This window comes from Elaeis guineensis, chromosome 3 (genome assembly GCF_000442705.2).
Source record: "Elaeis guineensis isolate ETL-2024a chromosome 3, EG11, whole genome shotgun sequence".
NCBI lineage: Eukaryota > Viridiplantae > Streptophyta > Magnoliopsida > Arecales > Arecaceae > Elaeis > Elaeis guineensis.
In genome coordinates, this window is record NC_025995.2 from 105677062 (window position 1) to 105797588 (window position 120527).

At 37.6% G+C, this 120527-nt stretch overlaps 6 protein-coding genes, 1 non-coding gene and 1 pseudogene across 15 annotated transcripts; 2 read left to right on the plus strand and 6 right to left on the minus strand.

The window, feature by feature from the left end:
* The first annotated feature begins 450 nt into the window (after positions 1 to 450).
* Positions 451 to 2290, plus strand: LOC105041196 (uncharacterized). Its single transcript, XM_010918058.3, has 2 exons — positions 451 to 733; positions 835 to 2290. Exon 2 carries the CDS (start codon positions 1007 to 1009, stop codon positions 1919 to 1921), a length of 915 nt encoding a protein of 304 aa, XP_010916360.1. The 5' UTR covers positions 451 to 733; positions 835 to 1006; the 3' UTR covers positions 1922 to 2290.
* A 3943-nt stretch (positions 2291 to 6233) lies between these two features.
* LOC105041562 (uncharacterized) lies at positions 6234 to 10615 on the minus strand (annotated as a pseudogene).
* Positions 10616 to 15696: 5081 nt separating this feature from the next.
* Positions 15697 to 28615, minus strand: LOC105041195 (carbon catabolite repressor protein 4 homolog 5). 6 transcript variants are annotated; one of them, XR_012139902.1, is made up of 18 exons: positions 28256 to 28615; positions 26614 to 26777; positions 24737 to 24802; positions 24607 to 24659; positions 23515 to 23596; positions 22444 to 22502; positions 22062 to 22143; positions 21420 to 21512; positions 21252 to 21284; positions 21069 to 21163; positions 20817 to 20949; positions 19414 to 19499; positions 19244 to 19328; positions 18808 to 18884; positions 17728 to 17830; positions 16590 to 16689; positions 16289 to 16320; positions 15738 to 16158 (listed from the first exon to the last, which is right to left on the minus strand). XR_012139902.1 is itself a non-coding variant. In XM_019849555.3 (17 exons), the coding sequence occupies exons 1-15, from the start codon at positions 28509 to 28511 to the stop codon at positions 16603 to 16605; spliced, it is 1407 nt and encodes a 468-aa protein (XP_019705114.2). In that variant the 5' UTR covers positions 28512 to 28615; the 3' UTR covers positions 15697 to 16158; positions 16289 to 16320; positions 16590 to 16602. The 6 variants fall into 6 exon arrangements, 3 of the variants coding, with proteins under 3 accessions (XP_019705114.2, XP_029119236.1, XP_010916359.1); XR_012139901.1 differs by having other exon boundaries at positions 18808 to 18900; XM_019849555.3 differs by lacking the exon at positions 17728 to 17830 and having other exon boundaries at positions 15697 to 16158; positions 18808 to 18900; positions 26614 to 26717.
* An 8160-nt stretch (positions 28616 to 36775) lies between these two features.
* On the plus strand, positions 36776 to 46306 carry LOC105041194 (signal peptidase complex subunit 3A). Its single transcript, XM_010918054.4, has 6 exons — positions 36776 to 37098; positions 38394 to 38441; positions 42945 to 43007; positions 44490 to 44543; positions 45533 to 45619; positions 45942 to 46306. Exons 1-6 carry the CDS (start codon positions 36973 to 36975, stop codon positions 46065 to 46067), a joined length of 504 nt encoding a protein of 167 aa, XP_010916356.1. The 5' UTR covers positions 36776 to 36972; the 3' UTR covers positions 46068 to 46306.
* Positions 46307 to 49143: 2837 nt separating this feature from the next.
* LOC105041193 (tetraketide alpha-pyrone reductase 2) lies at positions 49144 to 51358 on the minus strand. Of its 3 annotated transcripts, none has more exons than XM_010918051.4 (5): positions 50971 to 51358; positions 50343 to 50531; positions 49857 to 50082; positions 49533 to 49722; positions 49144 to 49443 (listed from the first exon to the last, which is right to left on the minus strand). In XM_010918051.4, the coding sequence occupies exons 1-5, from the start codon at positions 51247 to 51249 to the stop codon at positions 49302 to 49304; spliced, it is 1026 nt and encodes a 341-aa protein (XP_010916353.1). In that variant the 5' UTR covers positions 51250 to 51358; the 3' UTR covers positions 49144 to 49301. The 3 variants fall into 3 exon arrangements, with proteins under 3 accessions (XP_010916353.1, XP_010916354.1, XP_019704547.1); XM_010918052.4 differs by having other exon boundaries at positions 49857 to 50019; positions 50971 to 51356; XM_019848988.3 differs by having other exon boundaries at positions 50850 to 51086.
* A 3994-nt stretch (positions 51359 to 55352) lies between these two features.
* LOC105041192 (MYB-like transcription factor 4) lies at positions 55353 to 57853 on the minus strand. 2 transcript variants are annotated; one of them, XM_073254243.1, is made up of 4 exons: positions 57638 to 57853; positions 57433 to 57562; positions 56226 to 56273; positions 55353 to 56035 (listed from the first exon to the last, which is right to left on the minus strand). In XM_073254243.1, exons 1-4 carry the CDS (start codon positions 57765 to 57767, stop codon positions 55609 to 55611), a joined length of 735 nt encoding a protein of 244 aa, XP_073110344.1. In that variant the 5' UTR covers positions 57768 to 57853; the 3' UTR covers positions 55353 to 55608. The 2 variants fall into 2 exon arrangements, with proteins under 2 accessions (XP_073110344.1, XP_010916352.1); XM_010918050.4 differs by lacking the exon at positions 56226 to 56273 and having other exon boundaries at positions 57638 to 57851.
* Positions 57854 to 63502: 5649 nt separating this feature from the next.
* LOC105041190 (uncharacterized) lies at positions 63503 to 72013 on the minus strand. Its single transcript, XM_010918048.4, has 9 exons — positions 71876 to 72013; positions 71646 to 71780; positions 70887 to 71003; positions 70406 to 70534; positions 68590 to 68766; positions 67930 to 68070; positions 64234 to 64422; positions 63844 to 63915; positions 63503 to 63748 (listed from the first exon to the last, which is right to left on the minus strand). The coding sequence occupies exons 1-9, from the start codon at positions 72011 to 72013 to the stop codon at positions 63569 to 63571; spliced, it is 1278 nt and encodes a 425-aa protein (XP_010916350.1). The 3' UTR covers positions 63503 to 63568.
* A 21160-nt stretch (positions 72014 to 93173) lies between these two features.
* LOC114914043 (small nucleolar RNA R71) lies at positions 93174 to 93279 on the minus strand. Its single transcript, XR_003800476.1, has one exon. It is a non-coding gene; the product is annotated as a small nucleolar RNA R71 (small nucleolar RNA).
* Positions 93280 to 120527: the final 27248 nt, after the last annotated feature.

Sequence of the window (120527 nt, forward strand, 5' to 3'; positions counted from 1 at the left end):
CAGCAATCCGCCACCACACAACGAGAAGCGGTGTTGGTGTTGGTAGTGAGTTCCAGCAATCAAAAGTCCGAGTCACTTTGGAGTGCTGCTCCAATGTCTCGATTAAGCAAAAGAAACTGCACAGGCTCATCCTTCCATCTTATCCGTCCATTCCCTGCGCCTCAACTTTTTCTGAATTCTTCCAGATCGGTGTCTTTTCTGCCTCTTTTCTTTATATATTAATTTAATTTAATATTATATTACCTCGATATAATAAATTATTAAATATCCCGCCGTGGTAGAAGAGGGGTCTATTTCACGCCACCGGGGGGCACGAACAGAGTGACAGCAATAGGGGCCCAGGGGGCTAACCACAGCCATTCGATCATGCCATGGCCTCATCTCCCAGTCGGGCTCACCGTCGCTTTAAGTATCCCCAACTCGTATGTTTCTTTCTTTTTCGCCTCTGTCTGGGGTTTTAGGAGCCGAGAGAGAAGAGAAGAGAGGAGAGAGCGAGCGACGGCATCGACGAAGAAGAAGAGAGAAGACGTCGAGGATTTATGTCGTCTGGTTTTTTCGACTCAGCGTTCCTCTCTTTGTTGTTCTCAGAAAGCAGAGCTCGAGCTCTTTGGATCTCTTGTCTCCTTTGTTCGTCGCTTGGCCTCGCTGTGCTTTTCTCCTTCTCCTCTTCCTCCCGTATGCGACGGAGGCCGCAGGAATCGAAGACGGCTTCGATGCGATTTCGATCTCCTCGGTATCGATCTACCCCCAGTTTACCCTTTCCTCATTTTTTCCATCATTGATTAAACCCTACTTTCTTTTTTTTTTTTTTTTTTTGCCTTTTTGGCCTTGCAGTGTTCGCTTTGGAGTGAAATACATTGGATTCCAACATATAGAGAATTTTCTCTTCATCTTCTTGAGAGGCTACCTCTCTTGACAGAGTTAATTGTGTTTTATTTCCATTTTTCGTGTTTTTTCTTCGATTTTGTTTCGTTTTCAGAGAGAACATAGAGAGGAGAAAAAAAAAATGCCAGGGCCTCAAAGGCATCTCTTCAATCAAGGACGGATGGTGAAGAGAAAAGAGGGGAAGAAGAGGACTAGTCAGAGATCCGATCTCCGTCCTCTCGCATGTGAACCCAAGCCGAAATTGGTGAGAAAAATCCGGATCTATTTTGACGATCCGGAAGCCACCGAGTCCAGTGAAAGCGAAGAGGAGGAGGAGAAGAGAGCGATGATGAATTCGAGGAGGAGACGGGTGATTCAGGAACTCTCCGTCCACCCATTCGGTCTATTTTCCTTTCCAGCTGACGCCTCGTCTCAAGAAAGCGGCAAGCGAAACCCTAAGACCCCCAAATCTTCCCAGAAGAAGGCCAAGGCCCCTGGCTCGACGAGCTCGTTGTCCACCACCTCGTCGTCGAGGCATAAGGGTGTTCGCCAGCGACCGTGGGGAAAATGGGCGGCCGAAATCCGCGATCCCATCCGAGGGATCCGTCTGTGGCTGGGCACCTACGACACCGCCGAGGAGGCTGCCCTTGCCTATGAAACCGCCGCCAGGCGCCTTCAGGCCGAGAAGAGCGGTCTCTCCGCCGCCTCGACCACCACGATCTCCGTTTCCAACTCCAACTCCAACTCGTCATGCCTCTCCGTTGGCTGCTCTGAGGCGGCGTCGCACTCCTCCGTCCTCGATGTCTCCGGCGCCACACTGGCGGTGGACAGCCAGCCTCCGCCCGCAAAGGAGGCGGCGGTAGAAGAGGAGCCGTCCATCGCGGAGCTATTTGCGGAGCAACCCCTGCTACTACCGGAGCTGGACTTGGGGTTCGGATCCGACGCGTTCCTCCCGGTGACTGAGTTTGGTTCGGTGGACGACTTTTTGGCCCTAGGCGACCTACCCGACGGTGGTGATTTCGCAAGCATCGACGCCTGGATGGACCTGGATCTCTGAGAGCTTGGAAAATTTTGCAGTTCAGTTAATATTTAATAATAATAATATGTGTTAAGTTTGAAATCTCGCGAGAGTAGGTTCTGAAGTGGCGTTAGAAGAGGTGTTAGTTTTTTTATTTCGGTGAGGACCGAGGAGGAGAAAACATATGATGGTTTTTGTCTGTAATGGGCGTGGGAGAAAATTTCTTGGGTTTTTCCGAGCTACAACAGCCGCCCCCAAGGAATTTTTGGTCTACACTCCCACACCTAAGCATTGCTATTATCTCCTCGCTATTTATCTTTTTTGTTCTCTTTCTTGTTTCTTTGCTTCATTTGCTGTCATGCACTCTCTTTTGGGACAGTATAATGGAAGAGGCTTGTCTTTAATATATATCATGGTGGTTGTGAATTGTGATGCTTTTACATTTTTTTTATGGGAAAAGAAGGTAGAAAGCCTGTTGGCTGTTGATGTGCTTGCTTTGTGTTGTTCTTATCCACTGTTTGAAGTGGCTTGCGTTCCAAGAGGCTTGGTTTTACTGGGTCTTTCTGAGATTAATAGAATGCCACAGCAAGTGGTGATGGAGGTCTCTTTCCCATCTATGCCACTGAGCTCTTAGCGTGAGATGGTGGTGAGCAACCGGGGCAGTACCGTTCAACTTTGACCGCGGCCGGCCAGTGAAGGCTACTTTGTTTATTTAAAGCCCGTACCGAGTGCCTAATATTTTATTTTGGATATGCTATGGTTCTCTGGTGTCCATTTGGAGTGTATCTATTGTGATTAGTCTACAGCATCTGCAAAGATTCCTCTTTGATGACTGCCCTGCAAGTAGGAGTGGGATTGGTCGGGGCGGGGGTTGCTCGGGGAAGCTTTAATTTAATGGAAACAGTTGCCTCGAGATCTATGAAATTACTTGCTGTTGGTAAAGAAGTACAGTAGAGGCTGGGCGGTGTGGTGCAAGCTTTCAATGGCCTTTCGGGGGTTTTACATGCGTTTTCACTTGTATACGGCGGTGATGCTGCTAAAATGTGCCTTAAGCATTTGGATGTACGAAGTATCAAGAGCAATGGTTGAGAGGCGAGGTCACAAGCTAGATTGACAAAACTGTTGTTCCCATTGACAAGAGGATCGAGAGCCTATTAGTTTCAATGGCTTTGGTAGAAGAGTTTTAGAATTTTAAGGCATGTCTGAATGGGGTCTTTGATTAAGAAGCCAAACATTAAAGGAGAACAGAGCTTGACAAGAACTCAGAGAAGTTATTTTCCCGCAATTATGTTAACCTAATATATATATATATATATATATTTTCCGTAGAGGAAGATACTCCAGTTAACTAAAATGAAGACAGCAAGGGTACAACATCAGCTGTGCTAGTAACGAGAGTCAAACTATAAGAAGATCAGTATTTCTTATGTTATGCCCTGAAAATACTATCAAGAGTCATGACTACTAGGGAGCATGAGACCCTATTTACAGGGGAACGAAGTCTGACGAGGAGAAATTTAAATTTTTATCAACTCTTCCATGTAAGAAATGGTGTTCCTTGTTTCCAATTACCAAAGGCTGATCTAAAATAAGTTTGACAAGGACATGCACAAATGTGCCATCATGAACTTCTATTTAACCACTGGGCCTGAAGCTTTTACGGTACCAGCTTTGGGCCCCTAAGGATATTTTGGCCTAAGGAAAATGGGATGGAAACTGGATCCGTTCAATCCTCTTTCAAACGCCTTAAACCTATTCACACGCCAACCACCCAGAAGACAAGATTGACACAGGCTTTGCAGGAAGGTAACATGCAATGACGGGAAAGCACTGTTTAGCTTTGACCGTATTAAGCTAGTTCTCAAACATGGAGCTTCGGATATCAGCCAAGGCTACCTAATTTATTAAAGACCGTAACCTCCAGCGTTCTTGCCTTATTGTTGACAGCCCATGCTCCTTAACTTGTGGACCTATTTATCTCTATCCACTGTCTACTGTTTCCAAATATTCTTGCAGACAAGGGCCCCTAAAGGGATAACATATGTCAGGATTGGGTACGTTGAAGCAAATTAAGACCACTGCCTCTGAATGAATGAGTTCCCACATGAGGGGCTAATTGACATACTTATACCATGTGGCCGCATTATGATGTGATATCGGTAAATCTTTTATTCAAGCGCACTAAAGAAGTTTGTTGAGTGCAGTCTTGCCTGAGCTTGAGCTCAATCCAAGTTCCTTCATGCTCCAGCAAATTAAACACTCGAAGAGCTGACCCATGGGTTGAAGAGTATAAGGGTGCATTTTGGAATCGAAATAGATTGGAGTGGAAATAAGAATGACCATATTCTCTGATGCGTTTATTTTATAATTGGAATCAAAATCAAGATCGTAATAAAATTTGAATACTAGAAGAGAATCTGGATTAGATTTTGAAGGATTGAAGCATTCCCATTCTCTTTTGGAATTGAAATGGAAAGGGAACAACCGCAGTCAAACGGCTAGAATCAGAGTCAGTTATTTCAATTTCCATTCCAAAACCCAACTTCCCCCAATCCAAAAATGCCATAAATATATTTGTTTATGTAAAGAAGAGTTGTTAGGCTCAACTTGTCCATAATCCAAGCCTAATAATATGGTCCAAGCTTGGCTTGTGTGCTAATTTAGCAATCTAGAATGAACTGGTTTGTCCACAGTACTTTAGCTCTTAATGAACGGCTCAGTTCATAGGCTGCCTTAAAAGACGAGTGTCGAATGTTTCATTGTTGTGGGCACGATGTTGGTGGAGTCAGATAAATGGGTCCGGCCAATCTCATTGTTTTGTCTCAGTATTGGTGAGAGGAGAATAAAGTTCCTCTTTCCTCTTCCAGTAAATGACCTCGTTGCTGAGTAAAGTATGATAGTAATTGTCGTTGATGGGGACATGGCTTCATTGGTCCAAAATGTGTGACTCGGGAGCTTGGAAATTTTCAGCCCGGCGGTTGGGGCACAGCTTTCATGGCTCAATCTTGAAGTGGTTTCAGGCTCTATCCACAGCTGGGCTTACAAGTTGCGTAGACTAATGTTAGCTTTGTTGGCCTTATCGACCTTCTCAGGCTTTGGCTCCGCACGCCTGTGTCTTTTTCAGGTTTGGAAAAGAGCCTGGCGCTGACCGGTAGCTCATGGAGATTATCTCACCGGATGTTATTCCAGTTACCATATTTTCCAATACATTTGGTTTGTATGTTGGAACCAAGATGAGATTTAAATATCATGGAAGATTGAGGAATAGATTTGAGATTTTCTTAATTTTCATTCTCTCTTGGAATTGGAACATAATGAAATTATCTTCAACCAAACAGTTAGAATGAAAATTACTTATTCTTATTTCCATTTCAGAGTCCAACTTCTCAAACAAAAATATACTCTGGTTGGATTGGGACCTAAGAAGTTAAGTGGGGCGGATGAGTTACCTCCAAAATGGTGGCCATTCTATACGCTGTGCTTTGCAGAGATGCATCACGATTTTTTCTGAACAAGATAAACATCTCATATGTCAAGACTCTAATTATGATTATTTAATAAGTAGCAAGACATCCAAAACCCGCTTTTGATATGCTTTCAACTAATGAAGGGGAATTAACCTGCATAAAAAGTGCATGTTGCATGATAGTTTGATGCGGACTTCTAGCTCATCTGAGTTATTTATTTTAGGCTTTCTATACTAACAATTTAAAATTAGCAAAGCCGCTCCCTAAGGTTGGGAGAATTTCTCCATCATCATGGCATCACTGTCAACCCACATTGCCAAGTCTAAAAGGACCACCATCAACTCAAGGATACATTGAACCTACATAAAAAACAAGGATTAAGGTCTGTTGTTTATGTTTTTGTGTTAAATTTGTTCTGATTGCTAGCTGACTATTTTACATGACATATGTGCATTAACTCAGATTATATTAGTCTAAGAGATGTCATAAAATATTTACAACTTAATCATTGGTACCTATTTTTTGTTAGAAATCCTCGTGCCTATTCAAACTACAGAAAAAAAAAAAAAAAAGGAAATTGAAAAAGAAGGTGTCCCATATAGAAGCTAACAAGACGGCTCATCATAGAAAAAGACACGAAAGGATAAGATGCGGATACGAGAAAGAGTACAAGAAGGCGGGTCGTGGGTGTGGCCAAAGCAAAGGCAAGGTTCTCGTGATTGGAATGGAGGGAGAAAGTTTCAGAAGTGACCCACCCATACACCAAGTATTTTCACATGAAACGCTCTTCCTGTATCCCCTTATCAACGCCACCTTGTGACCCATGACTAAAAATAATACACCATTATTTCTCGCAACCTGTACATCAACTGGTATTCCAACAGCTAATGCAGAACATTCTGTTCAGTTGTTGCTTGCAAGGTTTTTGGTCTGTCAATCTGTAAACAAGAATTAAATGAATTAATAGATTAAAAGAACAAGATTTGCATGTAATATGGTAATTTACTTTTAATGAAATTAGAAATGACCCATATTGAGCACCTTCAAGGTTGCACCGGACATGTCCTCCATCGCTTTTACTGCAGTGACCTTGTTCTTTGGATGTTCATAGCTTCATAGACTGCTATTAGTCGAGAAAAAGCACCCCTTGTTGTGCATTCTGATATGAATAAAATTTTTGATAGAAATTATTTGAATTGATCGTCTTGCTAATAATCACAGGTAAGATCCCAAAATTCACCAAATTTTTTGCATATCTTAACATAAACTTGATACGGAGCAGTAACATATAGAAGGGAATGTCATGTACTCAGGGAGACCAGGAATCACCTGGAGGAAATGATGCCAATGATTTCCCACATGCGCCTCTTAGTGTCTGAGCACCATTGGAGAAAGCTAGATATCCATCAGCAGTTTTCCCTAAGAACAAGTGTACCTATCCAATGTATGTGAAATAGATAAATGGTGCACCATGAAAACTATATACCTAGCTGTTTTCTCTCATCTCTCGTTATGCTTAGCGATGCGATGAAAACAATAGGCATGGACCTGTCAAAGATGATGAAGGCAAGATTGTCAGCAAGGTGTGAGAGCATGTGGTTGGTAGAATAAGGAGCTCGACCGCTTAGAGCTCGATATGCCTCCATTGCCAGAACAACTTCCTTCGTGTTCTTCCCTAGCCCATATTGTCGCCTTAAATTAGGCTCACAAGGTTCCCCAAAGCCCCCTCAAACAAGCAAAAGATCTCATCCTTCACAAAAAATGACCTGTGACAATTAATGATGTTGGGTGGATGTCTGGCCAGGACACCACCTCCTAAGATCCTTTCAGTACCACGCGATGCAGCAGGAAGAAAGAAGAAACAAAACAAAAAGAAAACAATCAAAATACGTGGATCAGCCACAAAAGGACTCGCCTCCACGGGACATGCAAACTTCACTATGAAAAAGAAATTTTACAAGCGGAGACCTCACTCTCAACCCTTGTACACCAAATTCTCTCTCACCTGAAGTTCCCCTCACAAAAGCTCTCTCTCTCTTGGAGACCCCCCTGAACCCCTGAAGAGCCTGGCGACCGCTGTCCAGGAGCCTCCTGCTCCTTCTCTCACAGCACTCTCGCCTCTCTCTCTCTTCGGGTTCGTACGGACTTTGTACGGCGAGAAACCTGAACACCTACCTCTCTGTTTCGTCACAGGCCTTTTTAAAGGCTTAAACGTGGTTTAAAACTTGATTAGAGAGGGATTAGGAGTCCTAAACAAAGCCAAAAAATCCCCTGAACCGTCGAATCAAGATCGGAATCTCTCTAGACCGTCCGATCTCACTCCGGTCACGGAATAGTGTCGTGGACCGTGAGAAATGCGTGGGAAACGCCCACGCGGTCCATAGGCCCCTCCGTGGACCTCCCGATCCACGGTGGACCGGGGCAAAGGGTCGCGGGCCTGAGTCGCGCGTCCCACGCACCGCCGCCTGCGGCCGCACCGCTGCCGCCCGCCGCCGGTCGTCGGCGGTCCTCCGCCACCTCGATTCTCGTGCTGACTTCAAAAGCTCGTATCTCCTCCATCCGAGCTCCGTTTCAGGTGATCTTGATCTCGTTGGACTCCATTTTTTGCCGCGAACCTCACTGTGGGCTCAATGTGGGCTGAATCTCGAGGCATCAAATCGTAACAATCTCCACCTCGACTCGATATTCGGCCTCCTCCAAACTCCGAGAGCTTTTGGATCTCCTCGCCCCCATGCCCTGGGGCAATCGCCTGCTGATCATGGATGGGCAAACATGGGAGTCGAGCCAGGCTACTCGATCCCATCTCCGTCGTATGCTGTGCTCCTCCTGACCTGAGACCTGCTCGGGGCATCATCCTGCGGCAATAGGAATCTCACCTTGCGACGTCGCCTCTCGTCTTCCCGAGTCTCCTGTCTCGTGCCCGATCCACCTCCTGGAGCTCCACCTCGCTCTGGGCTCCGCCTGGCTCCCGAAGCTCAACCTCGTACTGGGCTCTCTGCCAGGTAATAATATCCTCTGCTCCCCTTCTTCCCCTCCAGCACAATCCTATCGCCGCATAGCACCCTCAGGATTCCTCCACCAGCTACCGTCCTGTAGCCTCTCGAATCCAGTCTGCTAAGTGAGATAAGATTTCGCCTGAAATCGGGTATGTATCGGACCTCCCCCAATCTCCTCACTGCACCGTCATGTGTCCTCCAGCTGACCGTCCCAATGCCTCTAATCGCACAGCTCGATCCATCCGGCAGATATACAGTGCCCTCACTGTTCTCTAGGGAGTCAAGCTGCTCCTTTCTGTAACACACATGATAGGGGCATGCAGAATCTAATATCCACTGCTGGGAAGAAGTAGATATCTCGTCAGATATCTCAAAGACATCTCCATCTAAATCACTGCCGGCCGTCGCTACAGCAGCCACCGTCCGATTTTTCAGTTGAGGGCAATCTCTGGCTAGATGCCCCAACTCCTCACACCGATAACACCTGGTTTTGCTCAAGTTCCTCCTGGACTTAGACCGCCCTCGTTGCGATCTCCTGTCGCTCCGTCTACCACCTCCTACTCCTCCAGAAGCCACCAAAGCTGAGCTACCACCATCTGAGCTCGAAGCTGGATTCTCCCTCCTGAGAATCTCGTTCTGGAGTATCGCCGCGGTGACCTCGTCCATCTTAATAGTGCTCTTTCTCACTAGAAGAGCAGTCACCAAGGACTCGTACGAAGGGGGAAGCGACGCCAGCAAAACCAGCGCCCTGGTCTTCTCCTCAACGTTCTCGCCAACGCTGAGAAGGTTGGTGAGGATTTTCTGGAAGTGGCTCAGATGCTCCTGCACGCTCTGTCCCTCAGTCATCCGCAGTTGGTAAAACTGCCTCCAGAGGAAAAGAGTGTTGGTGAGAGACTTCGCCATGTACAACTCCTCGAGCTTCGACTACAGCACCGTCGGAGAAGTCTCGCTCAGCACATGGATCACCACCTCATCCGCCAGGTACATGCGGATGATACTCACCGTCTGCATCTGTAGCCGTTTCCAATCCCGCACCTCCATGGTGGTCGGCTTCTCATCGCACAAGAGAGCATCGATCAACTCCTGTTGGATGAGCACATCCTTCACCTTTGCCTGCCACAAGGAGAAATTGCTCTTACCATCAAACTTGTTGATCTCCATCTTGATTGTTCCTGTCTTCTCCATCTTCAGTCTTGCTCACCACCACTGCAATCTGCATCCTTGTACCGCCTTGCTCTGATACCACTTGTTGGGTAGATGTCTGGCCAGGACACCACCTCCCAAGATCCTTTCAGTACCACGCGATGCAGCAGGAAGAAAGAAGAAACAAAATAAAAAGAAAACAATCAAAATACGTGGATCAGCCACAAAAGGGCTCGCCTCCACGGGGCATGCAAACTTCACTATGAAAAAAAAATTTTACAAGAGGAGACCTCACCCTCAACCCTTGTACACCCAATTCTCTCTCACCTGAAGTTTCCCTCACAAAAGCTCTCTCTCTCTTGGAGACCCCCCTGAACCCCTGAAGAGTCTGACGACCGCTGTCCAAGAGCCTCCTGCTCCTTCTCTCACAGCACTCTCACCTCTCTCTCTCTCTTCGGGTTCGTACGGACTTCGTACGGCGAGAAACCCGAACACCTACCTCTCTGTTTCATCACAGGCCTTTTTAAAGGCTTAAACGTGGTTTAAAACTTGATTAGAGAGGGATTAGGAGTCCTAAATAAAGCCAAAAAATCTCCTGAACCATCGGATCAAGATCGGGATCTCTCTGGACTGTCCAATCGCGCTTCGGTCCACGGAATAGTGCGGTGGACCACGAGAAACGCGTGGGAAACGCCCACGCGGTCCACAGGCCCCTCCGTGGACCTCCCGATCCACGGTGGACCGGGGCAAAGGGTCGCGGGCCTGGGTCGCGCGTCCCGCGTGGGCCTGGGTTGCGCGTCCCACGCGCCGCCGCCTGCGGCCGCGCCGCTGCCGCCCGCCGCCGGTCGCCGGCGGTCCTCCGCCACCTCGATTCTCGTGCCGACTTCAAAAGCTCGTATCTCCTCCATCCGAGCTCCGTTTCAGGTGATCTTGATCTCGTTGGACTCCATTTTTCATCGCGAACCTCACTGTGGGCTCAATATGGGCTGAATCTCGAGACATCAAATCCTAACAAATGATGGTGGGATCCATGAGAGATACATATAATTATCATTAATGGAAAAGAATTGGATCGAATACACTTGCCTTGGTTGCATCAATGATTTGGTTTCATGCGCGTAAGCAATTCATGCTAGGGGTCGATGTTAACTGTAATGGTAGAAGAGAATTTTCGGGCAAATGTGTCTAAAGAGCTTTTTTTTGCCAATCTCTTTGGCGTGGGGATGTGGTTGCTGGCTTGGTTGAGCTCCTTAGGAGCTCTTACACCTGCACCACTAAAGAGGCTGTTGGGTGGATGTCTGGTTAAGACACCACCTTCCAGAATTTTTTTGGTATCACATGATATAGTAAAAAAAAAATAAAATAAAAATAATTAAAATACGTAGATCAGTCAAAAAACGACTCACCTCCACAGGGCATGCAAATCTCACTGTGAAAAAAAAATTTTACAAGAAGAGATCTCACCCTCAACTCTCGTACATCCAATTTCTCCCTCCCAGAAAATTTTTCCTCACAAAAACTCTCTCTTTAGAAAGACCCCCCTGAACCCCTGAAGCGATCATGTCCGCTGTCCAGAAATCTCCTTGGACCCCCTGCTCCTATTTTTCTTCTCAACGTCATGCGACTCTCTCTTTCTCCACAGGTTCAGGCTCTTCTCTAATTTTTCACAATCACGCAAAGCCAAATCACGGCCCTCTTAGTTCACGAACAGGCCTTTTATAGGCCTTAAGACCCGATTAGAACCCGAATCGGACTCCTAATCAAGCCCAATAACTCCCCAAGCCGTTGGATCAAGACCGCAAGCCTTCCAGAGCTGTCTGATCGTGATCAGTCTACAGAATAGTATCGTAGACCGTGAAAAATATATGAAAATACCCACGCGGTCCACAAACCCCTCCATGCACTGCCCGGTCCACTATGGACAGGGCTGTCGGGCTCCCAACAGGCCGCGCGGGCCTGGGCTGCGCCTGCAGCACGTGCCTGGGCCACGCCTAGCTTGCGCACTGGGCCGCACCCCGCCACGTGCGGCCGCGCCACTGCCGCTCTGTCGGCCCGCCGCCATCCGCCGACAGTCCTTCATCCTTCGGATTTCGTGCCGACTTCTCTTGCGTGTATCTTCTCCGTCTGAACTTCATTTGAGGTGATCTTGATCTCATTGGACTCCATTTTTCATTTCGGACCTTGCTGTGGGCTCAATATGGATCGAATCTCGAGACGTCAAATCCTAACAATCTCTACCTCGACTCAATATTCAGCCTCCTCCTGACTCCGAGAGCTTCTGGATCTCCTCGTCCCATGTCCTGGGGCAATCGCCTACTGATCATGGATGGACAAACATAAGAGTCGGGCCAGGCCGCTCGATCCCATCTCCATCGAATACTATGCTTTTTCTAACCTGAGACCTGCTCGAGACATCATCCTGCGACAATAGGAATCTCACCTTGCGACGTTGTCTCTCGTCCTCCCGAGTCTCCTGTCTCATGTCCGATCCACCTCCACCTGGAGCTCCACCTCGCTCTGGGCTCTTCCTGGCTCCTAAAACTCCATCTCGCACTCAGCTCCCTGTCAGATAATAATGTCCTCTCCTCTCCTTCTTCTCCTCTAGTACAATTCTATCGCCACATAGCACCTTCAAGATTCCTCCACCAGCTATCATCCTGTAGCCTTTTGAATTCAGTCTGCTTAGTGAGATAAAATTTTATCTGAAATCGGATATGTATCGGACCTCTTCCAATTTTCTCGCTGCACCATCGTGTCCTCCAGCTGACCGTCCCGATGCCTCTGATCGCACAACTCGATCCATCCGGTAGATAAACAGTACCGTCACTGTTCTCTAGAGAGTCAAACTGCTCCTCTTTACAACATACATGATAGGTGCATGCAGAATCTAAAATCTATTGCTAGAAAGAAGTAGATACCTCATCAGATATCTCCAAGACATCTCTCTCTGAATTGCTACTGGCCGTCGTTACAACAGCTATCGTCCGATCTTTGAGTTGAGAGCAATCTCTAGCTAGATGCCCCAACTCATCACACCGATAACATCTGATTTTGCTCTAGTTCTTCATGGACTTCGACCATCCTCGTCGCGATCTCCTGTCACTTCGTCTACCACCTCTTGCTTCTCCAGAAATCACCAAAATTGAGCTACCACCATCTGAGCTCGAAGCTGGGTTCTCCCTCCTAAGAATCTTATTTTAGAGTATCGTTGCGGTGATCTTGTCCATCTTGATGATGCTCTTTCCCACTAGAAGAGCAGTCATCAAGAACTCATACGAAGGTGGAAGCGACGCTAGCAAAACTAGCATCATGATCTTCTCCTCAACATTCTCACCAATGCTGAGGAGGTTGGTGAGGATCTTCTGGAAGTGACTGAGATGCTCCTGCATGCTGTCCCTCAATCATCCGCAGCTAATAGAACTATTTCTAGAGGAAAAGAGTGTTTGTGAGAGACTTCGCCATGTACAACTCCTCGAGCTTCAGTTATAGCACCATCGGAGAAGTCTCGCTAAGCACATGGATCACCACCTTATCCGCTAGGTACATGTGAATGGTACTCACCGCCTGCATCTGTAACCGTCTCCAATCCTGCACCTCCATAATAGTCGGCTTCTCCTCGCACAAGAGAGCATCAATCAATCCTTACTGGATGAGCACGTCCTTCACCCTTGCCTGCCATAAAGAGAAATTGCTCTTTCTATCAAACTTGTTGATCTCCATCTTGATTGATCCTATCTTTTTCATTTTCAGTCTTGCTCACTACCGCTGCAATCTGCATCCTTGTACCGTCTTGCTCTGATACCATTTGTTGGATGGATGTCTGGCTAGGACACCACCTCTCAGGACCTTTTCGGTACCACGCGATGCAGCAGGAAGAAAGAAGAAATAAAATAAAATAATCAAAATATGTGGATCAGTCAAAAAAGGAGTCGTCTCCACGGGGCATGCAAATTTCACTATGAAAAAAAAATTTACAAGAGGAGATCTCACTCTCAATCCTCGTACATCCAATTTCTCTCTCATAAGAAGTTCTCCCTTACAAAAGCTCTCTCTTTAGGAAGACCCCTCTAAATCCCTAAAGCAATCGTGTCCATTGTCCTGAAATCTTCTTGGAGCCCCTACTCCTGTTTCTCTTCTCAGCGTCACGCGACTCTCTCTTTCTCTACAGGTTTAGGCTCTTCTCGAATTTTCCACAGTCACGCGAAGCCAAACCACGACCCTCTCAGTTCACGAATAGGCCTTTTATAGGCCTTAAGACCCAATTAGAACATGAAATGAACTCCTAATCAGACCCAATAACTCCCCAAGCTGTTGGATCAAGACCGTAAGCCTCCCAGAGCCGTCCGATCGTGACCGATCTATGAAATAATATTGTGGATCGCAAAAATATGTAGAAAACGTCGACGCGATTCACAAACCCCTCAATGCACTATCCGGTCCACCGTGGACCGGGCTGTCGGGCTCCCAGCAGGCCGCACGAGCCTAGGCTGCGCCTACGCGTGGGCCTGGGCAGCGTGCCTGGGCCTGGGCTGGGCGCCGCACGCTGGGCCACACCCAACCCACGCACTGCCACACACTGGGCCACGCCCCGCCACATGCGGTCACGCCGCCGCCGCTCCACCGGCCTACCCTGACCGTCAGCGGTCCTCCGTCGTTCCGAATTCCGTGCCAACTTCTCTCACGCGTATCTTCTCCGTCCGGATTCTGTTTGGGATGATCTTGATCTCGTTGGACTTCGTTTTTCATCGCGGACCTCGCTGTGGGCTCAATATAGATCAAACCTCGAGACATCAAATCCTAACAGAGGCAAGCATCTTTGCTTTGAGGGGAAGTGAACAAGGGTAAATGACACCTCTCAAAACATAGAGAGGAATGACACAGCGAGGCAGATCCAGAGATGGACATCAAGCTTATATAAGCATTGATGGTCGCCATACAATTTCTTATCCCTCTTCTCTTTAAAATGGAGAAAGCAACAAGGAGCTGTGTAAAAGGAAGTCATCTAGAGACAATTCTCATAAGAGACGAAGAAGGGTTCTCGTTGTGGGCGTTGTTTGTGTTGAAGACTAGGCAGTGGGGTCATTTGGCAGGTCTCTAACAAACGTTACGTCGGAGGAAGGGGGGCTTTGGTATAGCCGACGAGGGAGGTGGCCAAAAGCTAGAAGAGGGTTCGAGGCGCCTCGTGATGCATGGAAGCCTAAACTGTGGCGGAGATGGATGGTTGTGTTTTTTCGTGCGGCGCAGCGCGGGAGAGATGGAGAGAGACCTGGATCTAACTTGATTTGGTCTATAATTTATGCCCATATCAAATTCTTGCTGTGGAATGGTTTGGTCGGGTCTACATGCAGATCGGGCTTGAACTCGCTCCCGAGTTGATAACATATCATCTAGTAGCGGCTGCATAGAGACAAGCAGGAGTGAAACCCAATAATAATATCCATGAAGTCCGCACCATCCAAAAAATGGACAAAGTTTTAGAATTCAATCCATACTCCAATTTCCATCTACTAAAAGAACACTGGGTTCGCATATGGAAAAATATAGATTCATTTTCATCTTTGTTTAGTCTCACATAATTTTCTTAAGTTCTAAGAGGAATTAACATCATTATATTCCCAATTTTCTTTTCATAAAATGATATGTTTAACTCAATAGTTTGCATTATCCAAAGCATTTATTGTCAGCTTGTTAGCCCAAAGAATGCAGACTATAAGAATTATTAAAAACCATGCAAAAGTATCATATCATTAAGTCGATGTAACCAATTTTTTTTTTGTACAATCATTTGTCTATTATTAAAAAAAAAATTACACATAAAAGTTGGTAGACTTGCATACGTAATTTAAATTATACAATATGGTGAAAGAATATTCTTGGTACCGAGTCACCATAATTTTATATATAATTTTAATATTTGAAGTCGTTTAGAATAAATATAGATGCCAGTTTTAGAGCTTGTCTGCTATAGGCTTTGTCCAGATGCTAGCACCAAAAAAAAAAAAAAATCGTACCAGGTCAATTGGATCTGATGCCCACTTGTTGTTGATGATAATTTATCATTCTCAACCAACTGCCAAACCCACTTCATTGACATGGTACAGGGGCCGAGAACTGTTTGCAGAACTGGTCCGTAGAGCTGCTTTTCAGCATAAAACTTTCTAATTAGGAGGCTTGGTACAAACTAATTTTAATCCCAAAGAGGAGAGTATGAAGCTACATCGCAGCATAATATACTTCTCAAATCTCCAATTCACTCAAGAACGTGATACCATAAATTTCAATCTAGGAATCCAACCTAAGAATCATCATTAGAAACTGTGACATACTATGACCAGAGTAATGATGACAAACTCACTTTTCAGCAGGCCATCAAAATGGCATACGGCAGGGAAATGGCAAAAAATTTCAGATTTCATGCAATTTTCACATATGGTATTTTTGCTAATGAAATAGGAACATGAGGTGGGCTTCTTCAAATGGAATATCCGCGAGGTTTCCCAGTTCCAGCACCGTTGAGGATTCCAGGTTTGGAGTGTAGGGTTTGAGCCAGACTGTCCATTAAAAACCTCCACTCTGGGTTGAGCTCGCGGACTTTGTCCGGACGACTCAGTCCGGGTAACTGATGTTCGTCAATGATGTTGCAAGTTGGACTTCCCATAGAGCTTGATGGCTGAGCAAAGGAAGGACAAAAAAAAAATGGAGAGGCTCAAGACGACCAGAATCAAAAAATCCCACAACTGCAATTTATCTCAATTAATTTCATCCATAAGCTTCGGGATATCAAATAAAAGATAACTGACCATGAATCTCCTGATGCTCTTTCACAATAAGCCTACAAAAAATGTAAAAACCAAGAATCATCCTCGGATGCAAAATATAAAGTTCTGTGTAATCTACAAATCTATGCGGAGATTTTTTTTTTCTTTTTAGAAATAAGTTAGAGATGTGTTGCCATGGGTTCAGAATGTTAACAAGATAGAAATGAAATGCCAGAAGGCATGCAAATGTACCTGCTAATAGTTCATTTTCATTATGATCACTTAAAATAGCAAAATCATCGCAACAAATCACCCTTTGCAGGAAGAAAAAAAAAATCTTTACCTGTTTATGCTTGTTACAGATCATGTAGAGTATCACTGCAGTTGGCATCATCAACAAATGCAAATTTGCAAACCAAAGCAAGATGATCACTGCCCCATCTCTGCAAAACGACAAATATTCATCTTGAAAAGTTGGAAGGAAAACAAAATGCTAAACATGGACTGATGAATCGAAACAAAGCCACGAGTCAAGAGTTTCTTTTATTCAAATTAAGGTCATGAGGCACAATCCATTACACAAATAAGATAACAAAAAACAGCTCAGAAAAAGAAGAGAAAATGACATCCAACTTGAGAAATCCTTGTTGACATCATGGGCAAGTTTGGTGCACATCAAATAGCAAGAACTTATCCAATTCTTTGATTGGAACATATAAATGTTGGCAAAGTTGTAGCAATGGAATACTTACATGACAATTTTTTAGGAGCCACAGAAGCATCAATAGTTTACTAGCAGGGAGCTTTTAATCATATTCCAATACTTGAGGTAAGAAGGGGAAACTATAAGATGATCAGCCAATAATAGGTTAGTGCTTCATAAAAATGGGGTACATTGTTAATTTTCAATAGAACTCAAGATATCTTAATATATTAAACTTTTAATGCTTAAATTCTACAATATTAAAAAAATAGTACAAACTAACCCCAGTTTTTTTTTTTTTTTTAAAAAAACTTTCCGTTCTACATAATGTTCTTATTTGCATTCCATATATTACATCAAAGGTAGGCTCAATATTTAGGCTGGATATTTATCGCTATAATTAGTGATTAGTATTAAATACTGTCCTTAACTCCCTGTTTTTCTATGTAATAATCCCAGGTAGAAACAGTAATGGCTCTAGACGTCTGTTGCTGATCAGACATTATGACCTCAATCGCATTCCCATTCCCACAAGACTTGTGATCTTTATTCTCTTTCAATTTAATCATCTTCAGATCCTTATCCCCCAAAATTTCAGAGTCAACCTAAGGATTCAGTCATATCCTCATTTAATCAAGTATTATATAAAGAATTAATAACCCATAAACTACAGATCCTCCTACATATTAGCAATCATTTCATTTATGGAATATAATAACAAAAAAGCTTCAAGTTGACCATCATTTATGAACTTAAACTGCTTACTGGAATCACTTACACTAGCCAGTACCCATAAATATCACATGACCTTGATGTTTATGTTCTTCAACAAACTTCTTTCTACAAGCCACCAAATTGCCTCTCATAGTACCTTATCCATGCTGGCTCCAAATCAATAAGAAACAAATATTAGTTCTCCTTGCTACTAATTGTCCATGCCTAGTGATGACTGGCCGATAGCAATCATGCACTCAAGTCAAAAAGCCAAATTAGTTCTCAAAGATACTTGCAATTGTTATGGTGTAAAGGCATTGTCTTTTTTTTTTCCCCCATGGTTTTTATCCCCTAGCTATAATGCTTATAGCCCATGTTAGCTGGACACCTGCATTGAGCTCCAAAAATCTGTGTTGGATACTTGGATGCATATGGGAGTCAGATACATATGAAGTTCTTTCATAGCCACTTTTTAAGATTAGAAGAGAGTTGAACTCTTCGAACAATGAGTTTGATCCTCTATTTTGATTTTAGGAGTATTTGCTCTTTTTAGAGATTGGTCAAGGATGTAACTATTTAAAATATTTTGTAAAACATTAATTTCCTATATCCTTAAGTTAATTGGAAAGTTTGAATGAAAAATATATATTGAAATATCTTAACAAATGATATCTCTTTAATATTTTAAACAATGGTTAAAAGTATAGATATGTAACTTAGTTAACATTATATTTTATGCTACGTATCCCCATATCTTCATTTTTTTTCCTCTTGCCGAGTCACACACTTGGATATGCATCCAAACCCGATTCTTGTATCCATGTCATGCAACACTTTTTTATAACATAACTAAATATTATGATTTCTAAATTTGTTTCATGTTAGGTGTTTTATTTTCATTCCAAGCATTTGATGTTTTCTTCATTTCAAGATCTCATTACTCCTTAAATAACTAAATTTTTCCCACATATTCCTAATGCTTCATTACTGTTTAATTTGAAACTGAAGCCTTACCCTCTTTCTTTAGTTGAATAAACCTAAAACGAAGAGAATGGGGAAACACATGCATCCTACCAAAAGGCCATTGTCATTAAGAACATGCTCTACTAATATAAATCAAGGTTTCAGTGCTACCTTCTCTTACCATATCAATGAAAAACCCCAACATCAACCCTCTCAATGCATTTAGTACAATTACTCTAGCCCTTCTGTGCCCCTTTTCTGCAGGATCATAACACTTCATTGTCCAATTACTGAATTAGTAAGCATTTAATAGTCAAATACTGTCATTACATTTTGCAAGTGAATATGGAGATGTTATAGTATGAGTACAAATCATACTATTAGTTTGCAAAGAAAAAAAGGCCTAATAGAATTTAGAATGTGTTCAAGATATCACATTTATATCTTTTTTTTGTGTGTGGGGAGAGGGTGGGGGGGAGTGAAAGAATCTTTCTTTTATGCAGATTTTCTGAACTAAGAATGCAAGAAAAATACAGGGGAAAATACATATGCATTGCAAAATATTAGATGAAAATAGTGAAGATATGGACCAGACAATAAAAGAAGAGACTATGTACCTCACTAGGTAGACCTCCCAATCTTTTTAAAACATTGATTGGCAAGGTTTCAACAACCGCCACAGGAACAAGTGCAGAAGAATGCCTAAACAAACCTCAAAGAAAGTCAGGTAAAGGACATACTGAATATGAACAATCCAAAACTTTCACTTGGTACAAGATCGTCCTACCAGATATAGTCAACAGTTCCCATAAACTTGGAATGATAGGAAGTTGCCAACGGCTCCCCATTATCGTCTCTGGTATTATCATGTCCCTGGTTCATTACCTCAGAAAAAAAAGCATTATGAATAATGAAATGTGAATGTGTTTCAATGCTGAAATAAAAGTCTAATAAAAATAGAGATATAGGTTGTTGGAATTGCTATCATGAAACCATTATACAAACTGCTGGAAGTTTTGGTGTGAAATGATTAGTGCCTAATTCTTCTAGAACCCAGCAAACAATAAATAGTTTATGCAGGTCTTGCATGCCCAGATGATAGTCTTGTCCAATTTGCCCATCTAGCACAAAATGTCATAAAAGGTAGCCCCTTTAACCATTAGTCAAAAAATTTCAGCATTTCTGAAAATGATAAAAGAGAAATCCAACCACAGGTTGGAGTGATCCATCAACTTAAGAAAATTTTCCAACTGTCGATCAGGAATTAACCTTACTAAATAATGCCAAATGTTAATGTTAGATTTCTGATTAAGAAAACTCACTCATTAATACCCCTCACAAACTATTTTTAGGGCATAAATCTACCAAGCAAGAAAGCAAGTAATAAAGAAGAATAGGGAACAAGATATTTTAAAATAATGACTGTTGAGCTGAACATTCTCTTTCCCCCTTCCTGTTAACATTTAGGTGTATTATGTTGGTGCTTTTAGCTTCTAAAACTAACTGCTTAATTTCAGATTCTCAACTTGTAGACAATTATAGGCCATTAGATCTAAATCGAAATTATCATATTCCCTTTACCAATTCACAAATCAAAATACTTATATTTCTTGTTAGTATTTAGTAAAGAACTAGTATCAGTTTTTTGTTCAGAATTTAGAAATTTTAAAAACGAAAGCATTGCCTTTCTTGGATTTATACACAAATGGGCCTTTTATGGCAGGCTAAAGCTTCTAGGGTTTCACTTACATGCTTTAGTGGGCAGTGGGCAGTTACAAGTTGTCTAACTTCTTTAACAACATTGTTTGCCATTAACTACAAGTTTTATAAAGGAATATGCTAACATGATTGATGCAGAACAGAACAAATGAATGTAGAAATATTGTCTCACAGGAACTAGAATGCCCTTCAGACCATGTGAGGTGATCATAACCAACAAGCTTATAAGAGAAGAATTTTTTTTTTTTTAAAAAAAAAAGCTCCTTAGTTCTCTTGCAACATAAACAAAATATCCTGTCACTCAAAAGAGAAAGCAAATATATACTGCAATAAAGACCAGAAGCTGTCTAGTACAGAATTTTGGGTGTTATCATTAGTATTCCTAGTCAAGTAAGTGCTCCATACAGCACAGAAACAGGTGAAGACAAATAGCATAGTATGGAGAAAAAGAAATGAAGAGGCAAACATTACAGGAATTCCTTGATATGCACTGCAGAGTTTTAGAGGGTTCTGAAGATGGGTGTAGCCTCTGCTTCCAGCTGCAAGACGTATCTCTTCTTCACTCCATTTATATTTCATCCCATATGAGATGCACTTTGGTGTCCTGCAGCTCAAATATGAAGACTTTGCTCAATTAAGTGTAAGTTAGATATACTGCAGTAATGCAATTACATACAACGAATAATTTCTTCAACAATAAAAAATGACTGCAAGAATAAGGACCTCAAGGCATCATTCTGAGCAATAACGGGCATCTGTCTTAGTGGAAATTCTATCTGACCAGAAATTTTCTTGCGATCATAAGCGAGAATATCTATCTGCAGCAACCAAATGGCAACATATATAAGAATACTGTGGCTAAGGTTTTCCATGAGTTGATTTTAATTTTAAAAACAGAAAACTCACCTCAGATGAAGTAAAAAACTGGTAAATTGCACTCTGGGTCATCAAGAGACATGGATAGCTCTTGTCAGCAAGACATGATGAAAGATTTCCAGTGTATAATTTTCTTTTCTATGTAAGACCCAATGTAAGGTAATTTAGAAGAATATAGTAACGTTAAAAGATAACCACCTGAGGCATGCTATTTAAATCACCAGAAATCACAACAGGAGTCTTGCCATACTCTTGTGATAATTTATTTGCTCTCTCTAGTAACACGCGGATCTAGAAAAGCAAGAACAAGAACAGAACCATAAACCATGTTTCTTAAACATAAATAGAACGATTCAAGGAGATAATATATATAAGATGTCAATAATATGTGATATCGCTCAGGTCCTGTCCATCTATTTGGGGTCCGCTGGCATGTTAATCAAATCAATTCAAAGAAATTAGAATGCCAATATCAGAATAAAAGAATGGCTACTGCCAAAGGCTGTGAGACAGAAAACTACAGTCCACATCAGGAATTACCCTGTATGTGATGATTTAAAGAATTCCATCATATATATTTGAATGTCAAGTGGATAGTGTTAACATGTTCTTAACGTGTTCTTAATAATGTGGGGCACACACATGACATAAAGTGCATAACCCTGCAATGTGCTGGGAACTTATCAGCATCGCATATAATGTTTGGTATGGATGGGCATTTTATTCCATGGCACTAACAAAAACATTCAGGAGATCCATAACCAGATTTCTGGTACAGCATAAGCAACTATCTGACATTTGAGGAATGAGAATTATAAGGTAGAAATAGAATCATTATACCTGCCCCAACTTGATATCTCCACGATTTGGGTTGAACAACACATGGATGTTGACAACAAGTAAAGTCCGACAGGACCTAGGCCTATAGACATTCAACTATATTAGCCTCCAAAATTTAGGAGAGTCATTAAATTGCAATAACTGCTTTAAGGCATTCAAGAGAATTAATTTTAACCACTCAGTCAAATATCAGCCACAACCGTGAATCCAAAACAATTGAAGTTGGCAATTGTTTAGTACAATGTGCATAAATAAATAGCAGATTAACTCTAGCACAATGTGCATTAATTAACAGCAGATCGACTCTACATTTGCATTCTATAGATCATAACCAAGTCTTGCAACACCACATTCACAATACAATAGGCATGGAAAAACTTACTCAGCTATCTGACAACTCGCATCTTTATTTTTCGACATATTTGAATTGTTATGAGACACCTGCACAAAGTAATTTGCAAAAAAGGATCTTAGAGAATAGTAACTAGGCAGAAGCATTTTTTTTTTCCAATCAGAAGAGGAAGCTGCAAACATCTTCTTTAAGATTTGGCATGGGATAAGAGCTCGCAGATGCTACCTTGCCATCCAGAATAAATTATGTACAGCTCAAACAATACTCAATTAATACATGAAAATCTTGCACATAAGTGCCAAAGAGGTCAAATTATTTAATTATTGGAGAGCCATACAATGTTTAATATTGAACCCCACAAATAAATCCTAATCCAAAGAAATTGATATTTAGCTTTGATTAGGATTTGGATCCAAGTAATGATCTCTTATCCTTTATTCGATTGGAGATACTGGATCCAGCATGGAAATCACCTAATTCCCCTCATTCAAACATGTACTTTCAGCATAGCATGAATTATCTAGAAGAATTATCACAAATTTGATGGTGATTTTTGATATAATTTAGAAAATTTGAATTTCCAAAAACTCAGTTAGACATATAAGATATAGATTCTAGTCCTGGGAGACAGCTCCAACAAACAGGACTTATCAATTGCAACTCTTGAAAGAGCCACGTGCATGGACCAAAGAATGATGTCAGACTTGCAATACAGACACTTTGCACTAAAGCCACAGATATCAGAACAAGCAGAAGAGTTTGCACCTATACAGATAATTTGAGAATATCGTATGCCAACTCATTCAATGTGTAAATAACAATATATAACATAAGAACTGCAAGTACAACAGACAAGTGAAGATAAGCAGATAGCAACTCACAGAATAGAGGAACTAAACAAGTCAGCTTCGCTTTGAAGCATGTACAATAACAGTTTTTCTTTCTGGCAAACACAAGCATCCCATTCGGTGCATATTAAGAGCTTGATTAGACTTTATATCTTCCAAGAAGGCCAAGAAAGAACTTAATCCGAACTCCAAAAGCATTAAAAATCAAAATCAAGAATAAGTCAGCATTAGTATGGTGGAGTATCTTCTCTACCTTAAAAAGGCAAAGTTGCGCAACATTGTCTCGAAGACCAAACTTTCGAAATTCTATATCTTCTTGATGTAAAAGAGTAAATCTGCTTTAAGAAAAAGAGATAGAGAGAGAAAGAGAGAAGTTATTAGGTTCCAATTTATAGAGTAACACACAAAGATTGTTACAACAGAATCTAGAAACATCAACAAAACTAAGTCTCATGGACATATATCAGAAAAGAAAATTTTGTCAGCTAAAAAAGGCAAAAGGCATATTCTTTTTATGTGCCTCTGCATGCTTACATGTATGCACGTTTTACATTCAATTGTTTCCAAAGAAAGAGTCTGGAGTAGAAAATCAACAGAAAGGTAGTTTGTAGCTACATTTGCTCTAATGGTCAGGTTATCCACGAATCATCTATTGCCCAATTTGAAAATAGCTACTCAAAGATGCATGGGGTATTCCCTTGTGTTGTTCTGTAGATTGCCTCAGTGATTGGACACTCATAGCAGTACACCAGAGCATTCTGGAGACTGTTATTAAAAAAAAAAAAAAAAAAAAACCCTTTTCTTTTGGGTTAATGTAACAAGTATTTCTCATCAGAAGGTTCGCTTCTTGTTAATTACATGATTCAAGAGGGATTGGAAAAAATGTGTATTTTAGGCATGATATTTTGTTCGCTTTACACAACCATTCATATGATTACATACTCTCATAATTCATAAAAAGAAATGTCATCATCAATAAAAGATTAAGATGATCATATCATCTCAAAACCAACATTTTTGCTAAAAGTAAGATCAGAAACATAACTGCATGGTCAAAATCTATGGTCATGTCACCATTTCCTCAAAGTAAAACAAAGTCACTAACTAATCCTAGTAATGAGGTACATCTCCTCAACGTTACAAATAGTTGCTAACTGATTCTAGTTATGAGGCGCATTGATACTTCAAGTAACCCATGGATAAGCAGATTAACCAGAGTAGGTTCTTTTTTCATGCACACAGCTCTTTGCCATAAAATGTCTTAACTGTAACTTCCAGGTGAAGTTCTAAAAGAATCATACTCCCTCTAGAACATAATTTTCTTGTAGAGTTGCTAAAACCTTACTCTTCCTCTTTCCAGAATATAGCACATCCATCACTTGCTTCTCCTGTGCGTCCCTAAAACTCCAAAATAGAAGTTTTACTGAAAACCATATAGATACCTTAAAATCGACCATTAAAAACCAAAATAATACCTTATAAACACCAACAAAACCATCTTTTTGAAGAAGATAGGCCAAATCATTAAATCTGTCAACTTCCTGCTAACAAATGATAGTTGTTAAATAAAGTTATTCAATACCAATTAGGTCATTTCCAAGCTTGACCAGTAGCTGGCTAAATAAATGAGTAGTTAAAATTAAGTTATACATGGTGTCACTTGTAAGGGTATGATGGAATAATTTAATGGCAATGCTCGATCAGATCCCAGTAAAAATGTCAAGTGAATGTAAATGGTGCCCAATTTGGCATGGTGAGGCCGGTCTTCATATGAACAAAAATAGTGTCATGTAGATTAAAATACGAAATGGAAGTGCTACTTGATTTCCAGAACTCAACGAGATCATATGAAGAACTTCTTAAATAGGAGGCAAACTCTAGCTGTTGGCTCACAAATAACATTATTCATGAGACAAGAACCAAAAACTAAGGTACTTTCTGAAATGGAGCAGTATGTCTAGGTACATGCTATGCTAGCCAAGGAATGCAACATGGCGACCCGAAGGGACAGCTCCACAGATGAACTAATCCACACCACCTTGTATTGGCCCCTAGTGCCCCGTACCTCTTTTCTTTTGCTCATTTGAATTGAACCTGTATCGGCTTGTGCGGACCTCTTATCACGGCACATACTGTACCAACAATAACCTATACAGGTTCGTACATTTTTAAATCCCTGAACCTTGATAAGAACTTTAATTTTCTTTGTGTCATTAGGAAAATAATGCAACAAAACTAAATATACGAAATATAAATCACATATTATTTTTACACATTAACAAAACATTATTGTCGTTCACATATGACATGTACTCTGCATCATCATGATGGTTATAAACAATTAAACACCATTGTAAATAGGGTTGCAAGTGGATTGGATGGACCCACCCACCTAAAAACAACCGAGCCCAATCTGTACAACATATACTTGGATCGGGCTTGGATTGGAAAAGACAACCTGTCACTATTGTAATATCAGCTATGCATTAGCTATATGAAACATAGCATGCCTGCACTGCAACTCTAACTTTTCATATCTTTAGTCTTCTCAAATAGCCAAATCATCCATGTTCCAAGTAAAAGTGACATTGTGATCTCAGGCCATTCAAATCAGTATGACTTCCTTTCCTTATCATTTAACAAACCCAAGAATGAAGCTTCAGTAATCAGTCTTCAGAAATGTCTCAACCTCAATCGATCCATGACAATGCCACTTTCATCAGAACTCACAATCAGATAGCTTATATTGTCAACAACTATATTGTTTTGGATGTACTTCTTTATATTTCAGAAGTTAAATCTGTAAGACATGATAACCTCAAAATACACTAACTTGGACCAATAACATGACAATCCAAAACCATGACCCTACTCATCCACCTTATACTAGTTATATTAGACATTGAAATCCATCTTCTGCATCTGCTATAAAATAAAGATGAGGTAAAGTTTATTCTTCAACATGGCCTTGGCCACCTAAGTCTCACTGTGATGTATAAATATCTGCATACATAGATACATACAATACACAAGATGGTATTTCTTAAGCACATCTACATAAACATTATCTACACTAACCCAAGCCGGAAGAGGAGGAAAAGTTTAAATTGTATGATAGCCAACTTTGAAAAGAAAAAGAAGAGGACAAACAACATATATTGCAATATATGCTTCACAAGCACATGTAACCGCATCGAAATACATGTTAGCAAGATAACAAGATAGAAACAAATAGGCATGCCTGACAAACAATAAAATAAGTAAACCTCTATGTACATACATGTGCATGAATATCACAATGAACATATATTTGTTCTGCAAAAAAGAAGTTATAATGTAATGCCTCACTTACCTGGAAGCACAAAATGCTTGGATTATAGCAAGTTAACTCCTTGTGTATCTGCTTCTTCCGTGTGTCCCAATTTAGATGTTGTGGATCGATTCTGTCATACAAATCTGGATGTTTTGAAGCATTTTCAACACCCAATATGTTATATGAGACGATTATGAACCTATCTGCAATATTCAAGGCTTTCTTTAGCTTGACTAAAAAATTGGAATGAATTATTCAGTCAATAGCATGAGACAAATCCACCAATTTATATAAGTCGCATTAGAAATCATATAGAAATATTGGCATGTCTAACATAGTATTAAAAACATCACTCTAAAAGCCATCAGTAGGCATTCTCTCCAGAACAAATAAATATGAGGTCATAAATGGAAATAAGTAATATCATTTAGCCATATGCTTAATTAAGTAGCTACTACAACTTATAACCATAATCATAACCATATAGCCTTTTCCAAACATTTGGGGTTGGCTTTATGGATCCTCATTGCAAATTCAATCCAATAAATAGTTATTGACATTTTTATAGCTGGGTGTCAACATTATATCAACCCTCCACCTTTCCTATAACAAAGGTCAAAATGGCTAGTAAAAGGATGTGAAAAAAAAAAACAAAACAAAAAAAACTCATACTCATGTTCTAACAAACTTCACCCTTAACTCCTTAAGCTATACTTACTAGATGGATTTTGTAATAAGCCCATTGGTTTTTACGCATTTAACTCCAATAGATTTTTGATGGGTAAATCTCCACAAAGAAAGGATACATTGCGCAACAAAATACTTGCTTAAGAAAAAATTTGGTAAATGTAACGATCATGACCAAATTGTGGATGTGAAAAGGTAGTTTAGTAATTTCCTCAATGTACAAAAATAAAACTATGTAGAGATCCACAAAACTAGGGATTCAGAATGGCACTATCATTTCTTTTAAGTTCAAGTGTGTGAGTACCACCAGTCTTAATGGTAAAACTATAATGTAAGTAAAGGTCAGAAAAAAGTAGTTAATGGCTACGAAATTGAATGCTTGTTTATCAAGCTTGTGCTTTTTTGACATGACATAATTAACTGAGAACCAATAATACGCTAATTACTAGGATTTCACATGTTTATATGGGATGAGTTTTATAGTAAAAAGGTAAAATTGCAGATTTTGTGGTACAATCAATTCAAATATATAATAATCTTTAGTATCTACAATTTCCAGCATGTTCCAAAGCACAGGATTACATTTTATATCTCGGATGATACCACAACCATAACAAAAATCATTAAGCCTTGTTTGCTTCATTAATCCTCATTCACCAATCATTCCTATTCATCGTTGCCTCTACCATCATCGCAAACTTTTCCAAATCCTCCAAGGAAACTCCCCTTGCTGGAGTTTCCTCAGGTTTAGTTGTATGTTTCTTTTCAATGGAATACTATTTCTCCATGATTTTTTTCTAAAGAATTCCAATGTAGAAATATCTTAAAAGGCTCCTGATATTATCAGTGACAAAATGAAAAGGAAAATGCTGCCGAATAAATATCTCAGGTATAAAAATCAGAAATCTTTTCACAAAATTCATATTTCTGTGAATGTGTGAGAGGGTAATGGAGTAAAAGAACAAGAAACCCCAGAAGAAGGGTAACCTCTTACCCCTAAAGGCAGAAAGATCGCGAGGAGAGAAGACCCATTGGCGACTCCCATAAACGTCTCGGCCTCTTCCTCTTCCGGTTCTCCTCCGCTTGGCTCTGCGAGGCGGGTCCTCGCGGCTGCCGGCAGCCGGAAGACGGGAGTCTTGTTCGCGCTTCCACTTCCGGTGATCGGAACCGGAGCGCTTGAAGACGAGAGAGCGATCGCGCTTCCGCTTCTGGGTCAAGTGCGGGAACTCTTCGGCGTCCGTCGTTCCCATGGCGGCGCGAAGTACGGAACGCGGGCGAGCCACCACCACACGACTTCGATGAACCGGAGGCGCAAGGTTGCTCTTCACACTTTGGTGTTTCTGTTCATTTTTCGGAAATCGCTTCGGTTGGCTTAGATATGGGCCTGGATCCAGTGCTGTTGGAAAAGTCCGACACCTTGGTCGGCCACGGCCTGGTCAAGCCCAAGTGCTGCTTTGCTTTTCAAGAAATTCCTCTTCAAAAATCATAGTTATACCTTGTCCCAAAAATAAATAAATAAATAAATAAATAAAATTATTGTTATAATTTTTTTTAAAAAAATAATAGATTTTTTAAAAAGTATTTTGTAAAAAAAAAAGATTTTCTAAAAGGTATTTTTATTTTGAATTATCAAAAGGTTTTTAAAAGCAACACCAAATATATCAACGTATAAAAATTTCTATACCATACCGGCATGCTGTCACGGGCTTATCCGCAGGCATGTCGCAGGAGGTGCCAGCATGGACGTGGCACGGTGCTGTGAAGGATTTGACTTGGCAAAAATTTGCAATGCTACTCGATCATTTGGAACCCCCAGGGTGAGATTTAGGGGGATGCCTTGCTGGGTAGTGAGGGAGCAATGGTTCGCCAAGGAGCGGCATGGCCGTAGCATGATATCGGGGGGCTCGGAATGCGTGATATTTAGAATGGTGGTAATCCGCCATGATATATGTGGATACTCAAAGATTCCTCTTGGTTTGAGGAGGGGCGCAGAGCTTTGGCCGCGTACCCGACTCCCCCAGACCTGTAGGAGATGGGTCCGTCGTGGCACAGTTGTGTGGGCAATGGTGGTGCCACGCCTGAATGACCCTATGTGGAGGTATTCGGGACAATGTTGGTTGGACGAGCTGGCCACATTGTGTGGGAAGGGGATATCTCGAGGTTTTATCCTTGAGAGGTTTGTCTAGACTACTCTATGCGTTCTTGATCTCTGTAGTGGAGCGAAGAGGCGATAGAGGGCTAGTCGGGCAAGGGTGTGGCCTACCCAAACAGGCAAGTCTTGTGAGCATCGCAAGGTGATGTCTCATGGAGATCCACGGGAACCGGTTGGTCGTGGAGAACAAGGAAGGCTTATGATATATCGATCGGTATATGTGCCTTGGAGCTGGGCCAAGGATCATGGATGGCCGAGAGGGTCATGCCAAGGAGAGGACAGCTTGATGCATTTATCATCCGGTCGAAGATATTTACTTGATGGGGCAGACTTGGATGCCGATATCGTGGCAGTGCTCAATATGTGAGTAGGCTGTGGATCGAAGATATTGGGTGGTGCGGTCATGTATCCCCAGGGTCATGGTAATGCACAGTGATGGGCGAGCAGGCCATGAATATTGTCAAGCGATATGACCAGGGGTGGAAAGGCATATCAAGGATGCAAGATCGGGATCGTGGCACAAGAGTTTGTGGGGGAAGCTTGGATAGTCGAACCCCAAAGGACTCGGATGTGTACGATCATCTGTAGCTTGGGGGAGCTGCAGGTCATGTCAGCTTGGTAGTTTAGTTGGGCTGCATTAAAGATGGGTTTGTTCGGGCCTCATGCATAGTGGTGGCGTTGCATGGTCGTGTTATGTGAATTTGATATGTGTAGTACTGAAGGATAGCTTGGTAGATTGCGGATCAGTGACACAGTGGTTATGTCTTGGCACGAGGGTATATTGAGGATCAAGACATCTGGGATGAGCAGTGCTTGGCTTGAGGGGCAAAGCCTTAGAGTTGACACAGAGGTGTTGAGCTGCGGAGTACTTTGGGAAAGAGTCGATGTTATGGCACGGAGGTGCGTATGAGCATTGCAGTTGATTCGAGGGGTTGGATTGCTTATGGATACTTGAGGGTGTCATCGGTATTCAGTACAACAGTATTGCCAGGCAGGGGTATAGAGGTGCAAGCTTGGCTATGTGGCTGGATTGCTGCGTGCTTATTGGTATGTCCGAGGAAAGGACTCAAGAGGGCTGGCCTTGGTGTGTGGCATGCTGGGGCGCCGCACGGGTGTTTGGGTAAAAAAATACTCACCCTGTGACAATTGGTATCAAAGCAGGTTGGCTAAGTCGATGGTCGACATTATGCTTGGTGTTAGCTTCTGATACGTGTGGTATCAAGTTGCATATTTTGGTTGTAGATACGGGAGTATCCAAAGCAATGTGAATTTGAAGGCTAAGTTCAGAGGAACTGGATGTTTAAGTTTGTTGTGGGTGTCAACGACTCAGAGTGGGGGAGCATGTTACAGGGCAATGTGCTCAGTGCTGAATGAAAAAGGTTGCTCATCAATGGCACTAGTGGATGGAGGCCTGTGAATGTGAAAGTCTATCAGTTCATGGCTGAGGAAAAGGAATTCAGGGTGAAGAGTGCTCGTGAATGCTAAAGCACTTGGGCTGAATGCAAAGTTGCAAGGCAGAGCATCTCGAGGGACTAGAATCTCCAAAGAGGTAGAGCTGGGCAAATAGATTGAGGTACTTGGGTGTATCTGTAGTGCAGGGAATGATGTAGCACTCATCTTTAAAAATGCAAGCTGAGATGAGAACTTGGAAAGTCAAGGGACTCAGTTGCACAAGGTATGGGAACATTGGAAAGAGCCATCTCTTGTGTGGATGATTGTGGAGCTGAAGCACTTGAATGGTATGAGATATCAATTAAACATAATGGAACTGCTCTCAGGGTGAAGGTGTTGGTAAGCCGAGGTACTAGAGGCATATATTTGGCTTAATGGAACTGCTCTCAGGGTGAAGGCGTTGGTAAGCTGAGGTACTAGAGGCAGATATTAGGCTTAATGGAACTGCTCTCAAGATGAAGGCATTGGTAAGCCGAAGTATTAGAGGCAGATATTTGGCCGGAGGTGTCTTCTCGCTACACAGGCATGTGATGTCATGGTGTAGGAGATGAGGCACGAAGGTTGTTTAATGTTGGTTGGGTTGGCCATGTGGTGGTCATGCTGTGAGGCATTACAAGGCTCTGATGTCGAGGCAAGTGGGTGTCGATGTATTAGAGTCGTAAGAGTGAGGCAGGCCAGAGGGGTAGCCTTGCATTGGCATTACAGACTCGGAGTCAAGACACAGAAGCAGTCGAGTTGGGGATCGCAGAAAACAGCATGGACAAATGGTTCTGTAGAGACAGACAACTGGTGCTTGGAGTGAAGACTGGATTGTCTAGACACTTGAGCAAAGTGGAAAGTGGCTTTGATCAGATATCAGGGTCCCGCTTGGAAGCAGCCATGTATTTGTGTTGGTATGGGACAGCGCAGAGTTATGGAGACAACTTGTGAGTACTTGGCATCGGTGCAGTGTGGTAGGGTCCGAAGTCTTGGTGTTGAATGAAAAAAGTCGGAATTACCACAAGACTGCAAGGTGGGTATGTTGCAAGACCAGGCATTTGGAGGTGAGTTGCCAGAGGGGACTCATGTGATGGGCCGCTTCGAGACTGGTGGGTAGGAGTTAGGCCTTAGACATAGTCCAAGGAGTGCCATTTTGTGTTTCTGACAATAGATTTTGCATTGGTGGGGGCAATGGCAGCTCTTAGATTAAGAAAATCGAGAGTTAAACTTTGGAAGAGTCCAAGGAATGCCATGAAATTGAAGGTTAGAAGATCATTGGAGGAGGACAAAAGCAGAGGTTGGTGTTAGATTTTGTAGCAGCTTGGTTCTCTGGAGGAGTCAGTGTGGTGTGGATGATGGATTCTCAGTGGTGGAGAAAGGATCAAGGACATCAAGACCGTGGGTCTCTGACTTGAGGAACCATATCTACAGTTACTGCAGTGAAAATTTGGCTGTGGTGACTAATGTTCAAGTAGTGGCTTGGACGTCGATGAGGACGTCGACAGCTTGAGTGGGGGAGAATTGTCACGGGCTTATCCGCAGGCATGTCGCAGGGGGTGCCGGTATGGGCATGGCACGGTGCTGCGAAGGATTTGGCTTGGCAAAAATTTGCAATGCTACTCGATCATTTGGAACCCTCAGGATGAGATTTAAGGGGATGCCTTGCTGGGGTAGTGAGGGAGCAATGGTTCGCTAAGGAGCGGCATGGCCATGGCATGATATTGGGGGGCTCGGGATGCGTGATATTTGGAATGGTGGTGATCCGCCATGATATATGTGGATACTCAAAGATTCCTCTTGGTTTGAGGAGGGGCGCGGAGCTTTGGTCGTGTACCCGACTCCCCTAGACCCGTAGGAGATGGGTCCGTCGTGGCACAGTTGTGTGGGCAATGGTGGTGCCACGCCTGAATGACCTTATGTGGAGGTATTCGGGACAATGTTGGTTGGACGAGCTGGCCACATTGTGTGGGAAGGGAATATCTCGAGGTTTTATCCTTGAGGGGTTTGTTTAGACTACTCTATGCGTTCTTGATCTCTGTAGTGGAGCGAAGAGGCGATAGAGGGCTAGTCGGGCAAGGGTGTGGCCTACCCAAATAGGCAAGTCTTGTGAGCATCGCAAGGTGATGTCTCACGGGGATCCACAGAAATCGGTCAGTCATAGAGAACAAGGAAGGCTTATGATATATCGATCGATATATGTGCCTTGGAGCTGGGCCAAGGATCACGGATGGCCGAGAGGGTCATGCCAAGGAGAGGACAGCTTGATGCATTTATCATCCGATCGAAGATATTTACTTGATGGGGCAGACTTGGATGCCGATATCGTGGCAGTGCTAAATATGTGAGTAGGCTGTGGACCGAAGATATTGGGTGATGCGGTCATGTATCCCCAGGGTCATGGTAATGCACAGTGATGGGCGAGTAGGCCATGAATATTGTCAAGCGATATGACCAGGGATGAAAAGGCATATCAAGGATGCAAGATCGGGATCGTGGCACAAGAGTTTGTGGGGCAAGCTTGGATAGTCGAACCCCAAAGGACTCGGATGTGTACGATCATCTGTAGCTTGGGGGAGCTGCAGGTCATGTCAGCTTGGTAGTTTAGCTGGGCTGCATTAAAGATGGGTTTGCCCAGGCCTCATGCATAGTGGTGGCGTTGCATGGTCGTGTTATGTGGATTTGATATGTGTAGTACTGAAGGGCAGCTTGATGGGTTGCGGATCAGTGACACAGTGGTTTTGTCTTGGCGCGAGGGTATGTTGAGGATCAAGACATCTGGGATGAGCAGTGCTTGGCTTGAGGGGCAAAGCCTTAGAGTTGACACAGAGGTGTTGAACTGCGGAGCACTCTAAAAAAGAGTCGATGTTATGGCACAGAGGTGCGTATGAGCATTGCAGTTGATTCGAGGGGTTGGATTGCTTATGAACACTTGAGGATGTCATCAGTATTCAGTACAACAGTATTGCCAGGCAGAGGCATAGAGGTGCAAGCTTGGCTATGTGGCTGGATTGCTGCGTGCTTATTGGTATGTCCGAGGAAAGGACTCAAGAGGGCTGGCCTTGCTGTGTGGCATGCTGGGACGCTGCACGAGTGTTTGGGTAAGAAAACACTCATCCCGTGACAATGCAACAAACTTCTCATAAAGAATATTGCTTTTGGTTCCAAGAAATTATGTTTAATAATTTTTATTTACATAATCACTTTTTCATTATATGGTAAGATGTGCTCCAATGAACCTTCGTGCAAGTAAAATTGTCCAATGCAATCCATTGATGATAACGACAATACATTTCAACAAGTTTTTTTTCCCTTTTTTATTCTTTTTCTTTGGAGTGGACTATTACACCACCAACGTATAGCATGCCGCTAGCCCCATGGAGAAAGTGAGTTTTGCAAGTCTTTGTGCTCGGATTAGCTTGGCCACTAGAAATTTGTTTATGAAAATTTGGTATGGTCGGTTTTACTTGCGATCGATTGGGCATGCTTAAGAAGAGTACACCTTCGAGGTCGGGACCAAGAAGACTGTCACCTTAGAGAAGCAAAGTTTTCCTCGCTGGCTAGCAAGGAGGGGTCAGCAACCTTTGCAGCCTTGGATCGTCTCCCGATGCACATTCCACCGTGCTAAAAGCCCTTGTTCGGACCTTGGCTACTCGCTATTCAGCGCCCAGTCAAGCAAATTGAGGCACCTCTACCGCATCGTGGTCAAGAAGATATGTATTCCCAGTATTATATAAACTATCTAATTTTTGGCTATTCAATGCTTAAGTAATGTAGAGTTTGGAGATGTTTAAATCATATAATTTTTTAATAATAAATAATTTAAAATTTATAAATTATATTTAATAATTTGAACCATCGATATCCATCTACTGATCGTCCCATTAGGACCCCTCTCGTATATAAGCTCTATGGGATTCCATCATAGATTTTCTACTTGAGTTAATAGAGACGACGAAACAATCACCCCTCTGCCATGCTCCGAAGAGGAAAAAATGTATAAATATTAAGACAAAAATGTGTATATTAAGGATAAATAAACTGCATCCCATTTAGTCTAGGATTAATGCACAGATACAATTAGGCTATCAGTCAAGGCATCTCTGTGCCTTAAATTAGTAAAACTTTGTACCTAATAGACCATGGAGTTAATAATTTGGTGTAAACCCTTAATACAATTTTTTTATAAAAAAATATAATATTATAATATTATATGAAAATAATGTCCAATATTACTACAATTTTGTTATATCACGATATTATATAATCTACTATTATATTTAAAAAAATATTTGAAGGTTAAAATGATCTAAATTTATAAAAAATCACTCCTTTCATCCGCTTATCTTCAAGTAGCATTGAAACAGTACAAAAATATAATTAGAGTTAATTTGATTAAGTAGGAGCAAGAAAGAGATCCAAGAGTTGAATGGGTCTTTGGACTATCAAGATTTAGCTTGTTCTATATATAAAAGGAGCATCGAATTAGATTAGGTCTTCTCGGCCAAATGATATTTGATGTTTTTTTTAGGATAAATTGAATAAATCAAATCAATCAAATGTAAAAAATCTCATAATGTAGAATCTCATAATAGTTCTAATGTGATTAGCTGCATAAGACACTATCTAATTGGCAATACTAATATTTGGTGTTGCTTAACCATTGGATCTCACTCTCTTATAATGAATTTTTATTTTATCGAGCATTGAAAAAGCCCCATCCTCTCCACCAACACTCATGGTAGTGGTGCTAGAACCACTTTGAACTTCTCCATTATCCATGCCACTTGGAATTCTATACGAACTCTAAATCTACAATGTGCATTGGCTACCTTTGACGGTGCCACTACCACGACCATATCGACATAGTTGTAGCTCATAGGGTAAGCTTGCTAGACCTCTCCAATCATGCATTATAGATATTAGTAACATACCTCGCCTTGTTAGTCACATCATCACCATCCATTGGAACACCGACCCATTTTTAGATACTGATCCATTTTTCTGATCATGTCTATAGATATTTCAACTAGAAATGGATGGTGGGGAGGGACCATAGATCAAATCTAGCCTGAGCAAAGAGGAACTAAGAAGAGGAAGGAGTTTCTTGGACATCATATAATTTTGTTAAAAGATTGGTACAGATCCGAGCTAATGAGGAAAGACTCCTTTTAGTCATCACACTTACATCTCTCTCAAAGCAGGAGAGCTGAAATTTGATGGTTGACTGTTGAATATTTTTTTTGCTTGAAAGGCGACACTGAAATCCAACGAGGAGCATTTGCGTATAAGCATTGCTCGATAATTTTGAAATTTGGTTCATATTAGAATTGGGCTAGTGATGGTCCGCCAATATTTTTGAACTTGTTTGATTCATGGCAAGAGAAGAAAGAAAAGTATGATAAATAAAAAATAAAAAAATATTTTATATTTGATTAATATTTTCAAAGAAAATAGATGAGAAAGCAGCTCAATGTAAATTTTTTTTTATATTTTATAAAAAAAGTTTCATATAGGATATAAAAAATTATTTTTTATAATTTTTTTCAAAAATATCTTTAAATTTTTAGATAAAATAAGATTAGATTTTCTTTTATTTAGAGCGTTATTTTACATAAATTTATTTTATAGATGCTCAATTAAATATAAATTAATTTAAAATATTTTTTTATAATTAATAAATATATAAAAAATTATGTTTTCAAATATCATATTTTGAAAGGTCAACTCCTTGTAAAAAAATATTTCAATCAGAAAAAAAAGCTTTTCTAAGAACCAAAAGAGTTCTTGAATGCACGTGGTACGCTCCAAACTGGGTTGGGATCCTCCTCCGTGCCTCATCGCACCAGCGCAAGTCCGGTTCGAGTTTCGACTGTTGCCACGTAAACAGGTTTTATGTAAAAAAAAAAGAAATTGAATGGGACGGCTCTAGTTAGCCCAACTTGACGGGGCGTCGGGAGGCGTCCCGGACATTGATCCAATGTGTCTCTCCCGTTTCCGTTAATCCGTCTCGAGGATCCGACGATCCCGTGCGGGTTGGGTAGCAAATACCGCACTCGGGCCGAAAGCTCTCTATCTCTCTTTTCTAACTTCTTCCAATTTACCGCGAAGGCGAGGGCCGAGAGAGAGCGATGCATTCGTTCGTGTACCGGTTGAACACCCTGGTCACCTTCGCCGCCGTCATCCTCGCGGTGCTGTGCGGCGCCGCCTCCTTTCTCGACGCCTTCAACTCCCCATCCGTCCGCGCCCATGCCGAGGTCACCATCTATTCCTCTCTTTGCCCGTTTCAATTTTTCTTTTCTTAGCTAGAACCCTAGACTTTGATTCCAATTCCAAGGTGACATATTTGGTTGCGTTCTTTTTTTTTTTTTTTTTTTCTTTTTCTTTTTCTTTCTGGTAACCCTCTGTTTTCTCCTTCCTTCACATGTATCGGAGTATCAGAATATCTTGTTACTTTATATATATATTTTTAAAAAATATAAACACATGCTTTTTCTCCCGACAACTAGGTGTTTCGGCTAGATTGTGAAATTTCCAAAATCCAAGAAGTCATGGAATTGGAACTCTAATTTATTGGGCTCTTTTCCCTGTCTAGATTTACCTTTTTTTTTTTGCTTTTTGTCTTTGACTTTCTCAAGTTAACAAGAACACAAAGCACGAAGTTGAAACGACAATCATTCAAAAATAGCCACTAATAGTTTTAAAGAGTTGTATATTTTTGTCACACCAGTGCGATGTGGGTTTGCTCTATTTTGAAGCAGAAAGGAGAGTTATCCAATAAATCCTAACAGGTACTCTTAGGCCTTAAGATTAAGGGCATCAATTCGATGCAGGTAGGAGGGAAGTAATGAAGAAGTCTCACCCAACTCAAGATGCCATCATAAATCCTCATAATTGGGTGTTATGCATCCATTCCCATAGAAAACTCCCTATTTCACCAGCCTATTTTAGCTTACATGAAATATGGCAGGGATGATTAGTTTGGTTCCTTGGAGGTTATTTAGATTGTGGGTGTAATTTTGGATACCAAACAACACCATATATTGTTTTTGCTCATGGGTGCAAGCCATAGTCCTTTGGTTTGATTGAGGGGTGGTTGCAGAGGAAATAAACAGCATGGAGGATGGGAGACGCCTCTGATTCTGCAATCTCAAGATTTTGGGATACTGCAGACCTTTTTTCGAATGGATTGTCATGTCCCATGAGTGGAGAAAAGAGGACATGACAGAGAGGAGATAAATGCGAGTGAAAGAGTGGAACTTTCATGGCTTTAATGGACTTATGCAATAGCCAGGCCACATATTAAGCGCACCAATCATTGCCCAATCATAGTAAGCCTGATATCGTTGATCCTTAATCATGGTTAGCAAGTGTGTATGCTTGAGTCTGCCAAACCTTCAGCAATCCTTTTATGGTTCTTATGTGCAATATTTTGTTATTTTCCTCTTTAAACAATTACTTCTCTGGAGGATAAGTACTCTTCAGTTTAAATTACAAAGATGCTAAATTCTATCATTCATGAGTATATAATCATCTCTTGTTTCTCTTTCAGGTCATCAAGTTTAATCGATTTAGAAAACAGTTGAGCGGAAATGATGAGGTTAGGATTTTTTTTTTTTATTTGATGTGCTATTGCTATACCTTTCATTGAAATAAGCAAGAAAATGTATCTTTCATCTGAAATTATGTTCTCTTTAATTGGATAACAAGTTAATTGCATATTTTATCTGCATTTTTGGTCATTAGAAGGGTACAGAAGATCATAGCATCTGTTACCTATTTATCTCGTACATGCTGTTTTCTGTCTTTGTCTGTCTAATATTCTCTTGCAAGAATTTGTTTTGCTCATCCAGGACCTTTTGCTGTGTGTTTCTTCAACTGATGATCATATTGCTCATGCATGATTGCATGCATGCATACATATGTACATGCATATATGCTTAATTAACTTGTTTTGGTGAAATGTCTATCAGAGTTTGACCATGTTTTGTTGCATTTATTAACATGCATGGGTCCAAGTTGATATTGTTGAAGATACTGGGTCATTAGCCTGCTTTGACTGCAAGATTCTCATCTTTCTTCTGTCATAGGCACTCCTTTCAAATGGTTAAATCACAAATGAAATATCATTTCCCTTGTACTGGTCTATTTAACTTAACATTTTAAAATTTACTCTTGGAAAAACAAAAATTTTCACACTTCTTTTGCTTAATATATCCTTTGCCTGTAATACTTTCAGTCAACTCGGATGTTCTGCAAGCACTATTGATTTCTCTTAAATTAATACTGGACTTTATTTTCTGCATGAAAACTTTAAGGATACGTCATGATGCATATTCTTTTGTGCTTCCGCCATCCTTATTCTTCTTTGCTTGAAAATAACACTGCAAAAGAAAGAAGCAAAAGCGAAGAAGGTAATAGACTATAAATAATAAATGAATGAGTATATGAATAAGTAAATAAATGATTTCAACCATGTTATTGATAGAAAAGGGCTGCGGGAAAGAATTCTGTCAAATTTGTCTTGCACAGTGTTTTAAAATACAGTGCACGAGGCTGCATATTTATACTCAGTCTCCTAGCACATTGCATTTCATATATGTAGCATCAATGTTATTAAGCTGCATAAGGGCCAAAAAGATGGTTCGCTTATGGAAGCATATGTCGTACGATTAGGTATTATACGGTTGCATATGCAGCCTACTTATTATTGCATGACCATATATGTGACCATTTTATCATTATGCAACACATAGTTGGCCATCTCTTATACTGGGCCATGCAAAACAGGGCATGTTGATTATTGGGTTAGATGTGGGTTTCAGATAGATTATGTGTATAATAATAATGTCAATATGTTAATTAAGCCACAAATATAACTTGACTAATGAGCACTAAATTCTAGATGTTAGTGTTAATAGTATTGCTATTATTTATAAATATTTTTTTTATTATATAGTTTTTAGTTTTAATATTTAAACTACTAGCCATATGCAGCCTGTATAATGCATATACACTATGCAGTCTCTTGACTGTTTGGATATTGTAGCCACCTTGTGAAACACTGGATTTGCCAATGAAATAGTGGTTTACCTCCAAAAATAACTCTTAAATGGTGCAAGTATAGATGTAAGCAAGCCAAGTTCAACTTAGCCTGCGATGGCTAAGCTCCTCTTGTATTGCGACTAAGTCATTAAGCTTTGCTCATCTAAGTTTTTGATGTGTACTTGGGTATTCACTGGTGGCTTCTTTTGGTGATTTTTGAAAGCTCAAGGTGCCCTGTTTGTTTGTTATATTTGATGAGAGGAAACATATTCTTCCTTATATTAGATAAGTTTGTATTTAGAATTAGTTTTTTATTTATAAAAATTAAAATATTTAAATATATGTCTGGTGTTTGACTTGTATTGCAAGCTTAAACATGAATGTGTCAGTTGAGAATCTTTAGATTGACTCATTTGTTGGACGACAGTCGATGCAGGATCAAGGCTTTTAAAGAAAGGAGGCACAAGGTGGGCAGCTAGGGGCTACTCAGTGCCTGGGCCCTAGATGGGCGCCTAAGTGGCTGCCTGACCACAGACCTTATTGTGACCTAAGGTCATAGTAGCAGCCAAGTGGTGATAATGTCTGCTAGTGCTTCTAGTAGTCCTAGAAGCAACAGACCAGCAGCCACCCTCCATAACTAGTCTACAGGTAGGCTAGTGACAAAGAGAGAAAGAAGAAGAAGACTGAAAGAATAAGAAGAGGGAAAGAAGAAGAACCCCAAAAAAAAAACAATCACCTGAGTGAGCTCCTCCATATCTGCTTTTTGCTCACTGCTTTCCACCAACCAATGATCACCACCAACTAGACCACCATTAGCCCTGGGGCTTAGGGGACGAGCTAAGGGACAACTTTCTCCATCTTTGTTTGTCACCTACATCTGGAAGAGTGGCACCTCCAACCAGGTGACTGCTTGCCCTAAAGTTTAGCAAAGGAGATAATGGATGGGTAGGTGAAAGTAATTGACAGAGGGAAGGGATAAAAGTTAAAAGAGGTGAGGGAAAGTAATTGAATAAATTTATGGATAGGGGTATATGACCCATTTTGCACCCAAATCTGCTTCTAAAGTTCACAGTTTAGCATGAATGCATGGCCAGGTGCCCACCTCTCACCAAACTGCTTTCTTGGGCGGACTGGGCTCAGTTGGAGCCTGAGGAGTGCAACCTGCTTGAAGCGGGTGCCTAGGTGGTTGCCTAGCTTGCTTTCTAAACATTGCACGGGAAAACAAATTTTATGCTTCTTACTTGTTGATCCTTAACTTGCTTTTGTTTCTTGTACCTATTTCCATAACCATCATAAGAATAAAACCTGAGTCCTTCACCATGATGCATATTGTTTTTGTCATTTTTTTTCTTGGCTACCTCTTTTAATAACTACTCCAAGAATAGAACCTAAATTCATCAGTATGATGTATATGTGTTCTTGTTCTTCTGCTAACTCTCTTGAGACTAACTTTGGAAATGTGAGTTCAATAGTATTCATATATTGTTGCGAACTAATTGAAACATGATGATTGAGATTGAGGGATCATTTAAATCAATATAAAATGATTGACAATCTAGCCAATGTTCCCCAAATAATTGATGGGTTGTCATCGCTTGCTATATATTCCTTAGAATCTACTCTTTTTTCACCAAATATCTTACAAAGACTTGCCACGATCCAAGAGCCATATATACTATCCCACTTAATTGCTTGTTTTACTTTAGTGGGAGTGACATCGTTGGGCATATTGTCACAAAATGAAACATGCTCAAAGATGGATATATGTCTAGCTTACCTTTCCAGCCCATATTTTTGGAGCTTTCAGTTTTCATCCTCCTCAAAGTTTCTGACAATATAACTGCTTTCAACAGTAAAAGATATGCATAAATCATATTATTGTGATGTCTAAATACAACTATAATGTACAAGATTCTTATTGTTCATCAAGGAATGGAGTTCAAATCTTGATCTTTTCCAAAGAAAATATGGAAGACATCTTTAGTTTGTGATGGGAAAATAGAAAAAAAAAATTATTTGCATTGTGCCTTCTTGTGTTTAGACTGGGGAGATCATCCAGATGTGTTCCATCTCATGTTTTCTACAATAAGTGCCCACTAACCCACATATTCCAGCAGAGAAACCTCTAATATACCATGGGAACATGTCCTTTGGGAGCATATTGCCCTTGTGCTGATTTACCAATGCTTGCATGTATCATGAGCGGAAGTGAATCACCTATCATTTTCAAGGTGGTCTATAACAAGTTTCTTCCTGACCTTTAGGTAAAGCACTACACCCATGAGTATCAGATGATGGTGAAGCTTGATGGCTCTGTCTTTCATAATGTATATTTAATTTTCTTTCGCCAAGGAACAACATTAGACATTAACAAGATATCAAATGCCTAACAAAAATAAATAATGTCATAATCAAAAAGTAAAAAGTGATCCTGTCACTATCTTATTCTAACAAGTAGAGGGAGAGCCTTGGCATAATGGTAAGGCTGCTCTCTTGTGGCCTGAGTGTCACAGGTTCAAAACATAGGAAAAAGTCTCTCCATGCATGGAGGTAAGGCTGGTATATCTGACCCTCTTTGGACCCCTAGTGGCGGGAGCCTCGTGCATGGGATGCACTTTTTTATCTTATTCTAACAAGTACAATGTTTTCATAGTGTACATTCAATTTTTCCTATATAATTTGATTGTCCATGCATGTTGGTTGCATATGGTTAGTGTCTGCTAGAAGGAATTGTGGCCCTTCTGAATTGCATGCGATCATGTACAAGTTTATCTACTAAAATTAAAGACCATGATTGGCTCAATATGTGAGTCTATGACTTCTTGGCATGATTGACCTTGTTGTATTCTGTCTTCATGGAAATGCTGAGGTTATTTAATGAATCAGGCTTGACCTTGAACATACAGTTTGGAAGTTGCTCTGTAGGTGGGTGCGCGCGCGCGCGCGTATAATTCTAATATCATGTGCCTTATCTTCTCTATTATTCATTCAGATACATATAGATATGAATATTGAGATGCACAGGAAGCGGTATACTGATAAGGTTACTATCTGGCAGGTCAGCTTGACCTTGAACATTTCTATGGACTTGAGATCATTGTTTACATGGAATACAAAGCAGGTATCTTGCAAGTTGTTATTGCTGTTTCACTGATTCTGGATAACATCGATTCAAGACTCACCATCTGATATTGAATTTTAATATTTATAGATAGTGGTATAGATATGTTCTATAATGTTCTTCTGCTGGTCCACACCATTGTTGTGTATAAATATATTGCCCTTAAAAGTTCTGGTTGCTTGGCTCCTGCACGTGTTATTTTCCATGGCCATAGGCATTATGTGTCCCTCCATTCTTCAAATCCTTATCTTTGTGGTTTTAATTATGCTTGTAAGTCCTCTTAGATTGTACTTAGCATTTTCTAGTCTTATGCCTGTAAGCGTCATCTATTTGTAGGATGACTTTGCTCTCATATCTTTATGCCTTGATGGTAACGCTTAGTCCGTTGTTAGCTCGCAAATCAATTTTGCTATGCTGAAATTTGCTTTTGTTAAAAGATATAAATAGCTATATATTTGCCATCATCATTGCTTAATCTTCTTCTTGAGGCTCCAAGGTTTGAATCTTTTTCAATTTGAGAACAGTGTTTGATATTTTTATGCATTATTTTCTTTAAAGTTCTGGACAATACAGTTGTTTCATGCTGCTTGATGGAAGTCCTAGTAGACATTAGAATTATGAGGTAGTATGGCTCTTCATAATGAAGTGTATAGTTTGTGTATAAGGAAGCAATCAAGTATTTGATAATTATATTGAAGAAATAGCAGCCGATCATTATGTTTTTTGCTCTTAAAAATCTTAGTTATTTGCCATTTGTATGACATTCTGATAAGCACACAGGAGAGTGATGGGAGTAGCATATGTGATGGACTTGAAGATAGAGAGGCTTAAGGTGTGAGAAGACAAGGTGGATTGCAATACATATTCCATTGACAGGGAGAGTAGCACAGCTTTCTAGAGCAAAGGTGCATTCAATAGTAAGAGTACCAGTTAAGTTATACAACTTGAACAGTTAATGAGATAATATATAGTGATTATTGATGTTAAAAATATTCGATCCTATCTAATCCTGATTTAATCATGTTTTAAGGTTGTTAGCTGATTTTTGTTAGGCTTCACGTAGTGACACCGATCTTTGAATAATTTTACATGGCAAACATATTATTGTGGCTGGAAAAACTGTAGGGTATCCTGGTCTTTTCAGCCATCTGTTAGTGTTTGCCCTGATAAGACGTGAATAGGATACAAGCTGCAGGACTGAAGACATCAGGGCACCAGGCATCAACTTTCTTTTCTTTCTTCTGCTATCTTCTATGCCATTTCCTCTTCATTCTTCTAGTACGTAACCGTTCTTACTTTCTTTCCCTTTTGTTCTTTCAGTATTTTGAGAAAGATGTTCTTGCTTATTACTTCATGCTCCTGGATGCTGTGACCAAAGCCTTCTTTGAACATTGAACCTCATTCTACTTTAAGCTATATTGTTCTTATACAGTTTTGCAGTAGGCTGCTTTTGGTCACCTATTTATTTTGATCTATATGCAGGTTTTTGTCTTTCTGGCTGCTGAGTATGAAACTTCAAAAAATTCCCTGAATCAGGTAGACTGTTAATTACTGCTCTTGCAGCAATTGCCATCCACGTTATTATTGTTGTTGAGTTCACTTTATGGTTTGCTTGTCAATCTTTAATATGTCCGCAAATTTATAATGTCTATGTACTTAGAGGAGTGTATGCCATTCCAGATATTGATAATTATACACGAGGATCGTAGTTTGGAAATATTTCCCTTTTATAAGGAGTTTTTTGGACTCTGTACATGCATATTATTTTGCTACTGCTCCCATCAATAATCTTGGGTTGCTACATCCCCTCCATCTGCAGTTAGCATAGTAAAAGGGCTTTCAGAATTGTAATTGGAATTCTAGAATTGTTTCTGGCTTGATTACTAGAATCCATGGAGTGGTAACTATATTGTCAAGTTGGCATGTTTTATTGAACCAGCCAGTGCTTTCTGTTTGTTCTTTACTGATTAATAACAGCCATTTGGTCTTGATCAACCTTGCTAAAAATCCAAAAGTCATATGGCTCCTGCTCTCATCTGAGTCCATTACTAGAATAATATTCAGTGCTCTAAGGTATGTTTGATAAGTAGTACCAGAACATTATATTTTCCTTGAATCTCATGTACCAAAGCAGGGATCTGAATTTTTGTTCAATATCCTTGCTCTTTGTGAATCCTAAATCATGGACTAGTCAGTATTCATTTTTAGGGGTCATGCTGACATATGAGCTAGTAGTTTAATCATTGTGACCCCTCAGGGTCTTTCTCAAAGTTGGGCAAGTTGAGCATGGTTTAAGTTGGGAGAAATCTAATAATTTCCGAAGTTGGGAAATGTAGCTGCTTTTACATAGTATTATGATGTGGAGATCGCAGATTTATGGATTCAGTTGTCTAGGCCAATAATTTGCTTACATAATTAAAGCGCTTAATCAACCATCATTTTGTGCTGTTTTCTGCACCATGATTTTCACTAAGGTGCTTGCTGAAGGGCGTTTCATGTTGATTTTTCTTTTGTCCTTTGATTAGATTTCGCTATGGGATTATATAATCCCTGATAAGGATCATGCAAAGTTCCAGGCACAGGTCGCCAACAAATATCCCCTGATTGATCAGGCAAGTTTTTTGAGAATCAATACCTCCTTTGGCAGTTGGTGCAAAATATAAACAAGAAAATATATTACAATTTCAATGCACTGTATGTTACCCTACTATTTTGAGACTGCAATTGAGATCCACACCCCCCCCCTCTTGCTCCCCTCCCCTAACAAAGAAAGGGAGCTCGCTTTTGATTTCAAAGAAAGGTCTCGAAATGCAATTGTCAGATACCTTAGACTCATTCAAAGCACGGTTGTCAGATTTCTTATACCAATCAATGATACTTAAAATCAGGAGATTGACTATCAAGAAACTAATGGTTTGCATTTATTACGTCCAGGGAAGCAACCTTCGTGGTAAGAAAGTTGAATTTGTTCTCCACTGGCATGTTATGCCCTGGACAGGTAGAATGATTGAAGGTAAGATGGCAGTGTCCAACTTCTATCTACCTGAGGCTTATACATAGTTTAAAGCATGTGCCATTCCTCACTGATAGTGATGATTCATGGGTACTATAGTCAGATCTTAGGTGAACTTCTGATTACATGTGTTCTTTCTGGATGCCTGTTATTTTCGTTCTCAAAATCAATTTTGTTGCATCCCTTGTGGAGAGACATTAATGGTTATCAATGGGCTCTTGTATCACATCAAAGTTGGGTGCTTCAGTTCCTTTATAATTCATGTTAGCATATGCTCATGCCACAACCATTTCACTTGATGCTTGTAACTTCCAGGGGCTCTATCAAGTGTGGGAGTTTTTTTCCCTTGCTGTCAATAGATTGCATGTGGTACTCACCATTCTGCAAAACCTTTGTTTTTTTTTTTCAAAAAAAAAAGAAAAGAAAAAGGTGGCTACAATCTAAATAAACTGATCCCACTACTAGAAGGTTGTTTAATGTACTGCAAGTATGTAATTGTTTGTGATGGTACTATTAATGAGTTAAAGCAGCTCTCCAGCTGAAAGAGGTGATGGCCTTCTACTGCTGATTGTCTCACAAGGCCGATCATCTCTTCAGAGGGAAGGAAAAATAAAAACTTGATGCCTTCTAATTATGATGGTGCTCCATAAACCCAATCTAGCTTGCATGGCTTGAATCAGATCTTTTCTTAGCATGAGTTGAGTCCTGTGTACTACATTATAAAATTTACTATCTCAATGTTAAGGATTAAGATGATTTGAAAACTATCTTATTTATTTTAAATTATTTATTTTAATTTTTCTGTAGTTATTCTAGATTATTTGAGTCAAGCTAAAATAGCCAATAGCATGTATTTATTTTCTAATTGGCTTTTAAAATTCGACACATTTATCTTATAGCCAGCAAAATAGCAATCCTAGCCTGTAGAGGTACCGACGAGGCTAACCATATCTTTCATGGTCTATTTTTGTTTTGCATGATGATACTATTGACTGGAAATTCCAGGCAAATATAAAAGTTTTTCTTTTCTTTTCGAGAAAGTACAGATTTATTATGGACTAACATTAGATTGGGAGTTGTGGAGTTATTGGTAAATGTTCCTCCACAGTACTAATATATGCCTATCTTCATCGCGCAAATGTTTTATTGGTGCGATGGACCGATGGTATCTGTTACAATAGCCTATTCTGTAAATGTTTATTGATTATTTATTTTTGAATTTTAAGCAATTTTTATACTTACCATGTTTTCTTTCTTTTTTATTTTTTTCCGCTCAACCTCCATGACTGCTGCCGCCAACCAAGCATCTGGATGAGTACCAGGATTTTCAACCAAAATATTTCAAGGAATTGGATTGAAATTTTGCAAAATAAATTTTATTCAAATAATCAAACCCCGAATCTTCCATTTGATATGACCACCGAGATAAGCATAGGTCATAGCCAACCAGAGTTCCATGTCTGCTACAAAACCAAACATCCCCGCACGAATTACTGGTGGTTTAATTTCCCCTCCCCACCCATTAAAATCCACCATATTATCTGGGAAAACCTGAAAACGAACTAGCTCAGCGGTGCGAAGAAACCTGACTACAAAACTCCACTTCTAACTTCTAATATTTGTGGGGGACCTGTAGACTAGGGACATGGTACTCTCTCTCTCTCTCTCTATGTCGTTCTTTATTGACGGTGCCAATGTATGCCTTTCAGCTTTTAATAAGAAAAATCTTGTATTACACCACGCATGACGGCAGCCATTGCAGGCTTGCTGAACATCGACGCCTTCTACCTTCTAGACTCCCTTTTCTTATTGTGGCTTCATATTTTATTTGATGACACCATTTCTGACGTAAGGACAAAATCCAACGACCAAACGATTTCAAGCGTCTTGAGAGGCCAACTTCTTCAGCTATAAAGACAGGTGCAATATAATAAGTAATGAGTCAAGACTCCATGATGGCGTACAAGCTAGTGTTCCAATAAAGATTGGTGTTTCGGTATCAAATCTCGTACCAGCACCATTCTAATATAATATTGGTATGTTTGATAATAGTATATTATTTGGCATTTCGAATATCAATATATTCTTCGTTCTGGTTCGACACTAGTATAATATGATTAGCATGCACTGTTATCAATCGATGCAACAAATCTTACTTTCAAGATGTACTGTAACAAAACCTTAGTATATCATAAAAAACTATCAATTGCAAACATTTTGGGGAGACGGTATTGTGCACGATTTGCACCATAAAATACTATGCAGCATCCAATAACCACCATCAGAAAATTGATGGTGCGAAGTAAGGACGATTGAGATTTGCAATCGTCTATGATGCGCGCCGCATCTTGCACGCACACGTTGAGGCATCCAACAACCGTTCCTGTGGGACATGGGCGCATCCCAGCAGCCTGCAATCACATCGAGATGTGGAGTTAAGACTGTTAGACCTCGTTGCGGTGTTGCTCCCATCTCATGCGGACTGGTAGTTGTGTGGTAACATGCTCGTCGAGTAGCAGCAGCTACCAAGAGACTAATAAACACATCCAGAAGGCAACGTTTTCAAAGATGGCCGATGTCTGCGGCCATCCAATCGTCATGTAATATGAAAATAAGCATTTGGAAATTTTCTTTGGAAAATGACTCGAGACATTACACTGACTTAACACTTACCACTCTTCTAGGTCACGGAAAACTCTCCACTGATTGGTATAGAGATGACACCAACCCAAACTTACCAGTCTTCCTTCCCACTTCTATCTTCCCTCAATCTCTCTATAATATTTGGCCCAAAGCTCACCGTGGAATTACCTATCTTAAAATGGGATTTGGCAGAGCGCTCAAACTTTGGCTTCACAAAGGAATTGCGTCGAGATCCCTGGTATGACGGTATATTCCAGAGCATGTGATCATAGGATCCATGTAATCTTGGCTAGAATTTTCTGCTTTTACTCCTCTTCCATGTAATCTCTGTTTCTTTAGCTACTCTGTATGCTTCCTCTACTTCTCTTGAAATAAAAGTCAGGTGGCTGCTGTAGCAGCCTCCTTTATCATAAAAAAAAAAAAAAAAAAAAAGGATCCAAAAAAAATTATGTTCCAAAACCTTGTCTGAACTCTGGGAGGTCATTAAAAATGGATATTACTATTATGTGAACAACTTCATCTTCCAAACAAACCAAACCAAACTCATAATGATAATGCTACTGCAGAAATGTCTTAGCATCCACATATATTGCTGTTCTTAGGTGCAAGATGCCCATGATAGGCGGCTTTCAATAACCTCACAGGAATTTCTTCTCTTGGAAACTCTTAACGCAGTCGTCAAACATCTGGGGAAGAGTTTTGAACGGCGGAAACCCCAGTTCTCTTATCTTGGTGGTGTCCATGCTGTGTGGGTTGCTATCTCCTTTCTGATCACCACATCTAATATCGACCAACATCAATTTAGGAAGAGAATCTTATAATAGAAAAACAAAGGACTCAAATGAAGAAAACCCAAAGGGGAATCTCACTTGTTGGGGATTGGATAGTATGGATATTTGGCTCTGAGCATCTCCACTATCTCAGACCAGTGAGCGACGCTACTCGAACAAACAAGCCTTCCTGATGCTCTGCTGTCCTCCATTGCCAGAATGTGGCTAAGGACCACATCATCAATGTGAACAAATCCTACCGTCGTGTTAGGATAATCAGGGCGTTCTCCTGGATGTTGATGAGCAAATTGGAATAAATAAGACAAACAAGCGTATCCATATGTTTATGATAACATTAAAACAGTAAAAAAATGATATCCGAACATATATGTAGATGCTTTGAGCTAGGTCTATATCTTTAACCTTTCAACAATGAGAGTATCATATGGAGGGTGCTTGTGGGTTGTGGTGCGAGCAATGGTCCAACAACAAAAGAGGGGTTCACAACCACAAGATCGATTCGAAAATCTTTCGATAGTCGCCAGGCCTCTTTCTCAGCAAGCGTCTTTGCATAAGCATACCACAACTGCCATTCAAATATATATGTATCTAATAATCCAATACGAGTGATGAAATGATGCTGTTTAATCTGAGTGACAACAAATAGAGTCAGCAATTACAGACATCCTACTCAAGCAATAACACAGAATACCGAATAATAAACAGAATAAGATCATGACCACCTAGAGCTTATAGTCCATGATATTTCCACTCTTTTCCACCTTTCTAACTCCAGTCTGTGCAGGAAGTGTGGAATAGAGGGTGAAGCATTTCACATCAGATATTAGTAGAGACTGATAAATAAAAAATTATTTAGACCAGGATCCTCAAAAGAAGATAAAGCATTACGCTGTATCTCTTGCAGTAGTCTATGTCACTCCAGCTTGACTCATTGAGTGGGGAAGCCTGAGTCGCATCATCTCGATACCTGATGGAAGAGCATGAAGAGGTGAGCACAACACGGCGCACGGAGCTCGCTTTGGAGCAGGATTTGAGCACGTTTGCTGTGCCTTTAATGGCCGGGTTAATTAACTTTTCCTGCAAACAATTTGAGATGATGAATATAACAAAGCAATCAAAAGAAAGGCCTAATATAAATACATGGTATATAGCAGTGTTATATCTACATAGAGCCCCGAGACATCTAATGCACACTAAGATCATATTGGAATAGTTAAGATAATTTTTCTCTTACAATTCCATAATATTGTCAACACGATGCAATTTCCTACCTATATGCAGTCGGCCACAGAGGACAAGTCTCAAATAGGCTATAGACGCTCAAAAAAACGATTGGATAAACTTTTAAGAAAACCAGTAATTAGGTGCCAATGTTTCTGAGGACAAGGGATCTACCATTTTAGATCTACAATAATTCGAAAAGTCTACATAAATTGGACGCTGACAGCCCGATAAACAATCATTGATGACAAGGGCTACTTGGTGTCCGAGAAGAGGCACGACCATCTGGATCTACCTGGATGTCTTGGTCACTGGAAACAAAAACAGGGCACGCCGTGTGGAAGACTCCATCAACACCGTTCACGGCCTCATCAAAACTTCCCTCCACCAATAGATCAGCCTTCACCAAGCTGAGCCTCTCCTTGGCTCCATCCAAGCTCCATAGAAACCCGACCTTGGCCTCATCCCCTGGATCTCTGACGGTGGCCCGAACGCTGTGGCCACTGGCCAGCAGTTCTTTGACGAGGTAAGCGGCTATGAAGCCAGTCCCCCCGGTCACACAGTATTCTGGCATCCTCGATGCTTTCTTCTCTATTTTCTCGCACGATCTCCCACTCTATCTCCGTCCGTGCATCTCTTTGCTTGCTTATTGGTGCCCGTCATGGTCTTGGTGAACGCCTTTATTTATTTGTATTATTATTATGCTCTTGTCGTTTGGCATGAGTTGGGTTTTGATGCAGGTAAGTCACGTGAGGTGGGTTGGCATCGCTCACGCGTCGTGCATGGATTTTATATTATGGCTATGCAATAATTTACGTATCGATAGCCGCAAATGTGGAATCCCACCGTCAAGTTGGGAGAAAAAATAGCCCGAACTGCTTGCACCAGTATAGTCGTACATACAGCCAATCACGACCACTGATTTTATGATGATGATATATCAAGATATATACCTAATGAATAGGATCTATAGAAATCATTGACTCGTTACAGACCGTATGCAAAGCAATAATTTTTCTCTAAATTTAAGAGGATGAAGACTCTTGCCAATTTGCATGCATCATGGAGCTGGTTAACAATATTTGAGATAACAAAATATGAGTGGCTGATTAAGCTCGATTGAGTATTTTTTTTATTGGATGTGAATATGGAAAAATTGATTATGTTCAATTTATCAGATTAGTGAGGTCTTCCAATCTACCGAATGGTTTTGAGGTTTCATAGTTAGTCCCATAAAATCAAGGTCGCAAACCTTGTGAACTATTAAGATGGTTTATTGTCCAAGTTTATTTATCAGGTGCTTCTATTTTTTTATTTTTCATTTGAATTCGCTTGTGCTATCACCTGTCATCAGGGTAACAGACGCTTTGGATATCAAAAAAGGAGATGCAAAAAGTCGCCCTTCTATCTAGCATGTGAGGCAACATGGATGGATTTAATTGTTCCGATAATGTTCAAGACAGTGACAGGTAGAAGCCGAGAAAACGTGTAAAGGGGGATGCCTTTGAGAAAACTTATCCGCTGTCCTCAATCCTCGTCAGTGACGAAAGGCAACAAATGAGTACGCAATGGAGAGAGAGAGAGAGAGAGAGAGAGAGAGAGAGAGAGAGAGGGATAAGAAATCTATGAAGCCCCTGTACATCATGCTATAGCTGAGATGGTGATATGCACCATCATAAAAAAAAAAAAAAGATGATCACATACTATATACGAATTCAAGAATCAAATTGATGATTTTGCTGAAGCATGATGTGGTATGAATCAGATTTGGTAGAAATTTGAAAAAAATTATTGTTTGAGAAAAGATCGAGTTTAGAAGCTTGTTTTGTTCTTCCTAATTCACCATGATTTCCAACCATCATCATTTCCATAATAACAAGATGCAGCCAAGATTTTTTTATTCTTCTTAATTCACCATGATCTCCAGCTACCATCATTTCCATAGTAGCAAGATGCAGCCAAAGTTGTTTTGTTCTTCCTAATTCACCATGATCTTCAGCCACCATCATTTCTATAGTAGCAAGATACGGCCATTATCATTTCCTTTGTAGCAAGATGCAGCCACCATTATTTTTATAGTGGCAAGATACATCCACCATCATTTTCATGATAGTCAAATTCTGTTATTTTTTTTCATTTATTGAATTTGTCTTATGTTCTCTCTCTTATCTATATAAAGGGAGACGATTTATATATTCAATTCAGATTTCAATGAATGAAAATGAATATTGTTGAATTCTCTTATCTAATCTCTGTGTGTTAGTGATGAGTTATAAATCCTAAAACTTATCACTCACATTCTTTTTTTCTTGAATGTGGCGTTCTATCCTTTTATGATCTGATTGTGGCGATTTTCTTATCAATCAGATTTCAAAAAATTTTTTCTTTTTTTTTTCTTGTGCTCCAACTTTTATTCTTATCTATACAAGATAGTTATTCAGATCTGAATACATCAGATGGTGATCTATCTCTCTCTCTATCGCTTTATATAAAAGAGCCATGCAATTAAATAAATATCGACTTTGAAGGACATCGGTTTTGAGAAAACTTATTCGCTGTTCTCAATCCTCACCTATGACGAAAGGCAACAAATGAGTATGCAATGAGGAAAGAGAGGGAAAAGAAATCCATGAAGCCCTATCTATATTGCACCATGGTACAGCTGAGATGGTGATCCATCTCTCCCTCTACCTATGTATATAAAAGAGCCATGCAATTAAATAAATATTGACTTTGAAGGACATCGGTTTATTAAAACCGATGTATTTATTTTGTTTTTGCAGGAAAAAAATAAAATAAAAGAATTAGGGTTTTTCTTTCTATTTAATACATATATCTCATGAGGCTTTTTTTTATTTAATAGGAATCATCCAATCAACCATGATAGATACACATGTTCGTCTCCTTCCACGAAGACAAAGATCCATCACTAGCCTTTTTTTTTTTCTGATAAAAAATACATCACTAGCTTTAATTAGTATAATTAGACTTGCTTTGGCATCCAAATTTCAATATTACATAGTTATATTTTATATACACGAATTCGATCAGATCAAAATTGGATAATGAGGATTCTACATCGATGATTCAAATCATTGGGTGTAATCTACTATCTCAAAATAATTTATGTATCAAAAATCATATAATTTGAAGACCTCTAACTTATGCATCAAGTGATCAAAAAATATATCTAATTTAATTTTGTTTGAGCTATCCAATTTTGGACTACTTGATGTATGGGCTTAGGCTAGTAATTTTCAAATTATATGATTTTTTTTATATGTAAAAAATTTTGATATAGTAGATCATATTCAATGATTTAACAGTTGATGTAGGACTCCAATTTTGATCTATCAAATCTGAATTCAAATATGATCCAAATATGATCAATCTAATTCTAACATGCGTGTGTGTGTGTATGTATATATATATATATATATATATATATATATATATATATATATATGCGTGCGTGCATACGTACATACATATTTAATGGCAGTTAATCCATGGACAACGGATAAGGTTTAGCAGCTACTTTTAACTGCAAGGAAGTTGCGATTGCATGGTACATATATATCCTGGGTACGTATGCTCGGTCATACGGTGCTTTGCACGCACTAACATTGTCCCGGATGCTGTGAGCTACAAGCATTTCGGATATTTCCGTTGAGGCATGGCCTTCGCATGTTGGCATCAAATAGAATTGTAGTTTTGTCTCAACATTCTACTCCTTTTTTTTTTTTTGGCCAGAAAACATTCCAGTCCTTCAACTGGTAGCAAGGAACCTATAAACGAAATCAACGGGAAAAGGTTTTGAAGGATTGGTCAGTAGGGACTAGGAAGGCTCAACCACATGCAACTTTAGGACTAGACCAACCTCAAAACCTCAATATTATTGCATGCCACCTGCTACCCTGCATTCATGTCCTCGGTACGTCTGTCCTTTAGACTGTCGGCACGATAGTGTTAAAGGTACATACTCACATATGATTACCTCAAAAATTAAAAAAAGGTACCCAAGTATATATCATGTACATTCTATGAGACGAATTCAATTATGACACTATATATCCGTCAAATTTAGCTATTTAAATGTCGTAGATCACGCCTGAAATACTTCCATTTACAATCATCTGCATGCTTTTTATCCATACTTTCATGCTATTATCTATACTTCCATTTAGCTTTTATCTTTTCCTAACAATATATACGAGGTCTGCCGACAGAACTGTAAAACAAACGTTCTACAATCGGCTAACCATTTCAGGTTGATTCGTGCATCTATTCGTTTTCTTCTTCTTATTCTTCTTTTTAGAGTAATTTGTGCATCTATTCAAAGTTTGGTAACAGTACATTTATATAGCTGATAGATAAACAGCTAGCACTACTACCATGGACGGGGTCACCCGCTGATGGTATGCCTTCATATCCAATGGTTGGTTATCTTGCAAGTGCATGTATTAATTATCACACCAAAACAAAACCACTAAGCCTTGTCCAAACTATTTACGTACGGTTATCAGAATTCATTTTTTTGATGAAAATTAGAGATTTTATAAAATGAAAATTAGAGATCTCATAACTTGGCTATTTAATTATCTATTTAACTTCAGTTTCCATCTTTCTGTCCATGCTTTGAGCTAGCTTTGGTAATTTGAATTGTGTATATGCATATTAAAATACAAAGAGTTCCTTTATAGAACTTAGTGATGATAGCCAAAAAAATATATAATTTCTATCATGGAATCAAACTTGCTGCACTGCCATCTACCTTGTTTCCCTTACATGGCCTTAAACCTAAATCCTAGCTAATAGAGGTACATAACTAGCATTAAGAAGAGACCACAATCTACCCTTCATTTTAGGCTTCAAACTAATATTAAGAAGCTCTCCCTTAATGTTCACCAATTCAATATTAAGCATTATCAGGTTATCTAAAGAGGAGGAGTGTCGGTTTGGTTGCATTCCCTAGTTCCGATGATGCCTTCAACTCTTCGGATTCTGGCCTCCACTCCACAACTGTAGGAGGTGGAGAAGGAATGGACTTCGTGAGATCAAGGTTCAAGTCAGGCAACATGGAGGCATTGTCCTCCAGGCAGCTCTCACTATCAGACACTCGATCATTCTCCGTCACAGGGTTCAATTGCTGGCATTCCATGCGTTCATGGTTCACAGGCCCACCTAATAACGTTACATTCCCCGAGTTTTGAGGCTGGTGGAGAGGGACTCTCTGGCTGACATGATGGTTGTTGGGATCGATCCCCATACTCATGAGCTTCCTCCTAAGATGAGAGTTCCAATAATTCTTCACCTCATTGTCTGTTCGTCCAGGCAGCCTTCCAGCTATCAATGACCACCTAAAGCCAAAAAATAAAATAAAATAAAATCAGAAAATCACTATAAGGTTGCTTCTGGTAACTTTGGAACAAGGCTCTATACACCACTGGATCATATGGTGTACTTCATTGGCATCACCCACGTCCTTTGTCATTTTTCATACAAGGCTGTGAATAAAACCAGTATACAAGCACAGCGTGATGTCCTCACCATGAGAATCTTTTTTTGTTTTTGATTGTAAGGGAGGCAATAAGCCACCTGCAATTTATTGAAGGAAAGATAATTTAAAGAGGATTACAAAGGACGGACAGAGAAAAGAAGAAAAAATAATGTAGGAATTCTGTGACACCAGGAATTCGGCACTGGAACGCCATGCCACCACCTCCATGAGCAGCAGCAATTTCCTCGTCTACACAAAACCAGATGAAGAAGGGATCCTTTGTGCACTTGGCTCCCTCTCTCCCCCTCCCAGACTAATTTGCAAAGGAACAAATGGTCCAACCTTTATGTTCATATCCTGTTCTTCCATGAAAATTTACCTTCTAACGTTCGACAGCCAATGGGCCCTAAATACACTCCATTCTCGATCCTCTTTTTCTGATAATCCAAGTCAATGCTACCAAACCATCCAATTTCATTACTCATTTTGCCTTAATGAATAACAATTTCATTCTTGCACCTTATAAAGATCATAATAAAGCCAAAAAAATAATATGTATGCTAATATTGCAAATTTCTGCACATATTAACTAAATCCTCCATGAACAGTTATATGCAGTGAAGCTGCAGACAGTATGTATGTGCACTCATGGTGATCCTACACATCCTAGTATATATATCTCTAGAACTACAAATGAAGAGATCCCAACTGCTATGCACCTCAAAACCTTCTATGTCGGATATTAACCCTGTAGGAAGAAAAATAAAGGACTTCTCGAAGCCCTGTGAGACTACAGGAGGTCGCAAATAAAAAAAACTTGCAACAAAAGCTTCGCGCAGCCTAATCTATTCACCAAAAAGCATTGCCCTCATCAGCATGTTATATATATATATATATCACACTGGACAAGATCGATCCAGTTACTTGGAAAGAAACCTCCACAGGCTACCTCAAGTGTAATTGTTTTTGATCAAAACTTCATACTTACATATACCTTGACCGGTAATAAAATCAAGGTGTTGCACTAATACCTTGTGTCCATGGCATGTTCCGTAGTTTTATAAGCAACAATACGATTTACCATTTACAGCATGATTCTGATGTTATGTTCTGATCATTAGGAATGGAAGCCCTAAGCCATCCTATTGATGTAAATACAAATCATAGAAAACGACTGATCAGTATGAAACTCTTAATTTCTACAAGTTCATTGGTATTAATAAGTACTACTTGTTCTTCATTGAAAGCTAAGCATACCGATTGCCAAGAAGAGCGTGGAGCTTAATGATGAGGTCCTCTTCATCCTCCCCAAAGTTCCCTCTCTTAACATTGGGCCGTAGGTAGTTTATCCATCGTAGCCTACAACTCTTACCGCACCGAAGCAGTCCTAGGAAGAGTAGTAACAATTAGCCAGGGAACCGACGAAATCATTCATAACACTCAGACTTGAGGTGTGCAAAACCTGCAGCCTTGGGAAGTGATCTCCAAGAACCTTCTCCATGGGCGCGGATGTAGTTAATGAGCTTCTCGTCCTCCTGTTTGGTCCATGCTCCCTTGTTGGTGTCTTGCTTATCACAACAAGGCTTCCTCATTGTTCTCTCTCTATTTGTATGTGAGAGAGAGAGATGTGGAGGGAGAGAAAGATAAAGGGTCGAAGGTAATGGAGGAGAGGGCAAAGATGAAGGATATATAATAGAGATTTTTGGGTGGTACAAGTATATGGAAGGACTCAGATGAAGTTGACCATTGACCAGAAGAATGGTTGTTTGGGAGGGGGAAGTGTGGTCTGTTAGTTGCGGTTAGAACTCTTTTTTTTTTTTTTTTTTTTTTTTATCTTTTTTGGTTAGAACTCTTTATTTTGTTTCGGTTTCTAGAACTGCCAACAAAAAGTAGACGAACTTTGTGGATATTAGATTTCTCTTTGGAGAGTGATGGAAGCCGGTTGGTCACACGTTCCGCGCTGACTGATAGCTTTCCCCATGCATCCATACCGCATCCTTAGATTTGGTCCAAGTTTTGGAAGATCGAGGCTCAGAAGGCTTCATCTTTAATACTTTGTGTATTTCATATCCATGACGATAAATTTAAGGGATCGTACATATAAATGCAGTGTTATGAAATAATTATAAAACTATTACATGCACAAGTTACCAACCCGTTGGTTTAAGCATTAGAAAGGCCCAACCATAGATAAGGCACCGTGGGGATGAGGTTGGGATGGGCACTTTTAACCCTAGCGTAAATTATTGATTGGGCCAGCTCCATCCGCTTAGCAATAGACTTGTCCAACCACAAACGAATATTTGTATTCATAGAGAAAAAAAAAAAAAAAAAAGAAGAGAATAGAGCAATACAATGTCCGTTTGTGGTTGAACTAGCTAGTTCACTACTGAGCTGGTGGATCCGGTCAAATCAATAATTTTTTCTTAATCTCGCGTAAAATCTAAATCTATGTAAATTGCAAGTTTGATCTATTAAATTAAACTTAAGCATTACTAACTTGCTGAAATTAATTGCCGATCCTTAATCAAGATGATTGGCGGTCGGTGGCCATAAGATTTTGTACCTATAGTTAGACTAGCATGTTGCAAACCAATAGTTTACATCTCATAAAAGATGAAGCTTTGACAATTTAAAGATGAGATCGTTTCGTATGTCATTACTCGTCAAAGAACAAATAAATAGATTGATAGTTTGTCAAACTCGGTTAGTTCATTACGACAAAAAAAAAAAATCAGTTCTCTCTTATTTTTGAAAAATTCCCTTCTTAATATTATCACAATGATAATTCGTATAATCTCCCGAAATATTCCAGCCTTGAGCTCTCTCTCTCATCCTTGGATTGATTAATAAGTTTCGTGATACTATGCCCAACAAATGAAGTAATAACATGGTTCAAACACTTCAACCACATATTTTCGCTCATAAACATTCCTTTGTTCTTCTTTTTTTTGTTTTTCACGTGCGCTCTACCTTCCCGTCTTGATACTAGACCGGGTCAAAACAAATCTTAGAGCATGACAAATGGATTTCTCACTTACCATGGATCCGTGGAAGTGCAATCTAGCTAGCACCAAAGGCGGGAAATCATGTTCACGTCTGACGAATGAAAAATTTTGGACCGGTTGGTTGTTGGATGGAGATGGCAGACCAACCCTGGGATCTCCTTTCGCGCTGCTGGAAGACACAACAAATGGTATAAGATATACATGGTGAAACTAGAATACCAGCCAACCGCGAAGACAAGCGACGGATGAGGAGGTTGCACATCGTAATTGTTCAAGGCGGGTTGTATCCTTCGCATGATGATAGACCTTCTTCCGCAATCTCAACCGTTGGATTGCATATTGCACGGCTCTCAAAGATTTCGACGCGGCCATTGCGCGATCCAACGGTTGGCATCGCGAGAGAAGGTGAATCATTCTTTCGCGCGGAAGATACAACCCGATCCCAGGCGTGAAATGACCCGTTGCTTCCATCATCGGGTCAGCGTCTGGGACCTACAATTGTACGTTGGCAGGGACGATTGAGTAGTTTCAATTGCTTGGAGTCACCGTTAAAGATATCCACCAAGCAAAAACTTTTGATTGGATGGCTTTCTGCAGAGCAGACGGTGACGCTCCGTGGACTGAACAGGCTTGATTTTACATCGTTCCTTCGTCATCTCAGAATATATTATTTTCTGATCTTATAAGGTATATTCACATTAGATTAGAACGATCCGTATATTGAAAAAAAAAAAAAAGAAGGTATCTTTGAATGATGAGATTTTATATTGAACACGATGAAAAAAATGATATTAAAATATATTTTTATATAATTTTATATCTTAAGATAGAGAAATAAAATATTCATACCAATCAAGATTAAAATTTTGTATGCCATATTAATGAATAATAATAAAATCTACTTATAAGATTAGCAACATTATCTTTTTCATCCATACATCCCAAAAAAATACCGTGCCATGATTATATACATATGGTACAATTTGTTTCAATTTAATGGAGGTTGCAGTTGAGAGCTTTATCTTGAAAGTTTATTCTAGCACCGCATGCTCAATAATAACATACATTTAAAAGAGTTATTATCATCCGACGACATCTTATCTAATTTATTAATTATATTATTTAATAAAATCAAAAATTTAATTATTTAGATACTATTTAATCACAAAACTATTGTATCAGCTGAGATATCAATATATCGATTCCTATGGATAAGGCTTTGAACCATCTTGATTTCCTTCAGATTCTTCCATTCCTGTGCCAACTAAGATTGATCATGGAGAAGTTTGTTCGCCACGGTCGGAGACCTTGCATACGGCCCCAGCGCGGCGGGCCTGAACCGCGTCCCCCGACCGAGTGATTCCAGCTGTTACCACAGACCAGGACAGAAACAACAAACACAGCTGGCAGATCTCCATTGGATTTGATGGTGGGAGCTACATGGCATATCCGTTGGGTCCAATGCTGTAACAACTTGAGTCTTTTTCTTAAGTAATATATAAAAAAAATTTAATTATCAAAATAATTTAAATTTAAACTTATTTATTAATTTGATGTAAAAATGATAAAATATCATTTTGAATGACATTTTATCATGCCACGTCACCCCCCAAAAAAAAATAGAAACGCCATTTGGTATGGCATTTTTAAAAACGTCATTCCAAACGGTATTTTTAAATACGTCATATCATTTCACGCTTTTAATTATTCCCCAAAAAAAATAAAAAAATAGTAAACAAATTAAAATTAAAATTTTAAATTTATAAAAAAATAAAAATTATAATTTTGATAAAAATAAAAATTATCATTTCAAATTAGTATCCCCATTTCAAATTATCTTTTAAAAAAAATTATAAAAAATAATTATAAAAAAATTAAAAATATCATAAAAAAGCATTGAAAAGAAATAGAAATTATAATTCAAAATGTTAAGAAAATAAAAAATTTAATTTTAATTCAAATAAAAATCATCATTTCAAATTACAATCTCCTCTTAAAATTAATTTTTTTAAAAAAATATCATAAAAAAATTAAAAAAATTATTAAAAAAATAAAAAAATAAAAATTATAATTTTGAATAAATTTTTAAAAATAAAAATTCAAATTTTAATTAAAATAAAAAATAAATTTAAATTATTTTCTTCATTTAAAATTAATTTTTTTTAAAAAATATGTAAAAAAAATATCTAAAAAAAATCTTAAAAATTTGAAAAAATAAAGAATACCATAAAAAAAATGAGAAAGAAATCAGAAAAAATAAAAATTATAATTTTAAATATAAAGAAATAAAAATTTTAATTTTAATTCAAATAAAACCGTCATTTCAAATTACTTTCCCCATTTCAAAATATCTTTTTAAAAAATATCTGAAAAAAATTGTTGAAAAAAAAATACCATAAAAAAAGTATTTAAAAGAAATATAAATTATAATTCTAAATTTTAAGAAAATAAAAGAATTATAATTTATATTCAAAATTTAGAATTATAATTTATATTTAGAATTATAATTTAGAATATAATTTAGAATATATTCAAAATTTAGAATTATAATTTATATTTAGAATTATATTTTTCTTAAAATTTAGAATTATAATTTATATTTCGTTTAAATTCTTTTTTTATGATATTTTTATTTTTTTTTCAACAATTTTTTTCAGATATTTTTTTAAAAAGATATTTTGAAATGGAGAAAGTAATTTGAAATGATGATTTTTATTTGAATTAAAATAATTTTTTTTATTTTTTATATTCAAAATTATAATTTTTATTTTTTATGATTTCTTTCTCTTTTTTTTATGGTATTCTTTATTTTTTAAAAATTTTAAGATTTTTTTGATATTTTTTTACATATTTTTTTTAAAAAATTAATTTTAAATGAAGACAATAATTTAAATTTATTTTTTATTTTAATTAAAATTTGAATTTTTATTTTCAAAAATTTATTCAAAATTATAATTTTTATTTTTTTTATTTTTTTAATATTTTTTTTATTTTTTATGATATTTTTTTAAAAAAATTAATTTTAAAAAGGAGATTGTAATTTGAAATGATGATTTTTATTTGAATTAAAATTATAATTTTTATTTTATTAACATTTTGAATTATAATTTCTATTTCTTTTCAATGCTTTTTTATGATATTTTTATTTTTTTTTATAATTTTTTTTATAATTTTTTTTTAAAGATAATTTGAAATGGAGATATTAATTTGAAATGATAATTTTTATTTTTATTAAAATTATAATTTTTATTTTTTTATAAATTTAAAATTTTAATTTTAATTTTTTTATTATTTTTTTATTTTTTTTTGAAGAATAATTAAAAGTATCAAATGATATAATATTTTTAAAAACGCCGTTTGAAATGACGTTTTATCATTTTTGTATTAAACTGATAAATAAATTCAAATTTAAATTATTTTAATAATTAAATTTTTTTTATATTATTTAAAAAAAAACTCGTAACAATTTTTATTTTGCGTAGCTTACCCATGAACCCTTTTCTCCTTTATCTAAAAAAAAAAAAAAAAATCTACGGTAAGTCCGTTCGCATACGGAGCCCTCCATCTTTTTTTTTTTTTAATTTTATTTTAAGAAAAAAAAAGAAAAAGAGGAGAAGAAGGTGGGGGGGGGGCCGCGTTCCTCCGTGCGCGCCAATCACCGCGGGAGTCCTCCGGGGGGTGGGATCCTCCGTGCGACGGGCTCACCGTAGACTTAAAAAAAAAAAAAAATGAACGCTTTTCTCCCGGGTACAGACATAATGCAAGCTTTATCCGACTCATCACATCTGAGCAAACAGAGGTTTGTCATCAGTCACGAAAGCTGTTTCCTGTTTTACTGAAACGGGTAAGCTCCACCTCTGGTGCATCTGTTTTTATTTTCTTCGGAAAAAGCCCATAGACGAATATATCGCATACAGAACTTGGTATCATGATACGGGGGAAACAATTTGGTCGGTAGACGGGGTTTCCAGACGGTAACATTTTAGGGCCAGACCTTGCGTCCAGTTTTGCTCTAAACATAGTGATGCCACGATAGCTTTTAACCCTCATCAGAGCTCCGAATGGAAGCCGTAATGGTGTTTGTATATCTCTGGAAACTTGAATTGTTAAAACACATACATGTATGAAACAGTTTAATGCCGATTAACATCTCTCTTTGTATCTACACATATTTCTAGATTATCAGAGTTTTTTTTGATCAAAAAATCAATGATAACCTACACAAAGTTGGCAAGGAAGCATTTCAACCTGAGATGTTTCACGCTACTTTGGTAAATCTTGTACTCATCAAGCGTATCAAATTTCAATAGAACTCGATAAGTATGGAACCGCATTACTAACTATTTCACTGATAAATAAATATATTCGAATGAACTGTCAAAAATTTACAATGAATAAACTCGATCATGCAATGCAGAGGGCAAAGAAGCTTTACGATCATTAGAGGATGACATTGAAAGGCATCTGACATTATTGATTCCTTCTCTTTTGAGGGCTTTTGGATTGACACCTGCCTTGTGAGCTGCAATAACCCCGATAGCTTCCCAATAATTTAGGACCTTCACCTGAAGAATGAGAAGAAATGAAGTTCATATATAGATTTTTGAGTGTGATAGCTAACTGGTGCCAGCAAGAAAGGTTTCAAGTGAGTGATGCATACCACTTCAATCCCAAACTTCTCAGGTGTATCGTCGAGCACTGTCTCATTCTCCTGAACAGCAATTATCAGAGGCTGCAAAAAAATTATACTCACACCTTTATATCAAAAAGCATATCCACTTAAGACATCACAAGTCGTCAGCATTTATATGAAAAAAATGATCAAAACTGATAACTAGAAAAAATTATGATATAGCAATTAATTATTCAGGAAATAGGCTGCACTTGAGACAGCTCTACTGCACAAACAATGCTCCTATGAGTCTAATCAGGGCAAAGATATAATGGAACCATCTTCAAGTCGGTAAGTCAAAGAGGATTCAAGAAAGGATGCTTTTGTAAGCCTTCAAAAGATATGTCTACAGCAAAACCAATAACTCTTATGGCGTACCTTATTGTTTGTCATGCTTCTTGCAAAAGCAAGAGCACCATCCCCTCCACAAGCATCAGCAGGAAGCATTACACTGTCAACATTACTAGCCGCTATACAATCACTGTCCAAGGATCCATGTTTCTTTGTCACATACTGGGGTGCACAACTTAAACCAGCAAGCACACAGGGAAGAAAGGTATACCCAAGCTGCAGCATAGATAAAGAGAAAGGCATGTCAATACAAGTATTGCTTGCCAAAGAAATCAGTCTCCAGGTAGCAAACACAACTTCATAGCTGATATTTTGTGTATTTTTAAGCAAAAAAAATAAAAATAAAAATAAAAAAGTTCTAAAACCTACAGTATATTTCATTATTTTGAAAACCTTCTTCCAGTTATTTGAGGTATAAAATGTTCTAAAAACTACAGTATATTTCATTATTTTGAAAACCTTCTTCCAGTTATTTGAGGAATAAACTTAACCATGCACTCATTAAGACACCAACACACACACACACACAATGCACGGATTCAAGAAAGACTGCCTGAAGGGTACAAAATGGGATGATCATTCAGCCTGCATCCATTTGAAAACCATGTAGATACCAAGATGCAGAAGAGGATGTCAGTTCAGTAAAATACAAAAAACACCAACAAATTATCTTCATTCTAATAATGACTTCAAGGGTGAACCAGTAATCTGGAGTTTTGATGTGTGTTTAATACATAGCTCTCATATATTAGTGAGTGAAAAAGAAAAGGTTAGATTTTCATATGCTTTTGGTAATGCTTACATTTGAAACATTAAGCAGAAATGCTAATTCATATGCCATAATTGAAAACAATTGAAGGCTTAAGATGACACATTAACTTTTCTTTTATTATTTGGTAAGGATTTGATGATTTTGTAATACATTCCTTTCCTGTCTTTTAATACATTTATGATTCTGTTCTTCTTGCTGAATATTTCAATTAAGACTCTTAGGTACTACTCATATTTGTAATTCTGGGTGTCAAAAACCTAAATTCACACTCCATACATAAAAGAATTGAAGCGGAGAACAATGACATGTTCGCTTTTCTCTTCATTAAAGTTTTGTACACGTCAAATTCTTTTCTCATTTTAACCTCTCTAAAGCAGAATGCAGACATAGCTGGAGTGTAACAATAAAAAGATTTCTATGTCGATCTCCTTTTTAAATGGTGAGCCATTGATAAGAAATGCTTAGGCAGACCAACTTTTCACAATACACACCCTTTAAATAGCTGAGACGCAAATCCTGAAGCAGCAGGAAAGATGGAATTTATTAATTTAACCAACACACCCTTCAAAGTGTTTTCTTTCAGAAAGAAACAATATAATCCTCTTTTACCATATCTAGCCTTGTCGTCTAGGCATCACACTAAAACATCTCAAGAAGCCTTAATTAGCTCTTGAACTCTCAAATCTCCGGTCTCTATGGGTTGGGATCTTGGTACTGTTGGCAGTGTGAAGTCAGGATTGGGAGAATTGGTATGACCTGAGCTTTGTAGGTTTGAGAGAACCAGGACCAGAAAGAACTTGGGATAGATATGAGACTAGAACCCTAACCATTGACATGATAGAAAAAAATGGTAGGCCAATAATCTATACCTTTCTAATTAGTTATATTTCTCTACTCTCCACAGGTGCTACCTGATTTTGGGATTGGATTACAAATCAGATGGCATTATCGGGCTAGTCATATGTGATCCTCTAAGCATAATTTTCAAATAAGATGTATGTTCAAGGCCCTATGGCAAGTATAAGTGTGTAAGATTGGGCATTATGAAGGTGGGTTTGTCCAAGTAATTTTCATTGACCACCTCATATATGAAGCAAAATCAATGTACTAATATAAATAATGTGAAAGGCATAACATCCAGCCACAAGGCAGACAAGCCTTTTGTGCAACATTCCCCCTCCCATCCACTCACATCTCCCCTCTCCTTATAGACACTATTATTTAATGGATTCACCCTTTCAATAGAGTTTTGCTATCTTTGGCCTTGAGAATTAAAGAAGTGCACCATCCAAAAGTGGGTATCTGTTTATCACATCACATAAATAATAAAAAAATTGCAATTGCTGGAGAGATCGCAGACACCCATGCTTCTCCCCAAATGCATCACATGTGCCCAATATTAGCATACATCTAACCTTTTTTTATTGATGCACTCCATTGTATCCATTAGACAGAGAGGGAGAGACAACAAAAAGGAACTTGAAATTTGAGAACCCTACCAAATGATGAAGAGAAAATACATCAGTATTTTAATTTCTCTTAATTTTAATCTATGGAAATATTTTTCTGCTCTTCCAATTACAAAACAGAGTCTTTAACAAGCATATGACACACAAAATATTTAACAGACACATATTTTGTATGTCTAATATTTCACAGAGATATGGGCATAATGGATTAACGATATTAAAAAAGGAAAAAAAAGACTGACAAAAAAAAATGATGCTATTTTACTTTGTGTCTATTATTCATGGAGCACATATTCACTTTCTACCCTTAAAGTACAAATGGTAGCATTTAAAATAATTTTCCTTTTGCTTCCACTTGAAAATGGTGAGAAAGCAATATAACTTAGCAAATTCTGAAACTCAATAGAAATCTATTGCTTTGACGTAGAAGGCATGACTAGAAGAACGATATTTCCTCAATGTCATTTGCATTTCATCTAAGCCAACTATTTCATTCAAAAGTAGTATATATTTTGGTTTTCCCTGAGAGCAATAATGGCATAACCAATTAATCCCTCTATCAAAATTGTCCTGGATTAAACATCTATTGAGCTAAGCTTCTTATACACTACTGTTGCCTTAATATTCCTATCATTCTTTTTCCGGATATGTGGAGCATGCATGGCCGAATTTTCTTGGTCTAACCCTGTTTGCCAATATAATCAAATTTGATTTTATTCAATGATTCAATTCTCTCACATGTTTCTTGATGTGAGTTGATCTCATAGCCTTTCCAAACTTCCAGATTTCACTTCTAAAAGGAGCACTCTAGACAAATAAAATAACTGCCCTTCCACAATTCACAGGCCATAAAAATTCTTAATATTTTTGGTTACCCGTTGAGTAGTGATTTAATGCCTGCTTGAAATACAGAATTGTAATCATATCAAATGTTTACCAAACCATTATTCTAGCGATAAAGATTCCTCTATCCAGTCAATCCAGTGTTATTCTGCCAATGAAATCCATATTCTGGTTAACAAGATCTTATTTCAAGATTTTGTATCAAATTCACCTAATCCAAAGAAACTAAGAGAAAGCTTATTGTGTCTTCAAGACAGTGCATGAGGTTGTTGAGAGTGTAGCAACCAAAATTTTTTGAGTGCAGACCAACTATTAGGCCCAACGCAGAACCAACTTCTTGAAGCCTGTGAAATCCCTCACAGAGAATCTCTGATATTTAAAACTTAGAGATGACCAATTTATGCTTGTGAATGAAGTTCTTTTAACTAATAAAAATTTCATGCTCCCAGTTCTCAAGGGAAAAAAATTTGCATCCTTGGAGGTCTTCCATTAACTGTTATCCAACAGAAATGTATCTACAGCAGGAGTAATGCATTCACCATTGGACATTTAACAAGAATGTTATCAAGAGTTCCAGAAGCTTATGTTAACTTTCTATGTATGACAATGAGTTGTTTAGCATGGAAAGATTGTATTTACCTCTTCAGCAGCAGATCTTGGAGACAGTAACGTCCTAAGAGGGATAGGTGATACTGCAGGTGCATGAGCACAGGGGATCTGGAACTCCTTCACAACAAGATGGCTGATAATTGCCTCAACTCCTGCCAATGAATCTACCCCCTGCAAAGGATACAGGATGTCAAAACAGTTCTGATGTAGCATCCAGGGCAACATTATGCTCACCTCTCACACACTCCCATGCCCCAAAGCGAAGCATTCCTCTTTTATTTTCTTAAATCTTGTTCAAGCCTTGTTTTACATATAGCATGAAACAGAGTATTCGCTAGCTATATCAGTATATCTGCTGTCGCTAATCTCCTAAAAAATAATTCCATATGACAGATGCATAAGTTGAAAGTAAGATGACAAAAAATCTCCATAAGCCACTCAACAGACTGATGGCAAGAAAAGCTAAAGGCATCTAGCATAAATAAGCAGACACCATCATGCACGTTCCTGTCATGAACACAATCAAGTCATGATATTAATTTGCAATACCCACATCATATATTAAATATTTAATTAAAAAAAAAAATATGTCCATTGATAAAATGTTTCAAGAGAGACACCAATCAGTTGGAAAAAGAGCATGGCAAACTATGGAACATCACCCAACAGATATTGAATAATAAAATTTACTTTCCCAAGTCTATAGTCTTCCATGTCTTCCATATCGTCATCTGGAAAGCGCCCCACAACTGCAACTGCATTGATGTGTGAATGGCTAACTAACGTTTGTACAGCTCTTAATAATGAATCAGGGTGCTTGATCCTTCCTGTTGATTTCCCACATTTTGGATCAATCCATGTCTCAACCTATAAAATAAGATAAAGCTCTCAGCTGAAAAATTAGCTTGGTTTTACTTTTGCTTTGCTTTTAACAAAATGTTTAATGATAGATTAAATTCTTCATATGCATATCCATATAACATGATAAAGCAATCACATGCTCGGTAAAGGAAGAGATTGCGCATAAAGTTTATAGTGTTGTTTCAGTGTCCAAGAGTTCCCATTGTCAAGAGATCTGGGTACCAATAGCTATCTGAGAATCTTGCTGAAAGTCTAATATGTCAACAACTTATAATGATTCCCATATCAAATGGAAATATGCTGCCAACAACTATATATTGACATTGGAATTCAAGAGAAGTATCAAGATCTTGATGGTAGGCAAAAATCTTAAGAACTGGGCTTCTATTGGTTTGAAGGTGTTCCTTAGAGCCCAAGTCACAGGGTTTTCAGAACTTCAGCAATTAACCCGATCAAATAGTTGATCAACTGAAAGCCTTTTGATTGCAAAGGTTGGGCTATATATGGCCAAAAGTTATTATATGTAAAATTTCAAGCATTCATCTTTTCACCGAAATGTTTATAATTTCTCATGTTCCTTATATTGTCACCACTTATCAATGGTGACGTATGCACCAAATTTTTATATCAACTGATCAGCAAGCTATGAAGAAGCAAATGGAACATAATTGTATAATACTCTAGCAAATTTTTGGGCCCTGTATATCATAACCTGTTAAATTTCATTTGCCTGCTTCCATATGCTCTCGCCCTTAAACTCCAACCCTGCAATTTTTTCTGATTATTCTCTATTCTACAAAAATAGCCTTTTGTTATGTTCACCTTTAACAATATTTCAATATGGTTGGTGCATGCAGTGTCCTGTGCATGCTCCTCACATAAACCTAGCCTTCAGGGGAGACTCTGTCATGAAGAAATTTTGATAGTTGTGCCTTTTTTCATAATTGGTGATTTGTTACTCCCACATCTCTCTCTATCTCTTTCTCTCTCCCTCTCTGTGCGTGTGTGCGCACGTGCGCGCGCACGCACTCACTTGTCAAGAGAATGTATATTTTTAAACATTCAGACAATTTGAATGATACATAAATTCTTATCTCTTCTTCTTTGATAGATAATGAAGGTAACTACAATATAACAGCAAAGAAATACAGCTGGACATAATCTCACATTCTGTGTGACAATCACAGGAAAACAATGACCAAATAAGGCCAATGCAATATTAAAAAAAGGGAAAAAGAAAAAGAAAAAGAACAGCTCGATATGATTAATGGTAGTCAAAAAGCATACAAGACCAAATTCTCAAGAAAATCTTTGATATTATAGCAAATGCAACCTTAGAACAAAAAGTGATGCTCATCAATCAATATGAAGCTATCAGTGACTACTTCTAATTAACTTCATTAAGAAGAAACTATGCATATAAGGTCACAAGATCCAAACATATAGGAGAAGTCACAACATTAACATCAAATGAAGATACAAGAAGAAGCTTGCACATATCTGAGTTCCCATTCATCTAACCATTAAATGAATATATGAAAAACATTACAAAACATATTTTAGTTGTTGTTCTATAGCAGAAGATGATGCTCTAACTTGTAGTATCTTCTTTTTCCCTTGTAGGTAGCATGTTCATAGAGTGTACCTTCAAAGGAGCATCTGTAACCATATATTCCACAATAGGCAAGCCTAAGGAAGCTCTTGTAGCATCTGCAACCTGCAAATGGCGAATTCTGAGCTCTTCCTCCATTCCGGCATCGAGTACCAAACCTACCTGGATTCAAGCATAGAATTTTGTAAGGCTAATGTAAAGACCAACAAAATCCATATGAAATCGCAGCTCTGATATTGGGAGGTTATGTATCCATGCATGCTTATGTAATTGTGTACGCATATACATCCATGTATGTTTGCTTGTGACCAATTTCTTCTTCTATGAAATGCATGAACTCTATTTTACATTATCTATTAAAAATGTTTGTTCTAAAATGAATTAAATGTTCCAAATTGGAATGGTGTTAATGATTGTTTTGCCCTATGTCAATCTTACTCATTTTAATTCTTTTACAAAATACGGAACAAATCAACAACTTAACTTATTTTCTTCATAATGTGGATAAATGTACCTTATTTTGGTGGACAGGTTGTAGAGCCCAAGATCCTTCTGCAAACCTGTCAAGTGCATATCCCTCAACGTAAAGAACATTTGGCATTGGCCAATAAAGCATTGCCGCATTTAACACCTGCCATGCTAGAATATGCAGGCTTTAGAAGCGTCCATGATAGCAGTATCTATTATAATCATGATTGCTTTATGACATGCTCCATAGACATCCCGCCACACAAGAGAGATCACAAGCAACAAATTTGATCGGAACAAAATGATGGGGTTGATTGAGACTCTTTACACGGGGAGGTAACTTCGATCAAGATGTGCCAGTTTTTTTTGGTTCCATAGGAACCAGGCATCAAACACTTTGAAGTCAAGTAACTATGTCCACACGTAACCGGCATCCAAGACAGATTTGAATTTAAGATTCCAGTGCATGGGATCCGAGTCCTCGTGCCTGACACGAAGGCTATTGGTGGTGGAACGACAAACAACCAAAGAGGTGATGCACGCAAAATGGATCGAGTCCAAAGTCGGGCAAATCCCAACGAATTTGGTCTCTGGACTATCTACCACACATGTTCCGATTGTACTTGTGTCCATAATACTTGAACCAAACCTACGTCTTGGTGGACTCAAATGGAGCCCGAGTCTAGTCTAACGTGTTCCATGTTTCAGAGAGGTCTACCCAAACACATTTTTTGCATCACTGAGACCAAAAAAAGACCAAAAAATGCCATCAGACGCGGATAAGAGAGGAGAGGAAGAGGAATACGTTGGGATGGGAGATGACGCAGTCGGCGACGGAGGCGAGGGTGCGGGCGACGGGCAGCGCGTCGCCTGCAAAGCCGCCGATGGACGCGCCCACGCCGGTCGGGACAATCAGCACCGTCGTGTATGGCCTCCGGAACTACAGGATTTACCGGCAAACAACGAGCAAACGCTTGGTTAGAAGCCCTGATGGAGGGCCGGGGGGCGGTTGGGGTTAAGAGGTGACATGTATACCTTGGGATGGGGAAAGGCGGCCGAGCAAGTGACGCGGAGGTTGGACGAAGAACGGGCTCTCGAGATGGGCAGGGAAGGAAGGGATGGACGGATGGAGGCTCTCCCCCAGTAGAGCGGACGGGAGTGAGGGAGCGCCATTTGGAAAGCGAATGGACGGAGAGGGAAGAAGTAGAATGGATGATCCCTTTGGCCGAACACGAAACTTGAGACTTGCCTGGGACCGAGTTCTCGCATTGATTTTTAATAATGCACCCGAAAGTCCGCTACCTCATCCGCATCGGGGTGCATCTTTCGCGCTAAAGGAGGATTCACCCGAATCCACCGTTGGATCATCCACTGATCGCCTTGAGATCTGCGTTGCGGATGAGCGCTTTCCGATCTGTACGGAAAATGATCAAGTGGTGGATTCGCGCATCTCTGTGCCAAAGATGCAACCCCCATTGGCCCAGATACCTCCGTTATATTATTCGGTACAGAAGTTGCACGCGTTCAAACTTGGAAATACTGAATCCCGGTCCAGTCTTGGTCTGCTCTTGATTCGACTGACCCCTTCCGAACTTTTCTATCCTTTTTTTTTCTTTTCCTTTTTTTTTTTTTTGACCTAGGCCCTCCCCCGGAATTGAGCAAGCAAATTCATACCAATGGTACTTTTTTTTTTGCAAGACATACTGGTCGAGTGTCTTGGTCAAATAGATTTTTGTATGATTACCAAAAATGGACTGCATAATTTCTTAATGTTAGATTACAATCGTATATTTGTAAAGGTGCTAACTTTCCAAGACGATAAAGACTACGATAGCATAGAATGTAATTTGGGATCAAATCCCATCGGATTAAGGATATTAGAGAAGGGCTACCTTCAGCCTATTACCATATTTCACACATAAGTACACAAGGATGAGTAATTTAATCCAATCCAATCGGCAATTTGAATTTCTTTCTTTTTTTTTTTAATATAAATGAGCAGTTACACCATTTTGATGTGAAAGCAGTCTAATAGATTAAGATACAAAAGATCCCACAGGATAAACATAATTCTATCTTCAGAACCAATCGCCAGAATGCTCCATCACGAAAGCCGCAACCCAATCTGTAGCAGTATTTGCCTCTCGGTAGACATGCTGCACTTGGACCGCAGCAGCATGACGGAGCATACTCCTGATGTTCCGGATGAGTGGGTGAGCTTCTCGATGTTTCACCTCTCTCTGGATCCAAGTAATGATGGTAGCAAAATCACCTTCAATGTAGATCCTGTCTACTCGAAGCTGCTACTTAATGAAAATGATGCCCGTCCAGGTGGCATGAAGCTCCGCTTCTAGAATAGAAGGCTCAACAAGATAGGAGGCACCGACAGCTAAAAGTCTAACATCAGGATCGCGAATGATGAAGCCTGTGTAGCCCCTTCTGTCTCTGATACTACCATTAAAGTTCACCTTGATAAACTCCGAGGGAGGAGGCTCTTAGGAGATGGATAAAATCTTATGGGTCACTGTCGGGGTAGCAGGAGAGCTCCAGAAATAGGGGTTGCCAAAGAACTATGTAGCAGTGTTAAACTGGATGTACTCCACAGCAAGGCAAGTAACTCTCTCCAGAACCCGATGAGCAGGAACTATATCGCTCTCAAAGATCAAGCTGTTCTTGAATAGCCAGATCTGATAGGTGACATAGGCCATCCGACCATCTACTGCAGTCGTCCTGTCAGTGACACTCCGATGGATGAGATCCAGAAAAAAGACCAATTACGAGTCCATAGTCAACTCCCAAGGGTGGCCGCCTGCCTGTCTCTAGATAATCCTTGCCCTAGGACAATGCAGAATGGTATGCTCAACTGACTCATCCTCCAAACTATAGCCGGATATAAGGTCGAGATCTTGGAAGGTCGTGAAGTAGGTTGGCGCTGTCGTCGTGGTCTAGGCTTAGGAGAGGAGGATGGTAAATCAGGTACACCACAGCATTGTTAATCAAAAAATCTATCACGGAGGAAATCAGTTGCATCAAACTGGTCTCCAAACCTATTCCATTATCTATTATTAAAAAATAAATAAATAAATAAGTAGGGTAGCTAGCATTTTATTTGTTATACTTGCCTATATGTTTGTTCTACCTTTTACTAGCCCTCTACTGCTATTTGAAATCCTCTGCTCACCCAACTCACAAGCTCCAAGGTGAACCATATTTTTTGGACAGAGGCTGGCTGGTTGCGCAACTAACTGCATAGCTGACCCTAGAGATGGCAACAATACCCATCTCAAATTGGATCGGATGGGGTTGCATCAGGTTAGATCAAATTGGTTGGATCTCACAAAAAATCTCCAAGCCCCAGCTTCTACTGAAAGAGACTGTGTGCTCTCAAAACCTGAAGCCGCAGCTTTTACCGAGAGAGATAGTGTGCTCTCAAAACCTCCTTCCAATCTCCCTTAGGTGCTCTCCCTCCAATCTCCCTCAAGTGCTCTAAATCCCCATCATAAATCTCCAAAAAAAGGAATGAAATGAAAAGAAAAGGAAGTGAAAAAAGAAAAAAAAAATCAAGCTACATGGGAAAAGGTCTTACCTTTCAATTTTTTTTTGTCTTTCATTTGTTTTCCCTGATTTTTTCTCAATATTTTTCATCCCCAACAATCCCAATCTGGTGGGAAACTTGGAGCGGCCAAATAGGGCCCCCACCCCCCACCCCTTTTTTCCTCTGTTTCTTCCATCCTCGGGAGTCTCCATCAGATGGAACTGGGTGAGGCACTCGATGGGTCGTGCTGCTAGCTAACACACAACAATTAATGGGAATTGACTGATGTTATAGATGAAGTCAAAGAGTGGTGGAGAAAGCTAGGGTTTGTGAAGGGAGGGAAAAGGCCTCGATGAGAGGCAGTGTGATCATCTACCATCGAATGTCAGGGGTTTGGTGAATGTGAGAGAGGGCGGAGAATGGGGGGCAGCAGATTGACAGTGATGATGGGAGAGAGATAAAAGGTCATGATGTAGAAATGATAAAATCGATTCGATCTGATGGATATGCATCCTATCTAAATTCGATCAAATCTAAAAAATAAGATTTGATTAGATTTGGATTCGAATTTGAGTAAAATTCAAAAATTATAGCACGGATATGAATAGGATATAGGTAGTACTATTTTCTATCTGAATCCGATCTTACAACAACAAAATAAGTTATTAGCGATGAAAATTTATCATCGTTAATAACCTATTTTCGTCGCTAATAGTTATTAACGATAAAAATTTTATCGTTAATTTTTTATCATAAATAATCACGTCGTTGATAATATTTTACGATGAAAAAATATTTCATCGCTAATAATATTTATTTATGATGAATAATTTTTATAATTAAAAATATTTGATAAAAAATTTTAATCATACAAAAAAATTATTTAGACGAATTATAATATCGCTAATAAATAAAAAATTAATAGCGATGAAAAATTTTTCATTGCTGTTAATTTAATTAAAATTTTTTGAAAAAAAAATTTTAAAAAATTTTACGTTGTAAATAACAATTTTTGTAACAAAATTTTTCATCATTATTAATTTAATAATAAATTTTTAAAAAATTAAATTTAAATAATATTAGTGATGAAAAACTTATATCGTAAATACGATAATTTTTGATGAAAATTTTCATTGCTAGTAATTATTTACAACGAACACTTTTCGTTGTTATTAATTATATATAAAATTTTAATAATTTTATATTTATTGAAAATTAAATTGTCATACTAAAATATTTTTGGCGACCAAAATTTCATCGAAAATAATTCCATCACTAATAATTTAAATATATTTTTTTAAAAAATAATTTATGAATATATATTTTTAATTTATATCTATAATATTTTTATAAATTTAAAAAAATAAAATAAAAAATTTACACAATAAATAGATAAATAAATTTTATTTTTTATTATATTTAATTAAAATTATAAGATGTTTGAAATAAAAATAAAAAAGTATATGAAGAAGTCGTCAAGTGTCAGCATCTGGAGAATGAGCTGGAGAAGGAGAGTGCTTGAAAGAGCTCGGATCGGTCTGCTGCTATCTCATCAGCTGTATTGTCTGCTCCATCTGCGTCATCTGCTCCATCATCTGGATCTAGAGCTGCTGATACTCATCGATGCGTGCAGCCAACTCTTGAGTTCGTTGCTCAGCCTGCTGTCGATCCTCGACAGTCTGCTGTTGATCCTCGACAGCCTGCCTCTGCATCTTCATCAGCCGAGTCTCGCACGTAGAATAGATGTCAGCCCTAGATGAGTGTGAGGATGAAGGAGCAGTGATCCCATATCCTAGACCTCTAACATAATAGGATCTCATACCAAGCACCTGATCACAGATCTCATCATCTGTGGGTACGATCGAGCCCTCAGGGATAGGCTAGGATCTCATGTCTGTCATACGGTCCTGAAAATTAAAGTTATAGCTATTTTAATTTTATAATAAAAATCAAACTGTGAATAAAAAAAATAAAAAAATTTACAAAGAGCTCCTGACTCTCTGTCGTCCACTCTCCTGACCATCGCTAGTGGGTCCGCTGGTAGATATCGATCCTACCAGAAAACTCGCCACTCTCAGCATCTCTCTGCAATTTGAGAATTAATTAAAAAAAATTTAAATAACTAGAGAATTATATGCTAATTAAAAATTAAAAATTATCTACCATGTACTCCATGTGATGAGCGAACGATCTCAAATCCCCACAATGTGGTACCATTTGTCTCGCCTGATTCACGATGTTTTGGGCACATCTTCTCTGTATAGTTACCAGTCAAATTAGTAGATAATAAATTTAATTTAAAAATAAATGATTCAATCATTAAACTCTAAATAAAGAAGAAGTTTGGATGTGTAACCTGATATGTCGGATCCTCGTAATATCGGCATATGACGGTCCAGTCATCCATAGTGATGCTGTCATAGGGCTGTTGTCACACTGCTTTCTCCCCATGATCCTGCACCACATGGCACCAATGCTGATGTATGTGATGGCAATAATCTCTGAAATGCAACGATAAATGAGTGTCCATGGCTCACCTCATACGATCCTCCTTAAAATCAATGATGTCGAATACACCCTACCAATAATAAATATTAGAAGAATACTATGCAAATTAAATATTCATAATATAATTTATTTTACCTGTAAATGGGTGTACAAAATCTCTCTCTGAGCTGATAAAACGTGATGCCAATCGAAGAGCGTCACGAAGGCATAGCTGCGGCATATGATACCCAGCTCAGTCTACCACGGCTCGCACCATTCCCTAATGGGCCTAGTGTAGCCAGCTAGTATCTCGATCTGAAGATGCTGTCTCGGATGCTCGCATTTCTAATACTCTAGAGCGAGGTTCTTCGATAGACCTCATCTTCGCCTCACTACAGATGAAGACTGGTCTGAAACAACAATAAATAAATCATTAGTATGATAGCTATTCAAATAAAAAAATTAAATTTTATTATATAAAAAATATAATAATACCACTCGGGCTCATCTCACTTAGATCAGCCTCACTGGGATCCGCCTCACTTGGATCTGCTGGTGCAGGACCCTCTGACAATGGAGTTGGTGCAGCAATGGAGATCGGTGAAGGTGCCTCAACCTTCGAGCTAGACTGTGAACGCGAACGTCGTCGTCTATCTTCTGATGCCATATCTACAATAATTGACACATAAATGAATATAATATTGAATAATAATAATAATAAATAAATTATATTCTAATGAATATAATTATATCGCATACCATTATTGCAAGAGAAGATTGAACGAAGAATATAGATCTATTCATCAATATTCATATCTTCTTCGATGTATAGATCTTCCTCCAAATCATAATAATCGATATATGTGTCGTCTTCTATCTCATCATCATTTATCAACTGATCATCGTCCTCCAACTATTAACAACAATAAGATTATTACTTTTCTAAAAAATTCGAATACGAGACATCCAAGAGTTGATCTCGATGAGGATCGACTTTTGAACAGAAATCTACGGCTTAATGTAATTGAACTACTATCTCTGAATATGCATTCGAAGATGGATTTCTAATTTATCAAAAAAGAATAACTCTATATTAAAATTTTTTCATCAAAAATTTCAATAAAATTTTTTTAAAAATAAAAATATTTTTTATACTTAATTATAATAAACAAAAGCATACAAAATAGCATATAAAATAATTAAATTGTAATAAGTAACAGCAATGTGCATTGTGTCAGTGAAAAAAATTAATTAATCAAATAATTAAAAAATTTCAGCAGTAATACTAAAAAATTTATGCAACAAATATAATTAATCAAATAATTTTTTCGATCATATTTTCATCGGCCGACACCCTCTCCGGCCCCATCTCCCTCGGTCGCCCCCTCCCCGGCCCCGACAGGCCCTTTCCCCTACTCCATCTCCCACGACAGCCGGTCGCCCCCTCCCCGGCCCCATCTCCACTAGTCGACACCCTCTCCGACCCCATCTTCCTCGATCGCCAGCGGCCCTGTCCCTGGTCCCATCTCCTTCGACCGTCGACAGGCCCCCTCCCTGGCCCTGTCTCCCCTAACAGCCGGCCGCCCCCTCTCCGACCCCATCTCCTTTTTTTTCTTTCTTTTTTTCCTTTCTTTTCTTTTCTTTTTTTTTTATTTTTCCTCCTCCTTTCTCTCTTCCCTTCCTCCCCGCCGCCAACACCCTCCTCGGCCCCAAACCCCATCCCCGTCGGGCCGATCACAGTTGTCGTCGGCCTGGCACGACCCGACCCCATCCCCATCGGCCCCCCGATGACCCGAGAAAATATCAAAAAAAAAATCTTATCGCTCGACCGATCACAGTTGCCGCCAGCCCGGCCCGGCCCTAGCCCCATCCCCGCGGCCCCCCGGTGGCCCGAGAAAACACCACCAAAAAAAAAAAAAACTTACAGCCGGCCCGGTCACAGTCATCGCTGGCCCGGCCCCATCCCCGTCGGCCCCTCGATGGCTCGAGAAAATACTAAAAAAAATAAAAAAAAAAACTTATCACCGAGCCGGTTATAGTCACTGCCGACCCGACCCGCCCCGGCCCCATCCCCTTCAGCCCCCCAGTGGCTTGAGAAAACACCAAAAACAAACAAAAAAAAACTTACCATCGGGCCAGTCACAGTCACCGCCGGCCTGACCCGACCCGACCCCATCCCTACCGGCCCGACCCGGCCCCATCCCCACCGGCCCCTCGATGGCTCGAGAAAACATCAAAAAAAAAATCTTACCAGCGGCGGACGGCGAAGGAAGGTGACGACGACGACGATGGACGGCAATGGTGGATGAATGCGGTCGCGGACAATGGCGGACACGACGACGGGATGCATCGGCGGGGAGAGGGGGGAGAGCAGAGAGGGGGAGGAGGTGGGGGGATCGGTTTCGCACGAAACAGGGGGGAGGGGAAGAAAACAGGTTTCGAGAAGGGACTTGATGGGATGCAAACTATTAGCGACAAAAATATTCACCGCTAATAATTAATTTTTATCGCTAATAATTACTTAAAAAATATTATTCATGATGAAATAATTTTTTTTTGCTAATAAGCTTATTGACGACGGAAAAAATTTTCGTCGCTAATAGTTTCCGTCAAAAAAAATATTTCTCGCTAAAAAAATTTCCCATCAAAAAAAATTTATTTATGACAAAAAGCTTTCCGTCGTTAATTAGGTTATTAGTGATGAAAAAATATTTTCGTCACTAATAATTCCCACCAAAAAAAATATCTCATTTTTCTGTTACAAAAGTTTTCTTATCAAAAAAAATATTTACGATGAAAAGCTTTGCATCGTTAATTAGGTTATTAGTGATGAAAAAATAATTTTCGTCACTAATAATTTGGTCAAAAAATAAAAAAATTATTTACAATAAAAAATATTCATCGTCAATAATCTTATTAGCAATGAAAACTAAAATTTCATCGTCAATAATTCTATCAAAAAAAATTTTCACTAAAAAATTTTTTCATCTTAAAAAATTTCATAAAAAAAATTATTTATGATGAAAACTAAATTTTAGTTGTTAATAATCTTATTAGCAATATAAATATAGTTTTTGTCAGAAATAATTTTTATAAAAAAAAATTTCAATAATAATTTCATAAAAAATTAATTTTAGATTTTTTTCACTAAAAAAATTTTCTATCAAAAAAATTTAACAACAAAAAATGACAGTAAAAAATATTCATAATGAAAAATAAATATTAATAAAAAATTTATATAAATAGTTAATTTATAATATTTTTTAAAAAAATTATGTATATAAATAAATTATATATATAAAAAAATTATGTAATCATGTACTGTCGAAAGAGAAGTATTTTTCTACTGATACATTGCAGATATTAACTAACAATCAAATATAATTTATAATTAAAAAAATTTAACTAATTAAATTTACTTTTTTAGTAGCAACACTGCCATGAGTTGATCGAAAAATTTGAATAGACATCCGAACTCAAATTTAATCTGTGAGCAACTAAGACCCTTGAGATCTGATGTAAAAAGAGCATAGTAGAAAGGATAATATCTGTTCAAGAGTATGTCAATCATAGAATAAATTTTGAACTAGATAGCAATAATAAGAGTTTAGCTAGTTCAAGAGTATTTACGATAAATAATCATCGCATATCAATTAAGATCATGAATGCACTCTGGAAAAATAATACTGAAAGACCCAGCAAAGGCCTTCCACATACAGTTTAAAAATATATGACACAATTTAGTCCATCAAACAGTTGATAAAGTTTTATTATTTATACAATTGGAAGTTGATAAAGTTTTGTTCTTTATAAAGATCAAGTACCATATGAATAACTTTTTTGTGGATTATGTTTTAACGTATAAAGATCTAATATCATCTCCTTTCTATGTTCTTGGGCAGATATAAGGTCTTTGTACTTTGTGACCTTTGGTCAGTCTATAGAACCAACAACCTATGCAAAATTGAGCAATGAGACAGATTCAGATATACTTAGAGATGCAAAGTATTATCGTAAATAATGATTAACTTTTAATTTTTTTCATCATAAATAATAAACTATTTATGATAAAAAATATGTTTTCATCACAAACACTAAGTTATTTACGATGTAATATTTTCATCTTAAATAATCTATATTTTTTATATTTTTTAAATTTTTTATTTTTTTAGAAATATTAATAATAAAAATATTTTTATCATAAATAATTGACTATTTACGATGAAAAAAAAATTTATCACTAATAATCTATAGTTTTTTAATTTTTTTAATTTTTTATTTATTAATGATGAAAATTTTTATCATAAATAATTAGTATTTATGATAAAAAGTTATTTTTTATCATAAATATCAATTATTTATGATGTAATATTTTTATCATAAATAATCTATAATTTTTTAATTTTTTAATTTTTTTTAAATATTAATGATGAAAATTATTCATCGTAAATAGTAGATTATTTATGATGAAAAGTTAATTTTCATCATAAATACTCAAGTATTTACGATGTAATATTTTCATTGCTAATAATCTATAGTTTATGAATTTTTAAAATTTTTTGATATTTTTCATCTATTAGCGATGAAAATTTTTTATTATAAATATTTATATATTTACGATGAAAAATCTTTTTTATCACCAAAACTCTAGTATTTGTGATGTAACCTCTTTATCATAAATAATCTATAATTTTTAAAATTTTTAAATTTTTTATTTTTCTTCAAATATTAGCAATGAAAATTTAGTTTTCATCGCTAATACTCATTATTTATGACATAATATTTTTATCACAAATAATATATAATTTTTGAATTTTTAACATTTTTTATTTTTTTTTAAATATTAGTGATAAAAATTTTTCATCGTAAATAACATCTATTTTTGATAGAAAATTTATTTTTATCATAAATACTGACATTATTTATGATGAAAATATTTTTTTCATAAATATTTGAAAATATAAAATTAAAATAAATATTTTATTATTTATGATAATTATTTACATCATAAATAATAGGTATTTACGATGAATTTTTTTTTCATCATAAATACGGAGCTGTTTATGATGAAAAATAATTTTTATCATAAATATTTTTTTATTAGCAATGAAAATAATTTTTCATCATAAGTATTCTTATCGACAATGAAAATATTTTTATTGTAAATAAATTCATCACAAAAACTTTCTTTTCTTGTAGTGTCCGAACCTATGAATATGGATGATACCCAAATTCATACCCGAATATATATATTTATAATTCTATTTTAGTAATTCTATTTTGGTTGATAATATGTATAAAATTATTTTGATTATTTATATATTCTATGTTGAATTGTAATTCTATTTTTATGTTTGATTTCTATAAATCTGAACTTATAAATTATATTCTATATTGAAATGATAATTTTATTTTGATTGATAATATGTATAAAATTATTTTGATTGTTTATTTTTTTTAGATATGGGATAGGTATGAGGTGAGTATGGGTTGGGTATGGAGAAATAGATTATCCGTGGGTATCTCTGAACCCATTGGATATGAGAATGGATATCTCTTTTCTTACTCGATCGGGTATCGGGTAGGGTTTGGGTATAGGGTATTAAGTTCAGATTTGAAGATGGATAGTATAATATCCGATCCAAACCCTATCCATTGTCATCCCTACCTTGATGAAAAGCAGTGGGGTCATCGACTGTTAGCTGTTGGGGGCTTGGCAGAAGTGACGCCTTGGTTGGGAGGAAAGAATATGAGAGAAAAGAAAAGAATAGAAGAAAAAGTATTAACTTTCTCTTAGTTGGGTGTTTTTTTATGAAAAAAAAGAAAGAAAAAGGGAGAAATGGATGGAATACAAATCCTCTAAAATCTGTAATTTTTTTTCTCCTCCAAATCAAGTGGAATTGGAGGAAAAAGAATTGAAAGTTAGTGAATCTTTTATAATTTTTATCTTACCCCTTTAATAATGAAGATCTAAACTAATATTATATTTCAATTCTAAGGCTTATTTCAAGTCTCCCTCCTAAGTCTCCCATCTGATTGAACTCCTATGGATAGAAAAAAATCAATGAAAACAAAAGAAAAGATGGAAAAATTAAAAAAATAAGATCTTTTCTTAATTCTTTTTTTAGATTTATTGAATTTTTTCAAGGGTATAATAGTAAAAAAAATTGTAACATTTCCTTTCTTTTCCTTTCTTCTTTGCTTCCAATGAAGAAGGAAAGAAATAATTTTCTTTTCTTTCTTTAAACTTCCAATCAAAAAGAAAAAATATACTTTTTTTATTTTTTTTTCTCCTTACTAGTATTTTTTTTTCTTTTCTTTTCTTCCCCAAACTCTCAACCAAAGCGTGAGAGAGAGTGGAGAAAGAGTGGTGATAGGGAGAGCAGTGATGAGAGGAAATCAGAAATTAGGACTGGGTGTCTAGATATAAGACGTTAAATGGGACACATGCATGCACACGTGTGCTCACGCACACGCATGCACACACACACATATCTGTGTGCGCGCGCATGCATGTGCGTGTGTTGGGTCGGAGCAGGATATATGCTATTATCCATATCCAATTCAAATCTAGTTCAGATATTTTTTTATAAAACCTATATCCATTTTGGATTTTAATCAGATTGGATAAAATCCATCTCATTTAGATCGAGTTATATTGGATATCTAGCGGGTCGGATCAATTTATCACCCTAGCTAACTCTAATATATTTAGCTCTGTTGTAGGTTTAAGCCTGTAAAACTTTCTTTTATATTTTAAGCTTGGATCCTTTTTCTATCAAAGAAAACAGAGAAAAATCATGTAGCTAACCATGGCAATTCCCATGTGATGCTATGGTTGTCCCCAGGGAGTTTCATGATCTTTTTCTTTTTGATGCCTTGGTTGTGCTTACAACTTCTTATATTTCATTTAACTCCATTTATTTAAAATAATTGGTTTGGTATTATTATGTTGCAATAGTTGTATAAGATTGTTCCATTATAATCTAGATGTGTCATTGCTTCCAAACATGAAAACAATTTTTTCCTATAAGGGATAAGACTATATATATCTAATCCTCTAAAGATCTTAAACCTCCAAATCTTGAAAGTATTAATGAGTGAATTTTTATATTGATAAAATTATCCTTCATTAATTTTTACTAGAACTATAATATTTTTTTATTTTTTTATTCATATTATTTATATATATTCTTATATATACTATTAATCATATACTATTAAATTTTATTACTAATTATTTTAATTTTAGAACATAATTTTGATAATTATAATTAAATAACTAAAATTATCTTCTATTTATCTATTTTTATTTACTATTTTTAATTAACTATTTATATAATATTAACTAACTATTTAAATTAATTAGTTATTTATATAATTAATTTATTAAATTATTTATTAAATTAAATTAAATATTTATATAATTATAGATTATAATGATTATAAATTTATATGTTGTTTATTTTTTTTGGTATAAATAAATATTATAAATTGATAATAATAATATTTTTATCAAAGAATAATTTAGTAAAAATATTATATAAATATTATCCATCTCTCTTTTCGTTCCTCTTATGCCAAATAGAGGTTAGGATCATTTCTATCCATCATTTATGTTTTACCAAATATATAAAAAGATGGATGGATCTTTCATACATCCTCTCTCTCATCCATCCTTTCTCCTCCATTCATCCTTCCTTTGATCCATCGTTCGTACCAAACAGAGAGAGTTAGCATAAGATCAATATATGTTAGCAACCCATTGGGGCATATGGAAGGGAAAACAAAATAATCATTTTTTCAAAAAAAGGCTAGAACACTTCATCAAGACTTGTGTTGCTTCCTCTAATTAGTTATCCCATTGAAGGTGATGGAGCTACGCTCCTTTTTATCAAGGAAAAAGAAGGATAGTGTTATCATTGAGAACTAGCCAGACCTCAAAATCGAGCTAGCTAGGTGGCTGTAAGTGAGCGGCAGGTTGCTCGTTCAAATCAATGAGGTCTGCTCAAGCCTATTGCTAGTCTCCAAGTTAAGGTAGAAAAGTTTGACGTCAATGGTTGCACTTGGAAGGAGGCTCCTATGCTGGAGCCGACCTAAAATGACAAAAATATAGAAGACCACTTCTCATAGAATGTTTGATGGAGGATCTTCTAAAGCTAGCCCAAGTTAGGTGTTGATCTCAGAGAATAGCAAAGATCTAAAGACGGCATAATGGTAGCATGGTAATGGTACAACAACTCGGAACCTCGCTCAAAAGGCAAGCCACATGTATTATTTGGGGTTTTTTTGTCCTATATAAGCATCCAAAATCTACTTAGTTTATATTCAGATGGATTCTTTCATTCTCTCCTTTTTCAAGTTTGACGTCCTCATCAGACTAAGGGTCAAATCCATTCAAATATAATTGCAAGCACCATCATTGGCTCGTGGTCGACCTTAATGGATCCATGTTGCAGTATTTTTTAATCCATACGAGTCATAGATCAGACCCACTTCGATATCATTAACAATAATCTAGAACCTCACTTAAAATGCTAGCTAAAAGATATTATTTAGATTTTTTAAATCTATATAAATAAGGATGGCAACAGATAGGGTACCCACAAAATTTGTCCTACCCATATCCGAACTCATTTAAAATCCTACAACCCGAACCCGTTCCAAACTTGATTATGATATTAACCAGAAATCCCGAACCCATCCCATTCGAACCTGCCCAACTAAATATCATACTTGTACCAAGATTAAGCTCTCAAAAACCCAAGGGACCAACTCATACCGCCACAACCAGAATCTAAAACCCCTCTGACCTCCCTTGGGATCTCTCCTTCCCCATAGATCTTCAAAACAGAGGATGAAATGAAAAAGAAAAAAAAAGTGAAAAGAAAAAAAAATACCAATCTATATAAGAAAAGTTCTTAGCTTTTATTTTTTTTCCTTTTTCATGGATTTTCCTATGTTTACCCCCGATTTTTCCTCTATTTTTTCTATCCCCAAGAGTTTCAATGGGGTGGAAGATTGGAGACTTTCGACCAAAAATTCTCCAAATCACACAAAATATCATGCTTCTACCAAGATTAAGCTCTTAAAACCTAAATGAACTAACTCACACCGCCACAACTCCAAAGAAAAAGCCCAATGGGAACCTAAGAAACCCCTCCCATCTCCCTCAAGTGCTCTCCTCTCCCATAGATCTCCGAAGAAAGAGATCGGAATGAAAAAAAAATGGTCAATCCATGTGGGAGAAGGTCTTACCTTTCGATTTTCTTCATTTTCTTCATTGTTTTCCTTGACATTTCTTTTGTTTTCCCCAAGTTTCCATCTGTTTTTTTGCCATTCTCAAGAGTCTCAATTGGATGGGAGGCTTGGAGTAGTTGATAGAGAAGCTTAGACATTGGCTAGGTCTTTAAAAGCCCTAACCTACTAGTATTTATATAGAAATAGGTTTGGATAGCGGGTACCAGGACAAATCCCAAACACATTCCAAATCTGAATGGATTTTAGTTTTAAATTTCAAATCCATCTCAAATTCCATTAGGATAAGCTAAACGGATCCTATTAGGATTTGGGACAGGTCGGATATCTGGACAAATCTGCCCCACTGTCATTCTTATATATAAGTATCCAAAATTTATCCAATACATAGTTAATGTGAGACTAAATACATGTCTGTATGAATCCTCATGAATGGAGTTGAGAGAGTTTACCTAAGGGTTCTCTAAAGCATGCTTTATATAGATTAGGGCAAAATTTGACATTAAGCAAATTAGGCATGTGGTGTTAGCCACTTTGGCACGTATCTCGCTTGGGCATCATAGTCGAATTTTTTTGGCTATAAGGAAACTACATGCAATCGTGGACCAAGTTGTCATCAGTTGGAGATAAGTTTGACAATTGAATGACTCTATGCGTACTTTTTTGGTCGACCACATGGCAAATTTTCATCGATTGATCTCCTATGTCAGCTATAGTCAATTATGAGATGTATCAGATAGATTCTACTTGAATCATACTTTTTTCATGTTTTAACATAAAACTAATATTTGGTGACTTTTATTGGTTTCCAAAGATCCCTCTGAGTTGATTTAAAAACATTAATTATTGGGTATATCTGACTAAAAAAATATCCCAATATCCCAATTTCCTAGGAAGGTAATGGCTATATATGTCCTGATTTTATGACCTTTCCTTTCATGAATTTAGTATATGTTCCTTTATTATTCATTACACTCATTTGTATCGCACAGATGATATAAAATTATTATTATTATTATTATTATTATTATTATTATTATTATTATTATTATTATTATTTGTGTTGGTAAACAAGGGATATATTTGTGTTATACTATATAATACCAATTTATGGATTACATTTCTCCTATCTTCATTCTTCAGTGAGTCCTGAATTTTGTCTTATATTTTTCCCATCCCATAAAACTAGGAAATCATGTTGCCTAGATCATTGTGTCTTTTAGCTATAAAGCCAAAGGATCATGTCCTTCCTCTAATATTTATCATCTTTTTTTCTGTTGACGAATCTTTTTTTTTTTAATTTTAATAAAATAAAACAAAATATGAACATGCCCTGCATCCTGTTCAAATATTTCTTTTCAGTATTATTAATTCAAAATAAAAGTACGTGCATTGTGTCCACACTCTAACCCTATTAATCATAACTCACAAGAGAACACCAAAATAATCAATCTTGATAATATCTAGATGTGCATGCTTGGAGGTTTTTTTTTCTTTTAATAAATCAGAAGGATCATATAATTCTAGTATGAATGCATCCAACGTAATCAAAAAATAATATAAAAATATATATATCAAAAAATAGATAAGAAATAAAAATCTACCAATTACTTCTTCTTTATAAGGTAACTCTCACTCAGAGGACATTGTCCAACATCCATGTGATATTTGTCTATCTCTACGGGTCATACATTGCATCAACATTAACTATTATTGTGACCAATCCCTGTAGGCACCTAACTCCGATGGAGAGCTACTTGCAAAATAAGTCTACTGATCGAAATTTGATCAGCGGAGACCCTCCGATGCCTAAGTCAATGGAATGGTGAACATGTAATTGAGAGTAGAATTTGGGAGAGTTTCAGCTCAGAGATTGTCCTTACCATTGCTGTTCTCTTACCTCTCCTTTATAGGTTATTCGTGTCTAGCAGTTCAGCACGTGGGGTCACGCTTATTATAGCACTAAAGGATAGTTAACTCCTATTATTGGGCCATAATCATGGAGTTAGTAGGCAGTTTATGCCCAATAATGATCGTGGTATGCAGTTGTTGATCGATGATTTTGATATACCAACTGGCCATCAGCTTCTCTTTTTTTTTTTATATCGAAGGGTCATTGGTAGTACAGTGTATCGGGTTGTTTGGACTGGTCACCGTCTGGAAAGATGATCGAAAATTATCAATAGACAGTCGGCTTATCGATAGATAGTCGGTCATTCTTCATGTTCTGTAATGTCGATAGAATATCAGGATGATGAATCCTGTAGATGCTACAGTCAAATCGGTAACTCCCATTGCGGTCTTGTTTTGATGATTGGTTGGACCTTTTGGTCCAACATCCATTACCGACACGAAATTGGAGGATCGATCTCAAATCAGGGGAAGTAGTTTTGATTATCCCAACAGTTGTCCTCCACTCTTAAGTCCAAGGTGACCTGACATATTGGACGATGGGAGTCAGAGTATCTTTTGTCATGACTTCGAGCTCTGATTCTACGATCGTTTCGGTTGCAGACATTAATGATTCTCTCAAAAAAAAAAAATCTCCAGCCATTTTATTGTTTCGAAGATCATGCAATCATCATTAGGATATCAAATCAAAAGGATAGTTATTTAATGTTGCAGTCGGTCGGGCAGTGGGACGATTCAATTCATTTGATTTTGATTTGTCGGATGTCGCCATGTGTCCGACAATTATTAGTTCTTTACGATTCACGTGGATCGTGTCGATGGGTCTTGATCAGACGGTGGGTATCGAAAGGTCCAGATGATGATCGGTCCCGACACTGCCATGTGTTAAGATCCAAGAGAATCTTGATTTGAACGAATTTACCTCGATCGTTGGTGGATTCTATATAACGGTCACTTTCTTCCTTCATTTGGATCTTCTACAACTCTAAGAATCTGAAAATTCTCTCGTGAGTATCGAAAGCTTTATTAAAGGGGATCACCTTCTTCTTCTCTATATTTTCGGGATCTTCAAGGTTTCTTTTTGCTTCCAAGTTGGCCTTCATTTTCTCCTTCCCTTCTTCGCTTCTATTTCAATTTTCTCTGCTATTGTTAATGGCTAGTAGTAGGAAGGGTAAGGATAAGGTTAGGGATGATGAGGATAGACCTGTAAGTCAGGTCTCTAGTCTCGAACCCCCTTGGGATAGTCGATCGGTTAGTCCGATTAATGACTCCCTTCCAAGTCCGACCGTGGAAGCTTCTTCTATGATCGAATTCAGAGTTCTTTAGCTCCAGAAATGATATCATATTATAGAGTAATTTCGGCTTCATGCGTCCGATCTGGATGATTGGGTGAACTGCCCTTCCTCTGGCCAAGTAGCTATTTATGTAGAGAACCTTTAGACTGATCTTCATTTTTCGATTTTGAATTTTGTTTGAAATATTTTTGACTATTATAGGATCTGTCCTACCCAACTCGCTCCGAATTCCATTCGGATCATTATCAGTTTTGCTCTGCTATGTCATCTACTTTGAACTAATCCTAAAATGTCTCTTTTTCGAGCTTTCTTCGTACTTCATCCACACAATAAGGTCAGGGGTTAGTGGTTTTTTGGCCCGAGGCAGGGTCAGCATTTTATATCCGGGCTCCCTTCTTCCATCCATGGATAGAAAAATCATTTTTTTTTTAAATTTCTTCTTTGACCTGGGGCTTTCCTTCTTCTTGGGGGGAACCAAGGGTGAGTCCTAACGAGAATAACAAAGTTGATATTGCCAACCGAGAAGACTTTCAGCATTTGAAAGACATGGAATCCCTCCATAATGGGAGCCATTGATGGAGCAAACCTGTACAATGTCGAACTTAGTTCGGCACCTTCCGTAGATATAGCATAGTACTTAACTTCAATTTTTTATTTTTCACTACAATAATTTATGGCTAAGTTATTCTCACTTTTTATCTACAAGTATGCGGTCATCGGTGGATGAGATTCGACAGAATGCCATAAGGAAGATGCCAGCTACCGATGTGGGTCCATCTCGGGGTTTGAAAAAGACTCGACCCAATGCTCCTTCGATTGATGTTTTTGAGGCTCATGCTGATCCTATCATTGCATTGTCAGCTCCGAAGGTCCCACTATTAGCTGAAGCTCCTTTGCCTATGGAGCACTCTAGCGGTCATCTTGATGACGACGTCATGATCGTTGATCCACCACCAACCAGTGCGGTGTCGACGACGTCTCAGGTGCTATCATCATCCCAGCGATCCTCTACACCCGAATGGATGGCGGCGTGATGAATACTTAATTTAGGATGCTAGAGGTACTAAATATTGTAATCATTAATATTATTTTATTAAGAATTTAATGCTATCTAGTCTATTTTATAGGTAATTGAGAGTTTGGATTTATACGATTCAATTCGGACTCAAATTGATTTAAATTTGAGTGAACCAAGCAATCAGCTCTTATTTCAGTGTGAATGCAACTTAAAGATCAAGGGTTAAGAAGCAACCTCTCCAATCAAAGGCTCAGATTAAAAGATAAATGGAACTAAGTATGAACATGACTTATTGATCAACGAAGGAGAATCAATATGAAGATTCAAGGATCCTTTTTCACACTCCCATATCTCTTTTCATGAAACCCTAGCCTCCTCACTCTATAAATAGAATCCCAAGGTCTCCCTCTTTTTCAATCAAGCCAACGCCTAAGTTCTCTTCAAGCTTCTCTCTTTCTCTCTTCCTCTTCTTCATAAGTCTAGGGAAGGTACTAACCCTAGCACAATATATTCTTCCATAGATCTTTTTTTCACATCCCATCAAATCTAGGAGAGGTTCTAATCCTAGTGCCACTATCCTTTCTCTGTTACATATCCGCTTTCATCAATTTTTCTTTCTTGAAGTTTCTGTACCAAGCCTTCTAGCCATCCTGTCGTTGTCTGCACGGAAAAAGATAAAGGATTCAAGGAGACACATCCACCATCGGATGCAGCAAGAAGATCAACTTGGTTTAGTTGTCTTGTATCGTAATTTTATTTCTTTTCTTTATGTATGCTTTTTTATTAGATTAATGAAAAGTAATTTTATTTTTCATGCTTCTTTTTTAATTTTTTTTATAATTTATTATTTTTTTATATTTTTAAAATAATCAACTAAGATCCCTACGGATACGATTCCGACTCACCCTATCTATATAGTAGTGAGTAGGATTAATTTTGATGTGCTACGACATGCATCAAATTTTGACGTCGTTGTCGAAAATTTTTGCACGATTGTTTTGAAAAAAAAAAATTAAAATCAAAAAAAAAATCTATAAAATAAAAAAAAATATTTTACTACTTTCTAAATTTTTATTTCTTACTTTAGATTGCTTGATTGCCTTTTATGTATTTTTTTTTTAAATTTTTGCCTCATATTACTTTTCGTATATGGTAGATTTACTATTTTATATTTAGATTTCTTTATTTACATGCATAGAAATATTTTTTACTTCCTATAACCTAGCAATTTACTGCTTTCTATAAATTAAAATAATTTACTATTTTATGTAATTAGTGACTTTCTACTTCATAAGTAGATTAGATTCTTTGCCTTTTATTTGGATTACGTAGTTACCTTTATTCTTAACTGTGAGATTACCTTATTTGCATAGTTAAGTAGTTATCTTATTTATTATTGCCTATTATTCCTAGTGATTTACTACTTTCTATAGTTTAGAATAATTTATTACCCTAAAAGTAGATTTAATTTATTGCTTTATTTGTAGAATACCTACTTGCCTTTTAATCTTAGTATGATTTACTTTTCATTTAGTTAGATTCACTTGATCTTCTAATATCTAATTAACCTAATTTAAAAACTTATTTTTTATTTCTTCTTGCTAAAGGATAACATAATATAAAAGGAATACAATGATAATACATAACACTTGACTAATATAAATAAATCAATTAAATTTTAAAATCCACTTAACATGTTTGGATATCTTTTTCTTTTGCATTGCATATTTTCATAAAAAAAAAATCTTAAGGGCAAAACCCTAATCAACATAAGGTGAGAATTTTATCACCCTTCTTTGGCCCATAAATCACCATCTTACAATTATATTGACCTAAACTTCTAATTTAAAATCGATTAGACGTTGACCCTTAAGGATCTTCGAGCTTAGTAGGACAAGGAATCCTAAAAGTTAGATCAGATTCAGGTTAGTCAGTTTAACTGGTGTCTAGAAAAGTGGTTCAGAAATTACGTCCTGAAGGAAGATGGTTTATTAATTGATTCCGTTCGTTAACCTGTCCAACACAGTTGGTGTCTAAAGAAAGCAACAGAGAGACCCCGACCAACCTTACACTTACCTGGCCTGTTGAGCGGCTAGTCTGCTACTTGGAGTGCTTGAAGGTGACCTTGACAGTTAGGAGCTGTCTAGATCTAGGATAACCCATAGATAGGATTGATTGAACCATTTGATTGTTGACTAAAAATATTAAATCTAATTAATTCTTCTCTATCTTCTTAGCATTAGAACTCCTTAGGTTCTCTTTTTTAGAATTCTTTTTCCTCCTCCTACTCTCCTCTTCTCTTTCAAAAAAAAAAAACTTGTTGAAATTAAAACTCGATGAGATCTTTTGGGTGCATGCTAGGACGTCGATCATTACAATCTGCTTTACACTCATTAGATCTAGAGTTAGAAAAAATGATTCGAACAAACCAAATCAAAACCATGGATCCAAAACAAGAGACTGACCCACCATGATAATTGAGAGAGTATTTTACTCCCTCATCTTACATTTACTCGTCATGTATCTAACCTCCTCCTGTGGAGGCGGCACAATATGAAATCAAGTCCAACATTATTCAAATGCTTCCATCATTCTATGGACTAACGAATGAGGATCCGTATAAATATTTGGATGAATTTCTTGAGATATGCTCCACAGTAAAAATTTAAAACTTCTCCGATGATGCCCTCAGGTTGAAACTGTTCCTTTTTTCACTTAAGGACAAAGCCAAGCATTGATTAAACTCCCTAGATTCCATAATCATTTCAACTTGAGACCATCTTCAGAGAGAATTCTTCAAGAAATATTTTTCAATTAAAAAAATGAATCAAATTAGAAAAGCCATTACTAGTTTTTTTCAATTGGATGGTGAACTTTTTCATGAGACATGGAAAAGGTTAAGAGATCTTATTCGTAAATGCCCCCACTACACTGTCCCCAAATGGCAACTTATTCGGTATTTCTATGATGGTCTATCGAAAAAACACCGACAAATGATCGATGCATCGTGTGGTGGAACATTTATGCTAAGAAGTGAGGACGAGACTTGACAGCTCTTTGAATCACTTAGTAAAAACTTCCTACATCACATGTCTGCCACCTCTAGAGAACAATCTATGTCTCAACAGAAAGAGGTGGAATTTATCAAATTGAAAATATTATGGATATCCACAGTAAGGTAGATGAGTTGTCTCAAAAATTAGACCGTCTCTGAATATCAGATACTCTTCGATTCTACCTAATCCAGTGCAAGACGTTTGTGCATTGTATGCAAGTCCGACTCATTTTGTTAGTGAATGTCCAACCACACCTCAATTTCTTGAATTTGTGCATGAGCAGGTCCAGCAAGCTTAAGCCCAACAAGCTCGTAGATCAGAAAATTATCCATATTCGAATACTTATAATCCCGACCGGAGAAACCACCCAAATTTTTTTAGAGATCACAGCCAGTGGTTGGCTCTGCTGTACCTAGATCAAATTATCAGGACCCGACATATAGGCATGGATCATACCATCAGTTTCAAAATACTCCTCAACCATCTATCACTGGTCACAGCTCAGCTTTTGAGGATAAAGTTCTAAAAGTGCTTGAACGATTAGAAGTCAACACCCAGACCCTTAACTCCCACACGCAATCCATTGCTAAGCTAGAGACCCAAATAGGTCAACTAGCAATCGCAGTCAGTAGGAGAGAAGGAGAAAAATTACCTAGCCAATCTGAGAGCAATCCGAGAGGATAATTCATAGTTGAGAGCTCCAATACTCCAGATACCTTTTCTGAACATGCTAAATCAATCATGACTCTCAAAAGTGGGAAGATCATTAAACACACGAGTAAAATCAATAAGACCGACCCTAGACCTCTGACTAAGCCCAAATCACCTAAGAGCAAGAAGGACACAAAAGTAGAAAATGGACCAATTGCACCGGAATCACTTTACTTGCCTAAAGTCCTATTTTCGAGTGCCCTAAAAGCCCCCACTCTTGTGGATAAGAAAGGAGGAAGACTTGATGAGATGTTGGAATTATTTAAGCAAGTCCAAATTAATCTCCCCCTTCTAGATGCAATCAAGTAGGTCCCAGCTTACGCAAAATTTTTGAAAGAATTGTACATCCAGAAATGTAAATCTCGATCACAACTTCTGAAGAAAGTATGCCTTATCGAACAAGCTTGCTCTGTATTCCAACACACTACCCCTCCAAAGCTTAAAGATCCAGGTACCCCTACCATTTCTTGCATTATAGAAGACCTTCACATCAAACAAGCTCTCCTAGATCTAGGGGCGAGTGTGAATCTTTTATCTAGCTCGATTTATGAACTTTTTGGATTCGAAGAATTGAAACCCACATCGGTCACTCTACAGTTAGCTGATAAATCAATTAAGGCACCACGTGGGATGATCGAGGATATTTTGGTTAAGGTAGATGAGTTCTATTTTTTAGTTGATTTTTTAGTCTTTGACATGAAACTGAGTGGCAATCCAAGACAAATTCTCATTATCTTAGGCAGATCCTTCCTAGCTACAGTAAATGCATGCATCAATTGTAGAACAGGAGTCATGGACGTATCATTTGAGAATAAGAAACTGAGATTAAATGTGTTTAGTGCATCTCAGGGACCATCAATGGATAGTTGCTTCGAGATAGATACATTCGAGAATATTATAGAGGAAGCAGCATCAATGATTTTTGCACATAATTTTTGAGACACCCATTTGACGTACTTTGGAGTAGACGACTGTGATATGGAGGGAGGTAGTGAAGAAGTAAACATTTTAGTTGATACATCAAGTGATGAAACTACTCCCCATTGGATAATCAAGTCTGAGCCATTGCCTGCATTAGCCAATACACCCACAGCCCCATCATTAGAATCACCACCTGTACTAAAATTAAAGTCACTTCTGACCACACTCAAGTATACATTTCTAGGACCTAATGACATCCTTCTGGTGATCATTGCATCAGACTTGACCCCGGATCAAGAAGCATAATTGATTGGTGTTCTGAAGAAAAATAAAGAGGCTATCGACTGGTCCATTGTCGATCTAAAAAGAATTGACTCCTCCATCTGTATGTACTATATTCATTGGGAGGTAGATGCCAAACCCCATCGAAACATGCAAAGGAGACTGAATCCAAATATGCAGGAAGTAGTGAAGAAAGAGGTGGTAAAATGGTTAGATACTGGAATCATCTACCCCATATCCGATAGTAAATGGGTCAGTCCTACTCAAGTAGTACCTAAAAAAGCAGGTATTACTGTAGTGAAGAATGAAGAAGGTGAATTGCTTCCCATTCGCACACCATCTGGTTGGCGAGTGTACATTGACTATAGGAAACTCAATGTCGTTACTAGAAAGGATCATTTTTCATTATCCTTTGTCGATCAAATCCTAAAACGACTAGCAGATCAATATTTTTTTTGTTTTCTAGATGGTTATTCGAGGTACAATCAGATACTTGTATTTTTGGATGACCAAGAGAAGACCACATTCACTTGTCCTTACGGTACTTTCGCTTTTCGACGTATGTCATTCAGACTCTACAATGCATCCGCTACATTTTAATGGTATATTTTGACCATTTTTTCAGATATGATGGATAAATATCTCGAAGTATTTATAGATGATTTTTCTGTATTTGGAACCACTTTTGAGGTTTATCTTCATAACCTCTCCAAAGTCCTTAAGCACTACATGGAGATAAATTTGATTTTAAGTTAGAAAAAGAGCCATTTTTTGGTTCGGAAAGGAATCGTATTGAGACATATTATTTTCGAACGAAAGATTGAGGTAGATAAAATGAAAATTGAGATTATCTCAAAACTACCATCCCCCCACTTCGATTCGACAAATACGATCTTTCTTAGGTCACGCTGGATTTTACAGACGCTTCATTAAAAATTTTAGCAAAATATCGAGACTCTTGTGCAATCTGCTGGCCAAAGATACATCATTTGTCTTTAATGAAGAATATCTACAAGCCTTCTACATGTTACGAACAGCTCTGATAACAGCACCCATAATAAAACCTCCTGATTGGTCCTTCCCATTTGAAATCATGTGTAACGCTCTCAATTTTGCAATAGGGGCTATGTTAAGTCAAAGAATCAATAAGGAGCCATATGTGATCTATTATGCTAGCAAAACTCTATCCAATGCTCAATTGAACTACACTACAACAGAAAAAGAGCTACTAGCGGTGGTATTTGCCCTTGATAAATTTCGTTCATATATGTTAGGGTCTAAAGTTCTAATATATTCTGATCATGTGGTTTTGAAACATCTGCTCTCAAAGAATTTGATCAGATGGATCCTTCTGCTTCAAGAATTTGATCTAAAAATCTGAGACAAGAAGGATTCCAAAAATATGGTCGTTGATCACATTTTTAGAATCTTAGTTGATCATACGATGGGTACAGATGAAGTTAAAGAGAAATTTTCTGACGAATAATTTTTTACAACATCCTCTGATCAAATCTCATGGTTTGCCCACATCATTAACTACTTAGCAACAGGGTAAGTTCCTCTCCATTAGATAAAATAAGAGAATGATCGATTCTTCTCACAGGTCAAACATTATTATTGGGAGGAACCTGAATTGTTCAAACATTGTCCTGACCAAGTGATTCGATGCTGTGTCCCTGAGGGTGAGCATCAAAGTAAACTTATCTTTTGTCATTCTCATGCATGCGGGGGATATTTCAGTAGGAAGAAAACGGCCGCAAAAGTGTTACAAAGTGGGTTTTACTGGCCAACATTATTTAAGGATGCACATAAATTTTGCCTTTAGTGCTTGCGCTGTCAGTAAATGAGAAATATTTCTAAAAAAAATATGAGCCCCTATCTCCCATCTTAGTCGTGAAAGTTTTTGATGTTTGGAGAATCGATTTTATGGACCCCTTTCCTCCATCCTATGGATATGAATATATTTTGATTGCGGTAGATTACGTATCTAAATGGGTTAAGGCTATGGCAACCAGAATGAATGATCACAAGGTGGTAATCAAATTCATCCAACAGAATATCTTAAGTCGATTTGGTTGCCCAAGAGCCATTATTAGTGATGGAGGTACACACTTCACGAATAGACACTTTAAAAGTTTAATAAAGAAATATGGAATCACTTACAAAGTTGCCATACCATATCACTCTCAAACTAGTGGTCAAGTGAAAGTCTCCAATAGGGAGTCAAATGAATTCTTGAGAAGATGGTTAGGCCTGATCGAAAAGATTGGTCTAGACGATTAGATGATGCATTATGGGCCTACCGTACTGCATACAGGACTCCAATAGGAATATCTCCTTACCGACTCATTTTTAGAAAAGCCTGCCATCTGTCGGTAGAGCTAGAACACCGTGCATTTTGGTCCATAAAGCAATTCAATTTCGACATGAAAAATACGAGTAGTAATAGGAGACTACAATTGAACGAATTAGAAGAGCTACGCAATGAAGCATATGAAAGTTTACGAATTTATAAGACTTAAACTAAGGCTTATCATGATAAATATATTTTATGAAAAATATTCAAACCTAATCAAAAAGTGTGGCTTTATAATTCGAGGTTGCGACTATTCTTTGAAAAACTCCGTTCACGTTGGGATGGACCATATGTCGTAACTCAGGTGTTCCCTTATGGAGCAATTGAAATCAAAGATCCTAAATAGGAAAATACTTTCAAAGTAAATGGCCAACGATTGAAATATTATATGGATGAAATTAGAGATGGCAAGCAAGTTGACTCAATTGAATTGCAGGATCCAGTTTACAATGAAACTTTGGCTTGGTCTGGCTGAAGACCTTAAACTTAGCACTTGTTGGGAGGCAACTCAATATTTTATTTTTTAGCTATCTATTTTTTTTTTTATTTTATAAAAATTTTTGAAAAAAATAATTAGCCAAGTTGGGGGGAGCACCATGATCAATGGAGTCAAGAACACACTAGTCCAGCAATGAACGACATCTTAATCAACATTACACACATCGAACTCAGATGGTGTCCTTCTTTGTTACACTCTATTTTTACTTTGTTATGATTCTCTTCTTCCATTAGGGATAATGAAAATTAAGTTGGGAGGAGAATAACTAATTAAGTCCTCGAGTATGGTCAGAAATAATTAGTTTTGTGCATCTAAATTTTATCTCAATTTGAAGTTAACTAGGCACTCTAATCAATAAATGATTAACAGTCTAGATAATTTTAGAGATATCGAAGAAAAAATTATTAAGGACACCCAATTAATGAAAGAATTTAGACCAGACTAAATTTTGAAGTGATTCTAGAACCCTTTTCCCACCATCTCAATGAAAAATCTGCTTTATGGGGGTATGGGTGGAAAGATCGAGATATGCAAAAAAAAAAGAGATAAAATAAAAAAGAAAAGTTTTTAACATTTCTCACTAAGTAAAAGGGCCCTTTCACCTAAGTAAGTGTTGTTGTTTGCGTCAAAAGGTGAGAATGTAAAGAAATCTCTTGTATAGTCAATTTTAACTCGTAGCTTTTTTTATTTGAGTTAGTAAGCCTGAGGGGTGCCTTACACCTAATGCCCTAAAGCCAACTGGTTTGGGAGTCATTGGCCTAAAGTTCGTTATAAGAGTCAATTAGAAAGCTTAAGGGGTTAGGACATTGCACTGACTATACATATAAATATTTTTTCAAAAAAAAAAAAAGAATAAGGGGACTAAATTGTAAGAAGATAATAAATCTTGCTCACATCAAGTTTGAGGACTTAAAGAATAGAGTGGAGAAAGTCGGTGAAAGAAGATCTCTAAAAATTTTATGGCTAATACTCAATCATTAATTGGATCGAATTGATAATCTAATGAAGTACCTCTTTAATGATCTAGCTGGATATCAACTATAGTTAGGAATGTCTAGGATAACTTTCAATTCAAGAATAATTTGATGTACAATGCTAATGTATCTATTTTACTCGAGGATGAGTAAAGTTCAAATTGGAGGATGTGATGAATACTTAATTTAAGATGCTAGAGGTACTAAATATTATAATCATTAATATTATTTTATTAAAAATTTAATACTATCTAGTCTATTTTGTAGGTAATTGAGAGTTTGGATTCATACGATTCAATTTGGACTCAAATTGGTTCAGATTTGAGTGAACCAAGCAATCAGCTCTTATTTCAATGTGAATGCAACTTAAAGATCAAGGGTCAAGAAGCAACCTCTCCAATCAAAGATCCAGATTAAATGATAAATGAAACTAAGTGTGAACACGACTTATTGATCAACAGAGGAGAATCAATATGAAGATTCAAGGATCTTTATTCACACTCCCATCTCTCTTTTCATAAAACCTAGCCTCCTCACTCTATAAATAGAACCCCAAGGCCTCCTTCTTTTTCAATCAAGCCAATGCCTAAGTTCTCTTCAAGCTTCTCTCTTTCTCTCTCCCTCTTTCTCTTCTTCATAAGTCTAGGAGAGGTACTAATCCTAGCACAACATATTCCTCCATAGATCCCTTTTCTACATCCCATCAAATCTAGGAGAGGTTCTAATCTTAGTGCCGCTACTCTTTCTCTGTTACATATCTGCTTCTATCAATTTTTCTTTCTTGGAGTTCCTGTACCAAGCCTTCCAGCCATCCTGTCGCTGTCTGCACGGAGAAAGATGAAGGATTCAAGGAGACACATCCACCATCGGGCACAGTAAGAAGATCAACTTGATTTAGTTATCTTGTATTATAATTTTATTTTTTTTCTTTATGTATTCTTATTTGTTAGATTAATGAAAAGTAATTTTATTTTTCATACTTCTTTCTTAGTTTTTTTTATAATTTATTATTTTTTTCTTTTATGTTTTCAAAATAATCAACTAAGATCCCTGCGGATATGATCCCGACTCATTCTATCTATATAGTAGTGAGTAGGGTTAATTTAGATGTGCTACGACATGCATTACGGTGCTAGTCGGTCAGTCCACTCAAGAGCATGAAAAGATGTTGCAAGTTTCGATCGATGATGAGGCTTCGGAAGATTTGGTGAAGCACTTTGACATTCGGGTACCCACAGGCGAGTCAGCGCTGGGGAACCCAAAATTGGCCAAATAATTTTTGAAAGCTACACTTCTTCCGATAGACCGAAAGAATAGAAAGGATCGGACCATGTTTAACATCTTTTCATCATATTACCCCATCATCCTCTATGTAAGTCGGTATTCCACTGTCTACTTGCTTTTGTCTTGCCTTGTAATTCTGACTTCAACTTTTTTTTTAGTTGGTGCATAATGTGTCGGCATTAGAAATAAGATTTCGAGGAGTAATGGAACTTGATCGGATATGGACCAATTAGGTTACAACTGAAAATATCAGCAAGGAAGTTACCGACGAGCTTCTCCAAGCGGCAATAGATCAGAAGAAGAAATATAAGGAAGAAATATCCCACTTAAAGGCCGAGTTAGTGTTGGCTCAACAGACCGTCACCTCCCAAGAGATCTGGATTCAACAAAGAAGAATACAATCAATCGACTTCGAGGGAAACATGATGATTTCTTTCGCAAACTGAAGAATAAGCTGAAAAGGTATCGGACGATCGAAGAAAGATTGGCACTAACCGAAGCCGAGTCGGTGACCGCGAAGGAAGCGATGAAGATCGCTTATGAGGCTCTTAGTCGGACCATCGAGAACTACAAGAAATCTGAGAGCTTCAAACAAGAAGTCCTTGAAGGTAGTGATGAAGCCTACTGGATCGGGTTCGGAGATGGTAGAGATGCTGTTGCAAAGCTTTATCCAGATCTAGACCTGAGTAGCATCACTATCCTGACTCTGAGAGAAAAGGAGACAGGAGCAGAACTGATTGCTGAAGAAACTGCTCCAACTACTAAAGAAACCACATTGGTATCTGCCGAAGCAAAATCGATCACTGTTGGAGTCCAAGAGGCCGGAGCGATAGCGGTGGTAGAAGTTGCTTGTGAAGTTGAGCGATAGTCAGTGTAGCTTCTTTTTCTTTTTGTCACCAAACCTTAGTCCGATTTTTGTACCTTTCTGTTGATAATGAAGAAAATTTCTCTCCTTTTGTCATCGGGCCTTAGTCCAATTTTTGTAGCCTTAAGTTGGCAATGAAAGAAATTTTTTAAAGTGTCGAATCTCTTGGAATGTGATCATCATCATTTCATTTTTCTTTATAATGACCGCCTAGTTTACTGTACATGACCATTGCTAATTTAGACAAATAGCAATAGGTAATTCGTCAACCGATGTCATAAAGTGTCTTTTAGTCGGGTGTTAACCGACTAGGGGCATAATTTTTGTAATCAGATATTAACCGATTAATTTTATAAATATTTGATATACAAAAATCAACCGAATATCCTTCAACCGACCATAGTCAAATCGATTCATAAATTAATCGATGGGTCATCGATCAAAAATTATATTTGTAGATAGTCGAATATACATCTAAAGTTTGTTGGAAATTGAATTTGTCATTTTGAATATATCATGTCATAAAGATAATTTTACTGATAATATATTAATAGACTATCGGCATTCCACGTTCGGGGGACAGTCATTCCGTTAAGAATCTTAAGTCGATATGCATCCGGATGAAGGGTTTCGGTCACCCTGTATGGGCCTTCAAAATTAAGAGATAATTTCTCTTGTTTCAAAGGTTTTAAAACTTTTGTTTTTCTTAGAACCAAATCTCTGGGATGGAAGATATTCGGTTTAACTTTTGCATTGTAATACCGAGCCACTCTTTATCGATATGCAGCCATTCTTATTTGAGCTTAAAGCCAAACCTTTGGGAGTAAGTCCAAGTCAGCTCTTCAGCAATCAAAATTACTTGACTCTGCATATTATTTGACTCTCATTGATAGTAGTCCGATCTCCAGTGGGATCACTGCTTCTATTTCGTATGCTAGATTGAAAGGTGACTCTCCCGTTGGGATGCGAGGAGTCATTCGATAAGCCCATAAGACTAGATATAATTCTTCTACCTATAAACCCTTGGCTTCATTCAATATGATTTTAAGACCATATAGAATTGTTCGATTTATCACTCTGCTTCTTCGTTTGACTGCGGAAGGCTGATGGAGGTGAGTTTGTAGGTGATATGGAGTTTTGCACCAAACTTTTTGAACATATAATTGTCAAATTATCGACCATTGCCAGTAATAATGGTGTGTGGCAATCCGAATCGGTATATAATAGATTTTTGAATAAAATCTTTCATTTTGCCTTCAGTAATCTGTACTAAGGGTTCAACTTCCATCCATTTGGTGAAGTAATCCAAGGCAACGACTAAAAATTTTTTCTGACTAGTCGTCGGAGAAAAGGGTCGAGTATATTGATTTTTCATTATGGGAAAGGCCATGGTGCAATGATTGGTGTTAACTGACCGGCCGATTGATGCTGAATGTTAGCATACTTTTGACATGTTTTGCACTTTCAAACAAACTCGATAGTGTCCTTCCTCATGGTGGGCCAGTAGTACCCCTGCCATAAGACTTTATAAGCCTGTGATTTGCCCCTCAAGTGATTTTCACAAATCTTTTCGTGGACTTCTCGAAGAGCATAATCAGCTTCGGTAGGTCTCAAACACTTGAGCAATGGAGGAGAGAATGATATTTTATACGATTGTCCATTCATCAGCACAAACTACAAAGCCATTCATCTTAACTATTTGGCTTCTAATGAGTCCTCGGATAGAGTTTTCTCAGTCAAATACTGAATAATTGGGTCTATCTAGCTTGGTTCTTCATTTATTTGTTACACTTCTTCGACTTTATCAATACTTGGTTGTTTAAGATATTTGACAAACGTTCATCGAATAAACTAGAAGTAGTCGCCAGTCGAAAAAGTGCATTGACACGTGCATTTTCTATTCTGGGGATGTGAAAGATTTTGAAATATTTGAAGGTTTGGATGAGATCTCCCACTTTTTGAAGGTATTTCACCATGATCGGTCCTAGGCCTCAAATTCACCTTTAGCCTATCTAGTGATCATTTGTGAATCAATGAAAATCTTCAATTTATCTATGCCGAGCTCTTTTGCAATCTTTAAGGCGGCTAACAAGGCTTTATATTCAGCTTGGTTATTTGAAGCTTTGAAGTTGAACCGAAGGGCATATTCAGTTACTATCCCTTCAGAAATAGTAAGTGCGAGGCTAGCTATACTTCTTTAAGCATTGGATGCTCCATCAACATGCAACACCCAACAGACTGGTTCAGCCTTCACACTCTCAATTTGCTTAGATTTGTCATTAGGTTTGTTGTCGGGTGCGGTACACTCGATGATGAAGTCGGTTAAAATTTGAGCTTTCATTGATTGTTGTAGACGATACTGTATATCAAATTTGCTGAGTTTAATTACCTACTTCATCATCCGACTGGAGGTATCTGATCACTGCAAGATTATCTTCAAGGGCTAATTTATTAAAACGACTACTGAGTGTGCTTGAAAGTATGGTCATAGTCGCTGGATTGATATAACAAGGGCATAGACCATCTTTTTTGTCTTCGAATATCTGATCTCAACATCTTGGAATACTCTGCTTATGTAGTAAATAGGCCTTTAAATTCGATTTTCATCTTCTCTGATGAGGACTGAACTAATTGCTTCTAAAATGTGGCAAAGTAGAGATACAACGTTTCTCCCTCCTTTGGTTTTGTAAGTAGTGGAGGAGAAGTCAAGTATCTTTTCAAATCTTTGAAGGCCTACTGGTATTCATTTGACCATAAGAAGAAGTCCTTTCTTTGCAGTAAGGTTTTAAAGAAGGGCAGACATCTTTCTGCTGACTTCGAAATGAATCGACTAAGTGTGGTGATTTTTCTATTTAGCTGTCGTATCTTTTTTTTAGAGTTGGGATATTTTGTATTGAGGATGGCCTTTATCTACTTTAGGTTAGCTTCAATTCCTTGCTGCATCATAAGAAACCCAAGGAATTTTTTGACTGTTATATCGAATGCATACTTAGTCGGGGATTCAACTTCATCTGGTGTCGTCTAAGTGTGTCAAAAGCTTTCTTCAAGTCTTGAATATGATCATGTGTTTTGATATTTTTCACAAACATGTCATTGACATAGACTTTCATATTTCATCTGATTTATTCTTTGAAGACTTTATTGACCAGCCATTGATAAGTCGCTCCGATATTTTTTAAGTCGACGGTATCACTTTGTAACAGTAGATATCTTTACCAATTATGAAGGCTGTGTTCTCTTCATCTTCGGGCATTATTTGGATCTGATTATATCTCGAGAAAGCATCCATAAAGCTCAAGAGTTTATGTCTCAATATGGCATCAACTAGTTGATCAATCTTCAGTAGAGAAAACTGTCCTTTGGACAGGCTTTATTCAAGTCGGTATAGTCGATGCAGATTCATTATTTTTCATTGACTTTCTTCATCATCACGATATTGGCTAGCCAATCCAGATAGTTGGCTTTCCTGATGAAGTCTGTCGCAAGAAGCTTGTCAACTTCTTCGTCGATGGCTTTTTGCATTTTGGAGACAAAACTTCTTTTTTTTTTTTTATCTCATCGATTTAAATTTTGGATCAATATTTAATCAATGAGTTATCACATCTGGAGGAATCTCAGACATGTCAGCCGTCGACCAAGCAAAGACATCGACGTTCCTTCTCAATAGATCTAGTAGTTGCTTTCGCATCGACTCAAGCAGGAGTGATCCGATTTAAACAGTTTTCATCGAATCATTTTCTCTCAATGGAATTGAAACTAGTTGTTCAACTGGCTCACCCTTTTCTTCGTTATCCCTTTGGTCTAGTTTGCCAACTGACAGAGGATCTTCGAATTTGCTGCTGTCAATAGAGATCATGAAGCAGCGTCAGACCAGTTGTTGAACCCTTCGCATCTCTCCGATCCCGTTCCTTATCGAAAATAGGATAAGAAGATGGTATGTTAAAATAACTGCTCTCAACGCATTATGTCCTGATTGTCCAAGTATAGCATTATAAGTAGAAGGTACTCGGACAACAGTAAACATCAAGAAAATGGTGCTTTATCATGGTTTGATTCCAGCAGTTACAAGAACAGTAATTTCTCCTTCTACATTAACTGCATCTCCTGCGAAGCCGACTAAGGGGGTAGAAACTTTCTTGAGTTGGTCAGTAGATAAACGTAATTAAGAGAATGCAGAGTAAACAAAAATATCTATAGAGCTTTTATTATCTACAAGTACTCTTTTTACATTATAATTTACTATCGTCATAGATATGATGACAGCATCATCATGAGAAATTTGCACTCCTTGAGCATCATCATTCGAAAAGAAAATTACATTATCTTGTCATTGCTTCTTGGATGATTTCTCTTCGAAATTTGTCCCTCAGTTTGTTGGTTGTTTTGATGTTAGATGAGTACCCTAGAAGCTAATTGTTGACTGACATATTTTGTATTTTTAAAACTTATCTTTGTCCTTATAATATTTTTATATAAATAAAGAACTTTTTATTTCAATCATGTTTATGTATCCATGATTTATCCTAGAAATTAACAAAAATAATTTTATATATTCTCAAAGGTATTGAGAATTTGAGACATACATTATTAGTGGTTAGTTTCTAAATGCTTCCAATCAAAGAATCGTCACAAAGGACAGTGATCAATCTATTTAAGATCAGTGTACTGTTCACCTTTTTTATGGACAGATGAGTCTCGAGTCTGCAGTATAAGAACATTGGGGTGAGAGTGTGGATAGTTGTTAGAGAATAACTTGTACTGAGTATGATCAATATCAGAAATCACTTGGATGTCTACTCACTCATCAGTGGTTATCTCGATGCTGAGTGGTATGAGTGATCTTTTGATCCACAGTGTCATCGACTATTTGCAGCGAGGCTACTGAGTTTGACTGTATGTTCTTTTGATCCCTAGTCATTCGGATCTTTGCTGTGTATGTTGCCTATAGTAGGTTTAGGTTCACTGTTAGGAGTAGGATATACCTAGAAAGAATCTATTGACCTTGGTAGAAAAGAAAAAGTCCCATACGATTTGTGAGACTTAAGTTCAGAAAGTCTTTGACCAAAGCAAGTGTGAATATTGAAAAAGAGTTTCCACGAGATTCACAAGTGAACTTGAGTTCAGCCAATCTAGCATATGACTGACGATGAGATCTGACGAGTTCTTCATGACCTCCATCAAATCAAGACTCATGATAGAAGGACTAAATCATGTGATAACTGTACCTAGGGGTTCATACTTTTATTCTACTGGATTGTTACTATATACTGCTAGATGTCACTGATAGATTATGAGACTCATCGGACATCATTTTGATGATCGATGATCCTCAAAAGATAGAGCTGAAATTATTTCAATCCATCGAAAAGAGTTTCGATGATATTATAATAGAGATCACAATATATCTCACTACCAGATAGAATAAAACTTATAGGATCACATATTAAGAGATTAATCTTGAATTAACCAATTGAACTTATGAAGTTCTAATTAGGTTAGGATTTAGTGAAATTCAATTGGATTTAAGAGAACCATACTAGCACATAGTTAAACTCAATTCTTCTTTGAACTTCGATTTCTTATTAGATAAGGATTGGATCAAATCCATAGACTTGAATCTTATTTAAATTTATTTTGATTTGAATTTAGCTGGCATCTATTTGTGGGCCCAAAAAGATTGGATCAAGCCAATTAGTTGGCAAACAAATCTTCTTATCTTCTTCCTAGATTTTTTTTTTGAGACGAAGATTAATTAGAAAGAAAGAGGAGGTGCATGCCTCCCTTTTTGGAAAGACCAAGGGCACATATCTTGGAGTGGACGAATGAAAGAGGGGCCCACCCCTCTTTTGTTTAGGCATCGAAGGAGAGAGAGAGAGAGAGGCCACATCTTCTCTTTTGAGCACTTAAAATTTTAAGGGGATGCCAAGAGTTGGTGCCCCAACTACTTGCCTTATAAATCAAGTAGCGCCCCTCATCTTGCCTTATAAGATGAGGGCGCTACATCCACTTGACATTTGAGACAAGAGTCATTCCAATTAGATCTGATTTTTTTGAAAAAAAAAATTAGATTAAAAGATAAGTGACCTTATGAGATAAGGACTAACCTTTTTACCCTGATTGGATAATGATTTGGAATCAAAAAAAGACCTATTTAAGGAGATAGTCTCCTAAGATTTTATATAATTGAATTTTTGAGATTTCAAACCTCTCTCTCCTTCTCCATGGCATCTCTCCTTCTTCCTCTCTTTCCAACGCTCAAGAGTTGGGCGTCCCATCTTCTCATATGCCCAAATTGAACAGGATGATTGCTTCTACATCAAGAACGAGGAGAAAGGCTGCTGTTTAAGTATTGAGTTTGTGATAAAAAATCAAAGATTGATCAATAGTTTAAAAGATTGAGATCTTACTTGGAGAAGAAGGATCTACAATGAGAAAAAAGATTCAAGATTAATCTCAGTAGATACCTATGGAGATCGAACACATGTGCGGTTCCAGAACCTTCAGATTCAAGATCATCGATTATATTGTATTTCAACCCGTGCAAGGTATTGAGATCCAATATCAATTTAATTTTTATATTATATGCATGTCTTAGATTCAGGATTCGGGTAGATGTAGATTAGATCTATAGCATGTGGGTTTAAAGGATTTAATCTAGATCTATTTCTGCTACTGTTTCAAAATATTTTGAAATCTATGCATGTTAGTTTACCCGATCTTCTAATAGTGGTATCAGAGCCACTGATTTTTTAAGACATGTATAATCTAATTTTCATGTTAGATCTAAAAGTTTAGATGATTTAATATTGATTTTGTGCTGGTATAGGATTGTCCTGGTATAGGATTTACCTTCTATATTAAAAAAAGTTATCCTAGCACAAGATTGATCGATTTTGAGAACTATTTTTGAAATATTTAAATTAATCTTTTAGATCTAAAAATTGATGTATATGATATAGCTTTATTCATATTAGATCTGAAATTAGAATGATTAAATATTCGTATCAGACTGGTATAAGGTTGTTCTGGTATAGGGTTTACCCCCTATATTGAAAAAATTATCCTAGTTTGATACGAACTGATTTTTGAAAAATATTTTTAAAATATTTTAATCATTATTTTAGATCTGATTATGCATATATTTAATATGTATAAATTTAATTTTAGATCTAAAAATTAATATATATGTGATATATATTTATAGTTTAGATCTAAAACTTCATATATATGATATATGACATTAGATTTAGATCTGAAACTGTTTCAAGATTATAAGCTACTAATGCATACAATGAAATATAATCTAAAAAAATATTTTTAAAATTTAAAAATTATATTATTGCATGTGAGTATGGGTTGAACAAATTAGGTTGAGTAATCAAACTACAATTAGGATCAATTGATTAGATCAGGCTAGAATCTATTATCGATTTTGAGCAGTTGATTGAATCTAATCAATTATTAGTTAGGATTAGGTCAAAGAGGCTCAAAATTAATTTTAGTTGTAGTTGGTCACATCAATTCATATTTTGATGTGAATTGATTAACTTAAGACCTAATTTGACTCAATGGTTAGGATCCATTTCAATAGGTTAGCCTGATCGATTCTAATCGACTAATTTGGTGTCTAAGACAAGTATCTAGATGATGGTTATTTAATTAATTCTGTTGTCTGACCTGATCAATTCGTTGGTGTTTAAAAAAAACAACAAGGGGATCCCTACTCATCTTAACTTATCTGGTCATTTTGGGAGATTTAGTTTCATACCAGGTTACTTATAGACTCAAGTTCATCCATACTGACTAGGATGGTCAGATATATGGATGTGCTGACCTAAACTTGATCAGTCGGATATCATATCTGCTGATTTATAAGATATCTAACCTAAATCTCTTTACTAAATATTAAGTCTAAAGATCTTTCATCGTTGTAGAGATGTGGATGTCTTTCTAGTATTGATCGTTCTCAATTGGTTGCAATGGTTTGGTTGCATCGAGAAAGTATAACTACTTTATTGGCATTTGATATCCTGGGATGGAGATGAGGTTGGATTCAATAACTGTTAGGTGAGGGTCCCAATGATGGTTTGGCACCTGCTAGTGAATGATGGATCTGACTTAATTAAAAAATATATCAATAACTGTTAGGTGATGTCATAAGACTTAGAGACCAAACTCGCTGCATCTTGCTTGGTGAAGTAATGGATAAGGTGTTGTCCACTCATTGGTCTATATTTACCAATAACTGTTAGGTGAGGTACGTATAGATCAATGGGACTATAATATCCACTAGAAACCAATCGCATATAGATTTTTGTTTCTCCACTCGAGGAGTGTGAAAGATTCAAAGAAATAGTGAAAGTCTTATTTATTTTTTAAAGTTTTTAAAATAAATATTTAATAAGTATAAATATTTAACTAGAAACTATTCTCTCTACAGATAACCATATTGAGTTTCAATCTTTTAGCTCATATTCTTGATACAAATAGGTTGACCAGAATGAACTACAAAGACTGACTTCAGAATTTGAGAATTGTTCTCAGTTCTGAGAAACTAACACATGTCTTAGATCAGGATGCGTCTATATTATCAGCTCGTCCATCTCCTGATCAACGAGCTGTACTTGAAAAGTGGGTGGATGAGGATAATAAGGCAAAGTGTTACATTCTAGCATCTATATCCAATGATATCCAACGACAATATAAAAACATGAGGACTTTCAAGGAGATACTGATTCATCTACAAGAGTTGTACGGTGAGCAGAGTTGCACAGCTCATTTTGAGATCTCTCAGAGACTATTGAAAGCGAAAATGCATGATGGACAGTCCGTCAATGATCATTGTTTGACAATGATCAAGAATATCGAAGAGTTTCAAAAGCTTGAAATGAATATGGATAAGGAATTGCAGGTGGATTTGATCCTTCAGTCTCTTTCTAATTCTTATGAGCAGTTCATTATGGACTACCATATGAATATGATTGATGGCACTTTGTCTGAATTATTGAACATGTTGATAATAGCCGAGGGCACCTTGAAAGGTTCAAGAGATACGGTTCTGACTGTAGAGCGGACTTCCTCTAAGAAAAAATCTTCTTTCAAGAAAAAGAAGAAGCCTACGAAGAAGTAAAAGAACGAGGCCAAGTCCAAGAAGTAAGTTTCGAAGAAGATTGATGATAAGGGAAAGTATTTCCATTGCAATATCGAAGGCCACTAGAGAAGGAACTGTCTGGCATACCTGGCGATTATGAAGAATAGAAAGAAAGACGGGCCTTCTGAAGGTATGTCTGACTTGCTCATAATTGAAACTAATCTAATGATTTTTTTTCTTCTAGTTGGATTCTAGATTCTGTTTTAAATGCTCATTTGTGCACTTCTATGCAAGGTCTTGAAGAAGTTAGAGGGCTAAGAGAAGGCGAGATCACTCTTCGGGTTGGCAATAGAGCAAGGGTTGCTGCTGTAGCCATCGGGACCTATTCTCTATGATTATCATTAAAAATTAGTTTAATTTTGAATGACTATTATTATGTACCTGTAGCCAGTAGAAATTTAATTTTCATATCTGTGCTGACATAGGATAACTATAATTTTTATTTCAATAAAGATATGTGTGCAATTTATTTTGAAAATAAAATTATTGCACGTATTTTTTTGATTGATGGTCTTTAGCATTTGTATATGGATATGAGTGTTAACATAACAAGTAAACTATGAATGCCATAAGGTCTAAGAGACTTAGAGATAGGATTAGCCAAAAGTATCTATGGTACCTTAGGCTTGGCCATATAGGAGAGGACAGACTCAACAAACTAAAGAAAGATGATCTTCTCAGATCATTGACTTTTGAGTCTTATCCGATTTGTAAGTTTTGTCTTCAAAAAAAATGGCTAAGCTACCCTTTGTAAGACAAAGAGAAAGGGCCACTGAGATATTAGCCCTGGTACATACTGACATGTATGGTCTGCTCAATGTACAAGTCAAGGATGGCTATATCCACTTCATAACTTTTATCGATGATTATTCATGGTTTGATCTTGTATATTTGATGCATCATAAGTCTGAAGCCTTTGAAAAATTTATAGAGTTCAAATATGAAGTAGAAAAATAGATTGAAAAATTCATAAAGATTCTTCGATCAGATTAAGAAAAAAAATACTTTAGTAAAAAATTTCGGACCTATCTCAAGGATAATGGTATAGTCTCGTAGTGACACCTCCGGGGATATCTCAGCTCAACGAGATATCCGAAAGAAAGAATCAGATCTTATTAGATATGGTCCGATCCATGACGAGCTTTACAGACCTAGTCTTTCTCTGGGGGACATGCACTACTTTCTGTAATTTATCTTTTGAATTGGGTTCCCTCTAAATTCGTTCCTATCACTCCATACGAGTTATAGCATGGTAAGAAGAAAACTCCTAGATATCTCAAGATTTGAAGATGTCTGGCCCATGTCAAGTGACAGCAGGCAGACAAGTTAGAGGCTAGGACTTATAGGACTCGTTTTATAGGATATCTTAAGAAAACTATGGGATACTACTTCTATCTTCCTAAGGATCACAATGTGATTGTGAGCCATCATGCCGTCTTTTTGAAAAAAATTTTATCCAAGATGGAGGTAGTGGTAGGAGGATTGAGCTCGAAGAGAAGGTCTCTGAAAAGCATCGAGTCTAAGAACCTAAATCTAGTAGTGAGTCAGTAGATGTGGTACCTCCTCTATCTCATAGATCAAATAGGATCTCCTGTCCTCCTGAAAGGTACTTAGATATTCTTACAGAAGATCTAGAAGAAGTGTTCCTTGTGGGAGATAGGGACATTAAGAATGATCCCAAGACCTACAATGAGGCAATGTTAGATATTGACTCCAAAAAATGGATGGAAGTGATGAAGTTAGAAATTGACTCCATGCATTCCAACTAAATTTGATTCTTAGTAGATCCATCTGAAGATATTGTACCTGTTGGGTGTAAATAAATTTATAAAAAAAAATTATATCGGATGGTAAGGTAGAGACCTATAAGGCAAGGCTGGTTATGAAAGGTTATAGTCAACGCGAAGGTATTGACCATCATGAAACTTTTTCGTCCGTGGCCATGCTAAAATCTATCTGCACTCTACTTACGATTGTAGCTTTTCATGATTATAAAATTTGGTAGATGAATATGAAAACTATCTTCTTAAATGGATATCTGGAGGAAGATATCTATATGGAATAATCTTTAGATTTCACATCTAGTGATAGTGATCACATGGTCTGCAAGCTGCAAAGGTCCATATATGGACTCAAGCAAGCATCTCAGAGTTGGAATACTCACTTTAATGATGTGATCAAAATATTTGATTTCATCAAAAATGAGGAGCCGTATATGTATAAAAAAGTTAGTGGGAGCACTGTCACATTCCTCGTATTGTATGTGGATGACATCCTCCTGATTGAAAATGATATTTTTATGCTGATATCAGTCAAAATATAGTTGTTAAAAGAATTCACCATGAAAGATCTAGGAGAAGCTTCCTACATTTTTGGTAGAAAGGTCTATAGGAAAAGATCTAAGAGAATGATTGGACTCTCACAGCAAATATATATAGAGGAGATGCTGAAAATGTTTTGCATGAAAAACTCCAAGAGGGGTTTCTTGCCCCTTAGGTATGGTATTCATCTCTCCAAGAAAATGTGTTCTGACACACCTGAGGAGATCCAGCATATGAGCAAGATCCCTTATGCTTCGACAATAGGAAGCCTCATGTATGCCATATTATATACACGACCTGATATAGCCCTTGTCATGAGTATCACGAGTAGATATCAGACGAATTCAGGTGAAGAATACTGAATTGCTATAAAAAATATTCTTAAGTACTTGAGAAGGACTAAGGATTTATTATTGATATTTGATGGAGGATCGAAGCTGAAAGTTGAGAGATACATCGATTCAAACTTTATGACTGATGTCGATAATAGAAAGTCTATATCGGGATGTATTTTCTTATTCAATGATGGTGCAATTAGCTAAAAGAGTTTCAAACAGCCAATCATTACAGATTCGACCATTGAAATCGAGTACATCGCTGCCTCTGAAGCAACTAAGAAAGCTTTTTAGTTTAAAAAATTTATTGCAGAGCTGGATGTGATGCCATCAAATACCATAGCACTATATTGCAATAACAACGACGCCATAGTCCTAGCTAAAGAGCTCAGGTCTCACTAGAAGTTCAAGCATATAGAGAGGTGGTTCCACATCACATGCAAATATCTCAAGAAAAAGTTCGTCGAGGTGCAGAGAGTCGACTCTGTGCAAAACATGGCAGACCCACTAACCAAGTCTTTCAGCCAGCAAAACATCGAAGCTCATCTTGAGAAGATGGATCTTAGGTATATGGCCAATTGGCTTTAGGTCCAATGAGAGTTTGTTAGATGAGTGTCTTAGAAGCCAATTGTTGGCTGATATATTTTATATTTCTAGGGTTTATCTTTATACTTGTAATATTTTTATATAAATAAAGAGTTTTTTATTTCAATCATATTTATGTGTCTATGATTTGTCTTAAAAATTAATAAAGATGATTTTATATATTCTCAAAAGTGTTGAGAATTTGAAATATACATTATTAGTGGTTAGTTTCTAAATGCTCCCGATCAAAGGATCGTCATGAAGGATAGTGATCAATCCATTTAAGATCGATGCACTGTTCATCTCTCTTATGGACAGATGAGTCTCGAGTCTGTAGTATAGGAACATTGGGATGAAAGTACGGATGGTTGTTAGAGAATAACTTACACTGAGCGTGACCAACATGAGAAACTACTTAGATGTTTACTCACTCGTCAGTGGTTATCTCGATACTGCACTGGTATGAGTGATCCTTTGACCTACGGTGTCATTGGCTATTCGCAGCAAGGCTACTGAATTTGACTGCATATTTTCTTGGTCCCTAGTTATTCGGATCCTTACTGTGTATATTAGCTACAGTAGATTCAGATTCACTGTTAGGAGTAGGATGCAACTAGAAAAAATCTATCGATCTTGATAAAAAATGAGAAGTCCTATGCGATTTGCGAGACTGAGTTCAGAAAGTCTTTGATCAAAGCAAGTATGAGTACTGAAAAAAATTTTCACGAAATTCATAAGTAAACTCGAGTCGAGCCAATCTAGCATAGACTGATGATGGAGTCTAACGAGTTTTTTATGACCTCCGTCAAGTCAGGACTCATAATAGAAAGACTGAATCATACAATAACTGCACCTAAGAATTTACACTTTCATTCTACTGGGTTGCCACTATATACTACCAAGTGTCACTGATGGATTGTGGGACTCATCGGACGTCGTCTTGATGATCGATGATCCTCGAAGGATAGAGCTAGAATTATTCCAATCCATCAAAAAGAGTTTCGATGATATTATGATAGAGATCACAATATATCTCACTACTAGATAGAATGGAACCTATGGAGTCACATATTAAGAGATTAATTTTGAATTAACCAATTGAACTTATGAAGTTCTAATTAGGTTAGAATTTAGTGAAATTCTATTCAATTTAAGAGAACCATGCTAGCACATTAGTTAAAATCAATTCTTCTCTGCACTTCGATTCCTTATTAGATAAAGATTGGATCAAGTCCATAGTCTTGAATCTTATCTGAATCTATTTTGATTTGGATTTAGCTGGACACTTATTTATAGGTCCAAAAAGATTGGATCAAGTCAATTAGTTGGCAAACAAATCTCCTTATCTTCTCCTTTGATTTTTTTTTTAAGATAAGGATTAATTGGAAAGAAAGAGGAGGTGTATGTCTCCCTTTTTGGAAAGACCAAGGGCGCATACCTTGGAGTGGGTGGATGAAAAAAAGAGGGGGCCACCCCTTTTTTGTTTAGGTGTGAAGAGAGAGAGAGAAAGGGTTTATGCCCCCTCTCTTGAGCACTTAAAATCCTAAGGGGGCATTAAGAGTTGGCATCCCAACTACCTACCTTATAAATCAAGTGGCGCCCCTCATTTTGCCTGATAAAATGAGGACGCCACATGCACTTGACATTTGAGACAAAGGCCTTTCCAATTGGATTTAATTTTTTTAGAAAGAAAATAGATTAAAAGGCAAGTGATCTTATAAGATAAGGATTAACCTTTTTAGCCTGATTGGATAATGATTTGAAATCAAGAAAAGGCTTATTTAAGGAGATAGTCTCCTAGGATTTTATGTAATTAAATTTTTAAGATTTCAAACCTCTCTCTCCTTCTCCACGCCATCTCTTCTTCTTCCTCTCTTTTCAACGCCCAAGAGTTGGGCATCCCATCTTCTCACACACTCAAGTTGAAGAGGATGATTGCTTCTACATCAAGAACGAGGAGAAAGGCTGTTGTTTAAGTGTTGAGTTTGCAGTTAAAGATCAAAGGTTGATCAAAGATTCAAAAGACTAAGCTCTTACCTGGAGGAGGATTTACAATGAGAAAAAAGTTCAAGATTGATCTCGATGGATATATGTGGAGATCGGATATGTGTGCGATTCAAGAATCTTTCGATCCAAGATCATTAGTTGCGGTGTATTTCAATCCACGTAAAATATTAAGATTCGATCTCAATTTAATTTTTAATTTTTAGATTATATGCATGTCTTTGATCTGAGACTCAGATAGATATAGATTAGATCTATAGCATGCGGGGTTAAAGGGTTTAACCTAGATCTGTTTCCGCTGTTGTTTTAAAATATTTTGAAATCTAAGCATGCTGGTCTACCCAGTCTTCTAACACTTGAGATCATGTTGATGACTTCCATCGTTAGTTGATTATTGCTGACTTCCTCAAGTTGAAGCTGAGGTTGTTGGTCCGTAGAAGGCTGAGTCGGATAGTCACATTGAAATTTTTTGAGATAGCCCCATCGGATTAGGGCTTCTATTTCATCTTTGAGTTGAATACACTATTCGGTATCGTGATCGTGATCACGATGAAACCCATAGTATTTCTTTTTATTGTGGCTCATTGAGGGTGCTCTCATCGGTGGTGGATGATGAAGGTATTCTTCTCCCTTAATCTCCACTAGAATCTGTGCACAAGAAGCAGAGAGAGGAGTGTAGGAGCCATACCTATAATCGAAGTTGTTCAGTTTTGGACTTTGTCGGCAGAGTGAAGTTCCTTTATCGGCTGATACCCAACTTGGTCTAGCTAGGGCTCCATTCTTTTTCTATTTTTTCTTCTGACCTTTTCTTTCTGATTGACATCAGTCAATAGCACCCTCATTAGTGTGGATATATTTGTACGCGCGCTCGAGAAGTTCTGCATACATTCGAGAGAGCATCTTATCTAGAGAGTACGAGAACCTGAAATTTCTAAGCCCCCTCTTCATAGTCGAGATGGCCATGTCTTTGTTGAGGTGTTGGACCTCAAGCGTCGCAGTGTTGAAATGTGCCATGAAGCTCCTTAAAGTATCTTCTTCATTCTATTTGATGGAGAAAAGACTGTTGGACGTTCACGGCATTCTTCTACTGGTATTGAAATGAGCCATGAATGACTACTCCAGCTGCTCAAATGAATGAATGCTTCATGACTGGAGCTTAAAATACCAGGCTCGAGTAGCTTTCTAGATGGTGGTTGGAAAACTTAAACATAAGAGGACATCGATTGCCTTCTAAATCATCATGAGAGCTTTGTAGCTCTCTAAGTGATCAACAGGGTTGGTGGAGCCGTTGTAAGGCTCTATTTGTGACATCTTGAATCACGTTGGGATCGGTTCATCCAAAATATGCTGGAAGAAGGGCGGAGTAGTGTGAATACTGAAGTCGTTAGAGGAACCTCGGTTATCCATTTGGAGCTGAGCAAGTCGACGATCAATCTCTTTTAACTTGCGCTCATGGTCATCGAGTCACCGTTGCTGTGAGACTTCAGGAGTAGAATTCTCCCCTGAAGAGCTTGAAGGCAAGCGGGGCCTCTTCCCCTTCTTTGTACTATGATGGGGAGAAGGAGAAGAAGACCACTATTGTTGGTGGGCGGCATGGTGAGAGTATCGGGATGGCTGTGACTTGACTCGATGGGAATGTCGAGCGGGTCATTGTTCCAAGAGCGGAGAAGGGGATTGCCATGTGGCATGACGACCATGCCTGGAGGGCACTATACACGATGTTGGCTCCTTCGTCGGAGGTTGTTGTTGATGCTGCTATTGTTGTAGCTACTGAAGGCTGTGTACTACCTCCATCAGTATCTTCACTTATTGCATTAAGATAGTGAATTGCTGAGGGTCTGTGGTGATGATCGGATGTGAGGAACTGGACTTTGCCGATGGTGGTGGAAGATCTTCCCAGCTGGAAGATTCAAGTCGGTGGAGAGATTCCGCACTCTCATTTTTGGCATATTTATGGGATTGTTCTCTACCCCTATCTGGCACGCCAATCTGTTGAGACCATCCTCGTAGGTGCCTGACTCCGATGGAGAGCTACCTATGAAACAAATCTACTAGTCGGAATTTATCTGATGGAGACTCTCTAATGCTTAAGTTAGTGGGGAGTAGTGAACATGTGATTGAGAGTAGAATTTGATAGAGTTTCAGCCCAGAGATTGCCCTTACCATTGCTGTTCCCTTACCTCTCTTTTATAGACGATTCGTGTCTAGTGGTTGAGCACGTGGAGTTCTGCTTATTATAGCACTAAAGGATAATTAATCCCTATTATTGGGCCATAATCATAGAGTTAGTAGGCAGTTTATACCCACTAACGATCGTGGTATGTAGTTGTTGGTCGGTGATTTTGATATACCGACTGGCCATCGGCTTCTCATTTTTTTATATCAAAGGGTCATCGATAGTACAGTGTATCAGGTCGTTTGGATTGGTCACTGCTTGAAAAGGTGATTAGAAATTATTGATAGATAGTCGGCTTACTGTTAGGTAGTCGGCTATTCTTCGTGTTCTATGACATCGATAGGATGTCGGGGTGATGAATCCTGTAGATGCTACAGTCGAATTGATAACTCCCGTGGTAGTCTTGTTTTGATGACTGGTTAGATCTTTCGGTCCGACATCCATTGCCGATACGGAATTGAAGGATTGATCTTGAATTAGAGGAGCAGATTCGATTATCCCAACAACTACCACGTCGGACAATGAACTAAATGTGGAATGAAAATACGATCAGTAGCTATAAATAGTTATGCAAGTAATGTGACACATTTAGGATATATTGTGACCATTTTCTAACTTTTTTTTCTCTCAAATTTCCATCCTAACTTGCCTAATTCATTGTTCTATTTGCTATAAATTTGAGTATATAATTTGAGATTGGTTATGTGCTAAAGAATCATATTCGGATCTTTTCAAAGAAGAAATTTTATCCTATGCTATATCTATTAAGTGGTGGTGTCCATACCAATCACCCGGCCCATCTTGTTCTTGTATATTTTATTTATTAATTATCATGTGTTTGTCTGAGATTGCTATAGATTTTTTAATTATTTTTTAATTAATTATTTTCAAAAATATCATCTCCCTCAACTTATTTCTAAAACTACCATCCAATTGAAAATCATCACTTCAAACGGTGATTTCACGACTACATAAGTGGACCTCCAATCCATCTAAAAATCACCATTTGGAGTGGCGATTCCAGTGAAATCGCTATTTGGAGTGGCGATTTCACTGAGATCACTACTTGAGTCGGTGATTTTAGTGAAACCGCCACTTCAAGTAGCGATTTCTATTCTTTTTTTTTTTGGACAAATGGAGGGGGTAGAAATGGAGGGGGTGACAGAGAACGCACCATGGGGAGGAGGGAAATGGGGTTTGGGGGCCGGTGAGGGGTGGCACGAAGAAGTCGCAGGTGATTTTCTTTTTTTCTTTTGGACGAACGGAGGGAAGGGGAGCGTGGCTGGGGGCAGCGCCAGAAGGGGAATGCCATCGGGGGGCCGGGGGGAAGTATGAAGCATCAATGGGTGGCGCGCTCACGGGAGGGGAGGCACGGAGGAGTAGCGGAGGCACCGTGCGGGGGGGGGGAGGTGCGGAGGGGCGGCGGCAATGCCGCGTGGGTCGGCCATCGGCAGAGGAAGGTCGGTCGGGGGGTGGGAGGAAGGGAAGGGAGAAAATGAGGAGAAAAAAGAAAAAAATATAAATATAAATCATAAATAATTTTTAAAAAAAATTATTTTAAAAATTATTTTTAAAAAATATTTTTTAAAAAATATTTTTTAAAATTAATAATTTATTATTATTTTTAAAAAGTAATTTTAAGAAGTAATTTTTATTTATTATTGAAATCATCATTTGGGTGTGCGATTTCACTGAAATCGCTACTTGGACTGGTGATTTCAATGAAATTGCGACTTGGACTAGCGATATCACTAAAAAAATAATAATAAAATATTATTTTTAAAAATAATTTAAAAAAATATTTAAGGTCCGAAGATGGAGATGCGACGGAAATGGAGATGGAGAAACCTACCCCCTGTATGCCACAAACCCCCCAATCCTCGGCTGCTCCGCCTCCGACCCCCTGACCGTCTGTCTGACGAAATATAAATTATAAATAATTTTAAAAAATTATTTTAAAATTATTTTTAAAAAAATATTTTTTAAAAATTTAAAAATAAATTTTAAACGAACGAGCCGTGGGTAGTGCCCGAGGAGAAGGTGTGGGTGCTTAGTGTAGCACCACAGGAGGAGAAACAAAAAATAAAAAAAAATAATAATAATATTTGACACAAAGTCTCGAGAGGAGAAAGAAAAAAATGAAAAAAAAAGTTTTCTAAAATAATAATAAAATCTAATTATTTTATTTTTATTTATCATTTTATTTATTTTAATTTTAATTTTTTAATTTTTCTTATTTTCTTATTTTAAGTATTTTTTTAATATTATTTTTAAAAATAATATTTTATCATTATTATTTTTTAATATTTTTTAATATTTTTATCAATAAATTATTAATTTTAAAAAATATTTTTTAAAAAATAATTCTTTTATCTTTTAATTTTTTTTTTCCCTTCTTCTTCTCTTGCACGCCACAACCCCCCCTAAGCCCCCAATTGCTCTGCCCTTGACCCTCCAATCATCCGTGCCATCCGCTGCATCAGCCCCTGGCCCCTCGGCGAATCCGCACTCACATTCTTCGTGACAACCTCCATCACCGCCCTCACCCATCCCACCCTTTGTGCTCCCTCCCGCACCACACACCCTCCCGCCTGCAACTGCTCTGCACCTCTGACATTGCACTTCGACCTCCTGACCGCCTGTGTCGCTCTCGACCGTCTCTT

Coding starts and splice junctions, on each gene's coding strand:
- LOC105041196 (XM_010918058.3), top strand. CDS start 1,007: ATGCCAGGGCCTCAAAGGCATCTCTTCAATCAAGGACGGATGGTGAAG.
- LOC105041195 (XM_029263403.2), bottom strand. CDS start 28,511: ATGGGAACGACGGACGCCGAAGAGTTCCCGCACTTGACCCAGAAGCGG. Junction 21,285..21,419: donor ATTTAAATAGCATGCCTCAG/GTGGTTATCTTT, acceptor TTGATGACCCAG/AGTGCAATTTACCAGTTTTT. Junction 21,164..21,251: donor AGTTTTTTACTTCATCTGAG/GTGAGTTTTCTG, acceptor TGGTTGCTGCAG/ATAGATATTCTCGCTTATGA.
- LOC105041194 (XM_010918054.4), top strand. CDS start 36,973: ATGCATTCGTTCGTGTACCGGTTGAACACCCTGGTCACCTTCGCCGCC. Junction 38,442..42,944: donor AGTTGAGCGGAAATGATGAG/GTTAGGATTTTT, acceptor ACTATCTGGCAG/GTCAGCTTGACCTTGAACAT. Junction 45,620..45,941: donor AATATCCCCTGATTGATCAG/GCAAGTTTTTTG, acceptor TATTACGTCCAG/GGAAGCAACCTTCGTGGTAA.
- LOC105041193 (XM_010918051.4), bottom strand. CDS start 51,249: ATGCCAGAATACTGTGTGACCGGGGGGACTGGCTTCATAGCCGCTTAC. Junction 50,532..50,970: donor CCAGTGACCAAGACATCCAG/GTAGATCCAGAT, acceptor AATTGTTTGCAG/GAAAAGTTAATTAACCCGGC. Junction 49,444..49,532: donor TACTATCCAATCCCCAACAA/GTGAGATTCCCC, acceptor GGTCGATATTAG/ATGTGGTGATCAGAAAGGAG.
- LOC105041192 (XM_073254243.1), bottom strand. CDS start 57,767: ATGAGGAAGCCTTGTTGTGATAAGCAAGACACCAACAAGGGAGCATGG. Junction 56,274..57,432: donor CACGCTCTTCTTGGCAATCG/GTATGCTTAGCT, acceptor AATAAATTGCAG/GTGGCTTATTGCCTCCCTTA. Junction 56,036..56,225: donor AACAAAAAAAGATTCTCATG/GTGAGGACATCA, acceptor TTTTGGCTTTAG/GTGGTCATTGATAGCTGGAA.
- LOC105041190 (XM_010918048.4), bottom strand. CDS start 72,013: ATGGCGCTCCCTCACTCCCGTCCGCTCTACTGGGGGAGAGCCTCCATC. Junction 68,767..70,405: donor TTACAGATGCTCCTTTGAAG/GTACACTCTATG, acceptor CTTATTTTATAG/GTTGAGACATGGATTGATCC. Junction 63,749..63,843: donor AGAAGTTTGGGATTGAAGTG/GTATGCATCACT, acceptor CTCATTCTTCAG/GTGAAGGTCCTAAATTATTG.